Source organism: Phascolarctos cinereus, unplaced genomic scaffold, assembly GCF_003287225.1.
Source record: "Phascolarctos cinereus isolate Bilbo 61053 unplaced genomic scaffold, phaCin_HiC Scaffold_726;HRSCAF=1367, whole genome shotgun sequence".
Classification (NCBI taxonomy): Eukaryota; Metazoa; Chordata; class Mammalia; order Diprotodontia; family Phascolarctidae; genus Phascolarctos; species Phascolarctos cinereus.
In genome coordinates, this window is record NW_027556098.1 from 353484857 (window position 1) to 353629035 (window position 144179).

Genomic DNA, 144179 nt, shown 5'->3' on the forward strand with positions numbered 1-144179 from the left:
TTTACCCTGAAAATTTAACAACTGGGTCTCCCGAGCTGGCTCAAGTTAGCCCAGGCAGGGAAAGATGAAGAACAGGAACAGAGGCAGATTCTGGTTAGACAAAATGAGATTGGATAGACTCCCCTGATGCTTCAGTGAAAAGGCCTAAGAAGTAACAGGCCAGGCCCCACTGACTGGATTCTGTGAAAACTAGGTTACCTTCTCCTGAGGACTTCTAAGATTCATGCTGATCTGTGTCTCTTTTCCCTCTGTTTTCTTACTATTGTTTTTTTTATTATTCTTTTTTTTTTTCTGATCTTATAGTAGAGGGATTGTACATGAATCTGTAAATCTCTATTCTGTAGACCAATGTTGTCCAACCCAAACAGAAACCATACATAAGGGTCCCTGCAGGTCACATGTTAACTTAGAAAACCTCACATTAACATTATGTATGTTCAAGTGTATTTTTACTTATTTTGCTAAGTATTTCCCTGTAAGTGTTGCCAGTGCATAGGGCCATGTGTTTAACAGCTCTGATGTAGATCTTGCTTTTCTTTTTAAGTATATAATAAATTTAACATATAACTTTCAAAGCTGCCCAGCTTATCTGTAATGCCTTCTCTTTTTTTGCTCTGGGTTTTTCTGGGGGGAGTAGGTAGCTATGGCTACCCCACTCTCCTTCCTACCCACCTCTTCATTAAAAAGGGAAAAAACAAAATGCTTATAATAAATTCGCATTGTCTAACAAAACAAATTTCCACACTGGCCACGTCCAAAAATATATATTTCATTCTGCATTTTCAGTCCATCTCCTGTCAGAATGTGAAAAGCATGCTTCATCATTATTCCTCTAGTGTTGTGATTGGTCATTGCATTGATCAAAGGTCTTAAGTCTTTCCAGGTCGGTTTGCTATACAATGTTATTACTTTATGAATAGTTCTTCTGTCAATACTCACTTTACTCCCCCATCAGTTTATACAAGCCTTCCCAGGTTTGTCTGAAATATCGTTTTCATCATCTATTACGGCGCAATAATATTCCATTACATTCATATGGTTTGTTCAACCGTGAATCCAAATGATGCACACTTCTTATTTTCCAGTCCTTTGCTACTATAAAAAGAACTGCTATAAACATTTCTGTAAATACAAGTCCTTTCCCTTTTCTCTCTTTCAAGTACAAGCTTTGTAGTAGCATTGCTAGGTCAAAGGCTGTGCACAGTTTAGTGACTTATGAGGCATAGTTCCAAATTGCTTTCCAGATGGCTGGACCAATTCACACACCCACCAAGATGTCTTTCCTTAACCCCTCCAATAATTGTCATTTTCCTGTTTTGTTATGGTGAAACCTAAGAATTGCCTGAATTTGCATTTTGCTAATTATTGGTGGTTTACCTTGGATTTCTTCCTTTGAAGATTTCTTGGATTTTTTGGAAGATTTCTTCTTCCTTAGATTTCTGTCTATGTTCTTTTGACAGTTTGTCTATTGGAAAAATGGCTCTTATTCTTAAATTTTTGAACCAGTTCCTTATATATCTTAGACATTAGATCTTTATCAGAGAAACTTACTGAAAAGATTTTTCCCTGTTAACTATTTCCCTTCTAATTTTAGCTACATTGATTTTGTTTGTGCAAAAATATTTTAATTTTACGTAATTAAAATTGTCTGATTTTATCTTCTCTCTTTGGTTATAAATTTTTCTCCTATGCTTAGTTGTGAAAATATTTACTTCCTTGTTCCTAAATTTATTTATTAAGTGACCTTTAAATTTAAATCATGTATACACTTGGGGATTATCTTGGAATATGGTGTGAGTCAGATATGACCAGACTGTTTTCTAATTTTCAGCCATTTTTGTCAAAAGTTGGGGTCTCTGTATTTATCCAACATTATGCTACTATGATAGTTTTTTCTATATGTCGAGTACTTAATCAGTTTCACTGTTTGAACTCTAACATATGTTTTAACCATTGCCAAATTATTTTGTTAACTTAAAGTCTATCTGTCTCCTGTAATTACTTAGAAGAAATCTCATGGCAGGACCTAAAGGACATGAGATTATTTTAATGTCTATTTAGCAGAGTCCAAGAAAGGAGGGTCCCAGAAAAGGGGCTCATCTAACCAAAGGATCTAGAAGGAAAAGCATCATAGCTTGGGGGGTAAAAGGCCATTCATGTGTGTGTGTGTGTGTGTGTGTGTGTGTGTGTGTGTGTGTGTGTGTGTGTGTGTGTGAAAGGCACCCAAAAGGGTTCTGGGGCATTTAAGCAGCATGCCACACATTCTTCCAAATGTTAAAAATTAAGTTGATGGAGAGATCTTCCCAGGCAGTAACTGATTAGTACCTGATTTAGAATCCAGATCTAAAAATGGCTTCAGAATCACCACCATCAACTTTCCTTTCCCAGGCAGTAACCCCCTCTACTTATAGCACCCTTGGCTATGGACATCAGCCTCTACTTGAAGAAGCCCACCCCTCGTCCTAACATCCCTATTTCTGTCTAAGGCATCACCATCTTTCCAGGCACCTAGGTTCCTAATCTTGGAATCATCCTCAACTCTACATTCCCCCTCATCCAATATATCCAGTCAACTGCCAGATCTCACCAATTGTAGCTCCATGACATGATTCTCATATTTCTACTCAGCCACAACTCTAGTTCAAAACCAAATCACCCCTCACGTAGACTATTACAATCGCATCCTAATTGGTCCTATTGGTTCTATTCTCCCTCCTAAACAATCCATGTTCCACAAGGGTATCAAATTAATATCTCTCATCAAATCATTCCCCTGCCCAAGAAGCATCAACTACTCCCAATGGTCTCTAGCATAAAGAACAAATTCCTCCGTTTGGCTTTTAAGGCCCTTCACAATCTTGTTCAAACCCTTCTTTCCAGACTCGTTTCACATCACTCCCCCTCATATACTCTATTTTCATGCCAACTTGGCCCACTTGCTGTTCTCCATACAAAACATTCCACTCCCACATCTTTAACTTTTTAAAAACTGTCTGCCATGGCTGGAATGTTCTCTCTCCCTTCAAAGTTCAGCTCATGTGCCACGTTCTATGTGAACACTTCCTGATCCTCCTACCCCCCCCAAATTACATATGTGGATATATAATGTATATATGTGTATATATAGACTTACACAGATATACACATGGATATAAATGTATATGTACATATATATAAATGTATATCAGTGTGCATATGTATGTTGTGGTTTCACGGTTGTGGCAATACTGTCTCAAAGAATTCAGTCAGACCACCTCTAATCCAAGTGTAGGCATTTATTGAGGATTGACACCCCTCAGAAGCGGGCTAGGTGCCAAGAGGAACCAGCAACTTAGTAAGACAACACAGGCAAATTTATAATGTAATGATGCTGATTATACAACAGAAACTATGAATATTAAAAAAGCAGGAAGGACTTGTTAAGGTATTAGGTAATGGGGAGGGGTCCCTTCTATGGTTAGGTGGTCAAACAGCCTGGTCGTGGTGCTTTCTGATTGGCTAGCTATGGTGGCCCTGTCTGATCAAGATGGATAATTAGATACTGTGGACCTGTCTTAGGCTAAATGGATGATGTGATTGTGGTTGAGTACAAGAACACACCTGTTCAAACCTGTGAATTGGATCTGGGGGCAGTGGCTAGCTAAGGGCAGTCACTGTATTGAATCTGGGGGCCTGTGGTGCGGCTAAAGCCAGATAGTGTGGTTAAATCAAGACATTCCTGCTGTTTAGTGGGGCCCATAAGGAAGTTAGAATGTTGGGGCTGGAGGAAGCTTTATTAGGAATCTATCACATAGATTGCACATGCATAAATATGTATTGTAAATATGTGTGTACATACATGCATATGAGACCCCACGTGTATTGTCCCCCCTGACATATTTGACAGGACCTCCGCAACTTAAAGTCTTAGAGAATTGCCTGGGGCACTTACCCAGGATCACTCAGCCTGGGGCAGCCCAGGTTGTCAGGACTTGGAAGCCCTCTCTCTATCCACACCCCACATTGCCTCTCTCTTAGTGAGTATATTTCCTTTATTCTATTAGTGATTCCCCTATCATAACGTTAGCATTGTACCCCAATCTGTCCTGACCTAACTCTATTCTTTGTAACAAAAATTTTAAAAGACAGGAAAAAAAAAACAGTTCAGACACAAAACTCTCATCTCTAATATATCCACCAGGTGGCACTATCTCTTCATTTGCAGACAGGTGGGGAAAGAGGTTCCCAAAGAAAGGTTCAGCTCCCATAGGTTCATTAGAGGTCATTTTATCCATTCTCCACCCCCTACATCATAGCGGATGGCCCTTCCCCAATGTCCTTTCCTCTCCTGGGATCCCACAGGAACAAAAACACCTCCACTTAGCCTTCTCAGAAATCCAATTCAACAAACATTTATTAAATACCTGCTATATGCAAGGGAATATGTTCTCCAACAAAGACATAAATTAAATAGGCCCTGTCCTCAGGGGGTTTATATTCTAGGGGGGTGAGTGGTTTACATTCTATTCTTTTTTCCATACAGCCTGCATCCTTCCTGTTTCAAATTCCACTGAAATCGTTAAGCAACTCAAAAAACAGTGACCACAGCTATGGAGGTGATAAACAAAAGCTGGTTCTATCCAGCTCTGTGTGTGTCCTAACTGTGGCAATATGGCCTAACCCTGGATATGGTGAGCAATCATCACTATGATGACCGGCACCTGATAGGCAATCTTGTGTCATGTGGCAGATAAAGATGTGCATTCCAGAATTAAAAATCAAAGGGAGCATTGGTGATTTAGGGCTAGAGAAGGAGGCTGCCCTCAATTCTGCCACCACCTGGGCCAACCACCCTCAGTTTGGGGATGAAAGGATTCTTCTGCAGCCAGACTAACTGTTCAAGACCAACATTTCCACTGTCTCCCCTTTTAAGAACCTCTGATGGCTCCAAAGTTCCCATAGAACAAAGTCACAGAATCTTGAGACTCAGAGTTCAATGAAATCTCAGAGATCATCTAGTCCAATTTGAATATGAATAATAATACCATTGTCATCTAGCCTCTTATTAAAGAACTCCAATAAAAGAAAGTTCTATTGTTCCCAAGGTTGCAGATTCCAATTTTAACAGCTCCAGTTATTAGGGTTTTTCTTCCTAATATCAAACTAAAATCTTCTCCTCAGCAACTTCTACCCACTGCTTCTAATTCTGCTCTCTGGAGTAAGCAGCAGCAAGCATTTAATAATAATGATGATGATGATGATTATAACAATAATAGCTAACATTTATACCTTCCCTGTTATGTAGTGAGCACCACCATCCTCCCAGTCCCTCAGACTCACAACCTAGAAATCAATCTAGATTCCTCACTGTCTCTGTCTCTCTGTCTCTGTCTGTCTGTCTGTCTGTCTGTCTGTCTGTCTGTCTCTCTCTCTCTCTCTCTCTCTCTCTCTCTCTCTCTCTCTTCTCTCTCTCTCTCTCACACACACACACACACACACACACACACACACACACACACACACATCCAATCTCTTGCCAAGGCCTGTCAATTTCACTTTCGAAACTTTTCTCGAATAAGCCCTTCTCTCCTCAAACAATGCCACCATTCTAATGCACGCCCTTATCACCTCATGCCTGAATTATTACAATAGCCTCAAATTTCTCCCTGCTCCACGCTACCCTCCATTCAGCCACAAAAGTCATTTTCCCAAGGCACTGATCTGATCATACGGTTCCCCCTACTCAATAAATTCCAGTGGCTTCCTTTTGCCTCCAGCAACAAATATAAAATGATCTGTTTGGCATTCAAAGCCCTTTATAACCTAGTTCCCTTCTACCTTTCCAGTCTTCTTAACACCTTTCTTCCTAAGACATACTAGTCAATTCAGTGATACTGACCTCCTGGCTATTCCCCCAATAAGACACTCCATCCCTCAGCTCTAGGCATTCTGTCTGGCTCTCCTTCATGCCTGGAACGCTCTCCCTCCTCTGCTCCAACTACTAACCTCCCTGGCTTCCTTTAAGTTCCAGCTAAAATCTCACCTTCTATAGGAACCCCCCCTTAATTCCAGTGCCTTCACTCTGTTAATTGTTTCCTACAATTAAGTATTTTAATATATTTTATATCACATATCATATAATATAATATATAACATGTAATATATTAAATATTTTAATAATTATCCTGTGTATATAGCCTGTTTTGTATATATTTGTTCTCGTGTTGTATTCCTCTATTGGATTGCAAGCTCCTTGAGGGCATGGACTGTCCTTTGCCTCTTTTTGTATCCCCAGCACTTAGCACAGTGCCAGGCACATAGTAGGTGTTTAATAAATGTTTATTGATTGATTAATGCAGTGCTTATTACGTGCCAGGCTTTCGACTTTTGTCTTGCCAGTGGACTTCGATGACTCTGGAAGAAAAAGTGAGGCTGACAAATTTGTAAAACTCAGCCTCACTTTTATCCAGTTCACTCAGACATCACCTCATTTTGTCATTGGTCCTCTTTGTAAACAAAGTAGGAACAACAGTAACAATATTATGTACCAGGGACTGTGCTAAGCACTTTACTGATATTACCTCATATGATCTTCACAACAACCCTGGGAGGTAGCTGCTATTATTATCCTCATTTTACAGATTAGTAAACTGAGGCAGACAGAGGTTAAGTGACTTGACCAGGGTCACAATGCTAGTTGTCTGTCTTTTGTTTTTTAAGATGACCAATGATATCATGGGGTGACATCGTGACTTGTTTGTGAGTTGAATTTAAATGAGGCAGAGTTGCACAAAATCACCAGCCTCTGTCTCTCTCTCTCTTACTGAGTCATCGAAGTCCAGTGGCAGAACAAAATTAAGATGACTGGTGATGGCCTGGGAGACCGTGAGTGACCTTGGTGCCTTTGATGACTAGCCCTCATGGCCGTTGGAACAAATTGTTCTCATCTGCCCATTCCACCAGGCCGAGTCTTTACATGCTTGGGGTAGACATCTACCTAACTCACTGATAGGTTTGAGGCTTGTCAGTTACTCTCAACATGGCTTAGCCCATCTACCTAGACAGTTTTACTGGGATGTGGCCGCTGTGCATGCTACTGCTTCTTGGAGCCACTGGTGAAAGACAAATCAGGTGGACACCAAAGGTGGATGAGCAGCCCTGAAAAGGGGTCTGCAGCCCTCATGCCAGAGGTGCTAGTCCTCTTGAACTCCCCCCAGACACACACACCCTTATTGTGCTAAGCACCAGAGATACAAAGAAAAATATAAACACCATCCCTGTCCTCAAGGAGCTCATAAGCAGATCAAATCTAATTCCTCTTGCATATGACAGACCTTCAAATGCTTGAAGACAGCTATTCTATCCTCCCTAATTCTTTTCTCTAGACTAAACTTGTCCCATTCCTTCAACCAATTCACAAACGACGTGATCACAAGTCCCCTTACCAGAAAAGTCACCCTAGTCCATTGGAAGGTATACAACTCCAAGTTTTCAAAGTCGCCCCTAAAATGTGGTACCCAGAACACAATATTCCAGATACAGTCTCACCAGAGCAGAGGACAACAAAATGATTGTCTCCTTTGTCCTGGGCATATCAGTGTAGTTCATGACTGTTAGCTTTTGGGGGGCTGTCATATTTCACTTTTGACTCATATAAAGATGCTCCCTCTTCTCCCTATTTCCCTCTCCCCCCACCCCAGCCCAGGAGATAGCCTTGTGGTTGCAAAAGCAGGATGGGGATATCTCAGGTTATGAGGGAGAAATCTGTACTTAGTCCAGTTTTCCCAGGATTCTGGCCAGGCACTTCCCCACTCGGCACCTCAGTGTCTTCATCTAATTTTGAATATCTAAGCCCCTGAAGTCCCTCCCAGAATACCCTATTCTGTGCTCTCCAATTTAGGATTACCAAATAGCAAGAATTTCAGTCCCAGGAAGTAGGAATGCTCAGATTTCTCCCAGCACTTTGCCTGGACATTGCGTATTTCTCACTCCATATATCAATAGTTATTTCTGTACTTGTCTTTTAGACTGAAAGCACTTTGAAAACGGCATCTCTTCCTCAGAGCTATCTTTGTATCCCTGGCAAGAGCACAAGTCTTGGAACATAACAGGAATAAATAAATATTCTGCTCTTGAATTATCATAGGCCACTACTATATTGTTAGTTCCATGAAGACAGCAGTACTATCAACTTGATTCTGCGTCTCCTCCAGGATACAGAACAGTGTTCTAAATATCAGTGATGCTTAATAAACGTTTCTTGATTGCTAAAAGCAGCTCCCTTTTCTATAGGGCTTTCCAGTGTACAAAGCACTTTGACAAACAGCAGCTCAAGGGCCCGCTGAGAACAGGCTTCAGGAAGCCCTTCCCTCCTACCCCTTACTGTCCAGCTGGACACCTGTCACTGGATCCCCCCTTTCAGCTGGATGCTGAATCCTCTATCCTTTCTGGTCCCTCAGATAACACAGAACTCTGCTACACTCCAACCTCTGGACCCAATACTCATTGCTCAGGAGTCATCTGCCTTGCCATTGTTTCCCCAATGTCCATAACTTATCATAAGCCCTCCTGACTCCTGAGACTTTGCATTAGCCCTGAAGGGGAACCACCTTTACTTGTGGTACCTCCTCTAATTCTAATGGGAACTCCTTGAGAGCAAGGACTACTGTCTACATTTTCTATTCAAATACCTTGCCCTTAGCACAAAGCACAATTAGGCACCTAGTAAGCACTTAAGAAATGCTTTTTTATTCCATTCCATTATACTTTTTGGGTTGTCAACAAGCATTTATAAAGTGCTTACTACAAGCAAAGCACTGTGCCAAGTGTTGGGAATGCAAAGGAAGACAAAAGGAACTCACAGTCTAATGGAGCAGACAACATTCAAACTATATATTTACATATATTCATATATATATATATATATGTTTGTGTGTGTGCATATATATACATATATATATGTATATACACACATACACACACAAGATGTATAAAGTATAAATTGGGAGTCCTCTCAAAGAGAAGGCACTAAGATTAAAGGGGGCTGGAAAAGACCTCCTCTAGAAGGTGTAACTTAAGGTGAGGTTTGAAAATAGGCAGAGAAGACAGAAGATCGAGATAAGATTTCCTAACGTGGGGGTGGGGGACCAGCCAGTGAAAACGTACAGAGGTAGAAGATGGAATGTTATTATTTTTTTTAATTTTTAGGCAAGTAGGGTTAAGTGACTTGCCCAGGGTCACACAGATAGTAAGTATCAAGTGTCTGGTCTGAGGCTGGATTTGAACTCAGGTCCTCTTGACTTCAGGACTGGTGCTCTATCCACTGTACCACCTAGCTGCCCCCTGGAATGTCATATTTGAGGAAAATCGAGGAAGCCAATGTCGGGGCTGCAGGTTCCCCACCCCTGATGAAGAGGATTTGCCTTGGCAAGGATAGGGACCGCCTTACCATGTGAGAAGAATGACAGCAGAGATGGTGGGAGAAGGAAACTGAGTAATGTGAGGTGAAGAAGAGGGGAAAAGAGGGAGTCCTCAGCAAATGGCCTTCATTTTTTTCAGTGAAATATGAGGCAAGGTTCTCAGCTGAGGATGTAGGTGGAAAGAGTTTGAAGAGAGATGAAAAGGCTTAGAAAAACTTTTGTGGTGAAACAGTAAATCAGTTAGGGAGATATAAAAACTACAGCCTTGCTGCAGCGAGAGCCCAGTTGAGACTGAAGTAATATAAATTGCAGTAGATAGAGTCATCATGGTTTCATGGTTTTCTCCAACTTCAGAAAGCAGCCTGTGAGAAGGAGCAAGGGCAGCAGATGGTGAGAGTAATCCAAGGCCGAGGCTTAGCAGAGCAAGACTGATGATAGGATATGGGAGACAGGGACTCAGAGAAAGAAGGGACTCAAGAGAAAAGAACAATGTAGAATTGAACTGGTGACCACGGGGTCAAGATAGTGAAGTGAAGAGAGTATAACAAGTACAGGCACGATGACCTGGGGAAGAACTGAGGAGTTTAGGAACTTGAGGTCATAGTGAGGTTTAAGAACAAAGTCTGGAGTTGCAAGGCAAAGGGAGGGGGGGAATGACAATAGATTGTGATTAGATAAGGGAATTTCAGTGTTCATGAACGTGGAAGTGGTTCATTTATGGGTGATGGCAGGATGAACTATCTCTGTGTAACTGAGACACAGAAGAGGAAGTAAGTCATGGGAAATGAGTGAGTAAGCTGGGAAGTTGAGGTTTTTGAGGGAACGTCAATATACACATTGGAATCCTAAGGCGAGAGCTGGGAAGGAGAAAAACTGAGCCAGCTCACTGAACTCATTGAGGAAAGAAGGGGAGTGTCCTCAAAGCCAACAGACAATAGCCACCAGGATTTTAAGTGGCGGTAAATAGAGTTTGAATGAATCCCAAAGGACAGGTTACTGAGGGATGGGAGTAGAGGGAGAGCTTGGAAGTGGCCATTAGGAGTAAAGAACATTCCAACCCCCCACCTTCAACCAGTGAACGGGGGAGAGGAAAGGAGAAATGTGTGAAAGTGCCACAAGTGCTGGAGAGAGTGGACAATGAGACTATGACATCTTGGGGAGCGGGTTTCAATGAGATCCTGAGAGAAGATGGAAAGAGTAAGAAAAGGGATTTAAAGTTTGTTACCTATGGAGCAAGCATTCCAGAGAGCACAGTTACAGGAATGGATAGTTTTAGAGTGGGAAACTGGAGAGGGAAGGGGTTGGGTGGAATGGAAATAAGGGAGCAGAAAATGGGATGTGGAGGGTATGAGTGGGCCCAAATTTGTTAATCATTGAATAATGAGTTCAGGTAGGTTATAAAAATCCCTAGGAGTTTAGCCTGCGGATAGATGGATTCCTCTCAGGGTGTTAGCTCAAGCATAGGGACCAAAGAAGGAGTAGATGATGTTTCTCACCTTCCCCTGGAGGCAGGCTAGGCCAGGCAAAGAAGGGAGCAGGATGGAAAGACGTGTCTCTCCGTCACTCCAGTCTGTAGTTGATGAGACCAGTGTTTGATGGAATGATGTCTTTCTCCCTCCCCTGAAACCCTCACAACATCCCTCTGAAGGAGGTACATGTATTATTTACTTTCCCTTTTTACAGATGAGGAAACTGAGGCTCAGAGAGGTTTAGTCATTTGCCAAAGGTTAAGTGGAAGCTAGATGGCATAGTGCATAGAGTGCTCAACTTCAGAAATCCTCCATTTAAATCCTGCCTCAGACACAGTTGTGTGACTCTGGGCAGGTCACTTAACTGTCTGCCCCAGTTTGCTCATTTGTAAAACGGAGCAGTAACACCACTCAACCGCCAGGGTGGTTTTGAGGCTTAAAGGAGTTTATATTTATGATGCTTTGTAAACTTTAAAGTGTTATATAAATTCCAGCTGTCATCATCAAAGACCACACAGCTAATAAGCGTAAGAACTCAGAGTCGAAGCCAAGTCTCTTTCCCGGTACCAATGAGATGCTTTTGCTGAATCTCAGGTTTGGAAGGGGCCTCAGAGGCCATTTATTCCAGCCTGAACCAGAATTCCCTAAGACAGCCCCAATAAGTGGTCAGTCAGCGGGCATTGATTCCCTTGGAGATCCCATGAGGGGAAATTCATTACCTTCAGGTACAAACCCATTCTGCTTGGGTCAGTGGAAAGTTTTGTGTTGGGGGTTTTTTCTGACATGGAATTGAAATCTGCCTTCCCACACTTGATGCCAGTAGAATGTAAGCTCCTAGAGAGCAGGGACTATTTCCTTTTTGTCTTTGTTCCTCCACCTCTTCCCCACCCCCTACCCCTCAGTCTAGCACAGTGCCTCGAAAACAGTAGTAACTTGAAAATATTTGTTGAATTGAGAGCGATCTCCTGGACCAGGCACAACACGTCCATGAGACAATCATTAAATACCTAAAGAAAGGAGGGATGAAGGGACCAAACATTTATTAAGTGCCTACTATATGCCAGGCACAGTGCTATGCGCTTTGTAAATATCTCATTTGATCATTTTAATCCATCCTAAATCTTCTCTTCTGCAGAGGGGGCGAGGAAACCACAGGACAGGTTCGAGGTATTCTCCCCAGCAACAAAAAATCTGGGAAATGGCACTCTCCTCGAAGTCCCAGTCTAGGGCCCGGGTCAGCAAAGCGTGGTTGGGGTAAGGGCGAGCAGCAAGTGAGGGCCAGGGCAAAAATGCAGGGAGCGGGCAGCCAGAGCCACTTCACACTGCTGTTACCCTGCCAACAGTGGCGTGAGCCTGGCGCACGTTCTCTCCTCTCGGTTACCATGGACACAACACCCCCCTTCTGCAGCCCTGCTTTGGTTTCCCGCCCCGCCGCAGCGACTCCCGGGGCCCTGAGGCTCTGGTTTCCATGGCAACACAGGAGCCCAAGTCTGGGGCTTTTATTCACCTTCCTGGTCATCTCAGGACACAGTGTCTCCTTCCCCCAGTTCTCTCTACGGACCCAGAACCTGTCTGGGTCCTCCAGGGCACTTTTGGGCCTGGGCAGAGTTCCTTGCTTCCTCACTGAACTAAGAGACTGAGTCCATCCTTCCCTAGGGAGCTAAATCCACTCTAGGTTCTCTGACATCCCCTGTGCCTCCCTCTCCTGAGATAAGGAGATGAACAGGCTCACCCTCTCCAGTCACAGATCTCAACTGCCTCTCCCTCCTGGAGGCATGCTATCTCCACAGGCCACCACCACTCCCTGAACCCTGCAGCCTGGGTTCATTTATCGACATAATAGCAGCATGGAGTAAACTGAGGCTGAGGCACACCTGAGATTAACTCCAAATTTGAGCAGAAACCAAGAGCCCTAAATCCAATGGACTTCCTAAACTGAACCAAGAACCCCAGAGTCTTGCCTCCCAGGGAATCCCAAAGTTAGACACAAAGCCCGAGTAGTTCTTCCCTCCTCCTGGGGCTCCAGAAACAGAACCCAGAAGTCCTGCCTCCAAGACCTGGTGCCTGGCAACAGCTCTATGACCTCAGGCCCAGGGCCTAGAGCAGAGGCTTGCAGGCCTAACACCCCTGCCCTCTGGGGGCTGCCCTCACTGATCATGGCAGCCAGCACCCCCCAGCCTTTGTCACTCTTTGAGGCTGACTCCACCTGGGCTCTCATCAAAGACAAGGTGGGGGAACTGAGCCAGTGAAAGGGGCTGAATCTTGGACAGCTTTGGGAGGGACAGGTCGAGGGACAATACCTCCCAGCTCTGACCCTTGCCCAACTGCTCCACAGGTCATCGAGGAGCGCTTTGGACCCAATGCGGTGGCTGTTCCCTTCCTGGCAGATGCAGCATGCTATGACCTACTTGGAGTACTGGTGAAGCAAAAGTCAAAGCCACCTCCATGGCTCATCCGTGCCCGCCTAGGCCTACCCTTGCCCCTTGGGCTAGGTCTGCTGCGCCGGAGTCGGCGGGCTCTGCTTCCTGTGGGACCACTGCCAGAGCTGCTGGAGCGTACGGGACCTGAAGGTGCCTTTGCCCACTGTACAAGGGAGTACTCACCCAGGGGCAGGGCTGAGATAGGCTATGAGGAAACAAGGCTGGTAGATGGGCAGCCCTGCCGCATCACCCTGCAGCTGGGGGGCTTGCGCAAACGTGTGGCCTTTCTGCTACTCCCACCAGGTCAAGTGGGCCTCCAGCCAGCCCTGCCCTGGCTCCGTGGCACCCACAGCATTTATGTCATCTACCAGGTCTTCTCCTGCTCCTGGCTGCAGCTGGGCCTTGCACCCACAGCCTGTGAGCCCCGCCAGCTGCGCCTTCATTACCCCTTGCCAGTGGCCTTTTCTTGCCTCAAGTTTGCACTTCAGCCCAAGGGCATGCTGGGTCCACAGAGGCCCCTGACCGGGGACAAACTGCCTCAGAAAGCCAGCTGGGCCCGGCCAGGTCCAGAGTCCACAGTGAACTCAGTGCTGATCCCATCCCTATCCTCAACTCTACCCAATACCCTTCCTGATACTGATGCCTCACCCTGCCAACAGCCATCCACACCACCCAGCCAGGGTCCGCCAGAAGGACGGACAACCAGGTTCTCTTACAAGGGCCACAACCTCTTCCGAAGGGGGCCAAACACACTGTTGGGTACCGGGAAAAAAAAAGGTATCGAGGAGTCAGGTCACAAGGCCTTAGAGGAAAGGGCTGGGGCACGGGACTGGGGCAACAGAACTAACTAGGCTATGGGATCTGAGTCCTTAGAGGACAGGCCAGGTCACAGAGTCGAGGGCATAAGATGCCGGGACTGTGTTATGGGACCTCAAATCTTTGGAGACAGGATAAAGGTGTAGGGGTCAGGGTGTGAATGGAGCCCAGGCCCTTTAGAACAAGAGACCCTGGAACCTTGAGGAACAGGACTAGTGTATGAGGCCCAGGATGGGAGGGAGAGAGCTTTGGGGGAACATGTATAGCAGGGTGGCCAGAGGAGCATTAAGTTCAGAATCTAAAAGATGGATATAATGTAAGGTTCCAGGCATGAGGTCATTGGGGAGGGAATAAGGGAATAAGCATTTTATTAAGCAACTACTATGTGCCAGGCACTGTGCTAAGCACTTCACAAGTATTATCTCATTTGAATAGGGTACATAAGTTGGGCAAGAGGACCCTATAGATGGGTTCTGAGGGATTACAGGTCAGGTGAGGTGTGACAGTATTTCCCCCCCACCCCCAACAGAGAACTGGCTCTTCAGCCCCCGAAACCCCTCATCAGGGAACCAGGGCGGGGGCCCAGGGGACCCGGACCGGCACTCCATGTCCCTGCCTCTGCTGCAGGGCCTATCAGCGGAATTCGACAATGATGACTAAGGGGGAGGGGGAGGCAGGAAGAGAGGGGCTCAGCCCCAAAGGCTTGGTGCAAGGAGCCTTGTGTCCAATAAATACCAGCTGCTACTCCCCAAAACCACCCCAGACCAATACTGCCTCTTCCTTCTGGGTGCTGGGTGGGTGGGCCAGAACCCCAGGAAGCCCAGGGTTTAGCTTTAATTAACCCTTCCAGGCCTGAAATCTCAGGCTAGGGACCTGGGAGAAGAAATGAGGCTACTCACTCCTAAGCAAGACTTCATGTCCATGCAACCCTACCCACCCATTCACGAGCCTTGGGAAACACAAAAGAGGCATCAGAGCTGCTTAGACATTTCCCTTTTATACATATTGCAACAAGTTCTCCATAAAACATTCGTCTCAAATAAATTAAAAAGTTATCTTTCTGCCTACTTGGCATCTAAAAACGGAGCCCACCTCATATCCAGCCCCCCTCCCTGGGCTCCTGATTGTCCACTGGGCAAGGGGAATGGAGAAGGAAGGACTAGGGTTCAGGGCTGGGCCTGGCAGGGGTCCTGGGCCCTTCTTCAAAGGCCTCCAGAAGAAAGGGCGAGGTGACTGCATGGGCCTGGGAAATGGCCGCCAGTTCCTTGAGGAACTCGGGGAAGACCACTGCACAATAGACAGCATTCTTGATGCGCAAAGCCTCACCCTGACGCTCAGCAGGGCTACTCCGGAGGGGCAAGGGTGAGGTCCCCAGAGCTGAATGGGAACCCAAACTCCCACCAAGGCCCAGGGCCGGACCAGGGCCTTCACGGCCCAGCTGTGGGACTACTTGGGCTGCCTGCCGGGACCGTGTTGGACTGTGTGCATGACGAAGGAGCAGCTCTCCCAAGGATGGCTTCCGGGCCTTCACTAGGAAGCAGGAGAAATGAGAGAGGGGATTATGGAGGGGCCAAGGCTGAGCTAGAGGTCATAGTCCCACACATACACTCTCAGGGAAAGCCAGAATTAGGACACATCCAGAAGCTGGGTTCCCTGAGAATATACCCAGGACTGGAAAGGGAATGGGAGTATGAGGATAGTGGGTCGAGGTAAAGTGTTTTCCTGGGACCAGGTCACTTTTCACCTTTCTCTATTGCCACAATTCCAGCAGACTAAGCTCCACCTCCCCTTCCTCAACCCAATCTTTCACAAGTCCTGTTGCCCTCAAGACCAATAGACGGGGAAAGAGGTAGACAACTCTTTGCTCTCCATTAACTCTCCAGTGTACTGTCCCACTATAAGCACTCAATTTTTCTGCAAGCCATATCTGCAGTCATATCTGCTAAACCAATATCCATTCCTGCCCCTGAATCAAACCCGCCATCTACTTTCTCTAATCAATACGTGGATCACTGACATGAGATCCCTCAATGTCTCTCCTCATCTTTACATATCTATTTCCTACCCCAACATTCTCACCCTTCCTTCCTGCAAAGAAGAGTCTTCTACTCTTCCAAGGCTCACCTGTCCACCTGTGCCCTCCATGATCTCTTATCACCTTCTCTAGGACACTGCTTCCTCAAAAACTACCATTTACCAGTCACTCTTAAAGCCTCACAAAACATCTCTGAATTCCAGGGCTATTGAGTCCTGTCACTTCTCTCCATCTCCCTCTAGCATGGTGCGGTGTAAAGAGTACTTGATTTGGCATCAGAGGTCTTGGGTTCAAATCCTGGCTCTGACACAACCTATGTATCCATGCCCAAATCACTTAACTTCTCTGGTCTCATTTCCTCATCTATAAAAAGGGAGAGGGAGGTTGGACTAGATCACCTCTAATAGGCCCTACCAGCTCTAAATCCTTGCTCTTATACCTCCCTCTCACTTCTGTGCCTCCAGTACAAGCCCTCATTATCTCACCCTTGAATTATGCCTGCAGCCTCTTAGCTCATCTGCCTACCTCCCATCTTTCCCCCTCCAATCCTACCCAACAGAGATTACTAGTCTTTCCCAAACACAGCTTGAGCATGTCCATTACTAGTCTGCTTCCCAAAAATCTTCAATGGCTCCCCATAAACTACAGGATAAAGTCTCAACTATTCACACACACACCAATTATCACTGGCCACCTACTACTCTTTTACAGAAATTCTCTACTCCAAAACTTTCCAGCCTCATTTCCACTTTCCCAAATTCTCCCTTTCCATCCAGCTGGTCTCCTGTCTCCTGAAAGCTCCCCAGTCTTTCTGACTCCAAACCTCTGCTGAGATTGTTTTCTCCTCCTAGAATGCCCAACTTTGCCATATCTCCAAATCCTACCCCATCCTTCAAGGTCCAGCTCTAACTTCATCCACTCCCTAAAGCTTTCTCTGTTCACCTTTCCTTCCTGTAAATTTAAATAGCACAAGCTGGCCTATAGTACTTATTACAAAGTGATCAGATACTGACAGATATTTCTGTCTATGTGAATATTAGCTAAATGAGGGCAGCAACTACATTTTCTAATTCTATGTATCCTCAAAGCATAGCACAGAGCTTCACACTCAGCAATCCTTAACAAATGGTGAAATGATTGATGTGACTCTGGGCTCAACCTCTGTTGCTCCAGTATCCTCATCTGTAAAAGGGGGATAATAATAACATCTACATCCCATGGTTAAGGATCAGATGAGATCATTGTAAAGCACTTAGCACAGTACCTAGAACATAGTAGGGCTATATAAATGTCAGCTATTTTCATTATTATTATCATTTAGAAGTTGTAGTCCTCAACACGAGGACTGGAGGAATTAGGGGCTCAAGACCTCACCAAGGGAGATAGAGGTGCTGGGAAGATGGAGTACTAACCCAAGGGGGTCACTGAGATTAGAAATTCTAGGTAGGACTTCACTGAGAGACTCAGAAGGATTAGAGGAAAGGGTATCAAATGAAGGGCTCAGAGGAATTAAGAATTTCATAGGGCACAGGGCCTGGGGTGTAACACCTTAGGAGGTATGGACTGGGACTTTGAGGTTGGGGCTTTACCCAGCTGTCAGAATAAGATTTCTTCAAGGGAAAAGGTGGGGGGCAGGGGGATGGGGAGGAGAGGGGGGAGGTGAGAAGCCTCCCAGAAGGGGTCAGAGAGATTGAATCAGAGGTCTAAAGAATTCAAAAGGATTGAGGGGAAAGGACCTCACCAAGGGTATCTGGGCGTCTTGGGACGGATCCAGTCCCAGGACCCTCAGCCCAATCCAGCTTGCCCCGGGCGATGAGGTACTTCTTGGCTTTGGAGAGTAATGCTGGAAAGTCCTCCTGGGAGGCTGCAAAGCTCTCAATTTTGTTCTTCACTGAGCCCAGCACCTGTGTAGCAGAATTTAATGACAGCTTTTGCACATGCCAGACTGTTCCCAGACCCCAAAGGCCAGGCTCATTAAATTCCCCAATTCCTGCTCCATGCCCTACAACTGGCATACATTCCTAATTCTGGGTTCTTTGGATGATCCCAGATCCTTACCCTTAACCCTATTTTTCCTCTCTTGACACAATACACATGAATATTCATCCCCTGTACACAAACAGCCCTCTCTTAAACAATCCCATTCCACCACCCAGGATTTCTCTCTCTCATGTACACTAATGAGGACACTCAATGTGCTCAACAGCACATAGTCAGTTAAATGGTAGTAGCCAAGACTTGAATGTGGGTCTCCTGACTTTTGAGTATCCCACTCTTCCTAAGGAGAATGCCTCTCCTCTCTTACCTGAAGTAGTGACTTGACGCTGGGCTGGAAGACCATGTTGGTATTGAGCAGGAAGGAACGAAGTAAGGGCTGGGGATAACAGGCCAATTGAGCCACAAGCCCCGTCAGCAAGAAGTTGACATAAAGTGAGTTCTGCAGCATGTTCTCCAGTTTGGCAAAGAGCACGGCCATGAAGGGGCCTGGGAACATGGTACACAAGGCTTTCACACACCTCTCACAAGGCTATGGCGCATATTTCTAATATGAGACAGAGCACATACATAAGCTTCAGAAAACTCAGATTTTCCATACTTCTCCTTTTCCTTAATGATGTCTTATGTCCTCTTCTGTGTAAGTTTACTAGAACTGTGTATTACTGAGGGGAATGATTGGTTAACAATATACTACAGGGGAGCAGAGTAACTCTACTATTAGTGGAATGTGAAAGTTGTCTTTAAGTATATATCTTAAATGATGTCACATGGAAAAGGAAGTTAACTTGTTCTGTCTGGCTCCTCAGGGTAAAAATTGGAGCAATAGGTACAAGTTGTAGAGGCGAATTTCCACTCAGTGTAAAGAAAAACTCCCAAACAATCAGAGCTAGCCAGAAGTAAAATGGGCAGCCTTGTAAGCTTACAGGGAAGTCTGAGAAACTACACACACACACACACACACACACACACCTTTGACTGGACACTACTTGTTAGGGATGCTAGTGAGAGGATTCCTGTACAGGAACATGTAACTAGAAGTCATCCCAGCTTCGTGGAAAGAGCAATCCATCTGTAGCCTTAAGAACCTGGGTGAGAATCCTAGCTCTGCTCCTTTAGCACTTGGGTAATTTTGGCCAAAGAACTTAAACACTCTTAGCCTCAAGTTATGCCTTCTATAAAAAAGAAGTAGCTGGATTTCACCATAAGCTCCTTGAGAACAGGGACTGCTTCAGTCATTTTATTTGTATCCTCAATGCCTAACAGTGCCTGGCAAACAATAAGCACTTATCTGTAAGGTCTCTATAAACTCTAAATTCTATGATCCCTTCCAACTGATTCTGTGATATGGTTGTCAGAGAATTAGAGCTGGATCTTAGAGGTCATCTAGTCCAATCCCCTTTTACAGATGAGGAAATTGTGCCAAGAGATACCAAATGATTTCCCCAAGATCACACAAGTGGCAGAACTGGACACATACCCAGATCTTCTGACTCCCAACTCAATCTTTTTTCCACTGCACCCAAGCAGGGACACTGGCCACAAGAAACTGCAGCAGCCTCTATATCTAGATGGAGGACATCTTGGTATAAGAGCCCAAGGCTTTCTAACTCAGCACTTCTGAGCCCAATGAGTTTGCTGCATTCTGCTCTCTTTCCTGAAGTGCTAGTAAAATCATTTTGAGAAACCTTGCCTCTAACTCTGGGGGAAAAGCAGGCATCCAGGCCAAGATGAGGTAAATCCAAAGGAACTGGAAAATTCTGGCAGCCTAAGCATCCAGGTGGCAGAAGGAGAGGGGAAGGAGCCTCCACCCAAGTATCTATGGGGAGCTAGCTTATAAAGGTTGAGTGAGGCAGCAGACAAAGTGGGATAGAATCTGGCCAGCTAGTCGTCTTCCTGACTTGGCTACCAAATCTTCACAGTGGGAATCATTATTTGGCTTCAGATGTATCAATCAGCTTTCCCAAGAGAGAAGAATCAGAAGACCTAGAAGGGCCCAGTTAAGTCAATTAAGCTCAAGGTATTAATCAGGGCACAGAACAGAAACAGAAGAGAGTTAAGAAAGAAGAATCAAAGGTAGTCAAAGAACCAAATAAAGAGAGCTCTTGGTTTCAGAACAGAAAGGAGAAAAGAAAGTAATTACTTCCTTTAGGAAAGGAAGTAATATCATATAAGGACTCAAGAAACCCAGATTCAAGTTCTGACTCTGCCACTTACTAGCTCTGTGGTCTTGAGCTCTGGGTCTCACTAAGCATCAGGTAAGTTTCCTTATTTGTAAAATGAAGGGGGAAGGAAAGAGAAGTCAAAGAATAAGAGTTGGAAAAGAGCTGAAAGGCCATATCTGAACAATTGCAGGATCCCTGACCAGTGAGAGATCTTAGATCATCTCTAAGTTCCCTTTCAGTCCAAGCACTCTAAGTCTTGTCACCAAATGGGTGGCAAGAAGGGTAAGGTGAGGATTACAGGATGCTATTACCCTCTAGGCAGCACAGCCACCCAGGAAACTGGACCAAGATGCCAACACAACTTGTTATACTAGACAAGGAAGTAGTAGTGAGACTGGACTACTAAGTGTGATTACACCAGACCAATTAGGACAGAAGAAACAGGATGTGCTAAGGAAATTACAAGATCTAGACTCAGGCCAAGGAGATATCAGAAGAGAATAGCATTTCCTGTGGCCAAGAATCAGAAAAATTTGCAACTGAAGGAGATGACTACAAAGTAAGATCAGGGGAGACTAAAGCCAAGACAAGAATGTCCAAGGTCATGGACAAAAAAGTACCTTTGTTCTTTCTCCTGAGGACTACCAAGAAGGCATAGTGTAAGCTGCAGAATAAATGAGCAGTCCTAAAGCCAAAGGAAAATAAATGCCTGACTCACATAAGACAAGGAAGAGGCAAGGAGATGCTGGTTTGGGCCACCTCTGTCCAGAACTAAGAATCCAAGACCAACCAAAATTCAAACAATGAGGAAAACAATTTGGAGTCCAGTAAAAACTAGAATTGTAACTAGAGCAGGAGACAAAGGGAGAGAAGAAAGAAACCTGAAAAGGATCAGACAGTCCTCTCCCCTTTATACCCAGAACTGACAATAGGCCAATCTCCAACTCTACACTAGCTAAGGTAGCCTTTTCCAGGATATATTTTTTGTTGTTTCCCCCATGTTCTTTAGTTCAGTAGCAGGAAACACTTAGAAAAACTCAGACTCGGGGGGAGGGAGAGATTAATTTGTTGATGGCTATGGAAGCATACAGTGGCTGGAACTTCCTGGAGGTGGCAGCTAATCAGAAGGGCAGGGTGGCAGACCCTTCGCTTTGGTCCTGGAGAAAAGAGTTAATTCTGGAGCTGAAGGACCAAGGGACTGCTTCAGCAACTGGGATATGGAGTTTCAGCTCTAATCTAGGACACATCACATACATGCCTCCCACATGGATACTGGAGCACAGACACACACACACAGAGACCACCCACACAAGACATGGCACATATGATTCCTATAGTGATAGGACATAGCTATGCCTTACATAAATGAAACAGCATCTACATGCCTTCTAAATAGGATAAGATCACAGTACAGTGAAAGGCCATCAGTAAACCTGAAACAACACAGAAGACCATACATTCACTAGGAGTAGAGACATAAATTCTGGAAGGAGTCAAATACAGGAAGATTGGCTAGAGTTCACATAAGGCTAAAACAGATCATTTGCAAAGGGGAAACTCATGACCAGAACACACATGACATGATATGGCATGGCATGAATGCAAAACATGAGCCAAGAAGACTTACTCAGCAAAGCATAAAGAAAGCATGAGAAATTAGCAAGGGTAAATATACATGAAAGGATACACACAGAAACGACATGTGCCAAGTGTCAGAATCAATAGAGCTCTGGACTAGGAATCAGGAAGGCCTTGGTTTGAATCCCACCTTCAATCCTTGCTATCTGTGTGACCCCAAGCAGCAAATCCCTTAACTTGCTGGAGTCTCAGTTCCATCACTAATAAAGTGGGGCTAAGAATAGCAACTACTTTCTCGGGTTGTTATGAGGAACAAATGAGATGATACATGTAAAGTACTTGGTAAACCTTGAATCCCTAGATAAATGTGAGGTCTTATGATTACTATGGTCTGGACACAGATGAGACGTAAGCCAAGAAGTCTCATCCAACCCAGTATGAATATAAGCCAAGGTACATCAAGGCCAAGGAAACCCTCCACACAGGATGGAAATGGGAGAAATGGGCAACAGCACTAAAAGCACACACGGGACACGGCCCAAAGGCACCCACAAAACACCAGGGGGAAGGACTCACCTGTGAAGGGTTGGCTGGGCAGCTGACTGGGAATCCGAAGGGGGCTGCTGAGGAGGGGGCCGAGGGGCTCAGGTGGGCAACTGAAGCTCTCGTAGGCTGCCTCCTCCTCTTCAGGAAGCAATGGGGATTCGTGCCGGGAATCTGGCCCAGCACCACCATTACTCAGTGCCACTTCCAACTCTCTTAGTTCCCTCCCAAAGCCCTCTAGCCCAACCAACCCTCCAATTGCCCCCTTCTGTTCCCCAACCCCCTCACCTGGCCCCCGACGCACTTTCTTGGCTCCCTCAGGCCAAGGCCCTAGAGCTCCATTGACCTGGAGGGAGGTCAGCAAACCAGAGCCCTCTCCCTCCCCCAAAGACAACATCCGTGCCCCCACATGACCCCCATCTCCTAGCTCTTCTTCCTCCCCCTCACCCCCATCCTCCCCATCCTCTTCCTCTGGCTGTAGGCTCCGTTTCTTAGTCCGAGGGCCAGTGGGGCCAGAGCCAGGGTCCACAGGGCTAGGGTCAGCCGGGGGCTGCTCCCCATCATAGGGGGCAGACCAGGAACGGCAGGCATGAACACAATGGTCCACGCAGTGCCGAGCCTCCCGAAGATACTCTAGGTAGTTGTCTTCCAGCTCGCCTGGCTCCTCCACAGGGCCAGGCCGGTGGCCAGGGCTGGAGGCCGGTGATGGGGCCAGGCTGGGAGAGCGAGGAGCGGGGCTAGGGGGCTCAGTGCCACCCAGGCTCTGCTGCCGAAGGAAAAGAGCAAGGCGAGATGGTGTGGAGGGACGGGTTACTGTCACCACTGATGAGGAATCTAAATTGGGGCTGCCAGGGCCTGTAGACACAAATGAGGAAAATAACGGTCATCACAGGAATCACTGTGGAATAGGGGAAAGTTGATCATGGGAGAGGTCAAGGCAAGGAAGAGGAGGAAAAGTCAGGATGAGGGAATATGGGAGATAGAAAGACAGATAGGGATATCAGAACAGTTCAGGATAAGTGAATCTTCTTCCACCTCCCTTCATCTTTCAAATCATCATTCTAGCCCCACCCACCATTCCCTAGGTTCCAAATGGGAAAAAGGATGGAGAAGCTGATGGAGTGGTATAGGCCAAAAATAACAAGGAGGGGGCTGGGAAGGGACAGGAGGAAGATGGAGCTAAAATGGGATTAGAAGCTAGGGAGAGCTCTATTCAGAGGCAGAGGCTGGCCCAAATCCTTTCCACCCTAGACTTTCTACGTGGAATTAGATACTCCATTACAAGCTTCCTCCCAGGAAGCCAGTCCATATTTGCCACTGGCTATCCCCACCTCGAGCCCAAGAAGTCTGCTCCACGTGGGGTGGACTTGGGGCACGATGCCGGCAACAGCGAGGGATCAAGGACAGGAACTTGTCCGCTGCTCGCCCATACAGGTCCAGGTCACGTACAGCTCGCTTCTGGCTCAACATGACATGGTTACACGGGACCAGATACCTGAGAGAAGCAGCAGCTTGGGGTCAGATACTTGAGGGACAAGGAGTCTGGAGACACAAAAACTAAGGCTCAGCAAGGATGTGGGGTTAGGGCCCAGGGAATCAAAAAATATGGGAATCAGGGAAGGCAGAGAGGGAGCCATGGATAGGGGAAGGGTGAGGGGTAGGTGGCTGATGTCAGGAAGAGAATTATGTTGGAACCCTCTCTCATAACCCTCTCACACCCAGCTAGGGAAAATGCACAACTGAGCCTACTGAGGTCTCTGAAACAGTGCCCTCCCTTCACCAATCCCTCTTGAGGATACACAGGGCACTCCCAAGGGGGTTAGCTATGCTCCTACTAGCAGTACCTAAGCACCAACTGCAGCACCACATCTTCACAGTTGAGGTTCAGAAGGGTCCTGAAGAGGCTCAGGGAGACCATGCAGAGCTGAAGGGAAAGGAAGGGGTCACTTACTTAAGGGTCCCCACCTCTCACCAGTCCCCAGGCTCAGGGCAACAGTAGAGAGCTAGGAGGAAGAGGCTATCTGCATAAAGTTCTCACTCCCTGCTGCTCTCCACCACCTTTCAGGCAGAGACCATCATGTTGACATGGGGAAAGGAATAATCACCTACAACTATCCCTCCCCTCCCATCAGCTAAAATAACAACTCACATCCCTACAGCACTTTAGAATTTACAAATGCTTTCCCTACAAGAGCCCCATGATACTGGTAAGTATTGCCATCCTTATCTTACAGATGAAGTTAAGTAACTACCCAAGGTCACATAGCTTGCAAATGCTGGAGCCAAGATTTGAACCCAGGTGGTCTGACTATAAAAGTCTAGTAATCTTTCAAGGGATAATTTGCATGCATACTTGGCAGAGCACAAGGAGACAGTCCACACAGATCAGGGTAGAGAAAGGCAGCAGGGACCACAGGTTCAAGGATGAAAGACCCTTTCCTTCATTCCAAAGAGTGATCTGCTTATCGGTTTGAATTTTTGTCTCATTAGCTGTGATGTAAGAAATTGGATATCTGCAAAAAATACTCTCTAGTTCTCTCTAGTTCCACTCTCAATTCCAATACAAGCTTTCATTATCATTTCTCTCTAACCTACTGGAATAGCACCTTAATGGGTCTTCCCACACCAACATATTTTCACAAACTGCCACAGTAATCTATCTGCTCAGTCCTTTCCTCAAAAATCAATAGTGGCTCCCTACTGCCTGCTGAGCAAAGTTAAAATGACTCTCTCTTGCTGGCATTGAAGGCTCTTCACAATTTTGTACTCCTACCACCATTCTGATCTTTTCCCATCCACAGCCCCCTCCATACACTCTGAACTTCATCATAAAATGGACCACTCTCTAGCCTCCCATGAGTGCCTCCATTCAACTGTTCCCTATGTCTAGAATCTCCTCTCTTCCCTCCTCTTACTCTGGTGAGTTCTGATCAATCCTTCAAAACCCAGTTCAAACGCCCCCTCCTCCACAAAGCCCTTCCTCACCCCAAGCTGACAATGACCTTCTCTCTTGGACCCCACTCGACAGCCCTCGCTTGGTAACACTGGATATCCTAGTTATCTGGTAGTGTCTCAGGCCCTTACTAGACTACGTGTTCTCATGAGGAGGGTGGCAATAGAGCACAGCAGAAAGAATGTGAAGCTTAGAGTTAGTTGTGGGACCTAAGTTCAAATCCTAACTTTGCCATTGACTACCACAGCAACCGTGAGCAAATCATTATCCTTTCTAGGCCTCAGCTTCCTCATCTCAGAGGGCTGGGCTGAATGACCTCTAAGCTTCCTTCCAGATATAGATCCTGATCCTTACCTAAATTGTGAAGAAGCACAGTGCTTCATACAGGCCATGCACATGGCTCGTCTGTAGAATGGTGAACTGTGTCCCTGAATATCTGCAAAGACTATTCTTAAACTCTGTAACTAAGTGTGTCAAACTATTCAGTGACACAATGTAGCTGAATATCTCTCTATGGAGAGATTAGGTAACCAGGAAGGTTTGCCCTAGGAAGTGGGAGGAGCTTCACACAAGGAGAGACTCTGAGTCATCTCGCTTGCATTACAGCATGACTGCTTAACCTTTTGTGACTATCGCGTAAAGCCAATGGACCCTTCCTCACCATAATATGTGTACTTCATAATTCATAATTGAAGGAAATGCTAAATTTCAATTCGAGGTTAGTGAAAATTAAGAGGTATTTTTTTTACTTTTCAAGTTCATGGATTCCCTAACATCTATCCACGGACCCTTTGTGGTGGAGGTGGAGGAGTAGGGGGAGGTTTATGGACCATAGGTTAAGAACCCCCTTTCTAGAGGTATCAATCAGGAAAAGTACAAAGCAGAGAGACAGGAAAAGGAGGCTGGAGAGCAGAAACTAGGAAGCCCTAAGAATTTTGACAGACGGGGAGCAGGGAAGGGTGGCAGGGCAGGACACACAGGAATGGAAAGGCTGTGCCATGAAGTATAATTATGTGTGCATATGTCCTTAAGAAGCACTGACCTAGGGGTGGAGGAAGACATAGTTCCTTTACAGATGAGCACAAGGCTCAGCACTGCCTAATATTTTCTTTACTCCTGAAGAATCCCCACTCCCAAAATCTGTGGAGGCAAGAGAGATTCTGCAGCCACAGCAGCCAATTTCTCTTTGGCTTCTGAGGTTCCTCGATTCCCCCAGATTCTCTCTGCCTAGGTATGGACACAGAATCTCAGAGCTGCAAGAGACCTCTGAGGTCAGCTAATCCAATAGGCCCCTGAATGAGAATCCTCTCTACAAGAGACCCAACAACTAGTCAGCCAGCCTTCATTTGAAGACCTCTTGAGGCAGGTCATTCCACTTTAGGAAAATTTTAATTGTTTGGTATAAGGCAAAATTTTCCAAATGAAGCCTCCCTCTGTAATTTCCCCTCATTATTCTTGCAAGGAGAAGCCCAATCTCCCTTCTACACGAGAGCCTAGCACATACATGAAGAAAGTACCATGCCACTCTTAAATCTTTGCTTCTCCAGGCAATCCCCAGCTCCTTCCACCGATCCTCGTAGGGCATGAAACTGAGCTCTTTCACCATCCTCACTGCCTTCCTCTAGACACTCAAATCGCAATGCCTTACCTAAAATTACTGTTCTTCCCCTTAGCTCAACAGCAGAGGTTAGAAGTTTTCCAAAGTGTGAAGCAGGAGAAAGATCATCAGCTCTGAGGTCAGAAGACTTGGTTCAAATTTCAGCCTTGAGGGTCATTTACTACTTCTGGACCTAAGACAAGCCATTTGACCAGCCTTGGTCCAGGTTTCCTTATTCATAAAAATGAGACAATTGGATTAGAAGAACTCCATGATTCCTTCCAGCTTTAAGGGAAAGAAGTTAAATCAGAAAAAAATGAGAACACACATTGTCAAGTAACAGATCTTGGAGAGAGAATTCTAAGGTGCTCTTGGGAAGACCACCTTCTAGAGCCAATCAGCACTGGACTTTGAGAGCAGGAGGTTAAGGCCTGGCTCTACCACTTCCTAGCAGCATAAAAATTATCAGCTTTTTTGAACCTCAGTTTCCTTATCTATGAGGAATTCAGTACCAAAACCTCAGAGTTGTGAGGTTCACATGAAAGCTGGAAAATTGGGAAAGCTCTTTATAAACCTTACAATCCCATATAAATATCAACTGTTATTAAAACCAACAGCAGCTATTAGTGGCCATATGGCTATAAGAAAGTTTAACCTCAGGTTACTCATCTGTAAAGGAGATGACAGCACTCCCGACCTCTCCAGCGTATTATGAGGAAAGCATTTTATAAAAGATAAAGGACCATGGAATGTGAGTTATTATAACAGGGGCCTGATGAGGAGCCCTACATCTTTTATACTAGAATCAAACTAACAAAGTTTAGAAAGGCTGATCACCAGGTAGACCAAAGTAGGATAAAATTTTTGGCCACAACTAGTAAAAGCTGTCTATTGAGGTAAAGAAAGACTATAATTTGTGTTTATGGAAGGAGTACCCAACACTAACAAAATCATAGATGAAACAAATTAATAATTTTAAAAAAAAACCCACTGTATCTGCTTCAAGGAAGGAAGTAAAGTGGTAGCAGGCCTGCTCTTGAGATGCTTCCTCCACAGGAAGCGTGTTGCATGCTTGTCTCCAACATCTAAACTCTTATCTCAGGTGACTTAAGAGGAAGGACTGCTGTCCATAACCAGGCAAAGATAGTATAAAGGTATCTTGGGACCCCAGAGGTCAAATATAAATTGTTAGCAACAAGAAAAGCAGAGTTCAACCTCACTCCCATCAGCTGTATGGCATGGTTCCCTAGAGAAAAGAAAATATTAGTCCCAGGGTCTAGCTTAAGTGTTAGCCTCCTCCCTCCTAACATCACTGCTTTGCAAAACTATTTCCCCTCCTAGGTTATTATTTCTGAAAGAGCAGACCCAGTAACTTAATCGACTTCATATCCCACACAAAGCCTGATAACAGTAGATGTTCCGTGGGCGTTTGTTAACAAACATGGAAAACTAAAAGTAGCCTGATAGCTACCCCTTGGACCAAAAAGCCATTCGGGAGACTGAGCCTAAATGAGGTATCACTTATCACAAAAGGTAAGAAAACTTGAATTCATCTCAGTCATTGCCATTAGAAGTGGCTATTGAGCATGCATAAGACAAATGAGGACAGAAGATCCAGTAGATACCTTAGAGACTATAGAATCTTCTCGGGATGAGGAAAAAAAGTGGAGAGGATAATTATCTCCTGAGGACAGTAACAAGCAGAGGCATTTGGAAAATCTGTGCAGGCATGAAGCCAAAGTGGAAAATCTAAGGCCCAAGTAAGATAGGAACCTTGTTCAGACATGAGATGATGCAAGGAGGGTCAAAGGACAGCAGTAAGGATATGGGAGCAGACAAAAATCAAGAAGCACCCTGACCTAGGGGCAGTAGCCATGATCAAGGACAGGAGTTGTACCCGTGAGTTACTGCTGATTCGTGAGACGAGGGTGTCAAGGATGGTGTGAGCATCATGCCGGTGGAGCAGCAGGAAGCGCAGGAAGGTTCGGAGTAGGGCAGGTTCGGATACGCTGCGAAGGAATAGCTCCAGGTACGCTGTGCTGGCAATCATCTCCTCCACAGAGCTCTGGGGGAGGGGTGGGGGGAGAGGGGGAGGGGATGGGAATCAGGACCCCCCAAAACACACAGATTCCAAGTTGACAACTATTCCCCAGAGTGAATACTAGGGGAAGATGGGAGGAGAGTGTGTGTATTGGGATAGGGAGGAGAAAAGGGAGGAGGAAAGAGGATAATCTTCCACCACCACCATCCCCAGGGCCAGGGGAGTCAGGATAAGACTTAAAGACATACCCAACCCCACTCCCAACCAGTCCCCACCTCCTGTCCTGCTCCACACCTTGTGCAAGGCGGGGCCCATAACAGGTACCAGGAACCCATTGTGAATGTAATCGACCAGCTGCTTCTGAACCATTGGGTGAGCCACCTGCAGGGGATTGATGGTGAGGGAGCAAGCAACCTGGCCCCAGGACACTGACAAGTAAAGGGATTATAGAGACCTGCAGAGACACCACACACACACACACACACACACACACACACACACACACACACACAGGCTCCCAGAAAGCACTGCAAACCCTCCCTACCATCCTAAAGTACACATTCACACACAAACGTCCCTAATAAAGTCCCTTCCACTTGGATAACTGAGATATAGAACTTTAGGCAAGTTTCCCACTGTCCCCCATCCCCCTGCTGCTTCTTGACTCCCCTTACCTGAATGACAGCATTGCAGAACTCCAGGGAGCTCATAAAGAGTGCAAGGGCTGGCACACCCAGCCAGTCTTCCCGCCTCAGGCAGTGCCAGTCATCCCCCCGAACCTCTATCTTTCGGGGTAAAGATGAGTACAGAGCACTCAGTCCTGTAGCCAGCACCTGGGGCCATAGTAAATGGGGGGACAACCTGGTTACCAGATGATTCATACCCCACCAAAGCCTTCCCTGATGTAGGTGGCTAGCTCCCTGGGAGATGTCTAAGGTGGAACATGAAGGAGAAAGGGAGGAACAGGACCCGGGTTCACCCTTGCCTTTTCTACTACCCCTGGAACTGGGCCATCACATATTAAGTCCCTCCCCTCACCCACTGTGGGGGAAGAGGGGTCTGACCGGGCAGAAGTAGGAGTGGTCAGCGATGTATTGGCCCACGGTGGGGCTGCCAGCCGACAGCGCCATGAGTAACAGCAGAGCATCTCGGGCTTGCTGACCCAGCGTCCCTTCACGGTGCACAAAAGGAACGAGGCGGGAGAAGAGTAGCAGGCGAGGTGCAGCTCCTGGCTCAGGAGGAGGCTGTAAGAAGAGCTCAAGTAGTGCAGGCTCCCGAGCCACACACACACACAACTGGCTGAGCAGGAGCACAAGGCCAGCATCCAGTGCAGGACTAGTGGGAGGACCACAAGCTTCCAGCAAGGTCAGCAAGGCCTCTCGAACTGGCTGGTGATGCAGTAGTGGCTGCCGGGCCTCACTCACCAGCATTTCGAACAGCTTCAGCTGCTCAGCCCGCCTTTCCTCGGCCCCTAGCCCATCCCCAGGCCCATCCCACTGCAGCTGCCAGGCCAGCACCCTTGCTAGAAGGTCCTCATGAAGGGCAAACTCCAGAAGGGGGCCTGGGGCTGTGGGAGCCGAAGGGGTCGCATGGTCTTCCACCAGCAGCGTCAACATCTGGTACATGTGATTGTGCACAGCACTGAGGTCATCTGACCCCCCAGGGGCTGCTTGTGGGGCCCTTCGCTCCAGGATCCTGACTACCTGCAAAACACAGAAGAGCCAATTGGAGAATTACGAGTGCAGTTCCTAGGATCTTCTCAGGAACTCATCCTGCAGGCACTACCTCATGATACCCTCTTCATCTACCTATACAGGAACAAGGTACAATCTTAGAAACCAAAACCAGCCTCCCTTTTTCCCCACCTTTACCACAGATAAACACTCATGTCTTCTTTGGCTCCCTAACCCCACATTTAGGGAGGGACTCACTAAGGAAGGGCACAATACAGGCAGAGGGAGTGGTTCAAGGAGGAAAACTAGGGAAAAATGATACTCGGTGCGTACTGAGAAAGGTAAGGACTGGAATAGGGTCACTGAGCAGAAGCAGGCCAGAAGGACTTTGCACAAAGGCAGACGAGCAAGTGGGGTCCTACCTGAGACCAATGGTTCTTGAAGACCATGAGGCAAGTCTCTGGATCAGCAGTAACAGGAGCTTGTAAACTGGTAGTTCGAGGAGCACGGTGTCCAGGGCCCCGAGGGGCCAGTTTGCTCAGCCAACTCATCTTCTCCATGGGGTGGAAGGGTGGGCTGGCTGGAGTCCCAGGGACCACACTCCTGGGGCTCGCCAACTGAGGGCTCCCTCCACTTGTGACTCCCACTCGCTTCATCCAGTTTGGAGAGATCCACAATCCTCCATGGTGGCAGGGGCATACATCAGACTGTAGGGATAAAATGGAAGTAAAAGCTGAGACAAGTACAACATAGGCCAGTCAGAGTTAAGAACCTGAGGCAAAGTTTAGAGAGAATCTGGCATTCCAGTTGAAGGAGGGCACATTAGCAAAATGGTATAGGGGTAGGCATCCATATCCTAAGTTTTCTTAGAACTGAGTTTCTCAACACCTACCTACCTCCCCATCCCAGTGTGGTTGAGTACAGAGAGACTATTTGTCTTCCTGATTTTCTTTATGTCTGCTGCCTGAATGGAGGCTAACGCTTTTACCCTGCCACATAAACACACATTTATACAGAATAAACACATACTAACACATACTCTCTCTTCAGGAATACATAACATTCAGAAGAGGCTCAGGATGGCTACTATGGAAAGGGAAAATGTGCACCCCTCCTCCCACCAAAAGCTGAAGAGCGTGCGCAAGCACGCGCGCACATATACACACACACACACACACACACACACACACACACACACACTCCCCCAGAGTATCAAAGTCACTTAAAAGTCACCATCAGTTATATACAACAGCCACCCACATAGTCCAGAATTACACAAAGTATGAGGAGGAATGAGGGTCATGCATGGGCCTGGACCAGTGGCAAGAGGACCTCAGGGAGGTGCCTGCTATCCCGGCCAAGGCTAGGCCTCTCCAATAAGCCTCCATCACCACCACCCCCATTCCATCTCCCTAGGGAACTCCATAGCAACCAGGATCTAGGAGTAGGCTCTACGTAGTCCACTTGGTAAACAAGCCTCTCCTGCTCTTCCCAGAGAAGACTCTGGAGAAAAACCTTCAAAGTTCTCTTTATCTAGGATAGTCTAGGTCCAGCTAACCGTGTACGCATATTCACAATTCACTGTTGTAATAATGCTCACTAGGTATCCTACTCCCCAGTTAATCTATAGGGAGGAAGAAGGCAGTGCCTACGCCAAGGTAGAGCAAGGCCTGAAATTCTTAACCTTCTCTCCTCTCCCTGACCACTGTCTAAGCACAAGATAGCAGTGCCCCGTCCTACATATACTAGACTAGTTCAATGCCAGAGAAGAATCAAGCAGAAACATACCGTCTGAGAAATGTCTTAGGAGTAGAAGAAAAGAGTTCAGTACCACAGGACCCTGGGCCCAAAAAGGCAGGAAAGAAGGTATAACAAATGGCCAGTAACCCGAAACCAGGCACTTAGCCAAGAAGTGCCAACAAAAGTCACACAGGCACTGAGTAGCCAAAATGCCAACCTGACCACTGAATTCTACCCCTTAACACTGGGGTAGGAGGGTGTGGCCCAGTCTCAGCCATCAACCTTTGCTCTGGGTGTGGGCCTCACCCCACCTAGATAGGAGGTCTTCAGCAGAACTAATTCCCATTCCTCCAAGAGCATTTGTCAAGGAAGTTCATCTTCCTACAACTGCCTATGAATTAGACACACACCCCCCACCACAACACCCAACAAAATCCCCTATAGCAGAAATGAGCTGAAGTCTCCTCTGTAGAGAACAGCAAGGACAGGAATCCATTCACCTAGCTCTCAAAGAGCCCTTGAATGACCACACATAAAGAAATTCACAGACATCATGCTCACACATAGCAACACCCACCCTATCCACAATTCATATACCATAATCCCTACCTGTTATGTACACCTTATGAATCCCCATCCAAATATTATTTAAGTCAGATTGTATCACAAAATCAAGAAATCTCTGAGTTAGAAGCATCTTAGAGATCATTTATTACAATTCAAACCTGAAAAGGAATCTCTTTTGTAGCACCTATGACAGGGAACATATGAGATCCTAAGGTAATTTAAGAAATCAGAGAATCTACCAATTGGAGATTTCAAAAGCAATCTTAAGACCAACCTTGTAAAGAACCCTGCTTATAACATCCCAAACATGTGGTCATCTACAGCACTGGGCCTAGAGTCAAGAAGACTTGAATTCAAATCTGGCCTCAGACACTAGCTGTGTGACCCTAGACAAGTCAATTAAGCCCTGTCTGCCTCAATTTCCTCAACTATAAAATAAGGATTATAATAACCCCTGCCTGTGAGGATCAAATAATATAATATTTGTAGACCCTTCAATACAATACCTGGTACAGAGTAGGTATTTAATAAATACTTCTTCCCCTCCCCTCTACCTTAAGACTTCAATTAAGTAATATTACTTCCCAAGGTACTGCTACCTATCATACCTCCTGACTCCAAGCATTTTCATTGGCTGTCACCCATGCATGGAATGCTCTCCCTCCTCAAATTCCACCTCCCAGCCTCTTTCCCAGGCTTCTTTCAAGTCCCAGCTAAATTCCCACCTTCCAAGAAGGCAGGGACTGACTATCTTTTACTTTTCTTTGTATCCCCAGCACTCAGTACAATGCCTGGCACATAATAATGTGATTAATAATGTTTATTGACTCACTCCCCTATCCTGTACTTCTTGCAGGTGATTTGTAGAAATTGATATTTGTTCCTATAAACTTAATCTTATTCAATTTAGGTAATTTTTTTAATAAGATAGGACCAGCCAAAAAACTGGATGAGAATAAGGGGAAAGAGTCAAAGATGATTCTGAGGTTTTGAGATCAGATGCCTAGGAGGAGAAAGGTAGTACTACTTCAATAAGGGGTTCAGTCAGGAATGTAACAAATTGCGGCTAGAAAAGGACCATTCATTTCAATGACACAATCACAGTGGTGGACACAAACAAAACAAAATCTCAAATGATCCTGTGTGAGATCTTCCTTTACCACTTAAAAACTGAAATTGAGCACTGCTTTTTCTCACCTATCTCACTCTGCAATTCCTTTTTACCCTGTTCGTTCTATTCTTTCCTGGGTAAAGCACAAACTCCATAGCCAGACATCCAAAGCCTTCCATAATCTGACCACATCCCAGGTATTCAATTTTATTTCCTACTACACCCTTACATACAACCTTTGTTCTAGTGTCACTGTCCCCCTAATATACTTTGGCTCTTCCTTCTTCAACACCTCAGTTCACTCTATGCATCCAGCCTTCAGCACCCTTCTTCTTTCTCTTAACCTCTCTAAATACCAGATCAATTCCAACTTTACCCCAGAAGAAGTGCCTGCTCAGCACAGCTCTCACTGATCTCTCACTCTTTGAACCACTATAACCCTACATTCTATATCCCACTCATTCAGTAGATATATACTCTCTAATATTGCTAATTATTGTTTTTTTTGTAGGTGTATAGTTGCCCCAATTAGGCTATATGCTCCCTCAGGCAGCCCATTCCACTTTTTGACAGTTCTAATTATTAGGAAGGTTTTCCTCAATTGAGTTGAGATCTTCCTCTCTGCCACTTCTACCCATTGCTTCTAGTTCTGTCCTCCGGAGTCAAACAGAATAAGTCTAATCTCTTTTCCACAAGAAAGGTCTTCAAATACTTCAAAAGAAGAGTCCTGTCGCCCCATTCACTAACATTCTCCGTACTAAGATTCCAGCTTTCACAACCTATAAGGTTATGAGAGAACTCCCCCATGTCTGGGATCTACTTTGGTCCCACCCTTCCTCCCCCTCAATCTCCTCCCTCAACAAACTCCTTCCTGATCCTCCTCTCTGACAATCCATGTCTACCATATCCTTCAAGTCCTGGCTCAAAATTCACTTTTCTCGTGGATTCTCAGTCAAAAGACCTCACAGAGGTAACCTAGTCCAAACTTTGCCTTCAGCAGGGATCCTCTCTACAACACTCAGAAAGGTAAGTATCCAGCAGCCACTTCAGGAGCACCTTCCAAGGTACTTCCTCCAAGGAAACTTCCCTGAACATCCCTAGAATAATTATCTACTGCATTCATTCCTTATATTTAAAATATTATATCTGGCTTCTCCATGTGTTGTTTACTGATTGATTTTGAACTGAGAGTACCTGGGTTAGAATATTTGCTACCTGTGTAGCCTTATGTAAGTCATCTCACTTCTCCGGTCTCTGTTTCCTCATCTACAAAATGGCAGGGAAGGGGAGAGAGATGTGAGTGAACTAGAGGCTCCTCTAAGCTCCCTCCTAGCTCTTGAGTTTCTATGAATGTCTTTTCTCTCAGCTAGAGCCTTACTGAAACCTGTAACAATAAAGATTATTGAAATAACAAAAATTTAACCACGCTACAATCAATGGCTAATATACAGAAAGATCTGATACAACTACATAACTTAGTCCCATAGAGTCTCCTCACAAACCTGCAACATGACCTTGCCTTCACCAGGACATTATCATCATTCTGTACTTACTCCACCACTAGCAGGTCATCTAATAGGCTTTCTACCTTCCTCACTTTCACCCATGTTGAATATACCATGTTCTCATATTGCCTTGGTGAAGAAAAGCTTCTTTCCTATACTTCTGGTAGGGATTCTCTAAGAAATTATTATTTACTAATGCCTATCACATACTTGTACATCTGACATTTTCCCAGAGAATGGGGAAATACCGGAACTGAGGCAATAAAGCAATTTAGGTAGAGTCAAGCTAATATGGAAAACTGCTGGCAAGTACTGATTATTCATACATGTCCTAGAGTCTTAATGCCCACCCCTTCCCCATATCCATAAGTTCAAAAAACAACTTATGGCTCCAAAGGAACAAAAGTTCCTTTGAGCAAGGGGAAAGGGGGTAGGGATGGGAGGAGAATGTGAAGAGCACAATTCCAAAGGGAAAAAAAAAAACAGGAGCTGGGTTCTAGGTAAACTTGGACAAAGGCCCACAGGGTTTGCTCCAGGGATGGATGGAGACTGGCCACATGTGAAGTCCAGTCCTAGTCAGAAGCTAGGAGGTTTATTTAACTGCAAAGTTGTACTGGCCTCTACAGCCAGATTAGAGATATCTTAGAATAAACTTTACATGCTCTATTTAACATGACAAATTTGGGGCTGTGAGGGTTGCTTTGTTATTTTACCCTACTTTCCTAAGGAATGAGAAAAGATCTTTTAAAACCATCTTAGCCCAGTCTAGAACCAAGGAAAAGAAAAAAGGTGTATGGGTTACAAAGGGACTACAAAGATTTCACAGGACACATGATCTAAACGGTTTTAGGGGTCTTGGCGTAAGAGTCTCATTAAAGGTGACTGCATAATACGAGAAAGTAAACCAATAAGACATCACCACCCCCTTCCAGGTGATATGAATCTGGTCCACATTTTTCTGCCCAGGATCACATTTCTTCATATTCTATGTAACATTTCTATATCACCCTTCATCAACGTTGTGAACAGTCAGTCTTCAAGGTCTAGTCACTCCTTACATATGTCCTGTCCAAATCATTATCACCTGTCATGTATGTCCCCCATGTTCACTCCACCTGTCATGTATGTCCCCCCATGTTCACCCCACCTGTCATGTGTTCCCAGGCCCCAATTTTTCCCCCACCTGTCACGTGTTCATCACAACTGTCTCACCAAGATGCAGATGTGTATATGTGTATATGTGTGTGTGTGTGCATGTGTGCAGAAGCCCTCCCCTTTGGGCCTTACACACACAGACAACCCCCCCCCCATCCGGAATCTAACACATTCGGCTCCCCCTCTGGGAGTGCTTCACACACTCAAGCCCCCTCACGGGGCCTCCCCCTCCCAAGCCGTCACCAGGTGCCCCATCCCACGGGCCGGACCTCACCACTCCACTCTCGCGCCGTCGCTGACCCCGTGCGGACTCCGTAGCAGCCGCCGCCGCCCGCGCTCTCAGGCCGCCGCCATAGTTGTCCGGTCGCCTCCGCCTGCGCCCCGCCCCTCGGGGCGGAGGGAGGCCGCCCCCCAACGTCACCTCGCTCAGGTACCGCCTTGCGTCTTACGCTCTTGACATCATGAGGTGCAGCTCGCCTCCCCATTGGCCAGACCCCGAACTCAAGCGAGCGCCCCGGGAGACCGCGGGCATCCCCTGGCAACGGCCGGCGTGTGGGGGCGGGATGTGTGCACGGGTGACAATGGCTGAGCTGAACGAGGAGAGAGGGAAGGGTTCTGTTTGGAAAAGGAATTAAGTCCTGACGAGAGACACCTTAGCCCCACTTCCGGCCCAGCCCTCCAGGTTCACACCTCAGACTGGGTGTTAAGGAGAGAGGAGGGGCTAGAAGATTGGACCAGCCTGCCCGAGGGACTAAGGAATGGAATGGGGTGGGCCTGGTTGGGGGCGGGGCCTGTGAGATGCTGGGCGGAGCATAGAGTGAGGCTGTAAAAGGGCGGAACCTGACGGGGTTGGGCCTTCTAAGCCAGAACTAGAAAGAGGCGGAGCCTCCAAAAGGGGAAAGGCATATTGAGGGCGGAGAGTAAATAGGTGGAGCCTATAAGGGGCGGTCCTAACATAGCTGGACCTGGGATTGGGCAATGGGCGGGACCTTCTCTGTGGTTTTTTTCTTAAGCTCTGAGGCAAGGGAGGGCGGAGCCTCCTTAGTGCTAGAACTGAAGGGGCGGAACAGGAGGCGGGGCCTCAGCAGGGTGGGATTAGGCAGTAGGCAGAGCCCCATAACACAGGTGAAGGAGGGGCAGGGCAAGAGGCGAGTCCTCAGTGCTAGTGAGGTTTGAGTAGGAACTCGTGGCGCCACCTGGGGTTTCAGCCTCTAGGGCTCTGGCTCCTCTAGGGCTCGGGCTCCGGCGTCTCTGTAGCTAAGAGGGAGAGACGCCGGAGTCAGAGACTCGGATCACCTGAAGAGCCGCGCCCAGTGAGAGCCCGGGGGGCCTTACCCTTACCCTTACCCCCCATAGCTAGGAGCCAGAGAATCCTCCCCTACCCACCCCTCGAATACTTTCCGCTTGTACCCTTTGGAATCTTTCTCCTGCCTCCAAACCCACAGAATCATCCTCCTCATTTCAGACTCCCAGAATCTTATGTCCTTCACAATCCCAGGCATCTTCCCTCCCCCCTTCCTCGGGGAAATCCCAGAATCTTCCATCCTCCCAACATCTTCTCCTCTCCCCCCCTACAAAGAAATCCCAGAATCCCCAATCCTTTACAATCCCCCAGCGTCTACTCCCCGCCCCCCACCAATTCCCAAAATCTTCCCCAGAAATTAACAATTTCCTCAGGTTTTTCTTGATCCCTTCACTCTCTTCCTTTTCCACTGCCTTTACCCACAAAATCTCTCCACAGATCCCATGACCCACCATGTTCTTCCCCCCACATACAGATAAAAAATTCTCCCCTCCACAAAGCTGTCTGAATCCTCTTCTTATGGCATCCACATAGCTAAACTTCCTTTCCTTTCCCCACCCCCAGAATCCTATTTTCCCAAGAACCCCCTAGAATCTTCCTCTTCCCCACAGAATTCCCCAAACTTCTTCCACAAGGACCCTCCTCAGTCTCCTACTTAAAGACTCCATCTTTCCCTGTATAGAATTTTCTTCTGCACAGAACCCCCTAGAATCAATTCAACAAGCATGAAATAGGCATCTAGTATGTGCCGAGGACTAGGATGTAGAATCAAACATGGGAAAGGAACAAGCATTTTTTAAGTTCCACTATGTGCTAGGCACTGTGCTAAGCACTATTTCATGTGATCCTCTCAACAGCTCTGGGAGGTAGGTGCTATCCCCATTTTACAGTTGAGGAAACTGAGACAGGACATAGGTTAAGTGACTTGCTTAGGGTCATACAACTAGGAAGTGCCTTAAGGCTGAATTTGAACTCAGGTCTTCCAGGCCCTCTATCCATTCTATCTAGCACTCCATCCACTATGCCACTTAGCTGTCCCGGCCCTCAAAGAGCTAATAACATTCTGCTGGGAGTATTTTTATTTTTTATATCCGTTATCTTTTTGAGCTTTACAAGTATGGTGTGATGCAGGAGTTCCACCATTTACACAGGAGGAAACTGAAGCTAAGAGACTCAGCTTCAGCACTCTATCTACAATACTTCTATGCCTATTAGTGTGCATAAACTTTCTTTTCCCTGAACCCTCCCCCTCCAAGAATCTTCCTCTTCCAATTAATCCTTCATCTTCTTTCTCACAAACTTTACCAGTCCCTTCCTCCCACCAAAACCCTCAAATTTCTCCCCACTCCAATCCTCTTGTGTGCAACCCTCCTAAAATTATAAGATCACAGAATTTAGAACTGGAAGGGACTTTAGTCATTTAGCCCAGTGGTGTCAAATTCAAGTAGAAAGAGATCCTCACAGGTCGCATATTGACTTAGAAAATCACAAACTAACATTATCTACGTTGTTATTTTTACTTATTTTGTTAAACATTTCCCAATTATATTTTAATCTGATTCAGGCTGTACTCAGGGCTTTTGCTGACTATGACACCTCTGATCTAGTCCAACTCCTTCATTTTACAGATGAGGAAACTGAGGATCAGAGAGAGACTAAGAGGTTTGTCCAGGGTTATACAAGTAGTAAATAATAGAGCTAGTATTTAATCCAGGTCTTCTTGATCCAAATCTATGCTCCTGACACATCCCACATCTTCTGTCTCAAACCTGCCAGACTTTAGAACCTTTAGAATCTTCCTCTTCCTTCCCAGATCCATCCCAGAATCTTCACACACAACACCCTTTGAATCTTACCTTCATATACTTCCAGTCTTCCTTTCTCCCTTCTTTTGCCTTTCCCAACAATCTTCTTCCCATAAAACCTTCATAGGTCCTTCTCCAGAGTCAACTTCTTCCCTCCCACAACCGCCATAAACTACCTAGAATTCTTCACCATGTAGTAACCCCCAAAATCATTCTCCCATGTCCTCTATGACCCTGCTATAGGATCTACTTTGTCCTCACCTCTTATACCACACCCCCCATAAATTGCCCAGGATCTTCTTTTTCCACAGGACCACTAAGAATTATTTTCTCTCACAGATGCCTCATAATCCTTCCTCCTACACTGTTTCCCCAGAATCTTCTCTCTCACTGATTCCCCATATTTTTTCTTCAGAGCCCAAAATCTTCTTCCTTTTACTGGCGTCTAGTATTTTCCTCATCTCCTCAGAGATGCACTCCTCCCTTCTTCATAAATCCTCAAATATCAGCCTTCCCTAATCACAGGTTCCCCAAAATCTTTCTCAGTGATCCTCCCCCTACATACCCTACCCCAAAATGTTTCTCCTTCACCAACCCTTCAGAATCCTTCCCCCCCACCAACTCTTCTCATATCTTCTCCCTCACTGATTTCTCTCCTGTTCAACCCCAAAGACTATCCTCTTCCACTAACTCTGTAGAATTCTCCCTCAAAAAAATTGACTTTCCCTCAGAATTCTTCACCCTATGGACCCCCCAGAATCTTTAATCTACTTATCCTCTCAGAATATCCATCTTTACTGATCCCACAGAATCTTCTTCAAACACTACCCCTCAAAATCATTCTCTTCCCATAGACCTGGTAGAATCTTTGTCATGCCAGAATCATCCTTCTCCCACAGATACCTGTAGCCAGGCCCAGACTCCAGCGCCATGAGTCAAGAGTCCAAAGTGAATACCAAAGAGTCATCTCCTCAGGCATCTTCCAAACCCAGGTGAGAGGGGAAGGGACCCTAAGATATATATGTGGGGGAGGTAAATGGGAAATTCTCTGATAGAACATAGTGTAATGGGAAGGAGGATGCTCAGAGCCCAAATACTTGGGGGATAAGAGAAGGGAAGAAGATTTATTGCCACTAAGAAACTGAGCCCTCAGTCCCGTAACCCTCTCTTCCCTGGGGCCTTCTTCAGTGGTCATACTCTGAAACTCCCCTTCCACCACCTCCAGGAAGTCAGTGCCTGTCCTGGATCCATCAGGGGACCAGTATTATTGGTGGCTCAATACCATGGTGTTCCCAATCATGTATAACCTCATTATCCTTGTTTGCAGGTAAGAAGAGGGAAGAAGGGTGCAGAAAAGCACTTGGCAAGGTCTAAGGGTGTGGAGGAAGGAGAAAGGGGGCTTGTGCTGCTTTTGGGAGACTCTGGGTAGAATAGAGGGTTTTCACTGTTAGGGCCCTGGAGCAGAAGCAGCTGCAACCAGGTCCCTCTCAAAATATTCCCTCCTCTATCCCCAGAGCCTGCTTCCCAGATCTGCAGCATGGCTACTTGTTGGCCTGGCTGATCCTGGATTATATAAGTGACCTGCTCTACTTAGTGGACATTATCGTGCACTTCCACACTGGTCAGTGATATCCCAGCCTGGGCTCCCCAAATGCCTTAGAATCCTTGCTGTTCCCCCCATCAAACCTTTGATTCCTGTTGATCTATCCCACCAAGCCCTCTACTCCTGTGATTCAATACAACAAACATTTATCAAACACCCACTATGTGTATGGCATTATTCTAGTTATTAGGGATACAAAACCAGTCCCAGACCTCAAAGAATATACGTTCCACTGGGTGGAAGTGGGGGAGGGAAGGGGGTTGAGCCGGCAATAAATAACTTGTGCGCAGATAATTAAAGTAAATATAAGACAATTTGAGCAGGGAGAGCTCACTAACAATTCAATGGATTGGGGAAGGTTTCAGGTCTCAGCTGAGATCTATGGGAAGGTAGGGATGTGAAGAGGCAGAGCTACAGAGGGAATACATTCTAGGCATGGGAGATACCCCCTACAAAGACATGGTTAAATGTTAAATCAAATGTTAAATACTGTGAAAGGCTAAAAAGAGCCAGGTGACTTCCCCATCAACCCCACTAAAGCCTGCTGACCCCTCTATCAACCCTGAAAACTTGTACAGCCCCACTCTGGCTCTTTGTTGCATCTCTAATACTGGAGCTAACCCTTATACCCCTTTCTAACCTCAGGGTTCCTGGATCAGGGCATCTTGGTACTGGACAAGGGCCAGATCTCACAGCGCTATGTGCGGACATCAGGTTTCTTGTTGGATATATTGTCCCTGGCACCCACAGACTTGGCATACTTGAGCTTGGGCCCACATACACCTACACTGAGGCTCAATCGGTTTCTTCGAGTTCCACGCCTTTTTGAGGCCTTTGACCGAACAGAGACACGTACAGCATATCCCAATGCTTTCCGAATTGCCAAACTTATGCTCTATATCTTTGTTGTCATCCACTGGAATAGCTGTCTATATTTTGCATTGTCACGATACCTAGGCTTTGGGCGTGATGTCTGGGTATACCCTGACCCAGCACAGCCAGGCTTTGAACGCCTTCGTCGCCAGTACCTCTACAGTTTCTACTTTTCTACACTCATCCTCACCACTGTAGGTGACATACCACTGCCAGCCCGTGAGGAGGAGTATCTTTTTATGGTGGGTGACTTCTTGCTGGCTGTCATGGGCTTTGCCACCATAATGGGTAGCATGAGCTCAGTCATCTACAATATGAACACAGCTGATGCAGCCTTCTACCCTGACCACGCACTTGTCAAGAAATACATGAAGCTGCATCATGTCAACCGTCGACTGGAGCGTCGAGTCATTGACTGGTGAGGGTCTTGATGCTGAGAGAGTAGGAGGTATTGGGGCAAGAGGAGGAGCTTAGCCATGAGAACTCAAGGACTGTTGTCTTATGGGGAGTACTTGCTTGCTGGGGCATGTTAATTGGGACAGAGGAAGGCTTTGCAAGATATGAAGTATCTTTTAGTGGTGAGGATTTAGCCATAGGAAGGTGGAGGCTAGGGAGGCATCAGTGGCAAGGAGGCAGGACTCAGGGATGGGGAGCAAAGGGTATGTCATTGACTATTGGAGACATGGTGGCAGGAGTATGAAAGTACTCCTTTCAGGGAAGAAATGGGAGAAGATAGGAAAGCAGAGAAAGCAGAAGGAGGAGGATTGTGGAGGGACTTCTCATGAAACTGGAAGAGAAGATATCAACCTGGATAACCACTAGTATCATGTAGTGAAAAAAATCACTGGATTTGGAATTAAAGGTGCCTGGCTTGGAATCTGAGCTGTGCAAGACCTTAGAAATAAGGGTAAACTTGAATAAGGAACTGAATTATTCTGGATCTCAATTTCCCCATCTATAAAAGCAAGCTGGACTCAAGTCTCTTTAACTCTAAATTTAGAGATTTTTATTTTAGGAATGGTCTAGACTAGATAACCCTTCTAGCTTTGAGATTTGGGGGTTCTGCGAGTCAATCAGTCACCAAGCATTTTTTAAGCATGTATTACATGTCAGGCAATGTGCTAAACACTGGGAATACAAAGAAAGCACACAAGCCTAATCCTTATCCCCAGAAAACTCATATTCTAATGGGGGAAACAACATGTAAATAATCAGATACATAGGAGATATATATAGAATAGGTGAAGGGGGACATTAGTGACTGGGAGGACTGGGAAAAACCCCCTGCAGAAGGTAGCATTTGAGCTGAGTACTGAAGGAAGCCAGGGTAACTAAGAACCAGAGATGAGGAGGCAGAGCCTTCCAAGGATGGTGGACAGATCTTGCATAGCCATGGCAATGATGGATGGAGCTCTTTTTGAAGGAGCTCCAGGTAGGCCAGTGTTGCTGGATGGTAGAGTTCATGGAAGGAAGGTGCAAAAGGGCTGGAAAGGTAGGGAGGGACCAGGTAGGGATGGTGACCTAGTGTGATTTTTCTAATGCATACAACTGACTATTCCCCCTGCCCCTACTGCCCTGCTCAAAAAGCTCTCTTGGCTCCCTATCACCTCCAAGATCTCCTCGACAAAAAGAGGAGAACAAGAATCTACAATCTAGAATTGGAAGGGAACATAGAAATCATGTATATCCCATTAGCATTTGAACTCCTTGGGGGCCAGAACCTCTCACAGCTTAGTCCAGTGCCTAGCATAGAGTAAATGCTTAATGAATGCTTATTGAATTTTATAGATGAACAGACAGTGGCCCAGGAAGAGAAGTGATTTGCCAAAGTTCCTACAGATAAGTTAGTAGAGTCAAAATTGGAACAGAGGCTTCTGACTCCAAATCCAGTTCTCCTTCCACCACACCAAGCTTGTCCTGCACAGGGTCCTGGGACTGTTAGATTCCCAGACTTTGGCATGTGGTAGACCAGACATGCCCATGCCTGGGAGAAGCTCCACTTCTCACCTAAACTGAGAACTTCCTGAATGAAGGATAGACTCAGCTTTACTCCTGGGAGATGTCAGAAGAACCTGTGTGTAGATTAATAATAATAATAGCTGATGTTGATATAGTTCTTTAGAGTTTTCAAAAAGGTCTGCATAAATTATCTTATCCAGTTGGAGAAAATTGATAACTTGTGGACATGCACAAACAATAAGGCCTCAGGGAAGAGAGAGATCATTTGAAGGAACTAGGGGTGTTTAACTTACAAGAATGCTTAGGGGACATATGATCAGTATCTTCAATTATCTGAAGAGTAGCTATATTAGAGAAGAAAAATCAGACTAGTTCTGCTTGGCAGACTTAGGAGCAATGGGAGACTTACAAGCTACAGAGAGGCAGATTTCAGTTCCAGGTAAGAAAATGCTTTCTAAAAGTTAGAGCCTAACCAAAGGGAAATTGGCTCATTGAGAGGTGTCAGTTTCTATTGCTGGAAGACTTCCAGGGGAGGTTGGGTCACACTACCCCATCTTTAGAAGGGGTTCTTATCAAGGTGTTGGTTAGACTAGATGAGGTCAGATTGTTAGCCTCCACAGTCTAAGATTATGTGATTATTGAAGGAGCCAGGATGTGATCTGGTCCCTATGAAGTAGATAATATTGGGCCAGGCAGAGCATCTGGGCTTGAGCAGAGGCAGCAAGGTGTGGGTCATGTGTCAGGGGGAAGAGTCCATCTGCCCATGGCCCACTACCACCTCTGTTACCACTCTAGGTACCAACACCTACAGATTAACAAGAAAATGACAAATGAGGTGGCAATTCTGCAGCACCTGCCTGAGCGCCTGCGGGCTGAGGTTGCAGTATCTGTGCATCTGCCCACCCTAAGCCGTGTGCAGATCTTCCAGAACTGTGAGGCCAGCCTCCTGGAGGAGCTCGTACTAAAGCTGCAGCCCCAGACCTATTCACCAGGAGAATACGTATGCCGTAAGGGCGATATTGGCCGTGAAATGTACATCATCCGGGAAGGCCAGTTGGCTGTGGTGGCTGATGATGGTGTTACCCAATATGCAGTGCTGGGTGCTGGGCTTTACTTTGGGGAGATTAGCATCATAAATATCAAAGGTGAGAGAATGGGGGTGGCTCAAATGATAGCCTAGGAAAGGAACTCCTAGCTCCATCTGGGGATAAAGATGCTCTAGATCCTGAGTCTAGAAGGACCCCTAAGAAAGAGATTCATGGCTCAAAGACCTAGGGTGTATTGGGTGGGAGTTGGTGAAGAGATGTAAGGAATGGACTTGATTCTGTATCTGGAAAGAGGGGGGACCCAGAAGTGGCCTTTGGAAGGAAGGGCTAAGAGATGGGTCTGCCTCACAGGTACTGTGGCCAATAAAACAGTGTGTTGAAGGGTTTTTCCTTGGGAACAGGACCAGATAAAAGGTTTTAATGGGTGAGGGGGAAGGCTGAACCTTGAGATAGGGACTAGAGGAATTGAGACATCTTAGTTGTAGAGAAAGGACTTTACTTCCCATATACTTAACAGCTCATTCCTTGGGTCACTCTTTACAACTGTGTCCTATTTGCCATTCTACCCCAGGAAATATGTCTGGTAACCGTAGAACTGCAAACATCAAGAGTCTGGGCTACTCAGACCTGTTCTGCCTGAGTAAGGAAGACCTCCGAGAGGTGCTGAGCGAGTACCCACAAGCCCAGGCTGTCATGGAGGAGAAGGGCCGAGAAATCCTACTCAAGATGAACAAGCTGGATGTGAATGCGGAGGCAGCTGAGATAGCACTGCAGGAGGCTGTGGACAGCCGCCTGCGCGGTCTTGATCAGCAGCTAGATGATCTGCAGACCAAGTTTGCCCGCCTCCTTGCTGAACTGGAGTCCAGTGCCCTCAAGATAGCCTATCGCATTGAGCGACTAGAGTGGCAGACCCGTGAGTGGCCAGCTCCTGAGGAGGCTGGGGCAGGGGCTGAAGATGAGGGGGATGTTGGAGAGGGAGAGGCCTCTTAAGCTCAAGATGTCTCTCTCTCTCTCTCTCTCTCTCTCTCTCTCTCTCTCTCTCTCTCTCTCTCTCTCTCTCTCTCTCACACACACACACACACACACACACACACATTCCCCCTTGACTTCAGCTTTAGGATGACCCCCTGTGACCCTCACCTTTGGATAACACAAATCTCTGAGGAGCCCCAGAGATATAGGAAACTATATAAATACCTTCCACGTCCCAACAACCCGACTACACAAGCAGTAAGAGTGGGAACCTAGTTACTCCCCTTTGCCCCAAAAGAAGAGAGAGATGAAAAAAAATACATGCTTAACCATTCTATGCACTTCCACAAACTTAGTTTCCAGGACACACTCATTAGCACACAGTGAGCCTCTGACAATTCTGATAGAAGCACAGGTATATGCTAACCCGTGGATACACACTAAAGTTCTCACATACATTCATGCCAGTCTTCTCAGTCTCTTTGCAGAAATAATGAGAGATCTCTTGCAGAGATAATCACGGGGACCAATTTTTTGTACAGTGCACATGAACACATGTGCACAGTCACATTACATAAGCATACACTATTTTTTTCCCAAATAGCAATGTATTTACAGCAGAATAGCAAAATAAATGACAAGGGAAAGATAAGTAGCAATTCATTCTTGGCCTCCCCATACATGAAGATATGTAGTCCTCCACAAATAGGTTTCTGCCGATACAAAAGGAGAAAACACTTCCATGAAAAAGCCATGTTTACCCTTCTAAGTCTCATGCATATGTTTCTCTCAGTCAGACAATCCCAGCATCACTTAATCTGAGATCTCATCACTAAGCTTGCCTTCTAGGAAACTCTGGACTCCCGTAAAGGTAAACAGAAATGGAATTGAATGCATAATGGCTATGTTGCATCCCAATAAAGTATTTGAAACTTTTCAAGTGTCTTTGGTGGCTCTAGGCCAAAGAAGGACTTTTATAGATGGGGGGGGGTTAGAGGAGGACTTCTCCCACTCTAAGTCTGGAAAGTGAGGAGATTGAGGTTTGGAGACCAGAGGGCATAAAAATTTCTTGAGGCAATCTAAATCCAGTAGGTGGAGATAGCACAGAACACAACACCATCTAAAAGCTTGTAGATGAAGCATTAGTGTCAAAGTTAGCTGTCCCAACTGCATCCCTTCACTTCTGCCCCTTTTGCCCAAAGTCCTTTTAGGTCTTGAGGTTTCATATCTCAATGCCAGCACAAAGAGCTGCCACTTCAGAGGCATGATTTGCACTGTCAGTTGCTCTGACTCAACTTTGTCTCTGAGACTCCTGCTGAGTACTCAGAAGTCTACTGGAGTTTTAGGGCAAACAGGGTGGTGAGGATTTTCCGTACAGTTAGAAAGGTCCTAAAGCATTGGAGAATTTTTAAGGCCAGTGGTTATGATAAAACTGTATTACAATTCTCATAGTGCTTGGTTCGATTCCAGAAAATCAATCATTTGCCATTTGTCCCCATGTCTTAGAATGCTCTTCTGACTTCAAATGTTCCTGTGTCCTCACTTCTCCCATTTGACCCACCCTGTGTTAGGTCCATTCCTTTGTCTGATCTCTAGTGGAAGTTCTCTCCTTTGGGGGCTTTACCTGTTACTTTCTTTACTTTTTACCCTCATTGAGATTTCTTCTGACTTCTAACACCTTTAGGAAAAAAGTATTCTGTTCTCTGGTCCCTCATATTATATCCTGACTGTAGGCTGGCCATAATGATCTTGAAAACTTTTTTGACCTTCACTGAATTCCCTGCTAGTTCCTGGTCTCAGAAAATCCTATTCCCTGTCCCTTTTCTCCTTGCCCTGAGAATAGACTCTGAACTTTTAGAATAATAAGGGTGCGATAGGGCAGCTAGGTGGCACTGTGGATAGAGCTCCAGCCTTGGAGTTAGGAGGACTTGAGTTCAAATGTGACCTCAGACACTTGACGCTGACTAGCTGTGTGACTCTGGGCAAGTCACTTAACCCTGATTGCCTCACCAAAAAGGAAAAAAACAATAATAATAAGTGTATGATTTAGAAGGAATCTTAGAAATCATTTTGGTCTAGTCCCCTCCTGGGTAGCCATTTGCTTCTTCAGAGCCATTTGCCCAAGGTCATAAATACAACTTAGTAGCAGATCCAGGATTCCAAAAAAAGTCTTTAAACTCCAAACTCAGTGATCCTCACCACGCTAACTCACAGGATCTCAGATGTGGAAGTGAATGCATCTTGTCCAACCCATACCTGACCAACCAACATGAAAATCAAACTCAATTATCAACAAACATTTAGTTAGTGTGAGTACAGCACTGCACTATGGGACTGGGCAAAAAACAAAGCCCCCATCTCAAGGAGCTCACTGTCTAGCAAGGGGGATGGAAACCAAAATAGGACAATAGAGTATTACATGAGAAATTGCTTTTTTAGATTAGACCTATGGTTTTGGTCTTTCTAGCAATGCAGAGCAGTCATTTGCTCTGCAATTTATAGCTTTAGAGTTGTCTGGGGCACTGAAAGTAATGGATTTGCCCAGGGTCTCACAACCAGCAGCAGTCAGAGACTTGACATAATCTACATCTTCCTGACTCAAAGGCTAGCTCTCATTCTCTATGCCACAGTCTCCAGATAAAAGTCCAGTGAATGAGAGTGTGGGTTATGTCCATTAGAGAGTTACAAAATAAAATGGTGATGGGAGGTCTAGTAGAGATAAAAGTTCTCTATGGACAAGACCTAATTTGTCTTTATATCTCCAGCACTTGGCAAATAGAGGCACCTAATAAATGTTAGTTGAATTGAATTGCTGAATGTCATTATCAACTGAGGGGAAAAGGGGAAAGCTTCCTGGAGGTGTGAACATTTATATTGGTCTTTAAAGGTTGGGTTCAACAGGCAAAGATGGGGAGAGAGAATATTCTGGGCATAGAAAACAGCCTCAGTAAAGGTATGGAGGTATGAGAGGACAGTGAATATTTGGGGAGGAAAGAATTACCTAGTTTGACTATAGCATCAAAAGGATGAGGCTAGAAATTCAGTGTAGTACCAGACTATAGGGGCTCAGTAGGTATTCAGTGGCCCAGGACCAAAAGCATGAGTTTACATGGGCCACGAAAAATCTGAGGGACTTTTTATAATCCTCCTTTTTTGCTTCTAACCCCACTCAGGGTTTCCTCTGAGAATAACAGGATTTGCCTCACTTCTACATCTCTATGAAAAAGAAAAATCCCTCAGCTACCATTCAAATACTTAGTCTGAGAATACATGTAATATAGGATAGGTTTTATTTAACCTGATTTTTAAAACTGAAAGAACTCATACCTGAGCCTGTAAAGAAGACAATTCTCTTTCTGTCTTTAGTGAATCCCTGCTTCCCCTCAGTTACCCATATTGTCTTCCAAATTTCTAGTACCACCCTGGGTGCAACACTTCTTTCCAAAACAAAACAAAACAAAAAACAACAACAAAAAGTGAAGGAACCATTTGCACTCACTAGAGAGTTGTTCCCTCTTACATGGACCTTCAAAGTCTACATAGAACATAGCAAAAGACCGGGCCTGAGTTTGCTTTTCCACATTGAGACTCAGTCCCTTGCTGATTCTTGGCTTCAAACCTTGCTTATCCAAGGAAATCCTCCCCCAAATCCAGGAAACTTGTTCTAGGAACCCCTTCCTCTGGTTCCTGAGAATCCTCTGTCAAACACCACTAACTGGGGCCCCACAGTTCCCAGCAGTTCTTGGCTCCCTGGTAGAGCCACTAGCTGTGCAGATTTCCTTCCAGGAAACAGTCTATGGATGTTCAGTTTCTGTCTGTCTAAGCTCCCAACTATGATTTTCCTCTCTTCTAGCTTTCCAACCTGCTTTTTAAAATCCCAGCTCTACGAGTGTAGCCTAGGTGTGTGAATTGGCTGTGAATCATTTAGTCATGTTCAGTGTGGTGGAACAATTCAGGATAAGGTGAAAAATTCGTACCTTATCAAAGAAATTTCCTGACAAGGAAATTTAAAAGGAAAGGAAATTTATTAAGGAAGCTTCATTAATGCCAACAGGGCAAAAGAGAACTTTTACACCTTACGTAAGGAATTTCACACACACCTGAACTCAGGATAATGCTGAGAGCATAAACTTTATTAAGGAGGCACAGAAGATTTTTGAGTAGAGGAGTGGCATGACTAGATCTATACATTATTTTGGCAGTGAGATGAAGAATGGATTGGACTGGGTAGAAAGTGGAGATTGGAAAACCTGTAGTGAACTATTGTAATAGTTCAGGGGGGTGATGATTAGGGCCTAAACTTGTGTGTTTACAATGGGAATAGAGAGGTGTTTTTAAGATGGGTTAGAAAGGACCTGATAATTTGACTGATTGAATATGAATAGTGAAGAAATGGAAAGAGTCAAAGACAGCTACAAAATTATGAACATAGCAGATCTGGTGAAGTCAGAAAAAGAGCAGATTTAGAGAGAAAGATGAGTTCAGTTTAGGACATGTTATTTTGAAGTGCTAATGAGATATCTAGTGAGGAAGAGCTTCTTATAGGTAGTTCATAAGAGAGATCTGGACCAAAGCTGTAGATTTGGGAAGTTATCTGCAGGGGGATGATAATCAAGACCATGGAGATGAATGAAATTGTCATAGGAGAGAAGTAAAGAGGGAAATGAATGCTGAGGACATATCTTTGGAGAATGCTCACATTAAGCAGTAGAAAAAAGGAGAGACAATGATCATCTAGAGAAGTAGGAGCTCTAGGAAAGTGAGGCATCTCTCTAAAGCTAAGATCACACTGGAGAGGATGGTCAACAATGCCAAAATCTAGAGAAAAAGACAGAGTATTAGAAATGGGGAGGAGAGCCACTGAATTCAGTAAACTGGATGTTGTTGGTAACTTTAGAGAAAGCAGTTTCAGTAGAGTAGTGAGGGGAGAAGTCTAACTATGGAGGGTTAAGGAGAAAGTGGGTAGTCAGAAAGTAGAAACACTTCAGGTATAGGCAATTTTTAAAATTAATTTATTTATTTGAGTTTTCAACATTCACTTTTATAAGATTTTGAGTTCTAAATTCCCCCTTCCTTCCTCTCCCACCTCCCCAGCATGCAATTTGATATGGGCTATACATGTACAATCATATTAAACATTTCCACATTACTTATGTTGTGAAAGAAGGATCAAAACAAAAGGGGAAAATCACTAGAAAGGAAAAAAAAGAGAGAAAATAGTATGCTTCAATTTGCATTCAGACTCCATAATTCTTTCTCAAGATACATCATGAGTCTTTTGGAATTTTCTAGATCATTGCATTGCTGAGAAGAGCTCAGTCTAACAAAGTCAGTCATTGCATAATGTTCTCTTGGTTCTGCTCACTTCATTCAGAATCAATTCATGCAAGTATTTCCAGGTTTTTATGAAATTTGACTGCTCACCATTTCTTATGGAACAATAGCATTATGTCCATTACATTCATATATCACAACTTGTTCAGCCATTCCCAATTGATGGGCATCCCCTCAATTTCCAATTCTTGGCCACCACAAAAAAGAGCTGCTATAAACATTTTTGTACAAGTGGGTCCTTTTCTTTTTTTATTATCTCTTTGGGATACAGACCTACTAGTGGTATTGCTGGAGCAAAGGGTAGGCCTTTGGGCATAGTTCCACATTGCTCTCCAGAATGGTTAGATCAGTTCACAACTCCACCAACAATGCCTTAGTGCTCCAATTTTCCCACATCTTCTCCAACACTTATGATTTTCCTGCTTTGTCATGTTAGCCAATCTGATAGGTGTGATATGGTATCTCAGAGTTGTTTTAATTTTATAGGCAACTTTTTTCAAGAAGTTTAGCAGTGAAGGGGAGGAGAGATATGACAGAGTAGCTGGATGGATTGGAAAGATCAAGAGAATGCTTTAAAAAAGAAACATTAGTGTTGATTTTGCCTGTTTTTTGTAAGAAGAGGAAAAAAGCTGGGAGCTATAGAAGAAAAAAAATGAAGTCTGAGAAAATGGGAATGATTTCTGAAGCAAGGTCCTGGAAGACATTGAAATGCATGAGATCAAGGGCTCAGGTAGGCCAGTTAGCCATAATGAGTAGGAGAGAAAGGTATCTCTTATGTCATTGGAGGAAAGGGGAGAAAGGAATAACAGATTGGATAAGACTTATGATTCCAGTGATAAAGGGAACTCTTTTAATAATGTAAATGGACACTTGCTTTGCAGCACAGAGTATTAGCTTAGGGCCATGTAGTCAATGTATGTCAGATCTTTCCAACTGCAAGGCTAGCTCTTTATCTGATTTTCAACACTGCCTCTTACATACTACTGCTACTACTAGTACTACTACCACTACCACCACCTACTAGTACTACTCCTCTATGCTACTACTATTACTAGAAGTACTACTAGTAGGGACTACTAGCAAGGACTGTATTTTGCCTCTTTTTGTATTGCCAGTGCCTAACACAGTACCTGGCATGTAGTAGGCTCTTAATAAATGTTTACTGATTGATTTATTACTTATATTATTATTACTATTGTTTTTATCATAACAAGAACAATTGACATTTATATATAGTGCTTCCAAGTTTGCAAAGCATTTTACATATGTTCACAATAACTCTGTGAGATAAGTACCACATGGATTATTGTCATCGTTTTACATATAAAGAAACAGACATACGTTATGCGGCTTGTCCAAGGTCACACAACAAGTGAGTGTCAAAGGTAAGACTCAAACCCAGATCATCTTGACTACAAGTCAGTGGTCTTTCCACTGTTTGAAGAAGAAGGAAAAACTAAAAAAGCTCTAGGGGTGTGGTTTCAATTATCTTAAAGAAATAGGGAGCTAGGTCTCACTTAATTGGAGGGGTGGTCTAATAGGATTGGTGGTGAGAAAAGAATAGATGACAGACAGATGGACATATGGCTAGATGGACACTCAGATGGATAGATAGAACATTTGTTAAGCACTTAAGTGTGCCAGGCATAGTGCTAAGTGCTAGGGACACAAATACAAGCAATCCTATCAGTACTGACCTTAAAAAGCTTACATTATAATGGGAAAGATAACATGTGAAGGGGAATTGACAGAAGGGAGAGGTGTACCAACCTTGGAATAGTGTGGAGATGGCTGGAGTTGGTTTGAGGGCCTGGCTTCTGACAAAATGTTCACCTATCAGAGTCCCACATCCAGGAATATGCTGGAGCCAGCTCCAACCTCCCCTGTTGAATTTTCAGTGTGAGCTGGAAATCCACAAACACTACAAATCAGGGCTTGATTTATTGTTTTGTTGATTGTCTAGACTTAAGAAAGTGATGGAGAAAATGTTAATAATGCAGATTAAACTTTAAAAGTATGTCCTGCACACAATTTTTTCCCCTGAAAGCTGGTTGTCAAATATGCAGCAGAATACTTGCAACCCAGGCAGGGGAAGAATTCAAAGTACCAGTAGGAGGAAAATGAGAATGATAGCCAGGGTAGAGGCAGTATGGCATAGAGATGATCAAAGGGAAAGAAATGTTTAGTATTGTTGCCCTGAGGAATGATATAAAGAGTAAGGTAGAATGGAAAAATATTCAAACAGCAGTAAGGGCCCAACTGAGATTATGTGCCTTGAATCCATAGGTAATGAAATCATCTTGATTTCAACATTTCTCCAACTATGCTCAGCAGCCTTAAAACAGGATTGGAGAAATCAGATGGTAGGAGTTACCAGTGGATAAGGATTTAAAGGTCAAGAGGGAGAAATGAAGGGATGGAAGGGGGAGGAAAGAGTATTTATTAATGCCATATACCAAGCACTGATTAACCATGTGCCAAGCACTGTCCCAAGAACTTTACAAATATAATTTCATTTGATCTTCACAACAACCCCATAATTTATACGTGTGTGTATGTATGTATGTATATATATATATATATATATATATATATATGTGTATGTATATATATATACACACACACATATATATATATATAGTGTGTGTGTGTGTGTGTGTGTATATACACACATATATATGCTTTTATTATCCCCATTTTACAGTTGAGGAAACTAAGGCACACAGAGGGATAGAAGATGAGAGGGCAAAGGATTGAAAAGATTCTGGAGCAGTAGAAGTGGCAATCCACAGGGTCAAGGCTGGGAATAAAGGCAAGCAAAGCCAGAGGAAGAAAGGTAGAAAGGGGAGTAGAGGTGACAAAACAAAGACCACCAAAATGGTGAAATGTTAGGTTAGTGTGAATAAATGCACAGGAGAGGCAAGAGAAGAAGAGATGTCAGAGATTATAATTTCAGAGTTCTGGACTCTAAATTTGGTATGTGAAACTCCCAGCTAAGTGTAGCCTTTGCCTGAGCAACTCCAGGAATAGGGAACCTTTCAAGGCAATCTATTCTATTTTAGTACAGCTTAATTGTTCAGAAGTTTATTCTCTTCATTGCTTCTAATCAAGAATTGTAACATCCAATTATGGCCCCATGAAACATGCCCAGGACACTATAAAAAATACCCTTAAATCAACTTTTATGATCAGTTTAGATGAGAGGGCCCAGGGGAGAAAGGTGACATAGTCACTCTGTTTATACTGTATGGGCTCAGGTTCACAGTTCTTCCTACTTGTTATCAGCCCTAGGTCCCCTGGGGAACTTAATATCACCTTATTAGCTGTTGCAGGAAGACTCTTAGTTCCATTTTGTCTTTGTAGCCTTAAGTCTGAGAGGCAGCAGGCAGAGTGAATAGAGAGACATTGAAGTCAAGATGATCTAGGTTCAGTTTTGCATCTGATGTGCCCTGGCTGTATGGTCCTGGGCAAGTCATTTAACATCTCCAGTCTCTAGGACCAAGAGTCTAGAGTCTAAGACTGTAAATTGCAGAGAATGCCAACCTGAATTTATAAAGGGAGTTCCTCCTCCTCTTCCCCTAAGAGTATCCTATACCAATGAAATCATAGGTCCATTTCCTATCTGGAGGACAGCTGAGTGGCTACTAGGAGGGCAGTAGATGGAGTACTGGGCTTAGAGTCAGGAAGACCTGAATTCATATTCTTCCTCAGATACTTACTAGCTATGTGACCTTGGGCAAATCACTTAACTTCAATTTCCTCGACTGTAAAATAGGGATACTAATAGTGCCTTCCTCCCAGGGTTATTGCAAGAATCAAATGAGATATTTGTAAAGTGCTTAACACAGTGCCTGGCATATAGCAGTCACTTAATAAATGCTTATTTCCTTCTTCCTATCTTAGGGTTTGCAGTAACAGGGCTTCATATGTGCATTCATACCTATAAGATATAATAATGACTCCAACCAAAGCCTAAAAGGATCATTTGAAATAATCTAGCTGACCTAGTGATCACAAAGAAAGTGAAAGAAGCCTTAGGGGCATGTAAATGATTTTATGATCTTTTGAGGGGCCAGAGCAGGACATGTCATGATTCTAACCAACAGAAGTTAGGACTCAGGGAGGCCAAATCTGTTTCCAACCTACCTTTCCAGCCGTATTTCATTTTGCTCTTCTTAATAATTCTACATTCTAGCCAAATGAGATATTTGTAAAATACTTAGCACAATGCCTGGTACATAGTAGGCAATTAATAAATGCTTGTTCCTTTCCCTAAACTAGACTGCTAGCTGTTCTTCAAGCTCAGAATTCTATGGGAAGGCTCAAAGGCTGGGAGGTTTGTTTCTGGATACACACATACACACACACACACACACACACACACACACACACACACACACACACACACAAGAAAAGTTGAAGCTGAGGGCAATACCTCTTCACAATAACTGCTCTACCTAGGGTTTTTGTTCTTGTCTTTTCCCTCTCCTTCCCCCTTTCAGTTGCATGGGAAACCTAAAGGATCTTGTGTGGTTGGGAAAATTACAGTGCCTGAGACCTACCTAGCTCTTGTGAAATTTCTTGGCAAGGTTCTCCCACCCAAAAATGGCATTTGAAAGCACAGTATCTCCAGAAGGACTTAAGCAGGAGGTACAAAGAATTTCTAACTCTAAGTCAGATAGTTTACTGGGCCAATGGATTCCAGATGCAGAATTTTCAAGTACCTGTAGTTGTAACTTAGCCACCTGGCTGTTCTGTGTTCCAAAAGAACTTGGGCTCTAGAAATAAAGATTTTCCTTCTGCAGAAAAAAGCTATGCACAACTCAGACTCCAAGATTTGATGGATCCTTTTGGAGAAGAGGTATCTGAGCATTTTTTCTATAATCTTTATGAGGTGTATGAAGGGCCTGGCTGCCCTCCTATCATCTGGGCTGTAAGCTAAAAGATAGAATCTACTTTCCCTCTTAAGGAAAAGAAGTAGTACAACAGTACCTAGCAGTAACCACATGCCCAATGGAGTACCACTGAACAGAGAGAGACATACAAAACCAATTTGGAAAGCAGACCCAGTGGAAGCAGGTTAATGACATCACTGGAAGACACTGGCAATATTGACACATGAGTGTGCCCTCTTCACACAAGTGTCCTAGGTATGTCCACTCTTCCCACCAAGAGTACATGTTTGTGTATGCTCTACATTTATGGGGGAAATGTTCTATTACTACTTATCTTCAGGTGCTTTTTCATTAAATGCTTTTGCTTTGAATTAAGTGTTTTATCTGGCTGACTAGCGAAAGTAAATAAATTGTTAGGGGGCTCATTAACTATGGTTTTTGTGTGAATTTAGAGAGAGTGCTTTAACTTGAAGTATCTTGTCTGGAGTAAGCCACGTGCAAGTAAAGGTTGCCTGCAGGCACTCTAATTTCATCATGTATATCTGTTGTTTATCTTTCATTTTTGAAGAGGACCAATGACATGGGGTGACATCTTGACTTGTGCAAGAATTGGATTTAAGTGAGGTGGAGTTATACAAAGTCATCAGCTCCACTCTCCCTTCCAGAGTCAAAGAAGTCCAGTGGCAAGACAAAAGTCAGGGTGACTGGTGATGGCCCAGGATGCAGTGATTGACCTTGGCACCTTCTGACCAAGCTCTAAGTTCTCCACAGCATCTGCTTTAGCCACCTTTATGGCCATTGGAACAAATTGTTCTTATCTGCCCATTCCACCAGGGAAAGTCTTCACATGCTTGGGGAAGACACCCCTAACTCACCAACAGGTCTAAGACCTGTTGGTTATACTCAAAACCTGGTTTAGCCTATCTGCTGAGAGAGTTTTACTAGGGTGTGGCCACTACGTATGCTACAGCTTCTTGGAGCCACAGGTGAGGGTCGAGTGTCAGATGGACACCAAAGGTGGATGAATAGCCCTGAAAAGGGTTCAGCAAGTCCTCACACCAGAGGTGCTACTACTCCTTAACTATCCCATATACCCGATTTATATCTGTACATTATTGCAGACTGTATCTGATGCCCAGAATGGCCTCCCATCTCACCTCTGTCTTTAAGGTACTTTATCTTTTTTTTCCACGTCTCAATTCAGGTGCCTCTTTCTTAGTGAAGTATTCTGTGACTTGGCTCTATCATTCCTCATATTACATTATATTTACATATCTATGTACATGTCATATCTCCCTCTTAAAACGTAAGCTCCTTAAGAGGAGAGACTTTTCTGTGTTATTGAACCTCTAGTGCCTAGGGCACTCTGCTTTGTGTAGAGTTAACAACAAATTGGTAGGCTGAATTGGATTGATCTTCATGCTATGCTATGACTTAGGGGTTCCTTCATTTCTTGTCCCTAAATGCTAAATTTCTAACTCTTATGTTCTCTATCTCTGTCTCTCCTCTCAATCTCCATGCCCCCCCAATCATTCCCCATCTCTATTTCATTCTCCCCCACCACCACCTGTCTCCTTCATTTCTGTTCCTTCCTAGTCCCTTGAGCTCTGTCCCATATTCCCAGGTTCCTCAATCTGTCTTCCTCCAATTTCATTCGCCCTTCCCCCTTCTCAGTGGGAAAATATCAGCTGGTTATCAGTGTTTCCACCTGGGACTCTAGAGCAAATAGGGTTGCAGGCCCTAAGATCTGAGAGTTGGCAGAGCTGAGTGAGGTAGCAGTGTCAGGAGACTTAGTCTAGGCCTAGGACAAGGCGTGGGAGTAAGGTGGGCACCCTTCCCACATAGCAGGTGCCCCCCCAGTTGTATCCCAGCTCTTTCTTCACTTTCTGCTCTTCCCTGTTGCAACATACCTGGGTCACAAGTTTCCTTCCCTAGAATTGGAAGTCTCTAAATTGCTCCCATCCTCCCATCCCTGGCCTTTTTCCCTCCTACCCTGCCCATCCCTTCAAGTCCCATCAATCCTCAGCCTTTGGGGGCTATCAATCATGGGGGAAGGGACACTAATGGGCTTTTTTTCCCTGGAAGATGGGGGTGGAGGGGTGGGAGGACACAGTATCCCTGGAGCCAAAGAGATGATAGATGAGACTAAAGGGAGGGTTGGGAAGGGGGAGATGCCCTCACAGGTAGGGCTGGAGGCCAAGAACCTGGCAAGCACCTCGATCCCTTTGGCACCTCCTCCTATTTTCCTCATCAGTGCAGCTCTTCTCCCATCAGTCCTTAGGATCTGATGTCTCTCTTTCAAGATAGCTCACCCATTCTTATGTTTGAGGCCTCTGAAAAAGCCCAGGATGGGTCCTGTAATGCTAGAGGAGATGAGATGGGTGCTGGGGCTCACCATCCTCTCCTCCCTTCACCCATCACCTCCACCCCCAACCCACTTTGGCCCCATATTTATCCTCTCATCCTCTACCTTACCCTCCTCCCCATGGGAAGCTTAAGCTGGTTATCTACATCTCCACCTGCTCTCAAGAGCAAACAGAGGGAGTGGAGAGGTGGTAGCGGCAGCGCTGGCGCTACCAGGTGCCAAAGGGAGCTAGGGATTCCTCTTTTACTGGTACTCTGCCCCTGGGAAATTTCCACCAGTTAGAGTCCTTCCTAAGGTCAGAATCCTTACTACATCTCAGCTCTCTGAAGTCTGTCCCCTGATGAAGAGTATTTGAGAGTAACTGTCAAGGGCTATTTGAGTTGGAGTGTCATTGTGACCTGGGCTGCCATTGGGGCCTGGCCTGTTACTGTGGCTGTAGTATTACTGGGATCAGAAATATGACTGGTTGTGACACTGGGACCAAGGTATCACTGAGTCCAGAGGTATCACTGGAGGCTGTTATTGAGTCAGATGTTTTCGGAGCCAAGCTGTCATTGGGACTTGGGATGTCACTGTGCCCGTAGTCCGGAGTTACAAGAGGGGTGTGCTGGAACAGAGGATTCTAATTGAAAGGCTCTGAACTTTCCCTGCCCCCCAGTCCGCACCTCACACCTGTCCCCAAATGGAACATGACCCAAATGGATGTCCCACTCTACATTTTGGTGCCCCATAGGTCAATACAGTAGCATAGCTAAAGTACAGTACAATTAAAACACCGGATCTTGTCTCCTACCACCCCTTCGTTGCCTCCCCCGCCCCCCATCCGCAATGGCAGCTGCAGCCCCGCGCCTGACTCCCTCCAGAAACTCGAGCTAGAACATCAGTAAAGAGCACCCCCCCATCCCCCAACGCCCACCCCCAAGGCCGAGCGGCCGCGCTGCAGAGAGGGGGGCGGAACCCCAGCTTGGCTTAGCTCTGGAGGAGAGGGGCGGGGCTCCCCAGGCCACCCCAGCCCCAGCAGCACCAGATCCCGCTGCGGGGGAACGAAGCTGGGAGTCCCCTGGAAAGGGAGAGGGAGATTTTTAGGGGTTTGGGGGAGCGGAGGCAGAATTACATAGGGCATAGGAGGACACAGGGAGAAACCCGAAGGGAAAGATTTGCGGGGAGTCAAAGAGAGACCCAGGGGTAGAGAAACGGGAGGAGAGGCACGCGCAAAGGGAGGGACAGAGGGACGGAAGGAGAGAGGGGGAGAAATCCGCGTGCGAGCGCAAGGTGCCGGCCGGAGACAGAGGGCGGAGCGGACACACACACCAGAGGGGCCAGTTCAGGGGCACAGAAGCGACTGACACGAGAGCAGGTGGAACCGTTGGGAAGCGGCACCCTAGGTGCCGGGTCAGCAGGGGGTCTTGTCCCAGGCCCGCCTCTACCCTTGGGCTATGGAGCTGCCGGGGCTGAATCGGAGCGCGCCAGAGCTAGAGTCCCAGTGCGGCCCGGGTCCCCTGTCCCCCAACAGCAGTACTAACAGCAGTGCCAATAGTAGCTGCGAATCTCCCCGAGGAGGCTCTGGAGCCAGCAGGACCCCCCGAGGTAAGTATTCCCCTTCTTCGATGCCCCTTTGCCCCATCTCTCTCCCATTCCCGTGCCTCCTTCATCTAAGACCCTGTCCCTCTGGGCCCCAACCCCCATTCCCTACCTCTCCCTTCTCCAGCTTTCTCTGCCTGTCCTTTACCCCTAGTGCCCCTGGGACCCTACCACAGGCCACAGAATGGAAAGCCCAAGACCATGGATGTGGGGTGAGGAGAAGAGCAGGGGTAGGGTAGCAAGACTGGCAGAGAGCACATAAGGGGGAGATTGCTCTAGTGATCAGGAAGCTAACCCCTTCAGGAAAATTCTTGATCTGCAAAGACTCAGAAACCATCTGTGTGTAGGGTCCAAATGGAGCATATATTAAATCTGGTGTTGAGCCTAAGAAGCTGCCAGAGCTGAGGAGGTACTGGAGTCTGAGAGGATTGGATACCCTTGTTGACTGAACTCCAAATTTTTCTGACCCCCACCTCCTGGGAACTGGGACCCTTCTCTCCAGGGTTTTCCTGAAAATATTTCTCCCACTGGAATCTCCCTAAACTGATCCCACTCCTTGTCCCATGGCCTGTTCTCTCCCTTCCTGGAGCAGTCTGTCTCCGCAAAAGCATGTCTGTTGCTCACCCCATCCCCATTCCAAGACTGCTCATTCCTCTCACATACACTCCTGTTACTCTGAGCTCAGTTCCCTCAAATCCCTCATTCAAAATCTCTTCCTTCTCATCTCCCCTGGCTTCCTGGCATCCCTTGTCACTACCATTCTCTCCATCTCCCCAAGAACACTGTAGCATCCCTGCCACACCCCTTCATCCATCTCTGGATGCTGGTCCTTCTGCCACTAGCTGATCCTACTGGTGTTTTTGGCCTCTCTGCCCCTGCCCCTCAGTACCCCCTTCTACCTTACACAGGCCCCTGATCTCTTTGCTACCCCTGGTGCCTTTCACCTTCACTTCAATCACCATCTTTCATTTCCTGGAAGACCTGAGTCACCTTTCCCAAGGTGCCTTCCCAATTTGACTCCCCTTCATTCATGCCCTTCATCTGGGAATCCTTCAGGGCTTATAGAAAGTGAGCAACTAATTTGTACTTGCTTTTTGTTTTCTTATCTCTCTATCCAGAATGTGTACTTTCCCAGGGCAGATATATCTCTCACTGAATGAATGTTTGAATGAACGAATGGTAAAAACTTTGAAAATCAGAAAGTGCTACATATGTCATGTGATATAAATAAAAATAACAAATTAGTTACTTAAAGAGATGAAGATAGAGGAAAGATACAAAGATGGATAGAGGCAGACTTTCAACCTTTTTTTGGTCCAGGAACCAGTTGGCCAGAGATCCCCAGAGGACTTCTTGTGGCATGTCCCTGTTAACCCCCGACTAGTACAATATGGTGGATTTGGAATTAGAGGAGCCCTGATTTGAATCCTGCCTATGACACCATCTAATAAGTGATCTTTGTCAAGTGATTTAGCCACTCTAGGCCTCAATTTCTTCATCTATATAATAAGGGAGTTGAACTAGATGCCCTCAAAGGTTCCTTCTAGCTCTGAATCAATGACTAAAATGGGGGGAGGGGAAGCCTGGAGTGCCCACCTCAAAGGACTGTCATGCAGGTTAAATGAGACTTTGTATTACAGCATTTTGCTAACTTTAAAGGTGTTTCCAATGATAGTACTAACATGGACTAGTGGATGGAAGGTCAGTCAGCCTTGGAACCAGAAAAACCAAACTTAAAGTCCTGCTTCTGACAAAGACAAACTGTGTGATCAGGGGCAAGTAAGTCACTTATAACTTTAGTTATAAACCAGGGAGTTTCCACATATAGGACTTCCTCAGATTAAAAGAAAAAAAATACCCCTGGAGAAGAAGAGCAGTGCTTATAAGACCTCGTGAGAGGATGTCTAATTTTTATGCAATATGAGAAGTAAATTAGTAATTCCCTCTTGGAACCAGAGGATTGATTAGGACCACTTATGAAATAATATAGAGACAGAAATATATGTAAGAGAGATAGGAGTGTGTGTGTGTGTGTGTGTGTGTGTGTGTGTGTGTGTGTGTGATAGAGAGAAAACTGACAAATGTGTATAAGGAAGAAGGAGAGAAGACTGAGCTAGGAGAGTATGTGTAGATGACAGCATATGAGAGGGTTTCAGAGATGGACGAGTGTGTGAGACAGAAAGGAAAGGAAGGCTAAGCTGAGGGATTGTGTGTGTTTGTGTCTGAGAGGAAAGGGAAGGAGGTTCTAAGGGAGGGAGGAGTGCACATTTGTGTGAGGGTGTGGGGTGGAGGGAGCCTGGGAGATGGAGTGAGATTAAAGCAGGAGAGTGAGGGAGTGAAATGGGTGAGCGGAAGACAGGCAGACTTAGAAATAAGACCCAGTAGCTGGACTCAGCTAATGAACAAAGGGGAGGCTCCCTGCTCTATGCTCATACTCAGTTTAACCTGGCATTTAAACTTGCTTTGGCTGATATTCCTGATGAGAGTTGGGGCTGGGAAGGGTCAGAGAAGACAAAGCCCTGGCCCACAGTCCCGAAGGTCACAATTGTATCTGGTGCTTTGATCAACCTGTGCTCCTTCCCTTCAGTCCCACCTCCTTCTTCCCTTTGGCCTTGTCATTCTACTTTCCTAAATCCCCTTCTCCTCTCCAGAAGAAAGTTCTTTCCATCTTGGTCCCCATATCCACTCTTCTGGCTGCTAGAGAGCACTGCACTAACATTGCAGCTGTTTCCTTTGCTGCAAAGATCTCAGCATCACAGATCCAAATCTGGGAGGGAACTCAGAGGCCACCTAGTCCACCCCCAGCCTCCATTTTGTGGATAGGAAAATTGAGGCCTAGGAAGAGCAAACAATTGCACACAGGAAGTGAGCCTCAGAGGAAAAATTTAAAACCCTTTACATCCGCACTGTCATTAACTTGCTCTGTGACCTTGAGCAAGTCATTGTGTCTTTTGGGCCTTTAATTTCCTCATTTGTGCAATGAGGCCAGTTCCAAAGAGAGGTCAGTGTTTCCAAGAAGAAAAAAAAAAGAGGAATTGGACACTTGGAGCTTGAAATATATCATTACAAAAACTATAATCACATTTCTATGGTCTTTAAGATTTACAAAGCACTTTCCTCATAAGAAGTATGTAAACAGGTCAAATATGATCACCACCAGTTTTAAAAATGGGTAGGACAGATGACAGTAGAAAACAAACTCCTTCTAGGCAGGAATTATTTCATTTCCTGTGTATATTGATAGGATTTAGCACAGTGCCTGTCCTACGGTAAGCACTTAAAAATTCTTATTAATGGATTGATTGATAAGAAAACAAAGGCTCAGAGAAGAAAATTGCCTCCCACAGTAAAAGTTTTTACACTGAAGTGTAATAGAAGCTCTAGACTTGAAGTTGAAGTTCTGGCTAGGTCCATGGCAGCTTAGCAGGTAAGAGCCAAGGCAGTGGAATCCCAGGGTCTAGATTGAAATCCTACAGCTAATGTTCAGTATCCATACAACTGCAAGTCAGTTAATCTTGGTGGGCTTCAGTTTCCTTTTCTGTGACATGAGATGGTTGGGCTAGATGATCTTTGAGATCTTTTCTAGCCCTCATTTATGCTCTCAGTCCCGATACTTACTGGTCTTATGACTATGGGCAAGTCACTTTACTGTTGTGAACCTCAGTTTCCTCATTTGTCATAGGTGGCTAATAATACTTGACCTCCTGATCTCACAGAATCTTGGAGCTGAAAGGGATCTCCCAGGTATCTAGTCCAACCTGTACATGAACAGGAAGTCCTTATATGATATCCCTAACAAGTAGAAAACCAACCTTTCCACTTGAAGACCTCCAATGAAAAGGAGCTCATTACCAAGCATCCCATTCGACTTTTGAAAAGCTCTAATGGTTAGAAAATTTTTCCTTACACCAAACTGAAACTCTCAGCAATTTCCACCCACTGATCATAATGCTAATTTCTGGAGCTAAGCGTCACAAGTCTAATTTATCCTCCAAGTGACAGCCCTTCCAGCATTCAGCTATCATGTCTCCCCTGAGCTTTCTCTGCTACAAGCTAAACATCCCCAATTCTTTCAACCAGTTGTTTAATGGCGCAGTCTCCAATCACCCTACCATTCTGGTTAACTTCATTAGGACACTGACTCAGTGGTGTCAAACTCAAATAGAAATAAGAGCCACTAAAGCATACAGAAGGATCCCCATGGGCACATCTTGACTTAGAAAACCACATGTTAACATTATCCATATTTTACTATATTTGTACGTATTTCATTAAATATTTCCCATTCCATTTTAATCCAATTCAGACCACACTTGGGAGTGTTGTAGGCCTGCAGGCTGCACGTTTCACAGCTCTGTTCTAACTTATCAATATACTTCCTAAAATGTGGCACACAAAACTGAGTACAATACTCTAGATGTGATTTATCCATGCAGAACTATAGCCTATCTATTATGTCCCTTGTACTGGGCATTATACTTCTCTGAACTCAGTCTCACCTTGGGTTGGATTTTTTGGCTGCTCTGTCCCTCTGTTGACTGATAATTGACCTTGGAATCCCCAGGTTCACCTTCAGACAAACCAATTATCTAGCCATGCCTTTTCCAATCCTGTACTTCCTCGGTTGATCTTTTGAACTCAAGAATAGGGCATTATATTTGTCCCTATCAGACTTCCCCTTGTTAGATTTGGCTCATCATTCTAACCTACTGAGATCTTTTTAGATCCTTACTCTGTCATTTAATTTGTTTATGACAGTTGTAAACCTGGTAATCATTCTAACCTCTTCATTCATGTTTTGCTGATAAAAATGTCGAACAGCACAGAGACAAGAATATAATAGATAGTGCAATGGATAGAGTTCTGGGCCTATAGTCAGGAAGACCTGAATTCAAATCCAGCCTCAGACACTTACTACCTGTATGACCCTGGGCAGATCACTTAACCTTGCTTCAGTTTCCTCAATTATAAAATGGGGATGATAACAATGGTACCTGCCTCCCAAAGTTATTGTTGTAAGAATCAAATGAGATAATATCTATAAATCACTTAGTACACTTCCTGGCATGTGGTAGGCATTTAGTAAACAATTATTTTTCTTTTTAATGACCTTCCCCAACTTTAACACAAACCTATCAATAATTACTTTTCAGGTCTCATTGTTCAACAAATTCCTGAATCCACCTAACTATACTGTCATCTAACCCACATCTCCATCTTGTTTAGAAATATAATTTAGGAAACTTCGTCAAATGCTTTGCTCAAATCTAAATCTAGATATATTGTGCCTACAAAACAGTCTCCTGATATCCTAGTAACCTTATTAAAAAAAAAAAAAAGGAAATGCTTTGAGTGTGACATGTCTTGCTCTTAATAAGGCTTTGCTTCTTTCTCTGAATGCTTTGAAATCTGTTCTTCCATAATTGCTCCAGCAATAGGTGGGGTGGCCACTTGCTCCAAAGACTCCTGTCATTCCTGCTTCAAGCAACTACTTCCTCCTTGTTGGTCAGAATTAGATTCCAAACAATGATTTCCCTCATCACTTCCTCAACCAGTTGTGGAATGATTTTTCCCATTGAGGCAAATCAAGCATTCCACTGTGGTAGAGAAAGCACTGCATCGAACATTAAAATAATAAAAGTCTCCCTATCTCTACCATACTATGCTGCCATCCCAGGTTTATGACCTGTTTTCCAAACATTTTCTCTATTTCCTCCTTCTGTCCAGGTGGTCTGTAGAATGCTCACAACAATTGGCTTCTGTCTTTCCTTTCATTGATTCTCACCTAAATGCTCTCCTTTCTATGTTCTTTCCAAGTCCTGGATTTCTTCACTTGAATGTATCCTCTCAGTATATATAAATCCTGTTATAACACCTCTTGGATTAATTCTATTAATTTTTTAATTAATTAATTTAGTTTTAGTTTTCAACAATCACTTCCATAAGCTTTTGTTTTAAATTTTCTTCCCCTCCCTTCCTGCCTCTTCCCCAAGAGAGCATACAATCTGATATTGGTTCTACATATAACCTATTAAACATATTTTCATATTAATTCTATTAATTTTGAATCAATATACCCTTACCATAGCTATAGTCTATCCAAGAGTCCCATCCTAATCAATTCTCAGTGATAGCCATCAGGTCAGATTTGCCTCCTTGCATTAGAATCTCTCATTCACCCTCAGTTTATTTCCCACACTTTGTGAATTTGTGTATAAACATCTGAGGCTTTGAGTTTTATTGCTGATCCTTTTCTTGGATATTGTCTCCTGTGACTTACTTGTCCTTTCTATTGATATGCTTCTTCCTATTTTGCACTACCACTCTCTGTGATGTGTTGTTTGATAGATGTATATGGGGGGGGAGGTGTATGAGCGTAGTGACCATGCAGTTTTCTCCCTTCCCTTCCCTTTTCAATTTAAAGCCATCTTGATTAGATTTACAAGATTCCAGACAAACATACTTTGAGCAGTCCTCATTAGGTGTACTTTATCCCTGGCCAAGAGCCTATCATTCCTGTATTTTCAGCTATAGTCCATAAATCCAAATCTACCAGGGGTATTGTGAAGAAAATGCTTTATAAACCTTTTTAAAGTACTAAAGAATGGGAGCTATTATTATTTTGACATATCACTTCCCATTCACATTGTAGAGGGACAATACCACAAATATTTACCTTTTTTTATGGTACCTCATTCACTTTTCATGAAACCAGTGGGGTTCTGAGAAACAATTTTGGAAATACTAGTTGAGATATTCTCCAAGGCAGGGATTCTTAACCTGGTATCCAAGGACCCCCAAGAGATCCATGGATAGATTTCAGGGGGTCTGAGAACTTGGAACTTTCAGTATTTTGATACAATTGGTTTCCTTTGTAATCGCATGTATTTAATTTTATGCACTTAAAAACATTATTTTGAGAAATGATCCATGGGCTTCACTAGGATCACTAGACTGCCAGAGGGGACCATGATACAAAAAGGTCAAGAATTTCCTCTTTTAAGGCCTCTTCCAGGTCTGACATTTTAATTCAACAAACATTTATTGAACACTTACTATGTGCTCATTGCTATGGATACATTGAGAGAGACTACACAGCCCCTGCTCTCAAGAAACTTAAAATCAAATGTAATTCTATCCCCACCCTATCTCTGACTTTAGAAAATCTTGTCAATACCCCATCACCTCCATCCCTGGCCTTTCCACAGACCCTACACTCTCCTTAGTAGCAATCTGACTACCCTGTTTGCTCTGTAGCTTTTCTGGCTGACTGAAAAGATGAAGGAAGGAAGGAGGGAAGGGAGGGAGGAAGGAAGAGAGGGAGGAAGGGAAGGAGGAAGGAAGAGATGGAGGAAGGGAAGAAGGAAGGAAGTGGTCTGTCACCACTCCTGGTGAATGGCTGCTGCTTCAGGATTTGCTGAACTGTCCTCCTGAGCCCCTTGTTGGCTTGGTCCAGGCAAGGATCTGTCTACTTCATCCCTCTTCTTCCTTTTCTCATCCTTAAAACTTTCTCAGTCTCCAGAGGATCCTCCATACATGATTTGTGAGGTTGAGTGTGAGATGTGGGGAGTAAGGGAAAGAGCCCTTTCCCTTTCCATACCTTGCTTCCAGCATCCAGATATTGCTTCATTGTCTGGACTTGTTAGTCCTCCTAAGCCTTTCAACAATATATTACTGGGAACCATGCCTAATTGTGAATCCTAATTGTGGATGCCTTAGTTTCCTAACCCCAAGTTTTCCTGGGTGTCCCCACCTCAATGTATTTTCCTTTGTCTCTCTTGGTTCCTCTTTCTCTGTCTGCCATTAAATGTAATGGTCTCAAGGTTCTATATGCATCCCTCTTCTTTCTGTCCTCCAGGATCTCATCCATGCAAGTATCTTCTATGCGTGGATGACTCCAATATTTTCTTAATTTTCCCCTCTTTTCATCACCAGTTCCTGAGTGTTCTCTTCCCTTCACATTTTTCTTCTTTGTTACCTTCATTTCTCTTCCTACTCCCCTTACTCTTCACCCCCCACCCCATAACCTCTTTATTATTCCCCTCCACACTTTTACTTTCCTCTTATCCTTGTCTCCCTCTTCACTCTTTCTGTCTCTCCTACCTTTGCACCAATTTTTCCCTCTTTTTTTCAGACCTTTCTTCACTGCTCAGTCTTTCTTCTCTTCCTTGCCCTACTTTTGGGTAGAGACAGTCAACTAGCATTTATTAAGCACCTACTATATGGCAGGCACTATGCTAAGAGCAGAACTGACTCACTGCAGAATACTGCATAGAACCAAGATGCCCTGAATGGGCATGGGTTTTCCCATCCTGAGAAGGAATGTGAAAGCATAGACAGATTGAATAGAGGGGTAAGGTGCTGACATATAATGGAGAAAGGAGGTAAGGAGTGGATATTGCCCAAGAATCCTTCACGTGATGGCAGAATGCCAGCCCTGGGTCACCTACTGCCTGCATTCTTAGCTCTCTTAAAGCCATCACAAACCAGTCTCACTAAACATCTTGACTGGGTAACATCCTAATTTGTACTGAGTTTTACAATCCCCTCACCCATTTTTGAGGAGCTACCCATAGCTTTTCTTAAGGCTTGACCCAGATGGCCTCTAACTATGCCCCAATCTACCCATCCATCCACTGTCCATCCACAAATCCATCCACTCACTTATTTATCCTTACATTTGTTCAGTTAATAAGCTTTCTTCATTGACCTCCATCTATGCTGACTTCTTGCTCCTTTCAGCCCTTGCAATGTGGATGAATATCAGCATACATACTCAATCCCCAGCACCACCCTCCACAAATAGCATTAGCTCCCTTGATGTCTGAGGAGTGAAACATGGACCTACCTAGTCTGTGGGGCAGAAAGAGTCCTCAAAGAGACCTGGACTTAGTTAAAACTGTTTGACTGGGATAGTATGTGGCTTAAGAGAAGTGTATGGACAGAAAGATTGTCCAGGCTTGCATGTCAAAGTGTGCAAGTCCAAGGCCCACACTCATACTCATGAATTGCAGAGGATGGGAAACCAGGTAAGGGTTCCAAGGAAAGTATAATATTTGTATCGCCATTCCTTTGGAATGGGCCAATATCTAAAGTCTACCCAAGGAGCTGCTATCAGTTTTAAATGAGTTTCCTATGTTTCCTAGCATTAGGCCAAAAATCTTGGCTTACCCCATACTCTGTTAAAGGTAACCCAAAAAGGACCAAGGCTAGAATGCATAATCCGTATTTTTTTGTCTTTTTAAAATATCCTTTACTTAAATTTTTGGTGCAACTAGGTAGCACAGTGGATAGAACACTGGGCTTGCAATCAGAAGACTCATCTTAATGAGTTAAAATCCAGCCTCAGACACTTACTAGCTGTGTGACCCTGGGCAAGTCACTTCACCCTATTTGCCTCAGTTTCCTCATCTGTAAAATGAGCTGGAGAAGGAAATGACAAACTACTCTAGTATCTTTGCCAAGAAAACCCCAAATGTGGTCACAAAGAGTCAGATATGACTGAACAACAATTACTTAAACTTACAGGAAAAATGATTTACTAATCTCTAATGGCTAAATATAAGCCAAGGGCTAAAATTTAAAGCAAGACCAACAAAATTCCAATACCTATAATTTTAAGTAAGCTCAAATGTAAACAAATTCTCTTCATTCATTCAACAAACATTTTTTTAAAAGTAGGATCTGGTTTTGTGCAGGGCTATTTGCTAGAAACTGGAGGAGATAATGTCAAGTAGAGATGACCACTGCCCCCAAAAGTCATTAATAGGGGAAACAGAACAAAAATGAATAATAATAAGACAAATTATTGAGTGGAAAGAGCATGGATTTTGGGGAGAGGACCTGGGTGGGAATTCCTCTCCATGATACTTTCTACCTTTATGATCATGGGTAATTATTTCATGTCCCTGGGCTTGTTTCCTCAACCATAAAATTAGGAATTCAACTAGGACTCAGGGGCAGGACTTGAGACCACAGGTTCCCCACCCATGATAGATGATCTCAAAGCCCCCTTTTAACTTTCAGTCCTGTTCTCTATATGCAGAATATGAGCATGTGAAAGAAATGAAGTACTATGAGGTGACAGTCTAGACATCATCTCTAGTGCCTCTGGTGGGGAAAAAAAAGGCCATATTCCTAGTTCTAGTTAGTTCTTCACACTCTTCACCCCAACAGACTTTCTTCCAGCTATTAACTAACTACCTCTTTGCAACTCACAAGGGTGATAATTTGCCTTCTCACCTGTGCTCTTTAGCTCTAGAAGCCAGAGCTGTGCCTCCCTGCACATTTCTTCCCAAGGGGAGAAAGCTTTTTTATCTCTGTCTTGCTCTCCTGGAGGACATGGTTTCAAAACATTCCCTTCTGGCTTGGGGTTCTACAAATGCCAGATTTAAGAGGGGAAAAGCTGCAACAGAGTCACTACTGCCTGCCAGTCAGAAAAGTTTCTTTCATGGTTAGGCTTTTGATTCTCTCAAATAAGACCTTACCTCTGAAGCAGTGAGTAGTACGCTGGATAGAGTGTGGGAGCTGGAATCTGGAGAGATCTGGGTTCAAATTCTGCGTCAGTTATCTAGCTGTGTGACCCTGGACAATTCATTTAACCTCTTTACCTCAACTGCAAAATGGGAATAATTATAGCATCTACCCCTTAGAGAGGTTGTAAGGATCAAATGAGATGACGTATGTAAACTCCTTTGCAAACTTTAAGCTCTATATAAATGATATTATTGGTGCCTAATTTCCCTAGAAAGACGTCTCTTTGCTAAGTTTCATCTACTGCCACAATTGCTTCTTAACCATGCCACCCTCCCACGCCTCACATTTTTTTGCAGCATGTTTTAATTCTCAGTTCAATAGAACAAGTCTTCAGTAGAAGTACATGGGGATTTCCTCAAAATGAAGAGGGTCAGAGTGGGGCCCTCGAGCTGGAAGGAAGGGCTCCTGGGCTGGGGATATCTGATGGAGGGACCTCAAGTTCAGCAGATCCTGACCAACCTCTGTTGCCATCTTTCCTGGGTCCCAGAGTTGGAGCTGGCAGTGAGGGTGACCCTGTATGTCGTCATTTTCCTGCTGAGCGTGGGAGGAAACATGCTGATAATCACAGTGCTGGGACTAAGCCGTCGCCTGCGCACCGTCACCAATGCCTTCCTGCTCTCACTGGCTGTCAGCGACCTACTCCTGGCTGTGGCCTGTATGCCCTTCACCCTCCTGCCCAACCTCATGGGCACCTTCATCTTCGGCACTGTGGTCTGCAAGGCTGTTGCCTATCTCATGGGTGAGCTCCCAGCCCTGCCTTGCATCACCTGTCCTCGGGAGAGAAGAGGGGTGTGTAGGAGTTGATGGAGTGGGGGATGTAGGAACTTGGGGTGCTCAGGGTTGGGTAAATGTTAGGATCTTTCCTCGGACCTAGGGTTGGGGGCTGGGGATGCAAGAAGTATTTGAGGTCATATGAAGTTGTCCTTGGCGTCAGTTGGCACGGTGATCATGTGTCTCCTGCCCACCTCCTTTCCCCAGGAGTGTCTGTGAGCGTGTCCACCCTAAGCCTGGTGGCCATCGCCCTGGAGCGCTACAGCGCCATCTGCCGGCCTTTGCAGGCACGTGTGTGGCAGACACGCTCCCACGCCGTGCGTGTCATCGTGGCCACGTGGCTGCTGTCTGGTCTGCTCATGCTACCCTATCCCGTGTACTCTGTTGTGAGGCCAGTGAGCCCCCGCGCACTGCAGTGCACGCACAGCTGGCCTAGCAATCGAGCGCGCCAGGCATGGTAAGCGTCAAACCCCTGGGAATAGCTCTTCCCCTTAGAGACACCCCTCTACCAGCTCACACGGTACCCTTCCCTCCGTGGGCTTCTGAATGTGCCCAGAGAATGTCCCTTCCCTAGTCCCTGCAGGATGTCCTGGCAGACCCCTTATCCCTAGTCCTCTTGAGTTTACTCAGACCCTTGTGTCGGTCTCGAGACTGCCTCGTTACCTGCCTCGGAGAACTCAGCTCCCACCACAGAGGCAACCTTTGCCCCTCGAACACCCCAATCCTCCTCCCCCATTGAGTCGGCATCATTGTAGGTAAATAAATTGCAAATTTCAGACCTCAGAGGGCGGGCCTCGCTGAAGGTGAGGTCAAGAATCCTCCGCTCCCTAAGTTCTGGTCCCCAAGCTGTTTCCTATCTCCTCAGTAATTCCCTTGCTGTAGGTCCCAGGTGTAAGAGGCAGGTGTCCCGAACTGTTACGTGATTGGTTTGGGTTGGGGGAGAGTGGAGCGAGGATGCCACAGTAGACGGGTGTCCCTGCATACTTTGATTGGCGGGGTCGAGCGGGAGGGGCCCAGGGCGAGGTCAGCCGTTCTTTGATAGGATGAGCTGGATGGCCTGGCCCACTCCACAGGTCTGTGTTGCTCCTGCTGTTCCTGTTCTTTGTACCTGGCGTAGTCATGGCCGTGGCTTACGGTCTCATCTCCCGAGAACTCTACTTGGGGATCCGCTTCGAGAGCCAGAGCCAGAGGCACGGGCATGGGCAGCAGGGCCAGAACGGCAACCACAGACACAGCGGATTGCCTGGTGGGCCAAGCCCAGGTCAGCGGGAGGGTGCTGCTGGGGAGGGGTAAGGGGATGGGGTTGGAAAAACTATCAGAGGTAACTTTGGGGCAAGGTGGGGATCCAGGTTCGAGCTAGGGCTCAAGAGAAATCACTGGATCATAGACAGAGCTGGAAAGGACTTTAGAGGTCATTCAGTGACATTTTACAGATGAGGAAACTGAAGCTCAGAGAGGCAGTCAGTACCACGAAGGTACTGAGTGGCAGATCTGAGACATGAGCCCAGGTCCTGACTCCAGATCCAGAGCTCTTTTCCACTCACAACTCCAATTCCTTAGAAATAATCTCATTCTCAAATGAAGAAACTGAGGCTAAGTGACTTGGCCAAGGCCACACAGATAGAAAGTCTCAGAGCCAGATTCACCAGAGAACTTAGGTCTTCTGACTCCCAATAAAGCACAGAATGACTCAGAGGTCATAATTAGGTTAGGGGTCACAAGAAGAGCACAGTCAGAGGGCAGTTAAATATCAGGAGCTCCAGGGTTCTTAGAGCTGGAGACCAGGTGGCTAGGTGGGATTTTGGGGTCCATATATCAACCCTAATTGCAATCCTTCCTCCCCTGCTAGCGCTTTCCAATGGGCCAAGTGCCCGGGCACCTGCAGGCCAGGAGGGTGATGGCTGCTATGTGAATCTACTCTCAGAACAATCTGGAATGGAACTCTCAGCGCTGACCCCCACTGCCTCTAGAAGGGACACCCGAGGCCCCGGACCTGGTGTGAGCTCATGGCCAGCTCAGGCACAGGCTCAGCTGCAGGCCAAGAAGCGGGTAGTACGGATGCTGCTGGTGATCGTGGGGCTGTTTTTCCTGTGCTGGCTGCCCTTGTACAGTGCCAACACATGGCGTGCCTTTGACAGGGAAGGTGCTCATCGTGCCCTCTCGGGAGCCCCTATCTCTTTCATCCATTTGCTCAGCTATGTCTCTGCCTGTGTCAATCCACTTGTCTACTGCTTCATGCATCGGCGTTTCCGTCAGGCCTGCATGGCCACTTGTGCTAGATGCCGACCCCACCCACCCCGTGCCCGAGTTGCTCGAGCTGGGCCCCGGCTAGGTGATGACCATGAACTTGACCATCCCACTACCTCTCTGTCTCGTCTCAGCTATACAACTATCAGCACACTGGGTCCTGGCTGAGGGCATCCCAACACATGCAGTCCATGTCTTGTTTAGGAAGACATGGAACCAACCCGGAGATACACTGCCCCTCCTGCCTTGGGAACAAAGGGTCCTTTCTGCCTTGGGGGGAAATGGGTATTCTACCATAGGGAGCCTGATTCCCCCCACTCCTACCCAGGGTGGCACGGGCACCATTCCCCTGAGGACCATAGGAAATCCTAATCTGGCACTGAACCCAAACTGTCGACTGGCACTGGGCACACAGGACTAATAGTCTTCATATAGATACACTTCTAGAAATCACATACCCCAAGACAAGAAAGACTTCCCTGGGCAAGGGGTGACATCACCTGCCATGACATAGTCCTATTTTGGGAGGTTCTATGGGTAGCACAGGTGACCCCTAACCTACTGGCAACTCCTCTGGACAAGGACCTCACCTGCCCCCGCACTGAAGTTGACAATCAGCACTGACCCCTGGGTGCACAGGGCAGACCCAGCACCCATCCTGGGAATGTGCCCCCAGTCTGCACTGAGCATCCTGGCCCTGAATTTAGGCCCTGTATCTGTTAGAACACAAGTCACTAACTCCCAGCTTACATTTACTGCAAAGCCCAAGAAGACACATAAGACACATGGATGTCCAGGAAGCTGTAGGAATAAAAATAGCCTCTGTTCCTGCCACTCATGTCCTTATGGGATCAGAAGCTACAGGAAGGCTCATGCCTAGAGTGTGGGGAGAACTTAGCACCAAACAAAGCCCTTGGTGGAAAGGGGCTCAGGAGGGCAGCAACCTCTGACCCCTCTCCTGCCCCCCATCTCTAGAATTCCAAACAGGTCTTCTCCTCACGTACTCTAGTCACCTCCCATGGTGCATACTGTTACCTCTTCCTCTGTACACCCCAGTCACTATATGCATCCCTTATCCACATGAAAGCGTTCAAGCACTTGAATACAGTGAGCCTGTGCCCACCTTCCTTCCCTCCAAGCCCTTTACAGGCTAAACATCCCAGGCCTTCAACACTAATATGAGCCGTCTTTGTGTGGTATTTTAAGGTTGACAAAGTGCATGTTACCTTTATTCATTCCTTCATTTAGTCCTTGAATGGTATGGTCTCTAGTCCTCCTCCTGCCACCCTGATTGCCCTCTTCTGGACATTATCCAGGTTGCCAGTTGTGGCCTGAGAGAGGCAGAGTCCAGCAGTGGGACTGTAATCTCCCTCGCTTTGGATTTTTGCCCATTAAGAAGATGTTAGCTTTTTTGGCTGTCTCTTAAGAACATGACTGGCATTCCTCCTTTCCCAGTAAATCATTGTTATTGCTTAAAACCTTCCATGGCCTAGCAAAAGGGAGATGGTGGCGGCAGTTTGAGCTGCCAGGAGACTAGGCTGCCAGGATCAAATTTAACGGAGGGCCAAGGTTGTATGCTCCAGAGGGCCAAGATCGTATACTCCAAGCAGAGTTCATGGTGTGCCAGGGCAAGCTCATCTGGGGCCCAAGGCCACTCTCCCCATGGTGTCAGTGAGGCGATATCTTTATCTCTGCACCCTGGGCACCAAAAGCAGAGAGGGATGCCTCCAGCAGCAGGTCCCTATAGGAGAGCAGAAGAAAATCAGATTGGAAAGGTATGCTCTGGCCAGACCATGAAGGAGCTCAAATATCAGGCAAAAGGGTCTGAGGTCATGACCATATCATAACTTAAGAGTTTGCAACACACTTAAAAGGTATGTGTGAGGTATGTGCTGCAGGTATCAGGCTCAGAATGAATTAAAAAGCCTTTATTAAGTGTTTACTATGTGCCAGCTTCTGTGCTCAGAGACAGACTGACTTGCCTGAGGTCATACATCTCATTGCTGTTAGAAACTGGAATCTAACATGGTCTGAGTCCAAGTCTAAGCTTTCTGGTCTTGGGATCAAGGGACAGAAAGGGCCTAGACAGGAGGAAGGGGAAAGGGCAGCACAGACTCCAAGGCTGGTCAGTGCTCTAGCTGTTGGGGATTGAAGAAAGCTTTCTACAGGGATCTACCTTAGTGGGAAGAAGGGAGAGGATGCTGATACCCTGATTTCTGGGAGCCAGGTTTGCCCTGCAGTCAGACTCAGGGAGGCAACTTGGTGCAAGGGGAAAGGGCCCTGAACTTTGGAGACAGGGGATCTGGGTTTAAGTTCTAGCATAGCTAGCATAGCTTGTGTAACCTTAGGAAGATCTCTCTTTCTCCAGGCCTCAGCTTTTCCATCTCTAAAATGAGGGGGTTAGATGCTCACCAGCTAAGGCTTTCTGGCTTTGACAACCTATTGTTGTATTATGAATCATGCCCGGGGTAGAATTCTCTTGGGAGGCAGAGGAAGAAAGACCAAGGGGAAGAATAATGAGGGAAAGAGGCAGAGGAAGAAGACCAAGGAGAGGGGGAAGAATGAGAGGAAAGAATAATGAGGTAAAGAGTGCAGATATGGCTGAGCAAGGTGAATGAGAGAGGATGATACAGAAATAGGTATGAATGAGGGTGAATAGGAGTGGGGATGATGAGAAGACTAAGGAAAATGAGGAAAGGGAGGAAATAGAAATGTGGGGCTGTGGAGAAACGTGAAGAAATAAAAGAAAAGTCCTAGACTTTGAACTAAGAAAGGGACCTTAGAGGCCCTTGAGTCCAACCCTTTCTTTTTACAGATGAGGAAACAGAGGCCCTGAAAGGGCAAGTGACTTGCCCCAGGTTACACAGGTAGTAAGGATCTGAGACCAGGTTTGAATTCAGGTCTTCCAGATTCCAAGGCCTAGTACTCTATCCACTTTACCACCAGCTGTCTAGATAGATAGATAGATAGATAGATAGATAGATAGATAGATAGATAGATAGATAGATAGATAGATAGGTGGATGGGAAGAAAAAAAGAGGAAGAAAGAAAGAATAGCATTTATTAAGTACTTAGTACAAGGCTTAGACAAATTCTTACAGCCTTATCTTGAAAAACTTAGCATCATAGACTTAGGGCTGGAAAGGATCATTATAGAGATTATCCAAACCAACCCTCTTCATTTTACAGATGAGGAATCTCATGCCCAGAGATGTTAATTGACTTGCCCAGAATCACACAGCTATTAAGTGTCAGAGGCAATGATTCTAACTCCCCTTTTCCCTAACTTAGTTCAACACCATCTTGCTGTATTACAAAAGAGACTTACTTTATATCCTTTCAGCTCAAATGATGGAGTCCTTTCCCTACCTAGCCTTTGTTCCCTTAATAGCTGTGGGTGGGTTCCTGCCTTTCTCCATGCTGAGTTCCTTTTACAAGTAAACCATGTTCTCAATTCAAATTGCTTACAGTTGTAACTAGGGAAACAATACATGAGCATCAGAGAACAGTGTAAGATGCACAAGTCCGTATGTGTAGTAGGCACTTGCTGGTTGGATGAGTATATGATTACATGCCAAAACAAGTAGCATGCAAGGAAGGAGTCATGTGGGAGGAAATGGTGAGGTATTTTCCTGGAGAAGGTGAAAGGCAGACTGGACCTGGTTGGATTTGGATACACGGTATAGACAAAAGGAAGTTAATGATGGGGGTAGGGAGGAGCAGGATGGGCAAAGGATTTGTGGTGGATCTAAGCATTTTATGTTTTAAGGGCAGTAAGCAACTGAAGTAGGATCATAGAATAATAGATTTAGAACTGGAAGGGACCTCAGAAGTCTACTAGGTCAACCCCCTGGAGCTGGGAGCCTGCCCTAATCCCTGGCTAGCAACATTGAAACTCTTCTCCTCAAACCTGGCTTCATGCCCACTGACAAGGAACTCCTGTCATTCGATCCTGTCATTTTGTCCATCTTTTCTCCAAGCCAAGGACATTTCTTCACTTTAATGGCAGATGGCTGCCCAGGCAGAAATACCTTGGTGGGGCCAAATGGTGGATGACCACAACAGCCTTCCATGCATGTTGGCACTACTCTGTTTAGCTTTAGTACCATCTTTCCGGGCCAAAGTCATTTATTCATCCAACTCTTTGTGGAGAAACCACTTAGATGGACTCATCCCAGCTTAGCACAGCACCTGGCACATAGTAAGCAAATAATCAATGCTTGTTGATTCCCTTCCTTCGGCTGGAGCACAACTCACACTGTCATTAATACTTCTACCAGGAGAAAAACAAATGATAGCAGCTATTGAAAGCACTTAGAGCATTTTTCTGGCTCTGACAGAAGGGCAGGAGTCTGATTCTCCCTTCTCCCATTTCAGCCCTGCCAGCTAGTCATTGGCAGTGACGTTGGGAACGCACCACCAACGCACCAGAAAGGATCAACGGCACCACATTCATCACCTACCTCCACCAGACATTATGTTCTCCCGACTCAGTGTTTTATTCTTCCTCTGTATTCACTTTGTACATATCTTGTGTTTACTTATCTGTATGTGTTGTATCCTATCCCACCCCTGTCCCCACATAGCACGTAAGCTCTCTGAAGGCGGGGGCTTTTGTTTCATCATTGTCTTTCCAGAGCCTAACACAGTGCCTTGTGTATTAGGTACTTAATACATGCTGACTGAACTTCTCCTCGGCCTTGTGACACTTCATGGTAAAGTGAAAAGAGCATCACCCTTGGTGTCACCAAACATGAGTTCAATTCCTGCCTCTGATACTTTATGCTATCGCTTGACCTGTCTGAGCCTCGGTTGCCTTATCTATAAAAAGAAGGGATTAGATTAGGATGATCCCTCCGCATTAGAACGTGAACTCCTGGAGGGCTACAATCATGTTTTAGCCTTTTTTGGTATCCCCAGTGCCTGGCACACAGTAAGCACTTAATAAATGCTTGTTGACTGACTGGCAGACTGTAAGGTTTAGATCTATGATCCTCCTTTTCCACCCTCCCTTCCCAGCTATCCTCCAGTCCCCACGTTCAAATTATTTCGGGTAGCATCTCTTCACTTTGATCACGAACAGTATTCTCGTCCTTTTTTGGTTGAGTTGTTAGATATTTATCTTGGTTTTCTGTGTGATATTTTCCCCTTTGGTGTCATATTTCTAGGCAGCTCATAACCCTACAGTCACAAAAATTCATTTTATGACTGCATCAGATGAAGAAAAGTTAATAAATTCATGAATCAGAGTTTGGGTTATACTATTTCCCTTATGAAAGTAGGTAAGTATTTGTTACATTAATCTTTGTAAACATAATTCCCTCTGGTGCTTTGCGTGTAGTAAACAATAAAACATTTGTTATCTTGAATTATCAATACACAGAAGTACTGGCTGAGCCTTAGTCTTTGGTATGAGAAATTTGGGAGGCATGGGGGGAGAATGCAACAACCAGTTATTAAGTTCCTACTATGTGCCAAGCAGTCCTATCAGTGCTTTACAAATATGATTTATCTGATCCTTACAACAACTCTGGGAGGCAGGTGCTATTATCCCCATTTTACAGTTAAGGAAATTGAGGGAGACAGAGGTTATGTGACTTGCTCAGAGTCGCACAGCTGGTAAGTTTATCAGGCTGGGTTGAACTCAGGTCTTCCTGACTCCAGGCCCAGTGTTCTATCCATTATGCCACCTAGCTGTCTCACCTTGGAATTAGTATCTCTTCAATTCATCCACAAGCAACCAACATCTTTCTTTAACTATGAGCAATGGTTTAACTAATAAAGAATATCTTACTGAGATGCTCAAGTGGATTGGTGATTTCATCCAATCTGGAAGTTCCCTTCAATGACGCAGACCAACCCAAACCCAAGCCTGCGCATCTTGTGCAACTCTGGACCATGCCCTGTTATAATGTACCCCAAAAGGAGTCATCCAACATGTTGGCAGTAACCTTTGATTTCTTCATTCTAAGGCAGAACATCTTACTTTAAACAAACAACAACTTACAAATGCAACCAGAATCCCAGTAAATTAAAGGATTCTTGCTTTATTCTGCCTTCCTGCTGATGTCTGATCACTCCTCCCCGGCTGTGGACATTTGCCAGTATTAAGTTTTTCAGTTTGACACATTTATGCCAGCCATTGGAGATACTTAAGATCCCTATGTAAGATTAGGACTTGAAAGCTAACTAAGTCTTGCCTTAGGGAAGGGTTCTGCTTCCTGGGGTTCTTTACTTAAGATCTGTGAACTTTTTAAAAACACTGTATTTCAATATAAGTATTTTGGTAATTATATGCATTTTATTTTATGCATTTTAAAACATTATTTTGAAAAGGTGATCTACAGGCTTCCCTAGCTTGCCAAGTGATACATGACATGCAAAAGGTTAAGAACCCTCCAAATTGTTCTAAACTGGCCAATAAAATTCCATTTGTAGTTCCCTGTTCCATCCCTCAACACCCTCCCCAACACAACCCAATTGTGCTGCTACCGCATCTTACCCAGCTACGTTGGCCACGTGAGTAGCAATGGTGGGAGGGGAGGGATGAGGTGATGTTGGTAGCAGCCTCCACTTCTCCAGTCTCCTCCCTACTTTACGTTAGATTGGGCAGTATTTGGTGGTGGGAGGTGAAGTGAAAATCCATAGTGAAAGTCCGAGTAGACTGTCCTTGTCCTGGCTCTCACTGTATTGAACCTTAATTATTTCCTGTGTGACCTTAATATAGCCTGTGTGACCTTAGGTCCCTTTACCTCTTTGGGGTACAATCTCCTTATCAGTAAAATGAGGGGGTTGCATTAGATGACATGTTAGGTTCCTTTCAGCTCTAGATCTATGATCCTATGATTGTAGGCATAATACAGTCTAGGTTTAGTATGGTCTCCATAATTGGATGAGACCAGTTGAACTATAATAGAGTTCTATAGGAGAAGATAAAGGCTATTTGGAGGAAATCCAGTTTTCCTTTCTCCTTTCAGACTCTTGTCTAACCAGCATCCTTCAGTGAGCAGTGCATATAATATGATTTGTGGATTTATTGGCAGTTGGACTCTTTACAGGTCCAACTTGCTCAATTGCCATTGGCTCTTAGGATCAAATACCAAAAAAGGGCTAGAGAATGGAAGCTAAGAGAAGACACCTGAGAAAAACTCAATTTACGAGCCTATTCTGCTTTTGTTACCTTTTACACTCATCTGTGTACATATGGGAATATCCTTAAGGATGTTTAAGAAGTATTTATGACTTGGGTCACTCCTAAGCCTATGGATCAGTTTCTCATAATTATGTTTTAAAATGCAGAAAATAAAATACACGGAATTACCAAAAATTATATTGAAATACAATTAAAAAAAACATTCACACATGCCAGGAATTCCTTCCGCCAAAGAAGAACCACATCTTCTGTATGACAATATATAAATCTGAGGAAGTAACTTCTGACACAGACAGGTTGCTCTAGGTCATACAGCTAGTAAGCATGGGAGACAGGAGTTTAACCTCAGTCTTCCTAACCCTTTAACCAAGAGCAGTTTACTATAGGAAATCCCTTTCATGGTACCTCGTTCTCAGGGCTTCTCATGCTGTTCCCCATTCCAGACTAAATTCACTCTGTTCATCTCTTTTAAGCTTCCCATTTTGCTCTTGCCCAAAGATCTCTTAATAGCTTACAAGTTTTCACAAGCTTATTTGAATCCTATTCCCTTTAGAGGAGTACCAACCAACCACACACTTAATAACGACATGCTGTCCTTCTGGAAAGTAGTTTGGAACTATACCCCAAAAGTCACTTAACTATGTTTATTCTTTGACCCAGTGTCGCCACTACCAGGCCTACTCCAGAATGAAAGAAAGAAGAAAAGAATCTACAAATAGAAAAATACTTGCAGAAGCTATTCTTTGTAGTGGTAAAGAACTGGAAAGTAAGGGGGTACTCACCTGTTGGGGAATAGGTAAACAAATTGTGTTAGAGAAATGTAATGGAATACTATTGTGTTATAAGAAAGGAGGAAAGAGATAGTTTCAAAGAAACCTGGAAAGGCCTGCTTATATGAACTGATGCAGGATGAAGCGAGTAGAATCAGGGGAACAATTTATACAATAACAACAATATCTAGATGAACAGCTCTGAATAATGTAATCACTCTGTTCAATACAATAAACAAACAGGATTCCAGAAAGCTGATAATGAAAGGCAATGAACTCAAGTTGTAGAATATGATCTATAATTTTTAGATTTGACCGATGTGAGGATTTGTTTTGCTTGACTAGGTATATTTGTTACATGAGTTTTAGGGTTTTTTTTCAATAGAAGTGGTAGCTGGGAAGAAAAGAAAATCAATTTTTGTTAATTAAAAAATTTAATTTAATTTTTAAAATGAGTTACTGTTTTAATGTTCCAACATAATATTTTAACTCATCCTCAATTGGACATATTTTTAATTTTTTTATCCAAGACTGAGGATAATGTTACTATGATTCTTCCACTTAGGACCAGTGATGCTTGTGAGAAACCAGAATCAGGGGTCTAATCCATCACCATCAGATAGTTCAAAGTTAATTATCTCATTCAAGACAATATAGCACTTTACATTCATAAATTGTTTCCCTCAAAATGACCCTGTGAGGTAGGTAGAAGTGCTATTACTCTTCCCCCCTATTTTATAGGTGAAGAATTTGAGGCTTAGGGCAATTTAGTGATTTGTACAGAGTCATACAGTTAGCATCAGAGCTAAGATACAAACCCAGGTCTTCTATGGCCCATTGACTCTCCCCACCCCCACCCTCCAAAATAGGATCTCCATTTTTAGGAAAGGTAAAAGGATTATTTTGCCTAGAGAAGAAATAGTGGAAGAGCAGCACATAGGTTCCCACGAGGGATGTCTTTCAGACTTTTTCCACAGATGCTAATTCTTTCAGTGGTTTTATCCTTTAGAAAAAAGGACAGCAATCATGGGCTAATCAGTAGGATCATCTTGCAGCACTTGACTGTCAGTTCTTCCCTGTAATTCAAGTCACATAATACCACTCACATTTATTCCATTCTTTCTGTTTTCACTGCTCTAGACAGAAGAAAATAGCCAAACACAGCTGATGACATTTTATATGTAAATTCTAAGGGGTTTGGAGTTCTACCCTACAATTTGGTTTGGTACAACAACTTTCTCACAAATTTTAGTCAGAAAAGCTAAGTGGGCTTTCTATAAATAATATAATTTCTGAGTTAAACAGGAAGGTTAGGTCAGGGGGAAAATCAGTTGCTTCAGTTAAGATAGAAGGATAAGAGTTAAGAAGACGAGTGTAGGAAAAACAACAGACAAAGCTGTAGAAGGTTAAGCAAGGAAGAGAACAAAGGGTGTAAGAATTCAAAGTCCTCATTTCAAGTTTATTGGCCAATAATAAGCCTCATCCTATCTAGAAGTGGTCTCAAGCCCAGAAAACTAGACCACTATTTTTGGCCAGAAGAAATGGGACCATTCAATTCAATAAACATTTCTAATGTGCCAACTGTGAAAAGCCATTTAAATTTGTTTAAATATAGACATAGATGTGTACTACAATAATTTCATATTGCAATTTATCCAGAGTCAATCACTTGTCATAACAAGGTTTTAGTCAGATAATAGTTAATTTACTTGCCAAGTCAAGTGATATGGTAGCCAAGAGCAACTTTGGTTGGAAAATAAACTGGTTTGTAAAATTTTACAGTGAAGGATGATGAAAAATTGGGTAACATCATCTCATAAAACAGAAGCAGTAGAGGATAAAATCAGGTCAAATCAGGCTTGACAAAAGACCCAAATAAGCAAAATTATCCTGAGGACATTTAAAGATGAAAATGGAAGAAGACCACAGAAGAAACATGAAAAAGATCTACACAGATTTTTATAAGAAGCTTTTTTAAAGAACAGTAGAGTCCCTAGATTTGAACTCTAACATCATAGTCATAGATATGTTTCTAAAGGAGGTAGAAACAACACTAAAATTAACGAAGACTAAGATCCTCTTCTTTGTGTAAGTGAAGTAACATAATTGTAAGAGTATTGAGGGATGAATTACAAGCTGTCAGAAGGAGGGGAAGATACCAAAGGGTGAAGAAAGAGCTTAGATTTTATTTATACCCCCCAAAAAAAGTGACTGAAAGAACACCAGCAAATACTGACCTATGCTCTGCATAAAATTTTAATAAGTATCATCTACATATGAATCAAAGGAATTCTTGATGAGTATATTAATGGGGAATGGGAAGGCTTCTACAAAATTCTATAGTGGACCACAACTTTACCATTATATGATTGACTATAGAGAATAAAAGATTCCACTGCGCTTTCTGTTTGTTGATTAAAACAAAAAAGCATTTGATTGGGTACAGCAAAATGACACCTTGAAGACTTTTTTTCCAATAAAATATCTACCATTCATACACCAAAATTATTCCAACTTTCTTAAGAAATATAGCAATAGCTATAACCTTGTTTGATGACCCTGTGATATATAACAAGAAGTTGTATGTTTGCCAAAAGCGTTTGCCACTCTCCTGGGCGAGATTCAGTATAGAGTCCAAGTTGAAGAGGCATTCCTCGTGAATGGTAAAATCCTCCAGATCTTCCTATTTATAGAAGATGTTGTGTTGGAACACTGCAGAGGCATCCAGAAGAGACATGCAAACACTGAAAAGTGTTTGTCCTAACTACCCACACTGCAAAAACCAAATAGATGAAAAATGGCTATTGTGAAGATTATGATATGTAGTTAATCAGACAACTTATAGAGGCCACCTACATCTGGGACAGACAGTACAAATGGTCTAGTCTAAATGTAGTGATTCTCCTGTCACTGATGGGGGTGAGGGAAGTTTGTTACAAAAATCTTTGCAATTTGTTCATCAGTGTACATATTTGGACAGACAATAAAAAATACACAATGAATTGGGCAGGCCCAGAATCAAGTAGGAAGAGAACAGGCAATATCGCCTAAAGAAAATTGCTAAGCTCTTTAAATGACTCCAAATTTCTCTCTAAAATAAAAGCTCATCTTTTTAAACAGTATTCTACTGGTTTTGTCAAATGTCTGTGAATCATGGAAAACTTAAAATGAATATCACACGGAGGATAATAGAGAGGCACATGGTAGGTGTGAGTGGGCTGCAAAATATAAAAAATGGGGAGCTTTGAAGGACTGAAATTAATGGTTTCATTAGGGAAATATGTGAGCAAAAAAGAAGGTAGCTGGTTATATAGAAGAATGCTGAATAACTGGTGGGCTGCTTAGGTGTTTCTCTAGGATCTTCATGATGTCAAAAGAAATTGAGGAAAGCCTCCAGCATGATAGCTAATATATGGGAGAACTTGGACTGCTGCCGCACAGGATGGGCATATAAGGATGGGTTCTAACTGCAGTGTTAGAGAGAATATGCACATTGAGGAAGTCCCAGGATCATTTGTATATTTGATGCTGTGAAAGTCACCAGGCTAGGTGTTAGGGAAAGGAATAGGGACTAAACTTGTGATTTCATTTAGAAATCATCCTGGGATGAAGAAACACCTGCTACCAATGTAGGTCAGCATTTTCTCTACAACTTAGGGTTAGTCTTGGAGACTTAACTATAGCACTGAGAAACTGATTTACCCAGGATAATGTAGCTAGTATGTATCAAAGAAGGGTGTGAACCCAGACCTTCCTAACTCAGAGGACAGCTCTTAATAATCCTAATGATAGTCATAATCATATTTATATAGCTCTTTATACAGTCTGCAAAACATTTCACATATATGTTCTTATTTAATCCCCATACTGACCCTATAAGGCAGATGCTATTATTATCCCCATTTTTTACAGATGAAGAAACTGAGACTGAACAGGGATTTGACTTATCCAGGATCATACAGCTAGTAAGGATCCGAGGCAGGATTCAAATTCGGTCTTTCTGATTCCAAGTCCTACACTTTATCCACCATACTACCCAGCTGTCCCCATCTTCTCAGTGTTGTGCATACAAGGACAAAAATGAAATAATGCTTGCCCTTCAGTAGCTTATAGTCTAATGGAAAGAATATAATGTTTTCTGATACATAAATACAATGTAATTTGAGGAAGTACACTTATGACTTGGGCATAACAAAGCATAAAGTAGCACCTGAGCTGGGCTTTAAAGGAAGCTGAGCAATACCACTGCTAGGTCTATATCTCAAAGACATCCAAAAAATAGGGGGAAAGGACCTATTTGTACAAGAATATTTATAGCACCTCCTTTTATGTTGGCTAAGAATTGAAAATCAAAGAGATGCCCATCAATTGAGGAATGGCTAAACAAGCTGTGGTATATTCTTATAATGGAATATTACTGTGCTGTAAGAAATGACAAGCAGAATGATTTCAGAAGAACCTGGAAAGACTTGCATGAACTGATGTATAGTGAAATGAGCAGAACCAGGAGAACACTGCACATTGTAACAGCAATATTGTTCAGTGAAGAATAGTGAATGACTTAGCTATTCTCAGAAATACAATGATCCAAGACAATCCCAAAGAATGAATGATGAAGCATACTATCCACCTCCAGAGAAAGAACTGATATTGATTGAATACAGACTGAAGCACGCTATTTTCACTTTTTTCCTTTCATTTTTCTTTTATTTGAGTTTTCTTGTACAAAATAACTAACATGGAAATGTTTTACATAATTGCACATGTATAACCTATATCTGATTGCTTACCATCGGGGGGGGGGAGGAAGGAGGAAGGTATAATATTTGGAACTCTAAATAAAAATGTTTTAAAAATTGGGAAAAAATAAAGGAAGCTGAGGATTCTAAGATGCAAATCAAAACAACTCTGAGATACCACATCACATCTATCAGATTGGCTACCATGACAAAACAGGAAAATGATAAATGTTGGAGAAGATGTGGGAAAATTGGAACATTAATGTATTGTTGGTGGAGTTGTGAACTGATCCAACCATGCTGGAGAGCAATTTGGAACTATGCCCAAAGGGCTATAAAACTGTACCCTTTGACCCAGTAATACCACTTCTAGCTTTGTACCCCAAAGAGATCATAAAAATGAGGAAAGGACCCACTTGTACAAAAATACTTATAGCAGCTCTTTTTTGTAGTGGCCAAGAATTGGAAGTTGAGGGGATACCCATCAATTAGAGAATGGCTGAACAAGTTGTGGCATATGAATGTAATGAAATACTATTGTTCCATAAGAAATGATGAACAGAATGATTTCAGAAAAGCCTGGAAAGACTTACATAAACTGATGCTAAGTGAAGTGAGCAGGACCAGGAGAACATTGTACACAGTTGTTCGATGACTAACTTTGATAGACTTACCTCTTCTTAGCAATGCAAGGATCTAAGACAACTCCAAAAGACTCATGATGGAAAATACTATCCACATCCAGAAAAAGAACTATGGAGTCTGATTGCAGATCAAAGCATACTATTTGCTCACTCTCTCTCTCTCTCTCTCTCTCTCTCTCTCACGGTTCATCCCATTGGTTCTAATTATTCTTTACAACATGACTAATGTGAAAATATGTTTAATAAGAATGGATATGCGCATCCTATATCAGATTGCACACCATCTTGGGGTGCGGGGAGGGGAGGAAGGAGGAGAAAATTTGGAATTCAAAATCTTATGGAAGTGAATGTTGAAAACTAAAAAGAAAATTAAAAACAACAACAATTTTTAAAAAAAGAAATAATCAAAAAATTGTTATGAACCACTCAAGCCCTAGGAAACCATTGTTTATAATCCACCTCCTCCTCACTTCCCATGGTGATTTAAGTATATAATCTGTGCCTTCACTATAGCAAGGTGGAATTCTGATCAGGAGAATTCCCAATTTGCAAGTCTGTTCCTCATAGTGAAACTAATTAATTAAACCGCTACTTGATTACTAGCACTTTGTCTCTGGCCTGCTGTTTCATCATTCTCAGGTTAGAGACTGACTCGGTAAAACCCTGTTAACAGTTGAATTCGGAAAAGTCTGGGAACATAATAGAAAATCAATCAGGGAAGTATACAAAGTCTTCAGCACAACAGTGAAAACCAAGTTGAGATTAAATAGTGTATATTTGTAGCTGATGCTGTCAGTACAATTCTGCGAAATTCTTTAAGGGGATCTGGCAACATAGAAAGAGGGATAGAAAAGGCAGATATTAAGAGTAGCCTGAAATTCTGGGTAGGTAGTCAAGAGGGCAAAGGACTCAGGAGCTGAAAAAAGGCAGAAAGTTGAACTCAGTCGATGACGTATGGGACAAACTGATCTGGCATCAGTGGGTTTGAGTTCGGCTGGCTCTATTTTTTTTTTTTGCTTTTTGGTGAGGCAATCAGGGTTAAGTGACTTGCCAGGGTCACTCAGGTAGTAAGTGTCAAATGCATGAGGCCAGATTTGAACTCAGGTTCTCCTGACTCCGAGGCCAGAGCTCTATCCATTGTGCCATCTAACTGGTCCATGCTCTGCTGTTTCTTACCTGTATGACCTTAAGCAAGTGACCACCTCTCTGGGCCAGAGTTAACTAACGAAAGGAATCAATTTAACAAGTTAAATTCTAAAGTCTGTCACAGTTCTAAATCCTAGAATCTTGAGGCTGTGGAGGGCAAAAAAGTGAGGCCAAAGCAGGATGATGAATCAGGAGAACAGACAAGGTTGGAGGGGCTAGAAGTTGCAGTGACAATGAATAGGTTTAGGAGGAATTTGGCAGAGGGATAAATGGAAGGATGGGAGGTTTTAAGCAGAGACACTAATTTTAGAGTTCAGAATTGTGGAGATAGTTGATGTATTTGTGATGATGAGATATAAGGTATGGCCATCCATGTGAGTAGCCCAGATGGGGCTGAGAGTTAAGGACACTGATAGGGAGTCTAGAGCGTTCAAAGAGACATGAATGTATATACCGAAGGCCCCAAGCAGCAGATTAGGGGTTGAGCTAGAAGGAAGCATTATGAATCAGATACTGGACTCCTTAAGAAAGGAGGAAGAGATATAGGCTGATAATTTAAAGCAACAAGGATCTGAAATGGGTGATATAAGTGATGGAATGAACTTCAAAGGAGGAGGGATTGCTGAGTGATGGCTATAGAGCGAAGGTCTGGAGAGTGATAGGGAGGAGCAAAGAGGGTGTCTTCTCTTTCTGTATACCCAGTGGGTTGGAGAGCCCAGTAGAAGGGTCATTCAGTATCAGAGATGATGGTAAATAATGTTGTACCTTCTGGAAGGAGCCAAATATATGTGAGTGAAAGAGTGAAGGGAAGAGGTATAAGATGAAGGTAAACTTGTTAATGAAATGAAGAGGATCTGGAGGACACAATAGAAAGGCAGAGTCAAAATAGATATAAAGTGGCCAAGGGTAAGGCTGAATGGGATGGGAATAAAAGATCACTGGGTGGTAGCAGGGGGAGGGAGTTTTCATGTCAACTGACAGAGGCTCTGTTTGCTAACCATCAGTCTAGTCTAGCCATCTTTGGTCCTATGATATTAGAAGATTGTATTAGCCCTTTCTCTCCCCAAAGACCAATGTTTATGAGCACAAAGGTGACAAGGAGCTCAGGATGAGTGTTGCAGTTGATGAACACTGGAGTATGAGGCACATAAGGGTATGACTAAATGCTGTCAAGATATTAAGAGCTATTCTGTCTTCCAGAGCTGAGGCCCAATAAGCAAGCTGTACTCTGAGGCTGGCATAACAACAATCCTCTGCGCTCACCCTCTGGATGATCTCACCCTCTGGCAAAGTCACATAATTATTACATAGCTTTGACCAGCACCAGATGTTCTCCGACAAGGTGTTCATCTCCCACCAGGTGTTCATCCGACAAGCATTGGACAAGCTTGAACAGGTAGCCATGTTCCAGTCATAAAGCCTTGTTATGAATCAAACTTGTCTCATTGTTGCGTTACCCCTCATTGTCAGGGCTACAGCTCACTGCGCAGCCATTGGTATAAATATTGAGATGTGGTCACACTAAAGCAGGTCCCTCCACTAGGGGTAGGACCCTGACATACGTATCTTTGCTTGCAAGCCTTTTCCCTCAATTTGAAATTAAACTTCTGTTTGATTCCCGACTCTCCTGTCTCTAGCCTGCTTTGTTTCGCTCTGGCCATCCACACCTTAGAGGCTGGTTTGGTCTGGTTGACAATCCATTACAGGATGGAGATGGGGATTACATACACTCAGAAAGTGTATCACCCACAGAACATGACCTAGGCTTCCAGTCAGACCTGGTGCCTGAGGCCTTGGGTCTTGATGCAAGGGACCTGGTGTCTGGAGGGCTGAAGCATCACTAGTTTCCTCATAAGGTTCCATGAAGCAAAGCAGAGTAATAATAACAGGAAGGCACAGTAACACAGTGCAAGGAGTGAACTTTGAGTCACGGTATCTGAGTTCGAATCTCAGCTCTGTCACTAAGAAGTTGGGCAAGTCACTTTACCACTCTGGGTGCCCACGCAAACTGAATGAATGATAGCAACCTCTTCCTTTCTCCCAAGACCACTCTTCTTCCTGGAGAAGAAGCTTCTCCTTAACATACCTCATGCCACCCATGATTCATTAAAGCAGAGGTTCTTAAGATAAGGCCCACAAACTTTTTTTTAGTGTTTTGGATAACTATATCGCAATGTAACTGGTTTCCTTTTTAGTCCTATGTATTTTTTTTCCTGCAATTAAAAATATTGTTATGAGAAGGGGCCCCTAGGCTTCACAGGCTGCCAAAGGGGTGAATGAAACAACATAGGGCTAAGAAGCCCTGCATTAAGGGTTCCCTGGCCATATCCTTAGGAATAAAGATTACAACTATATATTGCTTGCTATGATCCACAAAAAATACATGAGCAATTCTCATTTCATCTCTCCTTCCTCTCCCCTACAGTCAGTAGAGTGAAGGTGACCTAGAATGGCTGGTAGCAGATGGCAGGTGAGCTCAAACACTGGCATCCCAAAGCTTAAGAGGCAGCATTTTTTGTTGTTCAGTTGTTTCAGTCATGTCCAACTCTTCATATACCCAGTTAGGGCTTTCCTGGCAAGGAGTGGTTTGTCATTCCCTTCTCTATCTCATTTTACAGATGAGGAAACTGAGGCAAATAAGGTTAAGTGACTTGTCCAGGGTCACACAGCTAGTAGGCTAGCTTTGAAGGCTAGATTTGAACTGAGGCTAGATTTGAACTCAGATAAATCTTCCTGATTCCAAGTCTGGCACTCTATCCACTGCGGCAGGCAGCATGGGCTAGCAGAAAAACCACTGGACTCAGAATCAAGAGAGACACAGGTTTGACTCCTGCCTTTGGTACTCACTGGAGCAGCTGTATGGTGTAGGGGATAGAGCCCTGGGCCTGACACAAAGACCTGAGTTCAAATCTAGCTGCAGACACTTACTAGCTAGCTGTGTAACACAAGGCAAGGTATTTCACCTCTGCCTCAGCTTTTTCGATTGTAAAATGGAGGTGATAATAGTATCAATCCCAGAGTGTGGTTGTGAGGATCAAATGAGAAAATATTGTAGAGCACCTAGCACATAACAGGGGCTTAAATGTTTGTTTGCCTCCTTCCTTCCTTCACTAGCTCTGTGTGATCATGGGCAATCGACTTAACTTCTCTGAGCCTCAGTTTCTGCATCTATAAAATAGGAATTTATACCAGCAGTACATACTTTACAAGCTTGATGTAAAGACTGAATAAGTTCCTGAATGTCAAGAGGTTAACTGCTTTAATGAGTTATTTAACTTAATTCTTAACTTAATGAGTTATTTAAGTTTTTTAATTAAAATCCCAATGGGAGCCAATATCCTCAGAGTTTCCTCACAGTTTCCAGATTCTTACATAGAAAAGTTCAATCTCCATTTGTTATTAGCCATGTGGGGACATCCATGACTCATGTAAGGTAGCACAGATATCATATGTGTGTTAGAGCAAGCCTACAAATATCACAGAAGTGCTCATCACTGTGCCTACGCATGTAATGTGGTATAGGGAGTGTTAGATTTTTCTGCCCTTCCCTTCTTTTCTATTTCTTTTTTTGGAGACTTGTTTTGGGGAGAGGCAGTTGTTTGAAGCAGGTGTTTGGGGGTGGTGTGATCTTCCCCCAGACCTTCTCTGGGTAGGCTCCAGAAAGAAGAATCTGAGAAAGGCTCTGAATGAGTATGGAAAAGATAAGTTCTGAGAAGGAATGTTCAGAAACAAGGATAATAATAATTATTATCATTTTTATTACAATAGCTAGTACTTATTTAGTGATAATGATGTGCCAGGCACTGTGCTAAGCCCTTATAAAAATTTTCTCATTTGATCCTCACAATAACCAGGGAGGGAGGCACTATTATTATACCCATTAACCTCCCCCAGAGGTTAAATAACTTGCCCAAGGTCACACAGCTAGTAAGCATCTGAGATCTGATTTGAACTCAGGTCTTTCTGCCCCTAGGTCCAGGGCTCTACCCATTTCCCCACCTAGCTTCCTCTGAGCAAGGAGCAAGGAGGGAGGATCTGAAACTTTGATGTGGTGTTAATACTGCAAGACTGAAGAGAAAATCTTGAGCTTATAAGTCATGGTGCTTATTAAGTGAATAGATGTTCCTAAAATGTAGGGGCTGCCCTGTGTCCCTTCATCCCCAGAGCAGTTGTACAGAAACTCAGAAGTCCAGAGAATCACTCTGTGAATTATATTTCTGAATTAAGTTATTGATTAGTAATTTACAAGATTAAGGCTCTTAGCAACTTGTCTAGAGTTGCTGCTGTTTAACCTTTGTTCTTGAAGAGGACCAATGATGTCTCAAGGGTCACATCACATCCTGACTTCCGAATGAATTGGATTTAAGTAAGGCAGACCCGGGCAAAGCCATTAGCCTCACTCTCTCCTCCAGAGTCATCGGAATCCAGCAGCAAGACAAAGGCCAAGATGGCTGGCGATTGCCTGGGATGCAGTGGGTGTGACTTCAGCTTTTCTGACTTAAAGTCTTTCTTAAGGTCTGACTTAAAACTTAAACTCTTTTCAAAGAACAAGAGGAAGCAACCTTGGAAAAAGAGCCCTGTTTGAGAAAACTTTGGGATTACTGCTAAACTAGGTTTTAGGCAAATCTTCTTATGGACCAGTTGTGTCTTTTGGGTTGGCTTTAAGATAGGGCAAGCCCACAAACTCATGCACCCCCTCCTAAAATAGAACCCAACCCTCAGGATAGTGCTGATCCATTCCCCACAATTTTGTGTTAAAAGCCTGTCTTGTTCCCAGATTCACCCTGTAAAACAGGGATTCTTAACCTAGGGGCAAGGGGGATTGTGAAATTAGACCTTTTAATATTTTGATAACTATATTCTGACATCATTGCTTTTAAAAATATTTTGATAACTGTATTTAATTATAATTGGTTTCCTTCTTAATCCTCTTATATTTTATACATTTAAAAGCATTACTCTGAGAAAGGGTTGATAGGCTTCACCAGACTGCCCAAGTGGTCCAGGACACAAAAACAGTTAAGAACTTCTGCTGTAGAAAATAGAGGACAACTCCAACTCAAGAGAAATTCCTTTGCATCAGAATATTTCTCTGCCAAAGAGACGAAGCGGTTGAGCACCAGAAATGATGGAAATCAGGACTGTCTCCTTCTTGCCCCATATGGGAAGGAAGGTTTTACTGAGCAGTCTGGATAGGGTAATGGCTGCTGACAATAAATCTGTGCTTGCTGTAATAACTATGCCTTTCATTTCTAGACCTTTCATTCTGGGATCCTGGGATACAATGAACTCAGAGCTCTGAAACCCAATTGGAACAGACCTCAATGAAGAATTCTAGGATAGCTTTTGAGGAACATTCAAGATTAAGGGCACCTCTTAGGTTCAAATTCCCTGGTACTCCCTTCTCTTTGGAGGCTGGAAAGGATCATGGGGTAATAGATTACAGCTGAAAGGAATCTGAAGGGCCATCTAATCTAGCATTTTCATTTTACAGATGGAGAAATCGAGGCCCAAAGAGGATCAGCAAATTACCCAAGGTCACATAGGTAGTAAACAGACCCAGTATTTGAACCCATTTCTTCAGTCTCTAAAACCAAGACCACTACCTCCACTGCCCCACCCCTCTATTGAACTTTTGGACAGCTCTAATGGTTAAGAAGATTTCCTTGTGTCAAACTAAAAATCTACCTATTTGTGAATTCTGCTCTTTGCCCCTATTTCTGCCTTCTGATGTCAAGCAAAAAAAAATGTTTAATTCCTATTCCATGACATTCCTTCAAAAGTATGAAGACAGGTTTCGTGTTTTCCGGCTATTCCCAATCTTTTCTCCAGTCTGAAAATCCCTGAAAGCTTTCTTTATCCCTGGACTTCACACCTAGAAAGTACGACCACCTTTGTGGCCTCTCTGTCTCTGACTGGCAGGTTGTTCTGAGAACTTACATTTTAAGTAGGAAGCCCAGACAAGCCATTCCCTCATTCCTCTCCAGGCTGCAGAGTTGATTCTCTAGGACATCCTCTACAATGCCCCTCTTTCCTCTTTCTTCCCTGCCTCCACTCCTACACCTTCCACTATTAGAATATAAGTTCTGAGGGCAAATATTGTCTTTTTGCTCATATTTATATCGCTAGTGCCTTATACAGTGCCTGGCATACAGTTAACAATAATGCTTGTTGACCTCTTTCAACCAACCACTGTATAGAATGGTGTCCCATCTCCTCACTGTTCTGGGCACGTCAGTTTGTCAAGTCTTTCATAAAATGTGGTGGACAGAACTGAACACACAACTCAGAATGTGGTCTGCTCAGGGTAGATCCCAACAATAAAGCCAATAATCCATCCCACAGGGAGTAACAGAGCTAGGATTTAAACCCACATCTTCTGATCCTGGATCCAACATGTTTTCCACCACACAATTCTACTTCCCTCTTATTCTCTGTTGCCAGTGAAAACAAAGAGAGCTGAAAGGGCAGGTGGGGTCTCTGGTAGAATACTTAGATGTTTTTGTTTTGTTTTTTGTTTTTTTGTTTTCCTTATCCACAGCATAGTTTGAGTTAGAACACACTGGTCTAGCTAACTTCTAGGCAACCTATCCATCACTGGAATTTTGTGTTTTTGTAAGGACAAGCCTCTTAGGTGGGGCTAGAAGATAGATTTCAGTTGAGTTGGAACAGTCTGAAACAAAATCTGCACACTAAATCTCCACTTATGCTTAGAGTTCTCATGGATCTTATTTGATCTTTCTCAATGTCAGCTAGCTTTTATGGGTGGGGAAATGTCTTCTGGGAGTGGAAGTCTAACGGGAGATTATTAGGGTTGGGGAAAATACTATAATCAGTAGCACTCTCACTCTCTGCCTCCATACCCAATTTTATTGATGAGCTATCAGAAGTAGGATAACGTCAGAATCACAAATCCTGTCTCCTGACCTTAGCTGCTCTCATTTAAAATTATTTGAGGACCTTCTAAACTCTTCCCCAGAGAAATCCAGAAATCTCACCATCCTTGCTGGTTCGGGACTTGTTTTCTAAAAACAGCTTGGTGTGATGGCAAGAGTGCTAAAGAGTGAGGAGGCATGTCTTCAAATCTTGGAACTGGCTCCTTTCATCTCCTGTCCTGCCAGACTTCTGGTCCCATCAACTGCTTCTGTTCCCTTGGATCATTTCCATCATCTTTCCCTATGGTCCCACATAGACTTCTTTCTTTAGTTCTGTCTCCTATTCTCTAGGGACACTTTCCAATCTTTCCTTTTGCATAGCAATGAACTAATCCACTATAAGCTTCCTATATGTGTGCAGTAGCAAGATGAGTAGGTAATTAGAAGTAAGGTCAGTGTTCTTTTAGGTGATGCTTCCCTTCGTGACTTTCAGGTTGAAGCTCTCTTGTCTTTGTTCCTGCTGTTTCCTGTGCTTAGAATGCCCACCCTCTCCTCTTTAATTTGTTGAATTACTATACAAGCCTAACTCAAATCCTTCATGACATCTTTTCTGATTCCCCCCCCAACTTAGACCTCACATGGTATTTTGGTTTGTACTTCTCTAATCTATTTATCATGTAATATCGTGTACTCTAATTCTCTAATTATGTCTTACCTCTCTACTAGAACATAAGCTCCATAAGGGCAAGGGCTGTCCTTCTGTATCTCCTCCAGTGCCTAGCACAATCAGTTAATAAATACTTGTCAAGTAAGAGCTGTCTCTCATGGTTATTCTTGTATATCCCAAATCTTCCTGACTTGCTAGCCTTCCTCTACTAGTAGTTAGTACCTATCAGATGATATGTTGTTACCATATGTTGCAAGTGGTTTTTCTTCCTGTATTTTCTATTATTTCCCTTTCCCTTCTTTATCTGCATGGTGTAATGGAAAGACCACTGGACTTGGGAGTCTAAGAACCTGGATTCAAAGCCTGGATATGCCACTTTCTGCCTATATTACCTTGGGCAAGTCACTTACTCCCTCTGGGCCTCAGTTTCTTCATCTGCAAAATGGAGGGGTGGAGAAAGGCACATGTTCTAGATGAACTCCACAGGCCTTCCAACTCTAACACTGATTCCACAATCCTACTCCCTCAGTCATGGTCCTATCTCACAGCTTGCTTGGTTGTTTCCCCTATGCATATGCTCCATGAAGTATTACTCCTCAATTACATGAAACCTGTGGTTAGTGAAATTAGTTTATTAATCTTGAGCACACTTGGGAGGGTGATAGTGTTGGTCTCTGAGGTTTAAAATGGGGTGGACTGGAGGGCTCTGGAGTGGAGGCCTGAGTTTGGGAGCAAGGGAGGGAGTGAGGTGAGATATAAAGGCAGGGTTCTTTCTTTGCTTGGGTATAGGTGCTCTATAAGTAACTGGGCTCTGTTGCATGGCAACTGATGGTGCCATTAAAGATAAAGGCACAGAGAAGTGGGCAAGCAGGATGGAGCACTAGGCAGCATCCTCTTCCTGAAGCATCAGAGTTTCCCTGGCCTCAGGGCTCTCTAGATCTTCCGCAGGGATTCTTGGTGGCTCTAGCTCCAACCCTGGTTCTGCTTCAACCACTACCCCTGTCTCAGGTTGATTTTCAACGCCCTGGTTAGCGCCCAATCGGGGAGGCTTGGTGGGAGTAGGTGGAGGTGGGGCAGGACCCTTGCTCTTTCGGGTGGACAGTGCCCTTCTAAGGCTCTGCACCTTCTCTAAACCAGTACGCCGAAGACGCTTGGCCCGGGATTCCACTGGCTCCTCATCTGAGCTGTCCCTTTCTTCCAGCTCTTCTAGAGCCTCTGGTCCCAGTTCCTTCTCTTCCAGCTCTGTGGATTCTGGCTCCTTTTGAAAAGCTCTGGCTGGAATTTCTGCCTCCTCCTAAAAGTGAAGAACAATGAACATTATCTTCCCAGCAACAATGTCTTGGTATAGTTGTTTAAGATGTCACTTCCAGAAGCAATACTGACCACCTGAGCTACCTGCCAGCTCAATATTATGCCTCTGCAACCCTCTCAAGCCTTCCTGCCTGGGAAATACTCCTGGCATAATTTGGGCTACCCCCTTGCTTCTACAACCCCAGAAGTGGACGGAATACCTAGGGAAAGGTAACTGAATCTAACTATAAGCAGGAATCTAGGCCTTATGAGTTAAGTTTACTTAGTGCCTAGAAGTCATTAAATTCCACCCAAGTCATTCCATTAAGGCTGAGTCACAGGAAGTTTTGTATTGGGTAGAAGCTACCCACAGCAGCATAACTAGGAATAACTGTTGAGAAAGAGGAAAAAAAATCCTTTCTATAACTTTTTCCACATGGGGATGGAAGGGGGGGATTGAGGGTCATGTCCCATACAAGCCAGGAGATGCCGTCGTCCACAGAAATGAACAACACATTAAAGGGCAGGACTCTTTAATGTTTTATGCAGCCTGGATCCCTCTGCCATTCTGGTACAATCCATGGACCCATTCTTAGAATACTTTTTTAAAACCCATAAAATACATATGATTATAAAGGAAACCAGATAATGTAATTTTTTCCCAGCCAAGTTCATGGACCTTCCTAAATCTATCCATGGACAAAGAGTCTGCGGACCCCAGGTAAAGAAAAATCCCTGGTGTTAAGGGAGAAGCACTAAGCCCAAAGAGTAGAGACCTGGATTCCAGTCTTACCAATGCCACTATCTTGCTGCCTGACTTTGGTTAAGTCCTTTCCTCTCTTTGGGACTGTTTCCTCATCTGTAAAACGAGGGCGCTGGACTCCGAGATTCCCTAAAGTCTCTTCCAGCACTCAATCTGCGTCTATGCCAACGTGGAATGTTGTACGGGTCTGGGCGGGGCATGAAAGGCGGGAGCAGCTACTCGGTCAAGGGCTTGTGGGCGTGGTATAGAATGATGACGCCAGCGTGGGTGCGGCTTGAAGCTGCACATCAGAAGCCCCGCGCCCGAGCCAGGAATGTAGGCGCGGTCGAAGGAACCGGGGGGTACCCCGAGGGACTAGGTTTGGGGGCCTGCGCTGGAGCCCTCACTGACCTTGAAGAGCTGGACGTGCAGCTGGCCGCGGGCGACCAGCAGCGCGTGGTTGGCCTCGAGCCGCTGCACCTGGAGCGCCCGGCGGATGGCGCGCTCGCGGGCGGCGTGGGCGTGCGTGCTGACGCGCTCGGCCTTGGCCAGCAGCTGGGCCAGCGTGTTGCTGGTGGCCCCGTGGCTGCGGCTGAGCGCGCCCAGGCCGCTCTGGATGCGGCGCACAGTGCCCGTCAGGCCTCCCTGCCGCCGGGCCAGGCCGCCCTGGCGCTCCCGCACCGCCTCCAGCATGGTGGACAGCTTCTCCAGTAGCGTCACCACTGTCACCGCGTGCACCGGGCCGCGCTCCACGGCTTCAGCCGCCGGCACGCCTTCACCCATGGCCCCTCGAGATGCCCGCGCCCGAGCCCACTCCAATCTGGTCCCGTCCCGTTCCTCCCTCTGCCGCTTGTGCTGTGCCCAGCGGTCTCCCGGGCTCCTCCTTCCGGGGGCGGGGAGCGCAGCTGGAGGGCCGGGGTCCGTGACTCAGACGGGCGGGGCCGGGGTCTTTAGGGGCTGCCCTTTCTCCAGCGCCACGCCCTGACCAAACCTCCCTCCCTCGTCCTGCGGGGCTCCTCCCGCAGAGGGAGGCGGGCAGCCGGGGGCCCTGGTCCCAAAAATTCCTCGTCCAGCGGCCACGCCCTGGACAGCAGCCTGCTCTTTCGCTCCGTGCTTGGGCGCCGTGGGCATCAGCACCTCCCTCTGACTCTGCGTGCCTAAGGAGCGAAGCTCCAGATCTGGGAGACCAGCCCCTTCGGGGTTATAGCGTTGTTTGAGGCTCGACTCCCAAAGACCACCTTCGAAGTCGGAAGCCCCTTGTGGGGGGAGGGGGCAGCAGTCCACCGCTCCAGATTTATTTTTACGTTGTTCCTCTTCACCTACTTAACGGTCCTCCAGCCAAACTGACTGGCTCACTAGCTGCTCCCTCTGATTGGCTTTCCCTCTGTGCCTTGTACCAGCTGTGCCAAATATCGATCCTCCAGGGAGGATCCTGTGGGCCCAACCCATTCTGAGACGTTTTCCCACTTGCACAGACTGTACTGGCATTGCTGTAGGGCGGTTTTCCCACCACTGCTGATGTTGGGTTGTTGTGTATTTGTTCACTAAGACCCCTGCCTGTGTTTCCCATTTGGGCCTGGGGATTTCCTGATTAACTGGCTAATTTCTTCTCCCATCCAGTACTTCGTCATTTGTCGTTGTTTCTTAAAACGTGGTTGTTCCCCCACTTAGTCTTTCTTTTTAAGTCTCATCCCTTCTGGTTGGAATTGGCTTCCTGAAATGCTCATCTCCAGCCCAGTTATAACCGAAGGAATAATTTATTTCACTGAAACAAGCCAGCCTTGATGCCACAGCCTCAAAGTTGTGTGGCCCCCATCTTTCTGATCTGTTGAACACCTTAAAATGGTTAAACGGGCCACCAAACCCCAGGTTTATGACTAGGCCACCTCCCTGAAGAAAGTGGATGATTGGGAATCAATAAACAGTCAATTAAAAAAAGTGAATAAAAAACTAAGCATCTACTATGCCAGGCACTGGGGATACAAAGAGACAAAAAAACAGTCCCTGCCTTCAAAGAGCTTATGGTCTAATGTACATCATGCAAACAATTATATAGAAAGCAAGCTTTATACAGGATAAGTAAGAGATGATTAATTGAAGGGAGGCACTGGATTTAAGAAGGGTTGGGGAAGGCTAGGAGGTCAGTAGTTAGAGCAGAGAAGGGAGAATGTTCAAAACATGGGGGACAGCCAGAGAAAATGCCCAGAGCAGAGAGATCAAATGCCTTGTTCCTGGAACGGCCTGGAGGCCAGTAAAACTGGGTCAAAGACATGTGTCCTAGAGTGAGGTGTAAGAGGGCTAGAAAGCTAGAAGGGGGCAAGCACCATTTTGCACTTGATCTTGGAGGCAACAGGAAACCACTGGAGTTTATCAAGTAGGGGGTGACATGATTGTACCTGGGCTTTAGGATTACCAGTTTAGTGACTGAATGGAGGAATGGAGGGGAGAGCTCTGAGGCAGGCATACCCAACTACAGGCTATTGCAATCTTCCAGGTGTGAGGTGATGAGGGCCTGCACTGGAGGGTTATCAGTGTCATCGGAGAAAAGGGGACATACATGAGAGATGTTGCAAAGGTGAAATGGACAGGCCTTAGCAAGGGGCTGGATATTGGGCATGGGGTGAGAGTGAGAAGTCCAGGATGACTCTTAGGTTGTGAGCCTGAGAGAAGGGGAGGATGATATTGCCCTATACAGTAATATGGGAGGGAGGACTGGAGGGCTTAGGGCTGGGGTGGGAAACCTTCAGCCTCAAGGCCACGTGTGGCCCTCTAGGTCCTCAAGTTCAGCCCTTTGACTGAATCCAAACTTCACAGAACAAATCCCTTTAATAAAAGGATTTGTTCTGTGAAACTTGGACTCAGTCAAAAGGCTGAACCCAAGGACCTTAGGGTGAAGCTGATGAGTTCCATTTTGGACATGTTGAGTTTAAGATGTCTACTAGACATCTTAGGGCAGCTAGATGAGGCGGTAGATAGGGTGTGGGGCCTAGAGTCAGGAAGATTCATCTTCTTTAGTTTGAAGCTGACATTAGACACTGTGTGATCCTGGGCAAGTTATTTAACCCTGTTTGCCTCAGTTTCCTCATCTGCAAAATGAGCTGGAGAAGGAAATGGCAAACCACTCTAGTATTTTTTGCCAAGAAAACCCCAAATAGGATCATAAAGAGTCAGATGCAACTAAAATGACTAACTAAAAACAGTTGTACTTCCAGTTCAAGATGTCTGAAAGGTAGTTGGAGATGTGAGGGTCAGCAGAGAGACTGGGACAGCATGAGTACATTGAAAAATCACAGATTTAGGCTTTTGAAAAGAAATTATTTAGTACAGTCATGAAGAAAAAGGCGGGAAAAAGGACAGAAGAAATGGAATGGAAACCTCGATACAATGGAAAGACTAATGCATATACAAATTAGCTTTCCTCCAAATCCTTGTTTCATTTAAGTCTTCATCCTCAACCCGTCAGCAGCGTTTGATATCTTTCCAGATTCATCCCCCTTTACTTAGCACAAATCATGTATTTAGATCTAGACGCAACCTGAAAGGTCATCTAGTCCAACCCACTCTTTTTACAAATGAGGAAACTGAGAGTAAGCGACTTGGCCAGGGTCACAAAAATAGTAAGTGGTAGAGACCTAATACACATCCAGATCCTCTGACGCCAGATCCCAAGTTCTTCCTCTCCACGTTGTGCATTGTCTCCAGCTTCTAACCCTCCTTCAACATGGGTATACAGTCAATGTTCTGTCCTTCACCCTCTTCTTTCTACATTATCTCTCTGGTATTTCATAACCCTCATGGCTTATATTACTGAATTTAAGTAGGTGACTCTTAAATCTATTTCTAATACAGACCTCTCTAGAATTCCAACCTCACATTCTGCGAAATCATAGAATCTCAGTTGAAAAAAGAAGGAAAAGGCATTTATTAAGCACCTGCTGTGTGCCAAACACTTTACAAGTATTATTTCATTTAATCTTCACAACAACCTTGGGAGGTTGGTGGTATTATCATAATTCTTATTTTACAGTTGAGGAAACTGAGGCAGACAAATGTTGTTACTTGCTCAGAGTCACACACCTAGGATCTGAGACAAGATTTGAACTTGTGTCTTTCTGACTCCGGAGTCAGCACTCTATGCACTACATACAGCACCTAGCTATCTCAAAAGTTATCTAGTGTAACCAGTACCTGAACAGTTATAAACCTATTCTACAGTATCCCTGGTAAGTTGACATCCAGCCTCTTAGAAATCTTAAGTGTTGGACAACTAATGCAGCCTATTCCTCTTTCGGACAATGGTTAGGAAGATTTTCCTTATATCTAATTAAAATGTGCCCCTCTGTCTTCAGCCCATTGCTTCTTTCCTCTGGAGAAACATAAAACACTAATCCTTCCTCCTATGTGTTAGCCCTTTGAATATTTGAAGATTGGGTTCATACTCTCCCCACCCCTAAAAATCTTCTCTAAGCATTCTCAGATCCTTCAATTGATCCTCAAGCACATAGCATTTAAGTCCAATCACCAGTCTGGGACCCCTTTGAATCTATAAAAACTTGTTTCTGCTTCCTAAAGCATGGCACCCAAAACTGAACACACTATTCCAGAGATGAGCTAACCAGAGCTGAGTACAAAAGGATCTATGTCTATCATTTCCCTCATTCTGAATGCCACTTCTATTTCTGGAGTCTCGGATTGGAGAATAAATGTTTGTTGAATTGAATTGAAATAACTTATTGACTGTTGCACCACATTGTTGACTCCTATTAAGCTGACTGTCCACTAAAACCCAAGTGTGGTTTTTCACATGAATTGTTGTCCAGTCATACTTCCTCCACCCAATACTAATTTTTTAATAACCCCTGTAGAACCCTTATAATTATTATTATTAAATTAAATTTTATTAGTTTTAGCCTTTCATTCTACCCTGTCAGAATCTTAAGGTCATCGATTTAGAACTAAAAAGGATAATCCAGGGGTTCTTAATCTTTTTTGTGTATGTCATGGCTTTGACACACACCCTTTGGCTATCTGGTGAAACCTGTTGACCTCTTCTCCGAATAATGGTTTTAAATTCATAAACTGAAACACAAAGCATTACAAAGAAACAAATTATATTGAATCCAAATATTTTTTAAAACAAGTTCATAGGTCCTAGGTTAAGGAGCCCTGACCTAATTCAAGACCTTCATATTATAGATGAGGAAACTGAGGCCCAGAGAGGTTAAGGAAGTGGCCTAGGGTAACATAGGGAGTGTCAACTGAGATTTGAAGCTAAGTTCTAACCCCAAATCCAACAGTTTTTCCTCGCTGAACTACATTACCTCTTTTTGATCTCGATTACACACACATACACATACACACACGTATGTATATGTGTGTGTATGTACATATACCTATATATACATAAATACACATACATATGTATATAGTATGTATTTGTACATATGTATAGATACATATGTTGCCTCATTTTTACCCCAGCTTTATACATGTGTAAATATATGTATAGGCATATAGATATCTATGTTATTTATATATATAAGCAATGCTTCCCATGGCATCTAAAAATTTAATACAGCATGCCCTCTATTTGTTCATCTAAATCAGTAAAAATGTTAAACAAGACAAGAGTAATAACAACCCTGAAGGATTCTAGAAATCTCCATCCCAGTTGATCTCAATCATTAATCACTGTGCTTTGGGCCTGGTTATTCAGATGCCTCCAAAGGTTTGTAATTGTGCTATTACTTAGCCCTTGTCTCTCAATCTCCTTTCAGAAGGATGTCATGAGAGGCTTTGTCAGATGGCTTCCTAAAATTCAGTTATACTATCCCTAATTATATTCTCCTCATCTACCGGTCTAGTAACTCTGTCAAAAAAAGGAAATGAAATTAGGCTGCCATGAGCTGTTCTGGATAAACCCATGCTGGCTTTGGTGGTTGCCACTTCCCTTTCTGAGGGTTTGTAAACTATCCCTTTAATAACAGATTCTAGAAATTTGTCAGAAAATGAAGTTGCTGGCCTATAGTTTAAGAATTCTTCCTCTTTTGGAAAATCAGAATAAATATTGCACCTCTGTCCTGAAGTGTCGTAATTCTTCACAATTATTCAAAGATCACTGACAGTGGTTCAGCAAACTTAGCATCCTAGGGCAGGGAGTTTATAGATCATCTAGTGAATGAACACCTTTCTTTTACAAATGAAGAAACTGAGCCCTTTTTTTTTTCTTTTCCAGTTTTCTGGGATAGAGTTTGTCTGGGCTTGTTGCCTTTATCCTGTGTATTCCAGGGCCTTGCACAGCGCCTTTCAAATAGCAGACCCTTGGTATCATGATGGTCATTGAACCTCTTTGAACCTCAGTTTCCTTATCTGTAGAATGAAGTTAATATTTGCTCTAGGAGGTAAGGAATATGTTTTTGTAAACCTTAAGGCATTTACATCTATCTTGCACATAGTTACCAAAGTAATCTTCCTAAGGGACAAGGTAGCTATGTCCCTCCACTGTTCAAAAGCTTTATTGTTTGTAGGATACAATTAAAACCACTCAGCCTGACATTCCAAGCCCTTAACAATCTGACTACAAGCTACCTTCCCAGTCATATTTCATATTACACCCTTTCACGTACTATATTCTCCAGCGAAACTGAACTACTGGATGTTCTCACCTCTGTACATGCATTCGCACAAGCTGCCCCCATGGCTGGGATGAACAGAATCATTTCTGCCTTTCAGAATCCTTATCCTCAAGTCTCAGCTATATTGTCACCACCTTCATGTAGCTTTCGATGATTCTCTCAACTGACCATGTCCTTTCCCTCCTCAAATATTCCTATGACCCTTTATGTTACACACACACATACATACCCACACCCACCCACCCACACACACACACACACACACACACACCCATTCTCCCATCAGTCTCTGCCTTTTATTAGGCAGTTCTATGCACTTACAAGCTTTATTCCTCATTGTGGAATATAAGCTCTTTGAGGGAAATGATTGTTTCAATATTTTCTTTGTATCCTAGGAGAGTACTTCAGCGTCTTGCATGTGTTGGGTGTTAATGGTGCAGCTAGGTGGTGTAGCGGTTAGAGTGCTGGGCCTGGAGACAGGAAGTTGTTATGCAGTCACATCTGACTCTTCATGACCCCATTTGGGGTTTTCTTGGCAAAGATAATGGAGTGGTTTGCCATTTCCTTCTCCAGCTCATTTTACAGATGAGAAACAGGGTTAAGTGACTTCCTCAGGACCACACAGATCATTAAGTGTCTGAAGCAGGAGCTCAGGTCACCCTGACTTCAGGCCTGGCACTCTATCCACTGCAGAGCCAGAAGATCTGACTTCAAATCCAGCCTCGAATACTTACTAGCTGTATGACCCCTAGGCAAGTCACTTAACCTCTGTATGCTTGTTTCCTTATCTGTAAAATGAGAATAATAATAGCACCTACCTCCCGGGGTTGTTATGAGGATAAAATGAGATAATAATTGTAAAGCACTTAGCACAGTGCCTGACACATGCAAGCATACCTTGTTTTATTCTGCTTCACTTTATCATGCTTCTCAGATATTAGGTTTTCACAAATTGAAGGTTTATGGCAGCTCTAGACTGAGCAAGTCTATCAGCACCATTTTTCCAACAGCTCACATCATGTGTGCTCAGCTCACATATCTGTGTCACATTTTGGTAATTCTCACAATATTTCAAATTTTTTCATTATTTTATCTGTTATAGTGATCTGTGATCAATGACCTTTGAAGTTACTATTGTAATTATTTTGGGGCACCATGAACCAAACCCATGTAAGATGAATGGTGAACTTAATTGATAAATGTGTGTATTCTGACTGCTCCACCAACTGGCCTTCCCTGTCTCTCTCCCCTCTCCTTGGGTCTCCCTATTCCCTGAGACACAACAATATTAAAATTAGGCCAATTCATAACCCTACAATGATCTCTAATTATTCAAGTGAAAAGAAGAGTTGCTCAACAAGGCAAACTTCATTGCTATCTTATTTGAAGAAATTGCCACAGCCACCCCAACCTTCAGCAGCTACTCCCCTGACCAGTCAGTAACCATCAGCATCAAGGCAAGACTTTCAACCAGCAAAAAGATTACAACTTGCTGAAGGTTCAGTTGATGGTTGGCATTTTTTTTAGCAATAAATTTTTTTAATTGAGTTATATACATTTTTTTAAAGAAATAATACTATTGTGCACTTAACAGACTACAGGATAGTATAAACATAACTTTTACATGCACTGGAAAACCAACAAATTTGTGTGACTTATTTTATTTGCTTTATTGTGGTGGTCTGGAATTAAACCCGCAATATCACCAAGGTATACCTGTAGAAAGCGCTTGTATAAATCTTAGCTATTATTATTGTTAATAACAAATGTTTATTAAATGTTTGAACGTTATTTGGAATGGAAATGTGCAATATTAATAATAATGACTGTTTCTTTCTCGAAGCCCTTTAAAAAAGATGATAATCATAAAGGGAAAGGGAACAGGTGCTAAATGTGTCTCATTTGATCATAATAAAATAAAATAAAAATAACTGTTGGGCAGCTAGGCGGGGCAGTGGATGGAGTACCAAACTTGGAGAGGTCACATCCTGCCTCAGACACTTACCACCTGTATGATCCTTGGCAACTCACTTAACCTCTCTCAACTTCAGTTTCCCCATCTGTGAAATGGGGATTATTGTGAGGAATAAATGAGATAATACATACCAAGGGCAAAGCTGAAAATGTTGTGCAAATGTCTTCTATTATTATAATTTCCAATTAGGAGTAGTAGACTTGCTCACCATTTGCTCAATTACCTGGTGCTTCAGTTTCCTGTTAACCATTTCTTTTACGAATTTCATAGTATGACTATTATTCACAGACACTAAATAAGCTGAAAAAATTATTTTTCTATTATTATTACCTCATATACCCTAGCAGCAGTTTTATCTCTTCTTTGATTTTCCTCTTGTTTCTGACACAAACAGGCCCACTGTATTTCCAAATGTCCTGTGGGCATCTCAAATCCAATTTGTCCCCAACTGAACTAATAATATTTTCCCCAAAATCTGTTGTTCTTCCTAATGTCTCTATTTCTATTGATGGCATCACTGACCCCCCAGTCACCCAAGCTTGAAATCTTGATTAAACTTCGCATTTCTTACTCTTCTTCCAATTCTACCTTCAATCAATGTGGTTTTCCTCCGCCCCATCACCGCTCAATCAAAAACTACTCTGTCCAAGCTCCTCAGGGCCCTCATTGCCAAATCTAGTGGCCTTCTTTTCAGTCTTCATCCTCAACACCTCTGTGGCATTTGGTATTTGTCACATCTGCACCCTCTTTTCTATTCCCACTACACCTAGCCTAAGTCAGATCCTCTTGACTGGATTACTGTAAAATCCTCCTAATGGGTCTCTTGTCTATTCGTCTCCAGCCTGTCCTTTGCATTCCTGCCTATGTAATTTTCCTTAATGAACTGCTGAAATAATTCTACAATGCCGCTGAAAAATGTCAGTGACTGCCTGTCATCTGCTACATAAAATAGAAACTCCTCATTCTAATATTCAAGGCCTTCCACAAGCTAGCTCTAACACACCATTCCAATGTACCTCATGCTGTCCCCATTCAAACATTTGAGCTGCGTTATACTAAGTATCATCTTGCTCTCTCCTGTCTCTAGAGTCTAAGGGCCTTTGTTCAGGCTTTCCATTCTAACTAGTATGTGCCTCCCCACCCCTCACCCCTTGCCATTTTTCCATGTTAAAATTCTTCTCTTTCTTCAGGTGCATTCATTACGTATACTGATGCTTAACAAATGGTTATATTTACCATCTTAAAGAAGCTTTCCCTAATCAGTCCCTTCCCACTCTCATATCCCTCCAATGAAAGTCATCTCTGCCACCTCAGATTTCACATAGCACTCAGCTTAGACCTCTCCTACACACTTAGTTCATTTTAATCTTTATCAAACTCATTTGTTTCTGGGTCTCATCCTCCCTCCTCTTTTGGCCACCAGCTTCAAACTAACTTTCATCCCTACCTACTCCACTCCAGAAACTTGGACTATGCCCCAGTAACTATCTTGGGATCTGATAGGTGAATAGTTACTTTATCTTGTGCAGAACTGAGCCTCTATTGCACTTTTTGGCCATTAACTCCAAACCATGACATCTGTGAGTAGAATCTCCCCACCAAAGCTCCTCTGTATGCTTCATCTTCCCCTTCTAGAATGTAAGCATCTTGAGGGCAGAGGCTATCTTGTTTACTTGTATTTCTATCTCCAGAGCTTACCAATGCTTTCTCTCTCTCTCTCTCTCTCTCTCTCTCTCTCTCTCTCTCTCTCTCTCTCTCTCTCTCTCTCTCTCTCTCTCTCTCCCTCTCTCCCTCTCTCTCTCTCTGTCTCTCTCTCTCTCCCTCTCTCTCTCTCTGTCTCTCTCTCTCTCTCTCTCTCTCTCTCTGTCTCTGTCTCTCTATGTCTCTGTCTCTCTCTTTCTCTCTGTCTGTCTCTCTTTTTTCTTCCTCTCTGTCTCTCTCTCTTTCTGTCTCTCTGTCTGTCTGTCTGTCTCTCTCTCTCTCTCTCTCTCTTTCTGTCTCTCGCCTACATACTTTCTCAGGTAGTCCTCATCCCAATTCCACTCACACTGACAAGTCAGGTCCTGAAAAGCAAGACCAGACCATTAAATTTCCCCTCAGGGATCTAAGGATGTCCCTCCCTGCAGGGGCTGTCTTTTTAATGTTATTGCCTCATGCCTCTATTCCAATATATTCTCCCCAGCCTCAATTACCAGTTAGAGCTAGTAGCTCCCTTATATTGTTGCTACTGGTTATTAGTATCCCAGTATTAATTTAACTATTTAATATAAATTAGCTATTAAGAACAGGATATTTATTGAGAAAATATAGAAAGCAAATCCTCCCTTTAAGTGGGGGCAGGCACATTTTCCCCTATACCATCTTGGACACTGGGAAAAATGGGTTCAAACCTAAAGCGGTTACTGCAAAGCATTCACTCTCCCAAGTTCATTTCTGAATGTGGTGCAGCTAATCCAATAGACAAGATGCCACTCCATCTGGGCTACCCTTGGTCCTCTTCTATGCTGGGTCAAGCAGGCCATTCCTTACCAGGCTAGGCTACTGGTACCCTCTGGCATAGACTCCAATTCCTGGTTCCCTAGAACTCTCCTAACCTTTTAAAGCTCATAGAGTCACAGCCTAGTCCATCCCTTCACTAATACTTCTTCAATTTAAGAGCAAGAAAGGATAGACACAAGAGAGACAGGACCATGTGCTCATGACTTCATGCTGGCCTGCGTGGGGAAAGCAGGTTAGTAGCGCTAGTTCCCTCTCCATAGCAAGGGGCTTACAGTAGTTTTTGCCTGACAAGGAAGAAGAGAGCAATTTAACCCCATGGAAGTCTTTTAAAAGCATGATCAATTCCCACTCAGCAACCAGTCAAAGAGGCCCACTTCTTTACCACGTGGTTGTCAGAAAGAAAACAATCATCGGATAATCATAGAATATTTGCACATGGTCTAGAGTCCGTGTTATGTATGCTCGTAAGCATTGGTTTCTCATCACCCAGTCCCCAATTTATGCGTCTATTAAGTTAAAAAGAATCTGAGTCTTATTTGGTCTTTGCATCTAAATGATCCTTTTTGTGAATGACCAACCTTATACTGATAATATCAAGCCCTGGAACATAGCAGGGTCTCCTGAATGAGATATATATTTACTAAAAGAGATTAACCAGATAATTTATCCAGAAAACAAAACAAAACAAATGGATTGTGGTTCACACTCTGGCATTTGGGTAGGTGATCAGTCCATTAGTACATATAACTAGGATAGGATTGCAGATCAACAATGAGAATTTAATTGGAAGAAAAGAGCTAGATCCACTGTGGATCATCTATAGGAAATCATAGATCCAAATTAAATAGAATAAGGCAGTATAATTGGGTTGCAAAATGCACTGGGGGCGGGAATGCCCACATCAGAGATACTGAAGAAATGAAATTTAAATTCCCCAGTGCCCAAGATCAATTAATCAATAAACATTTATTAATTACCTACCATGTGAGAGGCACTGTGCTAAACACTGGGAATACAAAAAAGAGGCAAAAGATAGTACCTGCTCTCAAAGGGCTTACAATCTAATGGGGAGATGACATCCAATCAAATCTATACAAAGCAAGCTATATACAGGATATATGGGAAATAATTAACAGAGGGAAGGCATTGGATTTGAGGGGCTGGGGAAGGCTTCCAGTAAAAAATGAATTTTTATGTAGAACTTAAAGGAAGTCAGGGAGGTCAGTAGTTGGAGTAGAGGAGGGAGAGTATCCTAAGCATGGAGGAGAGCCAGAGAAAATGCCCAGAGCTGAGATGGAGTGTCTTGTTCATGGAAGACTAAGGAGGCCAGTGTCATGGATCAAAGAATGTACGTTGAGGATTAAGATGTAAGAAGACTGCTGGGAGGGCTAGGTTATAGAGGGCTTTGAATGCCAAAGCACTTTGTGTTTGATCCTGGAGGCAACGGGGAGCTACTGGCGTTTGTTGAGTAAGAGGGTGACGTGGTTGAACTTGTGCTTTAGGACAATCATTTTAGTGGCTAAGAATGGAGGATGGATTGGAGTAGGGAGAGGCTTGAAGCAGATAGATTCACCAGTAGTCCATGACAATAGTTCAGGCATGAGGTGATAAGGGCCTACACTAGAATGGTTCTGCCTAGTACATTGTTGGCATGCCCCAGTCTACTGTGGCTGCCATGGGATTTTTAAAAGCTTCCCAGAAAAATTAGATCAGCCAGTGAATCTGCAGCAAAAAGCTTTTGTTTGGCTCATCTCAGTTTGCCCTAAGGAAGGCCTGAGGCTTAAGAGAGTGAACAACAGCCACGTGTGGGAGCACAGACTGGGGGGGGCAAGTGCAATAAAATAAGGGAAAATGGCAGGATTGGAGCTCCAGAGCATAGCAAGGAAGTCACAGAACTGTGGATACAAGCAGGGACTTGGAGGCATTGATCTTTAGTTCATGGCAAGAAGATAAAAAGGAGCCCAAGTTGGTTCTGTGAACTGTTGCCTTTCAGTCTTGTTACAGCCAGGTTTCACCAAACTCTAATCATTATTCCCTCTAGCTTCCCAGACTGGATTCCTAGGTTCACAGTCATTAATAAATCTGGCTGTCACAGTGATTAGGCTGCAGTGGAGTTAGCTCTAGCAGGCATATATGATTGATTTCCCACTTCTGACATCCCAGGCAGGGAGGCACCAGTAGCAACATGGGAGATGGAAATGTCTATCATGGAAGGCTGCAGGCCTAAAAGATTTAAGAAACGGGTGGCATCACATAGAAAGAGAGGGGTCGGTCTTCAGCAGAGACCGAATCTTGCAGGAAAGACTTGCCCCTCTTCCTCCCCCCAAAAAAAGGAGTTTTGGGGACTATCACATAGTGATTAACAAATATTTGCTGAACTTAATGGAATATTGATGAGTTAATGGGAAAATTCCTCCAGATATAGCATAGAACAACTGGAGTAATAGATTGCAGATTCAGATCGTGCCTCTTACCCCTCTAACCTTGAGGAACATTATTGGTCACCAATAGAGATGGGAGTATTAAATCTACTCCCTGTCCTGTACCCAGGCATGCTATTTGTACCAGTTTCAATCCAGGGAGAACCTGCCTCTTAAAACTCTTTAGTTTGGATCCCTCACCCCAGTACTTCAGGGTGGATGGTTTTACTTTTGTCTTTTATCTAGGATCTCTCCAAATAGGAGGGAGTAAAAAGGTATTCAGTGAACAATATGAATTGCAGATGAGACAGGTAATTTACTCCTACACATACAAGAAATGCTAAAGACTCACAAACCCGTATCACAGAACAAATTCAGTATGACTACTGATACAATATGCTGGAAGGATGGTACTAAACTTATCAGAACATAAAGCAGTTGTGGGAATGCCAGTTAGGCCTTTTGCATTTCATGTTGGCTCTGCACTGTCACTTTACTGGAAATCCAAATCTCCACTGACCTTGGGGCTCAGCCACTTCAGCAGTCAACCTCTCTTGTGTTTGCTACAACTTTCTCAAAAGAGAATATGAAGTAACTCAATGTACGTTTAGATCAGCTACAAAAAAAAAAAGAAATTGACAAAGACTTAAACATGAAGCAATGACTTATAAGAGACCCTATGATTTGAACCAAATCTATAATTTAAGTGATTTTTCCCTGGGTTTCTCGAAGTAGAGGCACAAAAAGCCAGAGAATGTGAGGAAAATGCTTGGTGATTCTCTTCAGAGACCAGGTTCCTCCAGGACAGAATCTGGTCTACCAGCATTGGCTAGCAAGCCAGGAGCCCCTTTGGAAAGAACAAGCATGTGCCCCAGTCCTTCTGGGACCAGCAACTGTTCAGTTACACCATGAAAAATGTCAACTGTATACACTAATAGCTGGAGAATATATGAACTTTATATTCCAGTTTCACACTTTGGTCCTACCCATTCTTTTAAAGCTTGGCTGAACCTGGTTTCTAATAGAATAAACAGTACAGGAATTCAGCTGTTCCCTTGATTGACTCACTTTTTCCTTTTGGAAGACACTAGGTACCTTTTCTTTCAATCTGACCCCACCCCCATCCTGTATGTTCTCATACCCTGCCCATTTTTGTGGTGAAGACATTTGTTCCAGCAGAACCTGAGAGTTAGGCCAGCAGGGTTACTCAGACCATCCGGTTCAAAGTGGAGGAGCCCGAGAATGTACCCTACAATCTGACCCTGGAGCAGAAAGCCTAGCAGAATAATCCCCCTCTTCATTCTTCCGTCCACTCCTCCCCCAACTCCAGCTTGCCTTCCTTATTTAAGGTTCCTGTTGCTAATGGTGATCAGTCCTTTCCGTGCTACATGTTCAGGGGATAGACTTGGCTTTATGGCTGCAGTCACAATTAATTTATTTTCTATCTCCCTCTTGGATGCAGAGTTGGCACAAACTTACTTCAATTCTTAAAGGAGCCATGAATTTGTGAGTGTGGCCAATTCTCCAGTGATACAGATGGCTACCCCTCTACAACTTAACAGCTGGTCTTTAAGAGTTGCAGTAGCTTAAAATTCAGTCACCTTGAGAGCTATCATGGGAATGACAAAGTTCATACCAGCACTTTGGAACAAAGCTTTTGCTAAAAATGAACCTCTTTGTTGATTTTTTTCTGATGAACCAAGTACAGCTATGGCACAGTGGCTCCAGAATTAGGCGATCTGGATTCAGATCCCACCTGTGATGACTAGTGCCTGCATGATATTAGGAAAGTCACTTATCTCCCTGGACCTCAGTTTCCTCATCTGTTAAATAATGACTTTGGACTAGATGGTCTCTGAGGTCTCTTTCAATTCTATATATATGGTCCTATGAACCCATGAGGCTGTTGTTTGAAGGTAGGCTTCATCTCTTCTCTGAGTTTTTATGACATTGTGCTCTCTTGGTTCTTCTCCTACCTCTCTGAGTATTCCTACTCAGTCTCCTTTAGTGTATTAGCTCCATACCTCACCCCTTAGCTAAGAGAATACCCCCAAGCTCTGTCTTGGGCCCCCTTCTCTTTTCTCTTTACATGCTCTCTTTTCATGACCTCATCAACTCCCAAGAGTTTTATCGTTTCTATGAAGATGTCTCCCAGACTTATATGTACAACCCTAGACTCTCTCCGATGGTCTGGTCCTACAATACTAACTGCCTATTGGACATTTCTAAGGGGATATTTCATAGGTATCTCAAACTCAACGTGTTGAAAACAGAACTCATTATCTTTCCCCCAAAGCCCACCTCTCTACCTAATTTCTCTATTACTACTGAGATTACCACAATTCTTTCAGTAATCCAGATGGACCACGCATCATACTAAACTTCTCACTGTAACTCATCCAACATATCTAATGAGTTGCCTTATCTTAGTATTTCTGCCCTATAACATCTCTTACATAGATCCCCTACTTTCTACTCACATTGTTACTACCCTGCTAAAAGCCCCCACATCTTGCCCCATCCCCATCTTTCTTCCATATAACTACCAAAATGATTTTCCTAAAGCACAGTCTGCATTAATGAGCTTGTATTTGAAACTCTAGGCAATTGGAAGCCACCAAAGGTTTGGGGACAGAGAAGTAATAGTTAAGCTTGTGCATTTGAGAATTATTTTAGAACTTGTATGAAACATGGATTGGAGAAGGGAGAGACTGGAAGTAGGAAGATTAATTAAGAGACTATTGCAAAAGTCCAGACAAATGCACTACCATTTTGTGACTGTGTGAATGCAGTCATTTTTTGTCTGTTGCTGGGTCACTCATGTCCTTAGTAAGAGACCAGAACACACACCCTGTAGAAGAAGGCCGAGTTCCATGGAAAGGTCCCCAATCCAGAAGATTAAGGAAAGGGGAGGAGTGCCCCTAATTACCTCTTATGATACATATATCATTGGTTTTTTTAAAAAGTGAATATTTGAATATGTTTTTATTAAACGAATTTTCTTCTTTGAACCCCTGGGCTCTGGGTGATACATTACAAATGTGGGAACTTCAATCTAGAAAGTCTCTATACTTGCTCCATTTCCTTTCTCCCTCTAACACATACACATTTTGGGGAATGTGTTTGAGAAGTAAACAAAAACAGATGCAATTCATGAGGGGCTAGTACAGACAAAGCACACTAACTTAGAGTAGGTAGACCTAGCACAGATGGGGGAAGGACTGTGTACAGGCTGACTTTGATGATACTGATGGAATCCTAATAAAGCTGCCCACAGCCCCAGTATTCGAACTCCTTTATGGGCCCCATTGAATAGCAAGCACGTCCCAATTTAACCACGCAATCTGACTTTAACCACACCACAGGCCCCCCAGACTCAATATAGCCACTGCCCCTAGCTAGCCACTGCCCCCAGATCCAATTCACATATTTGAACAGGTGTGTTCTTGTACTCAACCACAATCACATCATCCATTTAGCCCAAGACAGGACCACAATACCTCATTATCCATCTTGATCAGACAGGACCACCATAGCTAGCTAATTGAAGGGGAGCATGACCAAGATGTTTGACCACTGAACCATAGAAGAGACCCCTCCCCTATTGCCTAATCCCTTAACAAACCCCTCCTGCCTTTTAAATATTTATAATTTCTGTTATGTAATTGCATCTTTCCCCTATAAAAATCCATTTTGCTTTTTCTGAAGTTGCTGGTTCCTCTTGGGACTCAGCCTGCTTTATGAGAGGCATCAATCTCAATAAATGCCTATACTGGGATTAGAGGTGGTCTGACTCTGAATTCTTTGAGACAGTTCTGCCACAACACTTCATGAAACCAGAATAATACCATCAGGCACACGATTAGATCTCCATAGTAGGGAAAACTCATAGAAAGGATTTGCATTTGGCCTTAAACAAATGTTGGATCACAGAACCATGGGAAATTGAAGTGAATCTGCCTCCCATGAGGACTTGAGAAGTAGGGTACATAAATATGGTTCTGAGAGTCAGCTTGTAAACATGACAAGACAGGAAGAGGCTGAACTGGATGGTGCCTTTGATCCTACCTTCTGGCACTATCTCTGACCTGAAGAAGTAAAGAAGCAGCACCTACATCTCTAAAGATCTTAAAGAAAAAACAAAACCCACCCTTTCCAGTCTCTGCAAGGGAAGGGGCATTGCTATCACAGGCAGGGTCTTATAGCATTTGGAGTCAGAACCAGAGAGCTTAGCCCTTTAGTACAGGTTTATAGGATTATAAAATGAATGAATGAATGAATGAATGAATGAATGATAAGCCATTTATTAATCGCTGACTATGTACAAAGCAATGGGGATGCAAATAGAAAAGTGAGATAATCCCTGTTCTAAAGATGCTTGCATTCTAATAGAGGGAGACAACAAACATCAGAGGTTTTAGTTGCAAATTAGATGGAAAAGTCCAGTGGTCCTTAGGTAACTGCACCAAATCAGATGCTAATATATATTCTTTAGTTCCATTTCCATTGATAAAAAATCGTGGATTTAGAAATAGGAAGAACCTTAGAGACAATCTTGTCTGACCCCCTAATTTGACAGATAAAGGAAACTGAAGCCCAGAGAGGTTAAGGGACTTGCCCAAAGTGACACAGTTATCACATGACAGAGCTGGAATTCAAACCCAGATCCTCCTTTCCACTATATCACACAAGCTTGTGGTCTTGTGTTAACTATTGCTTCATGAATATTTGTATGCTCATAATTGTAAAATACTTAACACAGCACCTTGCACATAGTAAGTGCTATATGAATGTTAGGTATTAATTATTATTGTAAGGTCTAAACATCAGAGAATTTGTCTTCTTATTCTCTTGGTTTGTGTATTCCTTATAGCATCTGGTTCTTATTAATGTTCCATGAAGTGCCCAACTATGGATTATTGGTGATTGATCCAGATTCTTCCATCCTGGTGATCATTGTTTCCATAGATTTGGTGCAGATGGGGTCGGGAGTGGGGGAAGGAACTGGGGGACAATGAGGCCTTTGATAGATTAGTATTTGGACTCCCAACCAGGACTGGAATGTCTTTGCAGTACTGTTGGGCTTTGCGATCTGGGTACTTTTAGAAACTACAGCTGGCTCTCTGAAGCAGGATGCATGATCGAATCTGAGTTGTGATATGGTCTGATGTTATAGGGCCTGGCTAACTGTGGGGCTTGGAAAATAGCCAGCCCTGGAGTCTGACATAGTCTTAGAAGTTATGGGGCCTGGCTAGTGACATGTTTTCAAAACTGATTGGGCCTTGCCTGAGATATATTCTTAGAGATTATGGAGCCCAGGGTAAGGTAGAAATTTGAGAGATGATACGGTCTCAAATATTACAGCATCTGGGTAATGATGTGGTTTGGAATGTGACAGAGCTTGGGCTGTTTGCCATTATCCCAGTGGTTATAAGGCCTGGCTAGTGATGGGACATGTATGTGGACCAGGTTGATGACAAGGTATAGTGGGAAAGAAATTGGTCTATGACGGGTCCTAAGTCTGTGTAGGAGTCTGGGATGTCCTATGTTTGGGGCTATAACACGTATCATGAATAGCTAGCTTAGGAAACTGTGCAGAAGAGAGGGGCTTTGGGCTTTCCCATCTGGCTCCACCTCCCCTAGAGACTCCAGTGAGTGGAAGTTGAGAAGGAGGGAGGAGGGCAGTGTTGAGGAGTCTGATAATCCTGCCTTCCTTTGGCCTCTCCTTGAGCAGACTCTTACCTCACCTGGGGCCTCTGCTTGGTCCAGCCCCTGGGACCCTCTGCCACCTGCCCCCCGACTCTGGGAAGTCAAACTTTATGTTAGATTGCACTGCCATCTACTGTCACTGAAAGAACATGACCTCATTATGGGGGGAATGGGGGGACATTGGGAAATAGGAGTGAGCCATAGATTAGGTACTTTGGGTTTGACTTGACATCCCCAACATGCTCTCCACATACTACCTAACTCAGGCTAGGTGAGAGGTCCCCTGCACCCATAGTCCCCTCATGTCAGTGCTGTCCTTAGCAAGATTCTTTTCTCTCAGTGCTGGCTCCCCACAGTCATGGCTGCCTCAACTCAAAGTTCCCTGCATTCAGGGTTTCTTCACACAAGTCTCCACACATATGGGCTTTCCTGACTTAGGATTCATTTTGGCCAAGGGTCCTCTAAGAACCATCCATTACCAAGATCCCCATCCTCAGAATACCTAAGGTCAGATCCCCTCACTCAAAGTTCTCTATATCCAGGAACACCCATCCTAGAATCCCCAGATTCAGAACCCCAAATTCTAAGTTCCTATAACCAAAGCCTCCTCATTCAGGGGTCCTCCTAACCAAGGCCTCCTCACTAAGGCCTCTCTATAACTAGAGTTCCCTCATTCAGGAGTCCTCACAGCCAGGGCCCCCTCACTGAAGGGTCCTCTATAACCAGAGCCTCCTCACAGCCAGGGCCCCTCACTGAAGGGTCCTCTATAACCAGAGCTTCCTCACCACCGGGCCCCCTCACTGAGGGTCCTCTGTAACCAGAGCTTCCTTACCACCAGGCCCCCTCACTGACAGCAGGATCTCTAAGACCAGTCCCTCCCAAGTCAGTCAGAGCTCCTTAGGCTCAGGATGCCCTCATTCTTGGGCTTCTCTTGGCCAGAGTCCTCTCAATAAGAGCTAAACAAAGCCAGAGCCCCCTCAGGATTCCTTAAAGCCAAGATATCTTCATACTAGGGCTGAGCCACTCAGCGTCCCCTTCCTCCAGGATTCCCCACAATCAGAGTTCTCTTACTCAGAACTCCCTATGGCCAGGGTCCCTTCACTCAGGGGAGTAGAAGGGAAAGAGAGGAGACAAGCATTTATTAAGTGCCTGCTATGTGCCACACACTGTGCTAAGTACTTTAAAAGTGTGATCTCGAAGAAATTGGGGCAGGGAGAGGTTAAGTGACTTGCCCAAGATCACACAACTTGAAAGTGTTTGAGGCTGAATTTTAATTCACTTCTTCCTGACTCTGGGCCCAGGACTCCTTACGTCTTCATTCTCACTCATCATTTCCCACCACCAAGGGTCTTTCATTCAAGGCTGCTTATAGCCTAAGTCACTTCAGGAAGGTCCAGAGCCAAGGCCTCCTACATTCTACAGCTGCCCACACTGAGGGACCCCTCACTCAGGGTTCCTCATGCCCAGGATCATGTAATTCTGGGCTCCTCACAACCAATATCTCCTAGCTCAAGACCCCCCCCCATGATTAGAATTCTCCCATTCAGGGCTTCCCACGTCCAGGACCCCCTCACTCAAGGTTCTCCATAAACCAGGGTACTCTCTCATTCAGGATTCCCAACCACCATCAACTCCAGTAAACTTGGGGCCAGAAAGGTGAAAGGAGAGGAGTTGGGGGTCAGGAGGCTACCCTGGCCACCTGTTTTCACCAAAACAAAGGCAAATTCCCACTGCTCCCCAAGTCAGCCTTCCCTATCCCCCTCAGAATTCCCAAGGAGACTAATGCTTAGCCCTTTTGACAAGGGAATTCTCACTCCTATTTCCCCTCCTCTTGGGTCCCCTTCAAATTGGTGGCTGCAGCTGTGGTCAAAGTCAATTAGCAGGAATGGTCATGTAGGAATAATTGGTACAGCCTTGGGGACTCTAGAAGTCCCCAGTCAATGTAGAGAAGAAACAATTCTGTAAGAGCCAAGGCTTGTGCCCCCTGAGTCCTTCAGGAAGTGAGAGAGACATTTATAGTATTACTTTTTGAATGGCTCCTGTCTTATGATGAAATGTCATTGAATAGTGTGCCCCTCCAACAAGGGCACAATACCTCCCACTCTAAAAGGGAAGGGTGGAAGGAGGTGAAGGGACAATATGAATCTTGACTGATGGAGGGAGATAAAAAGGCAGATGGAGTGATGGTGATGTTGGGAATCGGAAGGAAATATGACATGCTAGGAAGTTAGTGAAGACAGACATAGGAGCCCTTCAGCCCTACATACAGCAAGGGTCTGATACAGAGATAAGGGCATCCTGACTCCCTACACAGACCAGAACTTCTCAAGACTGGCTCTTTGTCTGTTCTGCTTTCAAAACCCCATATGAGGAGCCCATCCAGATCGGTGGGAATCATGATAAGGGAGTCAGGAAGAAAAATTTTAGGCGAGATGTCAGGAAGAATGAGTTGACAACATTTAAAGATAGTCTTATAGTCTCACAGATGGAGATAGTAGAGTTTCTTTGTCTGACATCTATCATTGCATGAGCTTGAGGCAGGGGGAGATGGGGCTCCATTTACCTCTCTCTGGGTCTGTGTGTGAATCTCTCAGTCTTTTTCGAGTCTTATTGATGCCTTTAGTTTTTACACCATGATCATTTCCTGACTTACACCATCCCCCTCCACCCACCACCACTGAAGCTTCTCCCTTAAAATAAAGAAAAACAGTTTAGCAAAATGGACCAACATATCAGCCACATATACAAAACTTCCTACTCAAAGCCCTCTGTCCTACTTCTGAGAGGAGAGAAGTGTGTTTCATCATCCATTCTCTGGGACCAAGATTGGTCATTGTAATTAGTGAGAGTACAGCTGCCTTTTAATGATGTTTTTACTTCCATTATTGCATTCACTGTGTATGTTGTTTTCTGGTTCTGCTTTCTTTACTCTGCATTAGTTTATGCATCTTTCTTTGAACGCTATTTTTTATTTCTTTTTTTCTTACCATGTAATAATATTTCATTACATTTATATACCATAATTGTTCAGCCATTCCCCAGTCAATGAGGAACCATTATTTCCAGTTTTTTAAATTGTCATAAAAAGTATTGCTATTATTATTTTAATATATACGAGACCTTTCTGTCTTTGATCTCCTATATATAAAGAACATCCATTTCTAAAGGCAGGAGGATAAGGCCTTATGCTATATAGAGATTTATTGTCTTGTGAAATCCTCCACAGAGGCTTATTGTTCTGGGAATATAAAGTACATCCATTTCTAAAGGCGGGAGGATAAGGCCTTATGCTATATAGAGATTTATTGTCTTGTGAAATCCTCCACAGAGGCTTATTGTGCTGGGAATATAAAGGTTACTAAGGTGTGGGCTATGATTGGACCTGATAGTTGGGGTCTGGAATGTGCTAGAACAGAGGACCTAAAGGAGTCTTGGTTGAGGAATCTAGGGCTGAGAACATTAGAATGTCTTAGTATTGGGGACTAAGATTTGATGAGATCTGGAGCAGTGTCAGAGATGGGATCTGGAAGATATCTATCTGAGGTCTGCAATGTAACAGAAGGTGGGAGGTGGCTGAAATCATGGGGGCTAAGAGTGATAAGGTCAGGATCATGGCCATAGGAACAGAGTAACAGGGTGTCAGGTTAGATAATATGAACTGTGAGGAGACTTGAGCTGCCACTAGCTGGGGGGAAGGGAACATGATACAAAGGATGGCTAAGCTCTTAGGAATTGAGAATTTCAGCTGCTCACAATAACAAAAATGGACATTTATATAGCGATTCCAACTTTGCAAAGTGCTTTGTATACATTGGCTCATCTAATCCTCACAGCACCGTCTAGAAGGTACTACTGTTACTTTTAGGTTCATTTTACAGAGGAGGGAATTAAGACTGTGGAACTAAGGTTAAGTGACTTGCTTAGGATCATACAGCCAGTAGATGTCAGACATTGGGAGTTTTGAACTCAGGGCTTCCTGATGCCAAGTCTAGCACTTTATCTACTATACCACACTGTTTCTCATTGGACGAGAAATGCCTGGACAGAGACATGCAGGCCTGATACCACTTTACTACAGGGGGTAATTGGTTATTGTCCTTTTTTCTTGAAGAGGGCCAAAATGACATCACTATGTTAGAGTCTCAGCTGTGGCTGTGGCTGAGCAGACCAACACGAGCTCAGAATGCTACCACAGATTGGACATAAATAGTCTATGTGACCATTTGGGATGGATTCTCTAAATTTGTGCATCTCGCATTTCTTTTGAGCTACTTCAATTCTGCTTTGCTTATAGAGCACAATGCCTTCTCTGATGAGGACATGCCATGCTGGGCAGTCCTGTGCCAGTGTCTCCTGGGAATGTCATAGAATCAATTCCAAAGTCCTTAAGAGAGACCTTGAGAGTGTCCTTGTGTCACTTTTTCTGATCACCATGTGAGTGCTTGCCCTGTGAGAGCTCTCCATAAAATAGTCTTTTAGGCAAGCGTACATTTGGCATTTGAACGTGTCCAGCCCATCAGAGTTGTGCTCTCTGCAGTAGAGTTTGAATGCTTGGCAGTTTAGTTTGAGAAAGGACCTCAGTGTCAGGGTCCTTATCCTGCCAGATAATCTTCAGAATCTTCCTAAGACAATTCAAATGGAAACGATTCAGTTTCCTGGCATGGCAAAAATATACTGTCCAGGTTTCACAAGCATACAATGATGAGGTCACCACAATGGCTCTGTAGATCTTCAGTTTGGCCCTCAGTCAATCTCTTCTCTCCCATGCTTTCCTTCAGAGACTCCCAAACACCAAACTAGCTCTAACAATGCATGCATCAACCCCATTATCAAAGTGTATATCCCTGGAAAATATACTGCCAAGGTAAGTGAACTTATCCATAGTATTCAAAACTTCTCCATTTGGAGTAACCTATGGTTCCACATATGGATAGTGTGGTGCTAGCTGATGGAGCACCTGTGTTTTCTTGGTGTTAATTGTTAGGCCAAAATTAGAACAAGCAGGAGAGAATCAATCCTTACTTTGTTGCATCTCAACTTCAGAGGCTGTATCAAATGCACAATCATCTGCAAAAAAAAAAATCATGCACCAACACTCCCTCCACTTTAATCCTGGCCCGAAGCCTTTTCAAGTTAAAGGATTGACCTTAATGCCATGTTCATTTTCACTGAAGGCATTTGACAACGTGGCAGAAAACATCATGCCAAAAAAGCATGGAAGCATGCTGGTGGAGCCACATTGATTAGTGATGAGGACTTGATCCTAGAGAGATGGGCTCAACACTTCCACAGTGTTTGCAACAGACCGTCATCAATCAGTGCTAAAGGCGGTAATTACAGCCACTTGGACATATGGTAATAGTCACAAGTGCTTCTGCTCGATGCAAAGGAAGGTGTGTTAATTCCATTCCCCACCTCCACCCCCAGTGCTTCTGGCCATTACTCTAGTTTAGTCTGCTCTTGCTCTGTTTCTCTCTTCCTCCCCCTCCCAGCAATCCTACATTTCCTGCTTTGAACCAAACTAAGCTTAACCTCACCTGGATAGATGAGAAATCATATGAGTCAGGGTCAAAGGCAGTCAGAATCAAAGTCTTTGCTCTTGGCTGCCTTTGTTGACAAAGGAAGTATCATCATTAAGGTCTCTCCTCAGACATGCAGGGATGTTTTGTGTTAATACAGCTTGCAGGCACCTTTCCTATTACTCTCGTACATACTAATTATATACCCTTGTACCAATTTATTACCAGATCCCATGGAGTATTCAAAATATCTCTCAGATTTATGTCATTATCTTACACCTGGTTTTGTTTCTCTTGCCTCTCCCAGAATCCCAGGCTATAAAAGTTGGAAGGGACCTCAGAGATGATCAAGCATACAGGCAGCTTGATGAAGAGGAAACCAGAGTCATAGGACCTGAGTTTGAATCCTGACTCTGCCACTTACAAACTGTATGACATTGGGCAGGTCACTTCACTCCAGATCATGTCACCTTATTAGCTTTTAAAGCCCTATACAACCTGGTCCAACATACCTCTCTGGCCTCTCACATTACTCCCTCTCCTGCATTCTACTACCTAGCCAAATTGGCCTTTTCTGTTCCTCACTCCCATACTCCACCTTCGTCTCTGTGCCTTTGCTCTTGTGGCTTCCCATGCCTAATAGCCTTCTCTTCCTTTGAGATGCATCTCAGACACCATCTTCTGTGTGAAATCTTTCAAATGCTAGTTCCCTCACTCCCATAGTACTTTGTTCTTAACTACTGTGTGTGTGTATATATATATGTGTGTGTGTGTGTGTGTGTGTGTGGGTGGGTGGGTGTGTGTGTGTGTGTGTCTATATATATGTATGTATGTGTGTGTGTGTATATATATATATATATATATATATATATATATATATATATATATATATATATATATATATATACAGAGAGACACACACACACACACACGTGTAACGTGGGAGCAACTTGGTAGTGCATCAGGCCTGCAATCAATAAGATCTGAGTTCAAATCTGGATTCAGACACTTACTAGCTATGTGACCCTGGACAACTCACTTAATCTCTATTTGCCTACATTCCTCATCTGCAAAAATGAAGACACACTGGAGAAGGCAAATGGCAAACCATTCCAGTATCTTTGCCAATAAAACCCCATGAAGAAGTCCATGGGGATCATGAAGAGTCAGACACTACTGAATGACTGAATAATAACAATATGTAGCACACATATGTATATTTATTAGCTATATATAGAGAGAGACATGCTTTATATTTATACTTTATAAGTACTATATGTACTTACTGTCTCTCCCAGTAGAACAAAAGCTCATATTCTTTGTATTTGCATTTCCAAAACCTAGCATAGAGCCAAGCACATAGTAAAAGCTTAACAAATATTTGTTGATTGGTTGATGAAGAAGATATTTAATCTGGAGGAGAAAGGACAGAATAGATATGATTCAGGGGTTATCTTCAAATATTTAAAAGGCTATCATTTGGAAGCAGGATTTAATGTGTTCTGTTTGGTCACAGGATGCAAAACTAGAGGCAAACACAGGGGTATCAGAGATAAAGATTTCAGTCAGTCAGTCAGTCAATAAGCATTTTTAAGTGCTGCTATATGTCAGAAACTGGGATACAAAAAGAGACAAGACAGTCCCTACACACAAGGAACTCACCATCTAGTGAATTTCAATCACTTAATCAATAAACATTTATTAAGCATCTACTATGTGCCAGGCACTGTGTTAAGTGCTGAATTTAGTTTCTATGTAAGGAAAAAGCTACTGGGATTAGAACAGGACCTATGATTTAATTTAAATAGGAAACTACCAGCTAAAGAAACTCCTACCAATACAGGTACAAGTGGGTTCAACACTTGCTTTGCAATTGAGAGTCTTAGAAAGTTGCCTAGAGCAGTGAGGTTAAGTGACTTGCCCAGGGTCACAAATGAATGTGTCCTAGTCAGTCAGTCAATAAGCAGTTACTCAGGACCTACTAAGGGCCAGGGACTATGCTAAGCACTGGGGATACAAGAAGAGGCAAAAGACAGTCCCTGCCCTCAAGGAATTTACCATCTAATTGGGGAACCAGCATGCAAACAAATATGTACAAAGCAATCCTGTGTATAACAGGATGAATAGGAAATAATTAACTGATGGAAGGCACTAGAATTAAGAGTTAGAGAAGCCTTCCTGTAGAAGGTGGTTATTCTAGTTGTGAATTAAAGGAAGCCAGGGAGGTCAGTAGTCACAGCAGAGGAGGGAGAGTGTTCCAGACATGGGGAACAGCCAGAGAAAATACCCAAAGCACAGAGATGAAACATCCTGTTCATGGAACAGCCAGGAGATCAGTGTCACTGAATCAAAGAGTAAGTCATAAAGTATGAGGAGATTGGAAAGGTAGGAGGGGGCTAGGTTATGAAAGGTTTTAAATGCCAAACAGAGCACTTTGTATTTGCTTCTAAAGGCAATAGGAAGCCACTAGAGTTTATTGAATAGGTAGCTGACGTGATCAGATCTGCACTTTGGGAAAATAACTTTAATGGATAAATGAAAGATGCTTGGAGTGGACAGAGACTTGAAGCAAAACATGCAAGCAAAATATCCTAAAACTCAGAGTTGTTCCAAAGTGTAATGAGCTACTTTGGGAGACAGCGGGTTTTCCATTCCTAGAGTTATTCAAGTAGAAACTAAATGACAGCTTGTCAGGGTTATTGTAGCGGGGGTGTTGCTGTTCAAATATTTAATGACCTCCAAATTTTCTTCCAACTCTGAGATTCTGTGATTTTGTTAATTTAGCTTGTGACAGTGTCTGTGATGCATGAGCCAAGACTGTGAGGGATTCTGGGAGACAGAAGCACTAGGGGCATGAATAAGGCTAACTTTTGCTCCCGTATATTGGAGCAGACTTTGGCATTCAAAAGTTGCTTAGGGGACTGGGCATACAGGATCACCTCTGGGTCATTCCATCTGGCTCCCCACGCCTCTTGAGACCATAGCCAGAAGAGGCCAGATAATCCTTCCTCTCTTTGGTGTCCTGCAGCAGCCTATGCCTTCACCTGGGACTCTCCACTTGGTTGAGCTCTTAGCCCACCCTAGGGACCACCTGCCACCTGCCCAAAGCCTCAGAGAGGTCTTGATGTGGTGCTGCATTGCCATCTGCTGGAATTGATGAGATATGACCTGGTTGTACCCAAAGAAGCAGAGCAGGCAAGCGGAGTTGAAAAATGGGAACCACAGAGAAGGAACTTTAAGATTGGGCTGGTGTCCCCTGAATGCTTTCCAAACACTCCATAACCCCACCTAGATGAGAAGCATCTCCTCACGCAGGGCACTCCAGCGCCACAATCTCCTTATGTTAGGCCTGCCCAGCTCAATAATTCCAATAAACATTTATTGTCCATAGCTAGATTCCTTTCCTTAAGTGCTACTCCCACACTCACACACACACACACACACACACACACAAGATATATGGAGATATGTTTGGGGTTTCCTCATGCAAATATGTGGGCTCCCCTCATTCAATGTTCCCCATAATTAGATTTCTGTTATTTAGGATTCCCCCCAAAGGTCCTATCTGAGCTCCTCATTACTTGGATTCCCCACTCTCAGCATCCTCTCCACCAGGAAGGGCCCCCTTATTTAGGAGTCCTCATAGCCAGAGCCCACTTGCTGAGCCCCCTGTCTGTGAAAAGGGTCTTCTCACTCAAGGGTCCTGACAGCCAGAGCTGAGGTTGGGGAGGGAGTATAGAAGGAAAGAAGGAAAAGGGGTTATTAAAGAGCATTTTTTAAAATACACATACATGAAGAAGATAGACAAACAGGACAACTTTGAAAGTAATAGGTTAAATTTGTTATATACTTTTTAAAAAAAATAAGTGGTACATACTGGAGAGTTATAGTTTCATGTGTAATCCTCATTTTCTGTAGAACTTGTACATGGAAATGTTCATTTTGTTGGTGTTCATTGAGTTCATAGTTTTTTAAATAACATTTAAACACATTTTAAATTGAATTATTTACAAAAATTAAATTGATGAAAATTAAAATTTAAAGAAGTGTCAAAATCTCCCTTCTCCAGTAACACCGATCATCCCCTGAACACATCAACTTCTCAGAAATATAATTCATCCTTCAAGGCCTAGTTCAAGATCTATGTCCATGAAGCTTTCCCTGCCTATTCTAGCCTGTTCATCTCACCTCCCTCTGAATGCCTTAAATAGGAATTATTAACCTGGGTTCCTGAGCTTTAAAAAAAAAATTGATAATTACATGTCAATATAATTGGTTTCCTTTGTAATCCTATGTATTTTTATTTTATCCCTTTAAAGTATTATTATGAGGAGCCCATATAAGCTTCACCAAATTGCCAAAGGGGTCCATGACACAAAGGTTAAGAACCCCTGTCATGGTGTCTCTTTCCTATGTCACTTAAGCAATCAGTCAACCACTACCCTTGTATTGAGTTCTTACAGCTGAGTAGCAAGGAGTTACTATGTTTCTGTTCTGCTGACCTTGGGCTCTAAGTCCCTGACATCTAGAGATATGCTACAACCAGGTCAGACATGATTGCAAGAGCAAATTATTAAATTTTCAATGTGAGCATTCGTATCTCAAAAATCAGCAGATGCTACTAATCAGGGCCTGATTTGTTGTTTCATTGATTGTATAGACTGAAAAAAGTGATCTAGAAAATGTTAACAATACAGATTAAACTTAGTGTGTAGTGGGCACATTTTTTCCCTCCCAGGGGAGCCTTTTGTTAAACATACACTAGATATCCCTGCAGCCATCAAGCACCAGATTGGATGTACATTCTACTGGAATTAAGGATATCAATCAAACCTTCAGAAAGGCTTTCCAAAAGAGGACGCACAGAATCTAAAGAATCAGGCCTGTACTGTAACAGGATAAGAGATGCTTTCTTCTCCCTGGAGTCAAGACTGTAGCTAAGAAAAGTACACCTAAAACATTCTCAGTCCCAAAAAAAATAGTCATTAGAGGCAGGATGTTTGTTGGAGAGAAGTCTTAAGTAATGAGTAAGCAGTCGGGCTGGGGTTGGGGGAGGGGGGCATGTTGAAGGAAAAGGGTGGTTATAAAAATCACGTCCACAATCCAAAAGGAATCCTTTGGGAGGATATACTCTAACTCTGAACAATGCAAAAGTCACCAGATAGGAAAGCTTGTGAGAGTCTGAGGAAGTGCATTCTTCTTGAAGCAAGCAGAAGGCTATGGGGCTATTGCAAGTCTTCCTTTCAAGGCCCGGGGCTAAACCCTCGGCAATCAAGACAAATGTGTGAGGTATAGCCCTGATCCTCCAGGGCAGGAAAGAAAGGGGCACAAAGGCCTAGAAGAGGACAAGGACTACCCAAAGTGCCAGGAACAAATTGTACATAAGTAAATGATCCACTCAGTCAACAAACATTGATTGAGAGCTGTAGGTGTGCCAAGCACTGCACTAAGGGCTGGGAGTGTTGGATTCAGAGGCTGGGCCTGACCAAGTCCTCTTGGAGGCTGAAGAAGCTGAGTGAGGTGGCAAGTGAGAACTTAGTATTCAGTAGACATGTTTAGATTCTTGGATTTCCTTTGCAGTTTGGTCCTCCCCCAAGGAAAGTCTTAACCCAAAGGTTCCGTTGGCTTCAAGGGGGAAGAAGAGAGGTGGTATTTCTTTGTGTTCCTTCCCCTTCTCTCCCTTCGCCACATCCAGTCACACCTCAGTCAGTAGTTTTAAGATGTTCACTGCTTCCCCACTCCCACTGAGCCAGACTGGAGAGCTAGAATTTTGAATGAGTCAGGGTCTGTTTTTCCATTGTGTGACATAGTGGAGGGAGCACAGGATTCAAGGTCATAAGGTCACGGAATCCCAGAAACGGAAGGACATCGTTTGTAGGCCTCAGTAGGAACCCCTCTTACAACATCAATGACAATTGATAGTTCATCATTCCCTAAAGACCTCTAATGAATGTAAACCCAGCACCCACTCCCCAAAGCAACCCATCCACTTTTGGGTACCTCTAAATGTTAGGGGCACCTAAGTGGCAAGGTGGATAGAGTGCCAGGCCAGAAGTCAGGAAGACATCTTCCTGAGTTCAAATCTAGCCTCAGACACTTACTAGCTGTGTGACCCTGGGTGAGTCACTATCACTCTGTTTGCATCAGTTTCCTAATCTGTAAAATGATCTGGAGAAGGAAATGGCAAACTGCTCTAGTATCTTTGCCAAGAAAAGTGCCACCTAGCCACACCATCTCAGCTTCTCCCCATTATTGCATCATTGGGAGATGGAGTCCTTAGGAGATAGGATTAGCCCTCAGGAGTTAGGAGTAGTCCTTAAGAGATGGGATTAGTCTTCAGGAGATATGCCTTCTCCCTGCAGCCTGGCTGAGCACCATACCCAAAGGACAAGCAGGCTAAAACATTGAAGGTCACTAAGACTGACTTTGTCTCAAAGTCTGACTTCGTATAATATCATAATTAGGTGGTTTCAGAACTGATTGGCCAGACATAAATGTTTCAATTTCAAGTTGGTTGGAACTCTTTGATGGAGTATCCAGGGATCTATACTTGTTCCCATGATACTTAATATTTTTATTAGTGACTTAGAGAAAGGTGTAAATGGCCCAATTATCCAATTTGCAGATGGCACAAAACTTAACAACACGGACATGTTAGAATCCAAAAAGAGCTTGACAAACTAGAACATTGGCCTCAGTCTTAATGAGATGAAACACTGAAATTTATACTGAAACAATATAATTCTAAAGAAAAAGGAACATTTCCAAATTACAATCCAAAGAAAAAAGTGACAGATTTGAGATCTGAGGACTCGGCTTCAAATCGTGCCTCTGCTGCCACTGCCTATGTGGTGCTGGGCAAGTTATTTAAATTCCCAGTTTTCTCAGCTGTAAAGTGAGAGTTAGACTGTAGTTGTTCAGTCATGTCTGGCTGTTACCCCATTTGGGGTTTTCTTGGCAAAGATGCTGGAGTGTTTTGCCATTTCCTTCTCTAGATCATTTTACAGATGAGAAAACCAAGGCAAACAGGGTTAAATGACTTGTCCAGGGTCAAAAAGCCAGTAAGTGTCTGAGGCCAGATTTGGACTCAGGAAGATGAGTCTTTCTGACTCCTGGCCTGGCACTCTATCCATTTTGACACTTAGATGGCCCTAACATTTAGAGGTTTCCAAAAGTGGGATGGGATGTTTTGGGGTGAGTGGGTCACGAGTTTACCTTCACAAGAGGTTTTTAGGGAAGGATGAATGATCAATTGTCATCAACTGTCATGTTATAAGAAGGGTTCCTATTGAGGACTAGAAATGATGTCCTTCCATTTCTGGGATTCTCTGACTTTATGACCTGAAATCCTGTGCTCCCTCCATTATGTCACACAATGAAAAACAGATCCTGAGTCGATGTTGAGTAGATGCCCTTTTAAAATTCTGTTCTCTCCAGTCTAGCTCAATGGGAGTGGGGAAGGTGAATCTCTTAAGACAACTGAGGTGTGACTGGATGTGGAGAGGCTGTTGTTTGTCCTTCCTTCTAGAAGAGGACCATGACATCAGGTGAGGGGAGAGAAGGGGAAGGAACACAAAGAAATACCACCTCTCTTCTTCCCCCATGAAGCCAACAAGGGTTAGACTAACCTGCCACTAACATTTCTTGCAGTTCTAAATCTGTGACCCTAAGTTTCCACTCTGTCCAATTAGCCCCCATTCTTATTCAGTGCTTCAATTCTACACCCAAGGTTGGCAGAAAGTATTGTAGGGGGAAAGGCCCTCAAATATCAGGGTTACAAATTGAGAGCTAGAATGGGCCTCTGAGGAAATTATGGCCCAGAACGGTGCATTGGTGGTGCCCAGGTCACACATTAAGAGGCAGGGCTGGGAATTAAACCTGCTCCTCTAACTCCAAAACCAACTACCTTTCCTGCCCCACCCTCCCCCCCACTGTTAGTGCCTTCCCTCTGCTACCTTTGTCAAGGCCTGAAATAAATCAAAACCATGAGTTCAGGAATAAAGAGTCTCAATTGACATAACAGGGTAGCAAACCTGCCACCCTAGGGGATGTCCAGTGGATTTCCAACCACAGAGACCCATGAAAAGATTTTTATAGTTTTAAGAGGAGATGAGGAAATAGTATGAGGTAGCAAGTCCCGGTCATGAGACCTCAGTGGCCCTTGGCAATCTGGGCAAGGAAAGCCACTTCATTCTGGCTGTTTTGCCCTTCATGCCATGAATCCCAATGGAAGTGGGCAAGAACACCAGAAGCTGAGATCCAGCTTGAGCCAGGCCCTCCCACAAGGCAAAATCCCTGGATGGGGGTTGGGGGGGGCCTACCTAAGGTGTGATTCAGCTTAACCTACTCAAGAGTAAATATCTTAAGAATAGGGCTGCAAGGACATTGCTAAAATTCTGACATTACATGGAACATTTAAGGGAGTGGCCGTCCATAGTACATTTGGCATTAACAACTTCTATCATATTAGCAATTATACCAACAATTTTGTCACCTATATACTCTGTAGAGTAGTAGTTGCAATATTGTCTCCCCCATTAGGCTGAGCTCCCTGAGAGCAGAGCCTGGTTTTTTTCATTTCTTTGTATCCTCAGTGCTTAGCCTAGTGCCTGGCACATAACAGGAGCTTAATAAATGTGAGTTGGCAACTAAATGACTTTTGCATTTCACCATGAACATCTAAAGCTCCTCCTCTCTCTCTTCCTCAAAAAAAAGAGGAAATTAGCGGAATTTAGTCTCGAGGAGCAAACAGAAACTGATTCAGGAAGTAACTGTGGTGAACCACTAGGTAATGGTGGTCACAAGCAGAGTCAATTCAGACTCCTACTACAGGAAGGAAAAACAGCAGAGCCCACACTGCAAGGTTTCAGATGGGAAGAGGGGGCAAAAACAAAGTACAGACATTATTTTAGAATACATATCAATAATATATGTGAATCACCTCATGTCTTGATAACTGCAATAGTTTACTAGTGCATCTGCCTGCCTCAAGGCTCTCCCCACTACAATCTATCCTCCATTCAGCCACTAAAATCATTTTCCTTTTAAAATGCAGCTCTGATGATGTTATCCTCCTACTCAATAAATTTCGGTGGCTTCCTGTTACCTTCAGGAAAAGATATGAAATGCTCTCTTTGGCATTCAAAGCCCTTCATAACCCAGGCTTCTCCTACCTTTCCAGTCTACTTACATTCTCTATAATACATAACTCTGATTCAGTGACATTGGCCTCCTGGGTGTTCATGAACAGGACTGAATAGGACATTCCATCTCTGGGCTCTGGGCGTTTTCTCTGGCTGTCCCCCATGCTTGAAACACTCTCCCTTCTCTGCTCTGACTACTGACCTCCCTGGCTTCTTTTAAGTCCCAACTAAAATTCCACCTTCTATAGGAAGCCCTCTCTAACCCTCTTAATTCCAGTGCTTTCCCTCTTTTATTTCCTATTGATTCTGCTCACTTATGTGGCATATATGTATATGTGTGTGTGTGTGTATCTGTACACACACACACACACACACACACACACACACACACACACACACACTATATTGGAGAAGGAAATGGCAAACCACTCATGTAAAATGGGGTCATGAGGAGTCTAATCAACAGAACAACAACATAGACTATATACACATATGTGTGTATGTATATATGTATATATTTTATATGTTACATCTCCCCAGTATATTGAAAGCTCCTTGAGGACAGAGACCGTTTTTCATTTTATCTGTGGACCTTAAACCCCTAGGATACTTCCCTGCATATAGTAGGCACTTAAGAAATGCCTATGGCCCTGGAGTCAGGAGGACCCGAGATTCTGAAAATAGCTTATTTTATATATCTTTGTGCGTTGTCTTCCCCATTAAATTGTAAGCTGCTTGAGGGCAAGGACTGTCTTTTTATATTCCCAGGGCTTTTCAAAATGCCTGGCACATAGTAGGCACTTAATAAATGTTTATTGAATCTAACTGAATTGGAAATCCAGTCAATCTACAATGACCTTATTCAAAGGAACCCCAGGACTCTTCATGATCCCATTTTACATGAGTGGTGTGCCATTTCCTTCTCCAATATGGTATGTGTGTGTGTATGTGTGTGTATACAGATACACAACACACACACACACACATATACATATATGCCACATAAGTGAGCACGTGCTTGGTAAATGAAGAAAGAAAGAGCATTAACAATTGAGAGATCAGGAAAGACTTCCTGGAGGAAGTGGCATATGAGATGAGCCTTGAAAGCTGCTGGGGATTCTATTGCCTTTTTTTAAGTATATTTAGAAGTGAGACAGAGGTTTGAGTGGTTTGAGGATGGTTGAGAGGATGAGGGTTGTTGTCATCCTCTCTCATAAAAACTAGATTAAGTTCTATGTCCAAGTGATCTCTATCAGTGACCTTTAAGAAGAAAAAATCCCCAGTCAGGTCTAGAAACCTCATTCTGGAAATTATCTGAAGGTGTTCCTTTGTGAAGATAAAGACTCTATTCAGTGTCTGCTGCCTCCTCTGGCTTCCCAGGGCATTTTTTGTTCAGCTGGTTGTGTGACTCTGGATTAGTCATTTCCTCTCTCTAATCCTCTTCAGATTCTTCTTTTGTAATATGAAGGTAATACTATTTGTACTGTCTTCTTCGAAGGGTTGTTGTGAGGAAAGCACTTTGCAACCCTTAGAGTACTTTAGAAATGGGTTTTTTTTAAATTTAATCTTACTTTTTTTCAGTGAACAAAAATCTATTTTTCTTCTCTCCCTTCTCCCCAGCGGGGAAAAAAACCCTTTGTAACAAATCTGCATAGTTGAGCAAAACAAATTCTATCAGCAAGCATTTATTAAATTTCTCTTATGTCTATGACATTAGGAACTGTACTAGATGTTGGAGATTCAAAGACAAAAATAAAACAGTCATTGCCTTCAAGGAGTATGTATTCTGTTGAAGAGGCAGCGTTCAGGAGGGAGGGCATCCCAGGCAGTGGATACAGCCTGAGCAAAGGTGTATATGTGGGAGATGGAATGCAGAGTTTAGGAAACAGCATGTAGGGGACTCCAGCTGAAATAGAATGTGTCAGATCAGTAGTCAATAAGCATGTATTAAGCACTGACTCTGTGCCAGGCAACATAAACCAAGGCAAGTAGGCTCTAGTTAGATTGTGCCATGTATTGCCTGGAGGTCTCCGTGATCTTCCCATTATAAAAAGAACTTGAGCAGCACCTTTGAAACAACTCCACAGTCAAATAAGATGCTTTTTATATGCATCAAGTCAACCTGAAGACCAGTGGAAACTTATCAACGTCAGGACTCACGGCTCATTTCCCCCATTTCTAAAGTGCACTAAGGTTTAAAAAGTGCTTTCCTCACAACAACCCTGCTAAGTAAACAGTACAAATAGTATTGCCTTCATATTACAGAAGAGGAACCTGAAGAGGATTAGAGAGAAGAAGTGACTTATCTAGGGTCACACAAACAGCTGAATAAAAATGCTCTGGGAAGCCAGAAGAGGCAGCAGCCACTGAATAGGCTTTATCTTCACAAAAGAACACTTTCAGATAATTTCCAGAATGAGGTTCCTAGACTTGACTGGGGATTTTTTTTTCTTAAAGGTCACCGATAAAGATAACTTGGACATAGAACTTAATCTAGTTTTCATGAGACAGGGTGACAACAACTGTCATCCCTGTAACTTCAAACCACTCAAACCTCTGTCCTACTTCTAAATATACTTTTTTAAAAATCAACCATTTTTTCATAAATCTAAAGTTGGTAGGGACCTCCAAGGTTGTCCAGTCCAACTCCCCTCCCCTTTTAAGCAATGAGTTAAGATTAATGACAAAGTCACACAGGTAGTAAATGTTAGAGGCAGGTTTTGAACCCAAGTAACTTGATTCAAGGGCCAGTGCTTTTTCCACTATACTATGATGAGGAAGGAAGGAAGGAAGGAAGGAAGGAAGGAAGGAAGGAAGGAAGGAAGGAAGGAAGGAAGGAAGGAAGGAAGGAAGGAAGGAAGGAAGGAAGGAAGGAAGTACTCCAATCCACACTGCTCAGGGAAGGTAGGACAATGATCCCTGCCAAAGATGAGGAGGCACAACTATGCAAAGCACTGTGGGTCAGCGGTAAGAGCACTGATTCTAGAATCAGAGAACCTAGATCCACATCCTTTAGTACTTACTTTGTCAGTCATTTTGGTCATGACTAACTCTTTGTGATCTCATTCGGGATTTTCTTGGCAAAGACACAGGGATGGTTTACCATTCCTTCATCCAGCTTATTTTACAGATGAGGAAACTGAAGCAAATAGGATTAAGTGATTTGCCCAGGGTCATATATCTAATAAATGTCCGAGGCCAGATTTGAACACAGAAAGAAGAGTCTTCCTAACTTCAAGCCCAGAGCTCTATCCACTGTGCCACCTAGCTGCCCTCGGTGTTTACTACTGAGGTGATTTTAGCTAAGTCAGCTAATCTCTCTCATTTCCTCTGTCAAGATGTTAGGAGAGACCCCGTTTAGCAGAGCTAAGGCCCAGAAAGCAAACTGTGCCCTGAGCTTGGCATAACAACAATCCTTTGCGCTCACCCTCTGAATGATCTCAACCTGTGGCAAAACCACATAATTGCTGTACTGACCAGCACTGGGTGTTCTCTGAGCTCAGACAAGCACCAGACAAGCTCGGACAAGTTCTGGTCATGAAGTCCTGCTGTGAATCAAACTTGTCACATTGCTGCTGTTACATTGTCAGGGCTACAGCTCCTTGCTCAACCATTGGCATAAGTATTGAAATCTTCTCTACACTGCCTCGGTCCCCCCACTAGTGGTGGGGCCCTGGCACATATGTCTTGTTCCTTCCTTGCTTGCAAGCTGTTTCTCTCACTTTGAAATTAAACTTCTGTCTGATTCCTGAGTCTCCTATCTCTAGCCTTCCCTTTTCGGCTTTGGCCATCCACAGGTTAGAGGCCAGTACAGTCTGGTTGACACCTCATTGTTAAAATGAGGAGGCTAGACTATTGTATCTATGATCCTAAGTCTAATTTTACTTCTATTTCCTTTACTAAGGAAAGTGATTTTTGAACTGGCAAGGACAGAATGAAAATGATTAACAGGAAGCACCTACCTGCCATCAGTGAATTTAATTCAGCTGGCCCAAATGAATTTTACCTCTGGCTATTGGAAGAACTGGTGGATGTGATGGATGTGACCTTGTCAACAATGTTTAAAATCAATTAATCAATCAATGAACAAGTATTTTTTAAACGTCTACTTTGTGCCAGGCACTGTGCTAAGCACTGGGGATACAAAAAGAAGCAAAACATAGTCCCTGCCCTCAAAGAGCTTACAATCTAATAGGTGAGAGAAAATGCAAACAAATATACAAAACAAGTTATATACAGGATAAATTGAAAATAATAGAGGGAAGGCATTAGAATTAAGAAGGGTTTGGGAATACTTCCAGTGAAAGATGGAATTTTAATTAGGACTTAAAGGAAGCTAGGAAGGTCTGTAGTCGAAGGCCAAGGTCGTGGAAAAGCGAAGAGGCCAGTGTCACTGTATCAGAATATGTGATAGAGAATAAGGTGTAAGGAGACAGGAAAGGCAGGAGGGGGCTAGGTTATGAAGGACTTTCAATGCCAAACAGAGCATTTTATATTTTATCTTAGAGGCAATAGGGAGCCACTGGAGTTTATTGAGTGTGTGTTTGAGGGAAGAGGGGAGTGATGTGATCAGACCTATTTTTGGGGAAAATCACTTTGGTGGCTAAATGAAGGATGGATTGGAGTGGGGAGGAGAGTTGGGATAGGCAGACCCACCAGCAGGCTATTGCAACAATCCAGATGTGAGATGATGAGGGCCTACACTAGAGTGGTGGCAGTGTTAGAGGAGAGAAGAGAAGTGTAGGAGAGATGATTGAGGAGCCTTGGCAACAGCATGGATATGGAAGGTGAAAGATATTGAGGAATCCAGGATGACTCCTAGGTTGCCAATGTGAGGGACTAGGAGGATGGTTCTGGAAGGTCACGAAAAACATATAAGGTACTACAGAACTAAAGTAGAACAATCTTCAATAAAGGGAAGAAGGCAGAGTCTTCAAACTATAGGCTGACTGATTCCTGGTGTATTATTAACTGAATGGTTTCTGAACTGTTAGAAAGTAGAGGAGTCTATTGTAATAGATTTCTTCTCTGGCAACATTCCTTCATCATCCAATGGCTTTCGGAGACTTTTTACAGTTAGTCTAAAGTCTTTTGACTGATTAAGATGTGTTCTCATTTAGTTAAGTTATCAGAGCTAAAATGGGGTGGAGCAGTTTCAAATCCATCCATCTAAGAAGAGGTGGGGTAGGCTGGTGAGCAAGGTTATTCGATCTATTTGTTTCTCTACCCTACCAATGACTATTGCTTACATGGATTTCCCAGTATAAACACTCCTCTGCTCAGAGACGTTGTGTCAAAGGATCCAAAATTCTATCTTTTTTCTTCCACCTTCCAGCCTTCTTAATTCTACTACTTCCTTTCTGTTAATTATGTCTTCTTTATCCTACATGCAGCTTTTTTAAAAAACTATTTGTTTCCTTGTTGTCTTACTCCATTAGATTTGTAAACTCCTAAAGGACTGAGACTGTCTTTTACTTTTCTTCATATCCTCAGAGCTTGGTACAGTGCCTGGCACATAGCAGACACTTCTTAAATGCTTCTTGACTGACTTTGAAGCTCTAAACCCCTGGCTGGCAAAAACATCTCAAGGGTTCCCTTTCTTCTCTGAGGGTACTTTCCTCTCATCACCTCCCCTCAACTGCATTTCCAATCAGTACTCCCAAGTTAGCCAAGGTCTGTGGTTAACATTGTTCATAAAGACATATTTAACATCTAAAACAAATAAAGCTAGACAGACTTTCCCTTTGCTAGAGGGAAAGCTTTTGGACTTCCTTGAGGGAATCCAAGGGGAGAAAAGAAACAGCCCTCGGGGTCTGTGTATTCAGAGGGGTGTTCAGCAGTACATTATCTGTTCAGATACAGATTGGGCTCATGAGGAAGATGCAAACAGCCTTGCTCCCAGAGTCCTGGCCCCTTTCTTGGTGGCCACTGCATCTGCCTACACTCCTGCTCTTCTAGCTCCCTGAGGTTTCTCATGGGTTACCCCTTTCTCTAGCTCTTTGGGTCCTCTTATCAGGAGCTAGAATTCTCTTTGAATCTGATTTCTACCAGAACTAATTGTATTGATTCTTATCACTTAGAAGGTGTGGCCAGTAATTGTTTTGGTCCTATGTTTACTCTCTTTCTAATTCACTCCAGGAATTTTTTCCACACCTCATGAAGGAACTGCTTGGCAGCTTGAATTTTTACATTTAATTTAACAACTCATCCTATGCCCCTTTTCTGCAATTAGACTCTGGGCTTTCAGATCCTTTACCTCGATCAGCAGGTATCAATCTGCAATTCAAGCACTGGAGTCAATTTAATTGTGTCTGTGCCTTTAGAGGGCAGCTAGGTGACACAGAGGAGAGAGCACTGGGCTTGGAGTCAGGAAGACCTGAATTCAAATCCGGCCTCAGACACTTCCTAGCTGTGTGACCCTGGGCAAGTCACTTAACTCTGCTTGCCTCAGTTTATCATCTGTAAAATAAACTAGAGAAGAAAATGGCAAACCACTCCAATATCTTTGCCAGGAAAATCTCATATGGGGTCACAAAGAGAGGGTCATGACTGAACACCAACAACTGTCTTTTGAATCTCTCCAGGGTCCAAGACTAGGTCTCTTGAATCTGACTAGAAGTTCCAAAAGAAGAGATGTCCAAATCAAAGTCAACTCCTTTTGTTGTATCATTTCCTGAATCACAAGGAATCAAGACAAACCTTGGCAATTCCTTTATTGCAGAAAGATACCAGCATCTTCTCCATCCAGTTCTCCTTCCAAATACATAGAAAACAATACATGCTTACTAATTAATTGATTGATTGCTTTGTGCCAGGTGCTAGGGTTATAATAAAATGGAAAAGTCCTTGCCCCCAGGGAACTTACATTCTATCAGTGAAACAACACATATGCATATAAGTAGATACAAAATATATACTAAGTGTAACACAACACTGCAGCTGAACACAACAATGCCTGAAGGTCAGGTACATTACATTTCACCTCTCCCTTGGGATTCTCTGGTACCTTTAAGACAGTTTGGGAGTCCAGTACCCTAGTTCCATTTAATCACTAATAGATTAATTTTTACAAAGGAACATTTACTTCAAAGATATATTAACAAGTATACAAACATATTCCAACATGTGGGACATAATATCCCCTGTATAACACATAAGTCTCTGAGAAGGGGAAGAAGATTAGGCTAATAACTCAGTTCCTATGTTCCAATTCCAAAATTCCCCTTGGGTTCAAGTCCCAGGCACAGGCTGGTTGGCTGACTGCCACACCCTGCAAGGAATCTTGGCTCCAAGGTCAGCATGGCTTGAATTCCTGGGTCTAGTGTGGATTAGTACCTGCACCTAAAATTGAGGACAAATAAAACAGAAAACAGAAATACTCTCAAGCTATGGGAACTAAAAGGGAAAGGCATTCCCCCTTCCCAGTTCAGTGAATGGTGCCCATACAGGGATGAACCATTAGTGATCTACATCCTCTGGACTCAGCCAGAAGAGAGCTAGACTGGCCCAGTCTGACAGTTCTAAAGACAGACTGCTCCAGCTATGTAGCTAATTGGAGGAGGTTACTCACACCCATATGGTAGGAGAAAGGAGATGTTTCCTCCCAGAAGCAGGGTTATTGTCATGTTATGAGATCTGGGCATCCTTCGAGCCCCCATTACAAAAGTAAATACAAGATAATTAAAGGGGATGAGGCACTAGTGCTGGGGGATGTGCCAAGTTTTCATGTAAGAGATAGTGTCTGAGCTCAACTTTGAAGGAAGCTAAATATTCTAAGGGGCAGAGGTGAGGAGAGGAGTGCCTCTAGGCATAGGCAACAATCTATGCAAGGGTACTGAGACAGAGAATGGAATGTTGAAGAAAGATCACACATGGTCAAATGAAAGTGGAAGAGTGAGGATCATCTGAATCAGATGAAGGTACAGTGGGTAAGAGCCATGAACTTGTAGGTAGAAAGATCTGAGATTCTGCCTTCAGGGCTCCTCACTGCCTTTTGGATAAAATATAAATTAATCCAGCATTTACAGCCTGTTACAATCTGGCTCTAAACTATCTTCCTGGGCTGATTACACCATATTCTACTCCATGTACTATGTGTTCTAACCAAGCTAGACTACAGACATACATACTATTCTTCAGACACAACATTTTTATCTCTCATCTCCTTGCCTTTTTAGTGGCTGCTCCCTGTGCCTGGAATGTCTTCCCTTGTCATCTCCACCTCTTGTGGTGTCTAGCTACCTTCCCAATTCAACTCACATGTCACCTCCTACAAGAAGCCTTTCCTGATTCCCACTTACAAGCATTCCTTCCTCTGCCCCACAGAAATAACTTTGTTTTATTTTTTATATATTTTATATTTTTCATCTGAGTACATAGAGTCCCCCCCCAACAGAATGTAAGCTCCTCAAGGGCAGGGATTGTTTCATTCTTGTCTTTGTATCCCATTATATAGCATGTTGCCTGGAACATATCATGTACTTAACAAGTTATTATTGAACTCCGAGGTACCAACACATACCCAACAGATTAGCAAAGATGACTTTAAAGACAAGTAGCCTTTGGAGGGACTGGGGAAGAACAGGTACACTAATGCATAGTGCATTAATTAACTAATTAATTGATGTGTAGTGGAGCTATGAATTGGTTCAGTTACTCTGGGAAACGATTTAAAACTATAGGGGCAGCTAGGTGGTGCAGTGGATCGAACACCTGCCCTGAAGTCAGGAGGACCTGAGTTCAAATCCGGCCTCAGACCAAACACTTAACACTTACTAGCTGTGTGACTCTGGGCAAGTCACTTAACCCCAATTTCTTAAAAGCAAAAAAAAAAACCAATTTAAAACTATAACCCAAAAGTCATGAAACTATACATTACCTTTGGCCCAGCAGTAGACACCACTATTAGACAAATGCCCCAAAAAGTTCAAAGAAAGGACCCATATTTCAAAAATATTGATGACAAAATTTCTTATTGTAGCAACCAGAAACAAAGTGGGTTTCCATCAGTTGAGGAATGGCTGAACAAATTATGGTTTATGATTGGTAACAAATTATTATTGTGCTGTAAGAAATAACAAAAGAGAGGGATTCTAGGAAACCTGAGACTTACGAAGTAAGCAGAACCAGAACGTTTTATACAATGACTAGAATACTGTAAAAGAAGATCATTTTGTAAGGCTTAAAAATTCTTCTCTTTTTTTTTTCTTTTTTGGCAATAGGGGTTAAGTGACTTGCCCAGGGTCACACAGCTAGTGAGTATCATGTGTCTGAAGTCGGATTTGAACTCAGGTCCTCCTGACTCCAGAGCCAGTGTTCTATCCACTGCACCGCCTAGCTGCCCCAAAAGGCTTAAGAATTCTGATCAATGCAATGACCAGTGAGAAAAATGACAGTGAATCGTGTTTTCTACCTCTTAGTAAAGAGATGATGAACTAGAAATGCAGGAGGAGACATGGAGTTTCAGACACAACCAGAGCTTAGATTTATTTTGTTTGACTATGGTTATTTCTGGTTATATTTTTCACAAGAGAGGGCTTTGGTGGGGGGAGAGGTAGAGCTATGAGAGTGTGGGAAGTAGCAATAATGCCCAAAAAAAGAAGAAAAGAAAGAAAAGAATGTCAATAAAACATTTTAAAAATACACAGAAGAGAGCAGAAAGAAGTTCAGAAGAGGACATGGCCAAGCAGGGCAGGGTTAGAACTACCCTGCTTAATTTAATATGAAAGAATAAGTTGTGTGTAACAAATTCATGGTTCCTTATACATTTCTTTTTTCTGTTACATATGGTAATGTTCTTGTTTGTTGATATTTGCCAAGTTAATCAAGAAATTAAACAAGAAATAAGAAAATATTTGTATCTTTCTACAAAATGCTTGTGGAATTTGACAGTGGAGAGAACACTGCCTCAGGAGCCAAAATCTCACTGCCTCTATCAACTACAGGCATAACTTTGGGCAAATCACCTTATCTCCCAAAGCCTCAGTTTCCTCATGAGATCCCTTCCAACTCTGAATCTATGATCCTATTGTAAGGGAGAAGTATTTATTTCCTCACTCTCCATCTCCACACACCCCCCCCCCGTACCCTAACCCACGCTGATGTCCCAAGGTCCCCTTTCCCTATAATGAACCAAGAGTGCTCTTGATGCCTTTTGGCCAAGGTATTAAAAAATACTAATTTTAGCTCAAATCATTATATTCTGGAAGTGTCATAAGGGATCAGCTAACTGGGATCTTAGTTCAATCCAATTTCAAGGTCCCAAAGCTCCACTTTTCAAAATCTTTTCCTCTGCCTTATGCTGCCGTTCATGAGTCTCATTAAGCAACTAGGATAACAACAACAACAACATTCTCATCTTTTTAAACACTTTACAAATTGCTTTAATCAAAACAGCCCTGTAGGCCTGGTAATAGGAGTATCATCATTTCCACATTACACATGAGGAAATAGGTTCAGAAAGATTAAGAGTCTTGCTCATGGTCATACAGCTAACAAATGCTGGAGACAGGATTTAAACCCCGGTGTCTTCTGACTCTAGATACAGGCCTCTTTAGTCTACACGGTATAAAGCCCTCCAGCACACAATGCACTGATAAGTTTTTTCTTTCTTTTATGATTGTAGCAATGCTCCTTGGTATTAGGGTTTTTTTCTTCTTGGCAATAAAACTCTACGAGGCTTCTTGGCTACAGTGCCTATGAAATAGTGAAGATGACCTGGGACAATGTGTAGTTCGACATAAACCCTTATATAGATTTTAGAAATTATCTTTCATGGACTTATATGGTCTGATGCTGAGTGAAGTGAGCAGAACCAAGAGGACTTTGTACACAATAACAGCCACGTTGTGCAATGACTAATATTGTTAAACTGAACCCTTCTCAGCATTACGAGGATCTAAGACATCTCCAGAGGCCTCGGGATGGAAAATGCTGTCCACATCCAAAGAAAGAGCTGTGGAAGTCGAATCGCTATCACTTATTTTTACCTTCTGTTGAGTTTTGTTTCATCTTTCTGATGGTTCCTCCTATTGGCTTTAATTTTTACTTACAACTTCACTAGTGTGAAAATATGTTTAATGGGTATGTAAATGTAAAGCCTATATCAGATTGTTCCCCGTCTTGGGGAGGGTGGGGGGGAGGTAGGGGGAGAAAAATTTTCAACTCAAAAGCATATGGAAGTGATTGTTGATAAATCAAAATGAATTAATAAAATTTTTAAAAGAAAAAGAAAAAGAAAAAAAAGAAATTATCTTTCATGAAAGGGTAGACACCAGGGTAGAAGCACCTAATCTTAAACGTTTTATTCAATCTGAAAACAAATTTCATTATGACAAATGTTTTCAGTTTTTGAAAAAAGTTATACGTAATAAAATACAGTATTGCTTTTCTGATCTTTGTATATAGAAGTGTTCATGTTTATTGCTATTTTTGAAATTCAGAAAAATGAATTCTTTTTAAATTCTAAAAATGAAGTATTTCCAATTTCTCAAAAGGAATTAGACTTAAAAAAAATCCTTAGTAAAACAGGCTCTTTCTCCTAAAATGTTTGAGATTTGAGTGGGCACTGAATAAATGCTTGTTGATTGAGTGATTAATTGATTAAGAATACGGTGTTTGAGAGTAGTATTTAAATTTCTGGCTAGGGATAAAGTGCATTTAACAAGAACAAATCACTTAACCTCTCTGGGACTCAGTTTCTTAATCTGTAAAATGAAATAGCTGTACTGTGTGAGTTCAAGTCACTTCCCTGATTTGAATTTCAGCCTCGCTACTTATTTTTGTGGCCTCACACAAGTCAAATGGAGTTTCTGAGTCTTTTTCCTCACTGGAATATGAGAAGTCTGGACTAGATGCCCTCTGAAGTCCCTTCCTACTCCAGATTATGATCCTTTGATTCTATGATCTTATAAAAGAGGAAAATCAATTGTAGTCTGATACATATTCCATATTTTGGAAAAACTAATTTCATAATTCAAAGGAAGGATAAGGGATAGTCTCAGTTTTGGGGTATAGATTAAGGAATGTTATTTGTGTTAAGAACTTAATATTGAAACAGTGATGAAAGTATTTTGCAAGGTGAATGCAGGTGCCCAAATGAAAACAAGACAATGAAAGGAGGAGCCAAAGCTGGGCATCAAGCCAGAAATCAGCTGTGCGTGTGCTCTGAATCATCCTGGCATGTCACACATGCCCACAGTCT

General features: G+C 43.8%; 5 protein-coding genes across 8 annotated transcripts; 3 read left to right on the forward strand and 2 right to left on the reverse strand.

Moving 5' to 3' along the window:
• The first annotated feature begins 12930 nt into the window (after window positions 1–12930).
• Window positions 12931–14763, forward strand: CUNH11orf42 (chromosome unknown C11orf42 homolog). The gene is made up of 3 exons (XM_020975875.2): window positions 12931–13095; window positions 13203–14064; window positions 14633–14763. Exons 1-3 carry the CDS (start codon window positions 12946–12948, stop codon window positions 14761–14763), a joined length of 1143 nt encoding a protein of 380 aa, XP_020831534.1. The 5' UTR covers window positions 12931–12945.
• A 318-nt stretch (window positions 14764–15081) lies between these two features.
• FHIP1B (FHF complex subunit HOOK interacting protein 1B) lies at window positions 15082–37512 on the reverse strand. 3 transcript variants are annotated; one of them, XM_020975864.2, is made up of 12 exons: window positions 37031–37511; window positions 31106–31390; window positions 30075–30713; window positions 29685–29843; window positions 29305–29391; window positions 28867–29034; window positions 24264–24343; window positions 23751–23914; window positions 22453–23274; window positions 18444–18622; window positions 17880–18042; window positions 15082–15633 (listed from the first exon to the last, which is right to left on the reverse strand). In XM_020975864.2, the coding sequence occupies exons 1-12, from the start codon at window positions 37244–37246 to the stop codon at window positions 15263–15265; spliced, it is 3333 nt and encodes a 1110-aa protein (XP_020831523.2). In that variant the 5' UTR covers window positions 37247–37511; the 3' UTR covers window positions 15082–15262. The 3 variants fall into 3 exon arrangements, with proteins under 3 accessions (XP_020831523.2, XP_020831522.1, XP_078013130.1); XM_020975863.2 differs by having other exon boundaries at window positions 37036–37120; XM_078157004.1 differs by lacking the exons at window positions 28867–29034; window positions 29305–29391 and having other exon boundaries at window positions 37031–37512.
• On the forward strand, window positions 37355–47240 carry CNGA4 (cyclic nucleotide gated channel subunit alpha 4). 2 transcript variants are annotated; one of them, XM_020975866.2, is made up of 7 exons: window positions 37355–37443; window positions 40769–40861; window positions 41095–41196; window positions 41384–41490; window positions 42118–42763; window positions 45100–45449; window positions 45922–47240. In XM_020975866.2, the coding sequence occupies exons 2-7, from the start codon at window positions 40800–40802 to the stop codon at window positions 46338–46340; spliced, it is 1686 nt and encodes a 561-aa protein (XP_020831525.1). In that variant the 5' UTR covers window positions 37355–37443; window positions 40769–40799; the 3' UTR covers window positions 46341–47240. The 2 variants fall into 2 exon arrangements, with proteins under 2 accessions (XP_020831525.1, XP_020831526.1); XM_020975867.2 differs by lacking the exon at window positions 37355–37443 and adding an exon at window positions 37451–37529.
• A 12600-nt stretch (window positions 47241–59840) lies between these two features.
• Window positions 59841–77070, forward strand: CCKBR (cholecystokinin B receptor). The gene is made up of 5 exons (XM_020975944.2): window positions 59841–60503; window positions 71521–71772; window positions 72012–72261; window positions 72878–73065; window positions 73654–77070. The coding sequence occupies exons 1-5, from the start codon at window positions 60353–60355 to the stop codon at window positions 74217–74219; spliced, it is 1407 nt and encodes a 468-aa protein (XP_020831603.1). The 5' UTR covers window positions 59841–60352; the 3' UTR covers window positions 74220–77070.
• Window positions 77071–96661: 19591 nt separating this feature from the next.
• On the reverse strand, window positions 96662–99433 carry CAVIN3 (caveolae associated protein 3). The gene is made up of 2 exons (XM_020975898.2): window positions 98489–99433; window positions 96662–97339 (listed from the first exon to the last, which is right to left on the reverse strand). The coding sequence occupies exons 1-2, from the start codon at window positions 98858–98860 to the stop codon at window positions 96926–96928; spliced, it is 786 nt and encodes a 261-aa protein (XP_020831557.1). The 5' UTR covers window positions 98861–99433; the 3' UTR covers window positions 96662–96925.
• Window positions 99434–144179: the final 44746 nt, after the last annotated feature.

Coding starts and splice junctions, on each gene's coding strand:
- CUNH11orf42 (XM_020975875.2), top strand. CDS start 12,946: ATGACCTCAGGCCCAGGGCCTAGAGCAGAGGCTTGCAGGCCTAACACC. Junction 13,096..13,202: donor GGGCTCTCATCAAAGACAAG/GTGGGGGAACTG, acceptor ACTGCTCCACAG/GTCATCGAGGAGCGCTTTGG. Junction 14,065..14,632: donor GGGTACCGGGAAAAAAAAAG/GTATCGAGGAGT, acceptor CACCCCCAACAG/AGAACTGGCTCTTCAGCCCC.
- FHIP1B (XM_020975864.2), bottom strand. CDS start 37,246: ATGGGGAGGCGAGCTGCACCTCATGATGTCAAGAGCGTAAGACGCAAG. Junction 29,844..30,074: donor ACCACTCCTACTTCTGCCCG/GTCAGACCCCTC, acceptor CTATGGCCCCAG/GTGCTGGCTACAGGACTGAG. Junction 23,915..24,263: donor GTGCTGCAGTTGGTGCTTAG/GTACTGCTAGTA, acceptor TGCTTCTCTCAG/GTATCTGGTCCCGTGTAACC.
- CNGA4 (XM_020975866.2), top strand. CDS start 40,800: ATGAGTCAAGAGTCCAAAGTGAATACCAAAGAGTCATCTCCTCAGGCA. Junction 40,862..41,094: donor CAGGCATCTTCCAAACCCAG/GTGAGAGGGGAA, acceptor CACCACCTCCAG/GAAGTCAGTGCCTGTCCTGG. Junction 45,450..45,921: donor TAGCATCATAAATATCAAAG/GTGAGAGAATGG, acceptor ATTCTACCCCAG/GAAATATGTCTGGTAACCGT.
- CCKBR (XM_020975944.2), top strand. CDS start 60,353: ATGGAGCTGCCGGGGCTGAATCGGAGCGCGCCAGAGCTAGAGTCCCAG. Junction 60,504..71,520: donor AGCCAGCAGGACCCCCCGAG/GTAAGTATTCCC, acceptor CCTGGGTCCCAG/AGTTGGAGCTGGCAGTGAGG. Junction 71,773..72,011: donor GGCTGTTGCCTATCTCATGG/GTGAGCTCCCAG, acceptor TCCTTTCCCCAG/GAGTGTCTGTGAGCGTGTCC.
- CAVIN3 (XM_020975898.2), bottom strand. CDS start 98,860: ATGGGTGAAGGCGTGCCGGCGGCTGAAGCCGTGGAGCGCGGCCCGGTG. Junction 97,340..98,488: donor TGCACGTCCAGCTCTTCAAG/GTCAGTGAGGGC, acceptor CTTCACTTTTAG/GAGGAGGCAGAAATTCCAGC.